The following is a 144,179-nucleotide window of genomic DNA, read 5'->3' as shown; positions in this document are numbered from 1 at the left end:
TATGGGCCTTTCCTTGTATGTTAAGGACTTCTTTGTCTTGCTGCCTTTAAGATTTTTTCTTTATTACTCTATTTTGCAAATTTATTTACAGTATATCTCAATGTTGGCCTGCTTTTGTTGATTTTTATGGGAGTTCTCTGTGTCTTCTGGATCTGGATGTCTCCTTCCTTCCTCAGGTTTGGGGTGTTTTAAGCTCTTATTTCTGCAAATAAATTTCTACCCCCTTTTCTTTCTCTTTTTCTGGGGCTCCTGTAATAATTATTATGTTTGATGGGGCACTGAGTTCCCTAAATCTATTCTCACTTTGCATAATTCTTCTTTTTCTTTTTGTTCAGCTTCATTATTTTCCATTATTTTGTCTTCTAGGTCAGTAAATTATTCCTCTGCTTCTTCCATCCTGTTGTTCATTTCATTAAGCCTGTTTCCAATCTCATTTATTGCACTCTTTTTTTTAAGAATTTTATTTATTTATTAATGAGAGACACAGAGAGCCATAGGCAGAGGGAGAAGCAGACTCCCTGCAGGGAGCCTGATGTGGGACTCCATCCTGGGACCATGGGCTCACAACCTGAGCCAAAGGCTGAGCCACCCATGTGCCCTCATTTATTGTACTCTTAATCTCTGATTGATTCTTTTAAATCTCTTTTATCTCTGTGATAAGGGTCTTATTGATGTCTTCTTCTCTTTTCTAAAGCCCAGTGAGTATCCTTATAATCGTTGTTTTGAATTCTCCATCAGGCATGTTACTTTTATTTGTTTCACTTAGATTTCTAGCTGTGGCCTTATCTTGTTCTTTCATTTGGGATAAATTTCTCGGTCTTCAGATTTGACTAAGCCTTCTTCTCTGTGTTAGAGAAGCCAGTTATGTCTCCTACTCCTGAAAGTAATGGCCTTATGAAGAAGAAGTCATATAGAACCCAGGGCCTGGAGCTTCAGGGGGTCTCCAGTGTATGCTGCATGTGCTCTACTCTTGTGTTTTTGCTGCTCTCTCCTTCAGGCCAGTCATCTGTAAAGGCTTTCCTTGCCTGCTGTGGACACTGTTTGGTCTGTGGCCTGCATGTAGTGAGTTTTAACCAGATATGCTCTGGTCCTCTTGTGAAATGAGACCTGTCACCTCCTCCACTGGATCTGAGACCCTGCAAAAAAGAAAAAGAAAAAAAAACTGGTTGGAAGATGTGGTGTGGGCAGGGGTTTGTGCTGGTCCTCTTGGGGGGAGAGGTTGCCACACTGGGACTAAGGCAAGTTTGACAGAAAAGGGCAGTTCCACCAGGTGGTGAGACTTGGTGTAAGCAACTTAGGCATCCAGTGCCCACGCTGCACTGCTTCCCATGGATGGCTTAGTGTTTTGCTGAGATGAAGAGAGGGAAACAGTGTTGGTCAGCTCCTTTGCTCCTAGAGAGATGTCTCCATGAATGCTGCCTTTCAGAGATAAACTCTGAAAAGAGTAAATAATCCCCATACTGTGTGCCCCAGGGGCTCTTCTGGTGACTGTTTCCATGCCATCTGCCCCTGGTTTATTTGCCTGCTTTTTCTCCAGGAGCAGGGCAGTGCTCTCTTGGCTCCTTCCCAGCCAAGCCTGATGATGTTTAAAACTCTAGGCTTAAAAAGCAAGCAAGCAAGCAAGCAAACAAACAAACAAACCTCTAGGCTTTAAGCTCCACTGGTTGCAAAAACTCATGAAAATCAGCCCCTCTCATTTTCTAAGCCAATGGCTCTGGGTGAACATGCTCCTTGTACATTCCCCTGTGTATTCCTCTCATTTACTAGCCCTTCCCTATGACCATGGCTTCTTCCCCTCCACAGCAGCTGAGATCTGTTTCTCCCCTAAACTATATGTCTGTATTTCCTATCTTATTCATTATGTCCTCTTCTTTCCCTTTAGCTGTTGAGTTTGTTCTGTCAGTTTTCAGGTCAATTTCTGGGGTATTTAGGATGATTTGATAGATACCTATCAAAATGTGTTTGTGGGATGAGGTGAACCTAACGTCCTCCTATTCTATAGTCATCTTCCAAAGTTTCTCTTGGATATCCAGTCTCTTCACAATCTAGGGGATCTCAGATTTCTTTAGGTTGCTTAAGTCATCATGATCAGTCGAAATACAAATTCATTTTCCAGCTTAAAATTATTCGGTGACTTCTCTCAATTTTTAGGATACATTTCAATTTCCTTATTCTTAATATGCAAAGTACACGATCATGCTCCATCTCTCTCTCCACCTTATCCTCTATCACACCCTCAGGTTCTTTTCCTTTTGAGAACATTGAGACATCCTGGATGTTGTGCTGCATTCACTGAGCTATTATACCTTCCAAGAATACTGAGTTTTCCAAAAACACTCCTTATTCATCTCATAAACTTCTATTTATACAAAATAAATTTTTGTTCGTAACATCCTCCAGAAAACCTTCCTAGCTGGGACCTAATTTTCAAGTAATTTTCAAGATATGGCTTAGAGCTTGGTTAAGTGGGGGGGCAGTTTATGAGGGTCCAGAAAGGGACTTCAAATAGCAACTAAGAGGCGATTAACACCTCTAGGATTCCTAGCATCTTCTCATCTTTCATTTTTACTCTTTCCATTTTTTTTTAGTCACCAGGAAACATGAAATATAATCTCTAAGACTCAGTTTCTCAGCTGTAAAATGGGAGATAATAGTTAACTCAAAGCAATGCTGCAAAACTTTAAGGAAATGAAGTTTGTAAAGGGCTTTGTTCATTCATTGTCATGCAATAAATAGTTATTCTCTTACCAGACAAATGGTTCATTAGAATACTAAGGGCCTGGATACATTCCAATCAATTCCAAAGACATTGGAAGAACTCAGTACTGAATTAAGTAATCCACGAAAGTAAAATGAGCAATGTATTTTATCATATATTCTGGGAACAAAATATAAAGGTAAATGAACCTATTCTGAAGCCAGAGTGATGTTTCCATTTTCTAAATGGGAAGACAAGTGGGTTCTGGAACCTGTGGAAGATTGTGCTTGATGAAACTGCTGAGCAAAATCCTCAAACAGATATGAGAGAGATGGTTTGGGGCACACACGTGGAAGTCAGGGCCATAAGGCTGGAATGAATCCCCCCAACAAACCAGCCAAATTTTGTTTCTTTGTTAATAGTGTTAATGAAACTGTTAGGTAAGTCACTGTGTAGGCCTAGTGAATCTTAAATTCAACAAGGTATTTGACAAGGCATTTCATTATGTATTTGCAGACAAAATTATTGGATTAGTAGCTATTTGAACAGTTTTACCCAAAGGATGATGAATTGCTATCAACCAGGTGTGTCCAGGAGAGAGCACAAGAGCTCTGTACTTAGCCTAGCTTTATTCGTTTAACCCTCACAACAACCCTGTACAGTAGATAGTATTTTTACAATGAGGAATAGAAGCAGAGCAAGGCAAGAACCTCACGCAAAGCCTCACAGCTAGTAAATCAGAAGACCTTCCTGGATAGATCCAGCTCTATCAGACAATACTCTGAAATCTTGGATAAATTACTTGACTGCTATGAAAATCAATTTCGTCATTGGTGAAATGGGGATAATAATGCTTACTACAGGTTTGTTAGGACGATGAGGTTGCTTTTATTCATTCATTTAACAAATACCAAGCATTGTACAAGATGTTGGGGATACACTATGGGGGGGATGGAGAAAGACATCCAAGGGAGACGTATAATTGCAAGTAAACAAATAAATATCAATTGCAAACTGTTATCAGTACAATGAGGCAAAAGTACTGGTATTGTGCCAAAGAAAAGTAGGTGGAAATGAATGATTTAAATTATAAAAGTTTGGGAACCATGATTTAGTCAGCGAGTCATCATAGGAGAGAGATTTTAAGCTAAAATTTTAAGAACACAGAAGATTTGTATGCTTAGAGGAGAAGCAGGTATTCTTAGGCAAGTGAGGAAGGTTCAGACAAAAGTATCAGAAGAAAAACTTCTTATGCCAGACTATAAACAAGATAGGCTTAATATTTATTCTGTTCCCCAGTATTACAGCTTCTGAGTAGATATTCATGCTTACCCTCGTTAAGTATAGGCATCATGTACCTTTAAATATTATTAGGTAAACTTACAAGGAAATGTCTCTAAGAAGATAAGCTTGTGTTATTACAGGGTAATTAGAGATTTTATAGATTAAAAATAAGGACAATACATAGTATGGAGCTGAGAAAGAGATTAAGTAAAATGGATATTGAAAATTTAGTGAGAATTGGCTAAGAAGGAACTCTAGACTTATCTTCCTTGAAATTTAATACACTTTGCCCTGGATAAGATTTATGGCCTGCTTGCTTGTGATTTTGCATTCTTAATAAAAAATACATCTAAGGCAGAGCATAATGATAGCAAGGAGCAAGGTATTTGACAAGGAAGCCCTTTAAGCTGTAAGGCACATGAGATATTAACGCTTAGTTACAGGGCAGAGGTCTTGGGATCGCAGCAAGCTTTCTAGTGGTAGCAGTAAAACCATGTCATGATTTGAAATGGATGGCATTATCATGAGTCAGTAATTAAAAGTCATTTTCTGGGGCAACCTGGGTGGCTCAGCGGTTCAGCACTGCCTTCAGCCCAGAACGTGATCCTGGAGACCCGGGATCGAGTCCCACGTCAGGTTCCCTGCGTGGACCCTGCTTCTCCCTCTGCCTGTGTCTCTGCCTCTCTCATGAATAAATAAGTTTTTAAAAATCTTTTAAAAAATAAATAAATGTCATTTTCTGCACCCTTTTTTCCTTTGAAAGCAATGCAATCATCAAATGTATAAGGTTGCATGAAAATGCACAGAAAGAAAATGTTTTTTGTTTATTCTCAAATTGGGCATGTCCATACTAAAACATCATATCCATTCTCTGCTCTCCAGTGGAGGATCTGAAGACCTATAATAATCGGTCAAAGGAGGGTCACTTTGCCCAGGAGAACAAATTCCATTAGAAAACTTTTTATTTTTATATGGGAATGAGATGAGTGAAGGGTCAACTGAATAGTGTTTTAAATATACAAAGCCAATAAAAGGGGGCAAAAAAATTTTAAAAATAAATATACAAAGCCTAGGTTGATGAGCATAAGGCTTACTTTTTTCCTTTTCATTGAAAGAAGAACCAAAGGGAAGACTTCAACACGATGAAGGAGTTAGATAAGATGGAAGGAAAGAAGGAATTTTTCATTATCAAGATCTAATGCACACTTGAATGGATTACTCGATGGTCTTAATAGATCTTCTATTACAAGAGTGCTAGACTGGGCGGTCAGAAGACCTTTAAGCTTAGTTACTAATTAGTTCCATGGCCTTGGGCTAGTTACTTAGTCTCTCTGGGTCCTAATTTCTTTATCTGTAAAATGACAGCTTTGGACTGATAGAGGACACTTTGGATTCTTAGCTAGATTTTCATCTTGCTGGGATGATTCCCATCTCAAGCCAAGGAAATGGGCTAGATTTCCCTGCAAAGCTATTTTGTGGTTTACAGTAACACTTTCCTCTTAAAGCACCAATTCCTTCACATTTTCTCAGCACTCCAGCAGTACTCTGAGATAGAAAAATGCAAAGTATCTGTTTTCTAACCTTTCTTATCAAACACGTATTTGCACTGAAAGGTCAAGCTTCTACGTTGTTTGGACTTTGCTGCTTTGCAAAGAGTACTCTATGCTTTCTTGGAGCTTTTACAACTGCCCTTTACATTCACTCAGTGCCAGGGATGAGATGTGGGCTCAGCTATCAAAGTCTTGCATTTCTTTTATTACCCAAGAAACAGAGCGGGTAATGACAATCTTTTCTTTTTAGCCTCTTTGGGCTGGTATGTTTGGGGTGTTTATTTGCAAGGCTACGGATCTACTCCTATAGATCTTAATTAATGACAACCAGCATCTCTTGCACAGGCTTCATGCTGCAAATACAAAGTTCCATCAGGACCTGAGAAAACTTAGAAGCTAGTGAAAGACCACACCGCCTTTAAAGATAACTTTGCAAAAATGTGCCATATTCTGTGATGAAGGCACACACGTGGGCCCACAAGGGTTTCAGAGGTTTTCAGGCCAACCCAGCATTTCAGGGAAGGCTTCCTGGAGGACAGGACACTTGAGATGTGTCCCAGAGAATGAGTAGGAAAGCCTTCCAGTTAGGATAGCCAGATACAATACGGGACACACAGTTCGATTTGAATTTCACATAATAGCTTGTTTTTAGCATAGTTTTTAGTATAAATACGTCCCAAATAATGTATGGGACACAATTACACTTAAAAAAAAGTATTCGGGGGATCCCTGGGTGGCTCAGTGATTGAGCATCTGCTGTTGGCCCAAGGCGTGATCCTGGAGTCCCAGGATCGAGCCCACATCGGGCTCCCTGCATGGAGCCTGCTTCTCCCTCTGCCTATGTCTCTGATAAATAAAATAAAGACTTTATTTATTTATTCATGAGAGACGGAGAGAGAGAGAAGCAGAGACACAGGCAGAGGGGAGCCTGAAGCGAGACCTGATCCCAGGACCCCAGGATCACAACCTGAGACAAAGGCAGACAGATGCTCAATCACTGAGCCACCCACGCGCCCACCAAAAAGTATTTGTTGTTCATCTGAAGTTCAAATGTTTAACTGGGCATCTTGCATTTTGATTTGTTAAATCTGGCAGCTCTAGTTCCAGGCTCAGCTCTATCTGCTTTTTTATGCTCCTGACATACGACAGTAGTCATCTCTCCCCAGGGCAGATACTGGGCTGCCTCACCTCTCCTTTCTATAGCTTCTTCCCAGAATGGGCATTGCTGACTAGCATGCCCGACCCACATTAAAGTTAGTTACTCTCTCCTTCGTGCCAACACCATCCCTTAACATAAATTTCTGCATAAAGATGAATCATACTGCACTGCAATTATTTATGTCGTGTCTAACTTACTATCTGGAAGATTATGTCTTGAGCGCCTGCGTGGCTCAGTTGGTTAAGCATCTGCCTTCAGCTCAGGTCATGATCCCGGGGTCCTGGGATTGAGTCATACTTGGGGCTCCCTGCTCAGCAGAATGGGGAGTTGCTTCTCCCTTTCTCTCTGCCCCTCCTCTGGCTTGTGCTCTCTCTCGTTCACTCTCTCTCTCAAATAAATAAATAGGGGATCCCGGGGTGGCTCAGCGGTTTAGCGCCTGCCTTTGGCCCAGGGTATGATCCTGGAGACCCAAGATCGAGTCCCGCATCAGGCTTCCAGCATGGAGCCTGTTTCTCCCTCTGCCTTGTGTCTCTGCCTGTGCCTCTTCCTGTCTCTCTCTCTCTCTCTCTCTCTCTCTCTCTCTCTCTCTCTCATAAATGAATAAATAAAAAAAATCTTTAAAAGAAAAAGAATAAATAAAATAAATAAAATCTTTATTAAAAAACGATCATGCCTTATTCATCTTGGTTTGTTCAGAGTACCTGGAAGCAGATAGATCTCTGTGAACATTTGTTGCATAGATGAATATATGGATACAGATATGCATGAATGGTACATGTATCATGTATCATGATTTCCACACTAATCAGAGGACAAATAAGAATGATACTTTGAACAGGACTGTTGATATATTTTTTTCTATTTTCCTTTGCAAGTTGGGCATTGGACATTTATCATGTAGTGAACATTTGTCTCCCTTTTGACTACCCAGGATCTAAACTCCCTTCTTGCACTGGGGGAATCCGCCATTGAATCCACACAATGACATGGTGAGAGACACACAGTGGCATCTACGGCACGGTCATGTGACCCAAATGCAGTTAATTCATGTGGACTTTGAATTCAAGATGCCTTTAGGCCTTGAAACCAGAATGGATGATCAGGGCAGTTTACTCTTTATTCTGGCAGTACTAGTGGTGGCCAACAGTGCCCAAAGGTGACACTCTAACTCTTTGGGGTACATGGTGCAATTTCATAATTGTATGAAATTATGAGTGCAGCCATATGACCTGTTCCAGCTGACAAACAGGGCTGGAAGTAGTGAGTGTTAGCTCAGGGCTGAGAATTTAATTGGTCGAGTGAGACCCTCCAGGGTTCTCTTTCCCTTCTGGCATGGCCACTGGTCAGGTCTGAGATGGTTGCTTGGCTTTATCAGCTTGGGATCCCAAACGACTATGTTGAGCAGAGACACTCAGTCAACCCAAGATGGTTCTGTGGATTGAGAAAGAAATAAGCCTTTATTGGTTTAAGTCGCTTATACAACCCAGCCAATTTTGTAAATTTGGCTTTTGTTTGTTTATTAATCTCATTCTTTTGTAATCCCACTGATTGGGAACCAACTTGCTCTTCAACAAGTTCTTTCTTTCTTAAAATAAGTGGACTTGATACAGTTCTTTATCACCAAGAGTATCAAGTGGCCCATTAGGGATACACTGACAACTATGCCAGAAGCTGCTCCTTGCAACGTCCCAGCTTTCATTTGTAAGAAGACAGTCACTTGGGTCAAAGAGCTGTTTTCAAGTTATTGTGGACAAGAAGTAGAATATCCAGGAGGAAAGAACATTGCTAGAAATACATTCTATGCTACCTCCGGAAGGTAGCTGCCACTCTGCCATTTGAAACCTCTCCTTTTTGAGATTGGTATGAAGGCCAAATAAGAAACGTCGTGTGAAAATGTCATGTAACTTTATTTAGCAGGGCTGTGCAAACGTGGCAGTTCATCTCTGACCCAGGCTGGGACTGAGCCAGTCTAAGTCAGGGAGAATTTAAGGAGTCCCATCACTGTAACACTTGACACTGAATTAGTAAGTAATTATATAAAAAGCATATCACTGCAGCCCCTGTGTAAATGTGAGAGGGGATTAGGACCCTGGGAAGGGACGGACCCTAAGACATCAGCTGTGGTTTCAGCTGGGCTTAGGTGCATAGCATATTAGGACACCTGCCTTCCCACCCAAGCTGTCCCTGGAATGAACCCAGAATGGCTCTAGGTTAGTGGGAAGGGCATCCCATCCAACTAGAGCTTCACCTGAAAATTTGTTTCTTATGATGAGACAACTACTTCCAGATTCTTCTACTTGACAAAAGCATTGCATCAGACTCTTCTGGTGCATGACCTCACGTCCTCCCAGCACATCTTTTGCTCCAGTCATTGAAGTGCAACCAGTTCTGCCCAAGTATAAGCTCACAGCACCTCAACTCAACTATAACTTGTACTTCTCCCTTACAGTCCTGGGGTTAGTGCGATATCACTGTAGGGGATACCCGCAGAAGTCTTGTTGGTGCTGGTATAGGCATAGACTGCAAGTGTGGGAGAACTAGCCCATGAGCAGCTCTTGACCAGAGCACAATGTGAGTCAGTGGCTAAATGCCCCCACTCTCCTGGACCACTGGCAGATGATTGTGAGACTCATTCTTTTTTTTTAATATTCTATTTCTTTATTCATGAGAGACACACACAGAGAGGCAGAGACATAGGCAGAGGGAGAAACAGGCTTCCTGCGGGGAACCTGATGCAGGACTCCATCCCAGGATCTCGGGATCACGATCTGAGCTGAAGGCAGACGTTCAACCGCTCAGTCAACCAGGTGCCCTGTGAGTCTCATTCTATGCAGTTCCCTAGCAGGTCCCAGTGAGATTGAACCCAGGGGCCCACATTGTGTCCTCTCCTTACTTGTTTCCCTCTTCCCAATCCACAGTACCATTCTTTGGAGACAATCCCCCCAAATAAGGCTATCTGCATGAACTCTTTTGTCCCAAGCTCTGCTTTCCAGAGCTTATCTTTTTTTTTTTAAGATTTTATTTATTTATTCATGAGAGACAGAGAGACAAAGAGGCAGAGACACAGGGAGAGGGAGAAGTAGGCTCCATGCAGGGACCCCAATGTGGGACTCTATCCCGGGACCCCAGGATCACGCCCTGAGCCGAAGGCAGATGCCCAACCCCTGAGCCACCCAGGTGTCCCTCCAGAGCTTTTCCAGGCTAAGGAAAGCACCGTATTTATGCAGAGCCGAGACAAGATCTTAATGCTCTCCAGGATCAAGTGTCCTAGTCTCTCCCCTCCTCATTCCCAGAATTCCTCTCTAAAACTCACATGTTCCACACTGGCCTTCCGTGTTTCTCTTTTTTCTTGTCCTGTGTCTTTGTCTTTCTTTTTCCCGGCACATTCACACATACACACTGCAGCTGCTGGCGCTCTATTAAGATATGCCATTTAAGGGGGTGCCTGGGTGGCTCAGTGGTTGAGCCTCTGTCTTCAGCTCAGGTCATGATCCCAGGGTCCTGGGATCGAGTTCAGGTTCTCCGTGGGGAGCCTGCTTTTCCCTCAGCCTATGTCTCTGCCTCTCTCTGTGTCTCTCATGAATAAATAAATAAAATCTTTTTTAAAAATCTGTCATTTTTTTTTTTTTGTCTCACAAATGCAAGATAATCAGACTTGGCCATTTCAGGGACCAATACAAGTGACCTAATTACAATATCAATAATAAATGGGTTGGCTGGTGTAAGGTTGTTACATTTTAATTGTGCCAAGTAAAGGTATTCTAGGAGCTATCTACTTCTGTCATCATTTTATAAAAGAAAGGACACGATAACACCAAAAAAAAAAAAAAAAAAAAAGCAGGTAGGGTATAATCTCTCATTAGCTCATGGTCTCCACATTAGCAAAATCTTAGCTTTCTGAATAATTTACCACAGTGTTCTTGGCTTTCCCATTTGGGGGAGGGTAGATAGTATGAGGTGAGCACGGATATCATCTGTTCCCTCTGGGCCCCCACGTGCACTCTGCTGCTCCCCTCTCAAACCCTTTGGTCCCTGTGTCTCCTTTTGCTTTGGTCTCTATGTCCCCGCCTCTGATCCTGATACCCACCCCGTCCTGTCACCCAGCTCTGTTTCCTGCACTATGTGCAGAAGGATTTGTATCTGTCTTATTCAATCCTTCCCTCTAACAAGACAATATTTCTGAGATTCCAAAGCCAAGACAAGAAGTCCAGAACAAAAACAAAACAACAGCTAAGACATTTTGTGCTTACTTGCATCACTGCTTTTTGTTTTCCTTCAGTTTTTTGGGCTGTTTTGTTTTATTTTTTTATTTTTATTTTTTTTGTTTTTTTTGTTTTTTTTTTTTTTTTATTTTTTAAGATGAGAATTTGGGAAGACGATAAAAATCTGTGTTCTTGGTTAGAAGACCTGATGTGAAGTAACAGCTCTGTCACTCATCAGTTGTGCAATGTGAGGAAACCCTCCATCCCTGGTGATCACAGCGTCCTTACACTATCACATGTCCTGACATGTGTGTTTCTACCTGAGGGGTAACTGGAGTTTCAAGTGATCTTGTAAATAACCAAAGGGTAGGTCCAGAACCTCTGGAATTTGGACTTTGCCACTCTTGCCTCTGCCATAGATAGCCTCTGCCCAGGCCTCACCCTGGGGTACGGCCACTCCTGTTAGATATTGTTACCAACTCTCTTTTGAGTCCCGTGGCTGTTCTTTTGTCCCCAAGCTGATCAACTACACATTGACCTTACTTGAAAATTCATAGTTTGGCATTTCTGTGTTGGTTTTGTACGTTCTTCCTCTGTTTAGCCCGCTTTGCATTACTCTCCTATGGATTATTACTCTTTCTTCTTTTCTATTCTTGGGCTTTCTAGGATTTGTGCTTTGAAACACTCTCCCCTTTGATGGTCTCTAAATTTTGTATGACCTGTTATTTTTTAAATCACCTTCAGACGTTTTCATTCTTTTCTGTTTTACATCCAATGCACTAACAAACTCTTTTTATTTCAACTCCTTACCTTTTTACCCTGCAGTTGAATTTAACTTAAGAGTCTAATATGATAAATGTCCCTTTTCAATTTCAAGTCTTTAGCTAATGCCTTTCCCTGTCACTTCTTCCATTCATTGTAACCTGCTGCTATAGTGCGTTAGGAAGAAACTGCTATTGTATTTTATTTTTTTCTTCACAGCAGATCCTAAGCGAGCTTTTTTCTTCTTTCTTTCAAGGAGGTGGCTTGTGTCCAGTGAGCCTTTTTACTGACTCATTCCTTTTACTGTTTGGGCTTCATTCGGGGTTCTCAGCTCTGACATTGCAAGCAGCATGAGCCGAAAGCACCGCCTCCTGTCCTGTGCTGCCCTTAAAGTTCAATTCCTTGGGCTAAAAAAAAAAAATCATCAAAAGCCCCAGGATAGCTGTAGTTTCAGATGATCACTTGTATTTCCATCTGCCTCCTAAATTTTGGTTCCTCATGATTTCTATCACTTTCTTCTTAACTTGGAGGTACCTTGAAAACAATGTTCGGTATGCCTCCCTACATTGTTTATTGAGATGACATTCACATAACATGATATTAACCATTTTGAAATGTACAATTCAGGGGCGCCTGTGCAGCTCAGTCGGTTAAGCCACCAACTTTTGATTTCAGCTCAGGTCATGATCTTCAGGGTCAGGAGATCGGGCTCCACACTAGGATGTGGAGCCTGCCTAAGAGTCTCTCGCTCCCTCTCCTTCTGCCCTTCCTCCAGCACACGAGTGCACTCTCTCTCTCAAAAAAAAAAGAAGTGTACGATTCAGTGACAGTTAGCATATTCACAGTGTTGTGCAACCACCACCTCTAGTTACCTCCAAAACATTTTCATCACCCCAAAGGGAAACCCTGTACCCACTGGGCAGTTAACTCCCTCCCCCACCCCACCCCCAGGCCCTGGCAACCACCATTCTGCTTTATGTCTTTTTTAAAAAAATATTTTATTTATTTATTTGAGAGAGTGAGAGAGAGAGAGAGAGAGAGATAGAGAGAGAGAGCACAAGTAGGGGTGAGGAGAGAGAAGCACACTCCCGGCTCAGCAGGGAGTCGGATGTGGGCCTGGATCCCAGAACTCAGGATCATGACCTGAGCTGAAGGCAGACACTCAACAGACTGAGCCACCCAAGCACCCCTGCTTTATGTCTTTATGAATTTACCTATTCTGGATATTTCATATAAAGAGTATCATACAATATGCAAGCTTTTGTGTCTGGTTTCTTTTATTTAACATATTGTGATATTTATTATATTTTATCTAATTTTTTTAGTGGTTTTATATTGGGGGAATTTTTAGGACATCTAGTATATATGTCATGTTGCTGGAAATAAAACTCCTATATCTGATTATTACTTAATGTTACCATGAGTAGGAAATTAAGAGACCTTATTGAAAAATCCCCTTTGATATTTATCTTTCAACGTGTCAAAACTTTCACTCAATGCTTTACATTAAAAAAAGGTAAGGGAATTTTCTCTAATATTTGGTCAATGATTCCCTACAACAGTGGAGATTCAAAATATAAATTCATTTTAGCTTCATTTTGAATCCCATACTAAATTTTACTTAATAAATTACCAGAAAGATGATTTTTTTCTAACTTCACCACAGGTGAAAAATTTTTTTTAAATCAGGGAAAATGCATTGTAAATATATCTGGCAGCTTTTCTTTCCCATAGGGATCAACTCTTTTTTTTTTCTTTTCCATAAGGATCAATTATTAATGAGCTTCTGAATGGTAGTTGGAAGTAGTAATTGTTTCTCAAAGTGATGAAATAATGTCTCCAGGATAGGATAGCCAGAGGCAAACAATATGGGACCTACCTGCTTTGGTAGGGTGATTTTGTTTTGTTTTGTTTTTTAAAGATTTTATTTATTTATTTATTCATGAGAGACGCAGAGAGAGGCAGAGACATAGGCAGAGGGAGAATTAGGCTCCCTGTGAGGAGCCCCATGTGGCACTCCATCTAGGGACTCCCGGATCACCACCTGAGCCAAAGGCAGACGCTCAACCACTGAGCCTCCCAGGCGTCTCTGGTAGGCTGCTTTTGAATGCACAAATTTCCCAAGTGTTTTTGAACTGAGAGAACACAGTCTTTATCAACTAAGAATAGTTGCTTCCTGGGAGGGACTCCAGATTTTCAACGGTCTTTTTCCTTTTATCACGGGCAATTTTTCTTCTGCCCCAAAATGTAGAAGTAGAAGCATTTATTAAAGGTAATCATCTCTGCGATTAGCCGGCAATGATTTGTCTTTCATTGTCAGATGCACTTATTTCAACCAGCAAACCTGACTGAGGTTGACCCAGGACCACTGAAGTCAGGATCTTTGAAGTGAACATGTGTGATCTCAATGGATGTAGTTCATCATTTGCCTTTTCATCATCTAGTACTACTGTCTGGCAGCACTTTTATTCATCTTAGAGACAAATTTCTCAAATGCATAGGCTTTATTTGCTCAAATTATCCCTTATTTGTCTCAGTTGGATAGGGGGAAAATTACATTAGAGACTTCTTAAACATCCAATTCACCTAGTATGGCATGCTTTCATCTAAGACTAATGGTTCTCAACAAAGGGGCAATTTTTCTCTCCCAGGAGACATTTGACAATGTTTGCAGACATTTTTTGTTTGTCACAAATAAATGGTGGAGGGAGGAGGGGAAGGGCAGTGGAGATGCTACTGGTATCCAATGTGCAGAAGGCTGGTGTATTACTTAGGGTTCTACAGAGAAACAACCAGTACAATGGAGAGACAGAGATAGAGGCAGAGACAAAGACAGAGATAGAATAGAGAGATATATAATGAAGGATTGGCCTACATACCTGTGGAGGCTGAGAAGTTCCATAATCTGCCATCTGCAAGCTGGAGACCCAGGAAAGCCAGTGGTGTAATTCCATCCAAATCCAAAAGCCTGAGAACTAGGGGAGCCAATGGTTTAAAGTCTAGTCCAAGGGTCAGAGAAGATGAGACAAGATGTCCCAAGTCAAGCAGGCGGGCAGGAAGAGAGAGGGGCAAATTCTTCCTTTCCCCATTTTTGTTCTATTTCATCAATCTATTTCATCCAACCCATGGATTGGATGATGCTACCCATGTTGGGGAGGGCAATCTGCTTTCATAAATCCCCTGATTTGAATGCTAATCTCATTAGGAAACACTCTCATAGATACGCTCAGAGATGTTTAACCTGGGCACTCTGTGGCCAGTCAAGTTGGCACACAAAATTGACCATCACACCAGGCGTGGTGGTAAGCATCCTCAAGTGCACAGGACGGCCACCATAACAAAGAATTCTTCTGTCCAAAAAAGTCAACTGTGCAGAACTTGAGAAACTTTGATCTAGCCTGAAGAAATTCTAGAGTTTAAGTCATTCCTTCTTGGTCTCTGATGACTTTAAATGACTTTTAAAGGTGCATTTGAAGTCGGCCAGGCCAGAGGATGTACTCTTGATATAAACACTTTTGCATCAAAATGTTAAAAATCTAAGATTTAGTCTCTTACTTTTCATTTTTTCAGTGCAAGAAACTTCACACCTATATTCTAGTTGAACAATTCTCAAAATACAGTCCTTGAGGCACTAATGGGTGACAAGAATTCCCTTGGAATTCTTGGTAGAAAGACCTCCAAATGTGTTTCTAAAAGCATCACATGCAATTCTGTAGACTTTAACTTTGTTTCCCTGGTTCTTTTCCTGCTGGAAAGTGCAAAGAGTAGGATCAGCCGCTGTGGAATCTTTGGCCCTGCCTAAATCATTCTCAGTCACTCTTCTTTGTAACAGCTCCCTCTGCCCAGCCTCCTGTCAAGATGGATATGTTCCATTCCTTCTCATAGCTACTCTTTATCTACAGATCTTGGTCTTCCTTCAAGACCCCCTTTAAGTTCCTCTCACACTGGTTAATGTATTCATTTATTTGTTTATTCATTACCCACATTGGGAATTTACTAAACATCACTACCACAAGGCTAAGGGCTGAGGAAATAGGAAACGCCCCAAAGATGGAGTTCCTTAAGTAGCACAATGTTGGAGGAATCTGACCTCTGTTAACTCTGCTCTTTCCCTGTACCCCACAATTTAATACTTGCTTATAACCTACTATTTATTACTCTCAAATTGACTTCATGTTGAGGTCTCCTCCTGAACCAGAAACATAGTATCCTTTCTGGCTAGGGTTGTCAGATAAAGTATGGGACACACAGTTAAATTTGAATTTCAGATAAACAATGAATCATTTTTTTTTTTAGTATGAGTATGTTGTAAATGCTGCATGGGACACATTTATGTGAAAAAAAGATTATTCGTTGAAATTCAAATGTCAATTGGGCATCCTATATTTTTATTTGTGAAATTTGGCAACCTTGTTTAGGGCAAGGATTCTCTAATATTTTCCCTACATCTCCAAGGACACATGAAAGGGGCCTGGATGTATAGTCAGTCCCCAAATAAGCACTCATCTGAGCAGCTGTCTCATTACTTTGAAGTAGACAGAAAGTTAAAATATTAATCCTCCAAAGGTAGGGACAATGAGTGATTTCTTCTAGCTCATACTCCCAGCATAGTTAAATCGGTTGTGATCTAAAGCAGGAGCAGGCTTCCAGGAAATGGTGGAGTTTAGGATAGAACTAAAATACCAAATCAGGACAAGAGATAATCTAGGCCGCAGGGGATATTTTCCCTCAGGAGGATTGGGTGGGTGAATTTGTCTTTTAGTCCTGAACATTCCAAAACTGAATTTCATATGGGGCATTGGTGCATTGATAATGTCAGGAAATAACTTGTTTCCGTCTCAGTTATTTGGATAATTTTCCATGGAAATTTAACCCTCGACAGTATTACTTTTTCATCTAGCATTTTGTTATCAATGAACATTTCGCTGTTGTTGCAGGTTGCAGGTTCTTGTCTCAGAGTCCAAGAATGAATCCCATGAACAATAAGGTGAAGTAAAGTGAAAGTTTATTAAGAGAAGATGAGAACAGAAAGGAAAGCTTTCTAGAGTGAGAGAGAGGCCCTGAATGGGTTGCCATTGAGGGCTTTTACGGTCAGCCTTTTAGAGCAAACTGATCAGGGAACTTGGTAAATATCTTGTCTATAACATTCATGATAAACAAGGTGGATTTGTAAATATTATGAGAACATCTCACCTATATTTTGAACAAACAAGGTAGATTTGTTATGCTTCCTTCTTTCTGGCTGATTATCTTCTTGTCTATAACATTTCTCCACGTCTGGGATTTCTTTCTTTTCTTTCTTTTCTTTCTTTTCTTTCTTTTCTTCTTTCTTTCTTTCTTTCTTTCTTTCTTTCTTTCTTTCTTTCTTTCTTCTTTCTTTCTTTCTTTCTTTCTTTTTCTAGGTTTTTAAAAATTTTCATTTATTCATGAGAGACACAGAGACATAGGCAGAAGGAGAAGCAGGTGGGACTCGATCCCAGGACCCTGGGATCACAACCTGAGCCAAAGGCAGATGCTCAACCACTGAGCCACCCAGGTGCCTCACACATCTGAGATTTCTATGAGCCTGGTTATGTAGCCCCCTACCTGTCTCTCCCTACTTAGCCTCCCTTGTCCCTTACTATTTTTACAATAAACATTGTGAGGGAATATACCTGGAGCTGCTGCCAACCAGCACTAACGAGGTGCCCGGACTTAAATGCCCAGAAAGCATACATAGCCGTTGCCAGATAGCATCCATTCTGTTCCCAGTGGGTCAAAGTTTCTATTTAAACACGAACTCTAAGTATTGCTTTTAAGAGCCTGAAAATGCCCTGTTATATGGAATTCATCAGTTACACGCACAGTAGAATATTCTGTGAACAAGAACTACAGTCACACAGAATGCCATGGCAACTTCAAAACATTTGAGCTTTTTCATACTTCTTTTTCATAACCAGAAGTCCTGTGTTCTAACTTCGGCTATAAAAAAAGTGGGTGCTGTTGGTTGCAGAAGGAAGGGGTTTCCTATGCATGTGTAATATATATTTGAATTATTATATTCAATATTTTTTCAGAGATCTGCTCAGGTTTTCATTTGTGCAGTACATTGGTCACTTTTTACTTCACTTATTTTTTAACAGTATTTATTTATTCATTTAAGTAATCTCTACACCCAACGTGGGGCTCAAACTCATGACCCTGAGATCAAGTGTCTCACACTCCTCTTACTGAGCCAGCCAAGTGCCCCTACTTCACTTACTTTTATAGTTGTCCATAGTTGAAACCCTTCAAAAGTCGCAACATCCATAGTGAAGAATACATTTTTTTCTTAAACATCTTCATTTCAATCATGTCTATAAACTGGATTTCTGTTACTCAGAAGAACTTCAAGTCATTTCAAGCTTAGTTGTTAGCATCATTTTGTAATGTGTAACCATCCTCACTGGGAAAGTGTCTTGTGTGGTAGCCATTTGTAAGGGGATCCCTCTTCTCATCTGATTCCCAGAGTCACCACACTCTCGATTGTGATCATCATCTCTAATCTATGTGACACAAATACCTCTTTATAAGAAAACATGGAGAGGTGATTTCACTCAGGACTACGTAAAGATAACCAAGGGATCGATTCTGCATCAGTGACCTCACACTATGAAATTAGAATTATATATGCAAGAGTAGTTAATTGAAAATAATGCCATTCAACAATCCATAATTAGTATCCAGTGAGGCTCTAATAGTAATTTCTAATTCCCTCTTCTCCAAAGAATTCATGAAAACCTTCACCCCAGTGTTCTTGGGAAATGTCTGGTCTGATTGTCTCATCTTCCTGAGCTGAATATTTTGCTGTTTTCCCTTCCTCTGTATGTCCCATACAGTCCTCCCCACATCATCTGTTCTGATATGTCAACCCTGATATAATAAAGGGTTTAGGAGCCCTTATTATGATTTGTAGAGATATTCTTAGTCTTAGCATCAATCATTGTAAAAATGACTTTGAGGGATGCCTGGGTGGCTCAGTCGGTTAAGTGTCTGTGTTCGGCTCAGGTCGTGATCCTGCAGTCCTGGGATTGAGCCCCATGTTGGACTCCCTGCTCAGCAGGGAGTCTGTGTCTTCCTCTCCCTCTGCCTCTGCTCTTTCTCTCTTTCTCTCAAATAAATAAAATCTTTAAAAAAATCATTTTGGGGTGCAGTTGGCTTAGCACTTATGTTGCAAATAAGGTTTGGTCTTTTTCAACATGCTTTACAACACGTATAGAGGTATGACCTCTATCTTCCTGAAGTCTTGGAGCTTGGTGTCTCTGCCAAGATGTCTTTGTCCCTACCCTGCCTGTGCTACAAAAATTAGGTCACAGGAGAAAGAGCTCTACTCTGGTTCTTTGGGCAGGAAGATTCATTTCTCTTCCATCTCAATCTTGTCTCTGCAAGCCAGCTCAGCACATCCTCATAGCTGTTGGCCTGTTAAGGCAAGTCATGAGCACCCACATAGCTCCCGACTTGTTCCCTTCCAACTCTACTCAAGCCAGTTCCTGACCGGTCCCCTGTCCCTGGGACAGGTTTTCCCTTTAGCATCTTAAACCAGCCTCTATACCTTGAGTTGGACCTTTAGCTTCTAGGCAAATGTGCAGTGAAGGGCTTTGACTTTGATTGAAGCTGGGTACTCCCTAACTATTAGGCTGCTTGAGAATGCCATTCTCCTCCAAACAAATCCTTGAGGCTGAAAGCAAGGTCTTGTCCTGTCAAAAGGCTGCCTCTTGCCTTCTTGTCTCCAACGAAGGGATTGGGACACTCTCAGGTTAAGATCCAGGCTGATGATGGCTACCTCACTGGGCAGAACTGGAGGCCCTAACATGAATTGTTAAGATTGCAATTTGGCATTGCCAAAGAACTGTCCTGGCAGCCATCATTTGATCCCTCGGTGTATGTTTGTAAAAGGAGTGACAAAGAACTTGAGGGGGAAAAAACCAGCAAGCTCTAGATCTCATTTTAAAACATATTTTCTAACCCCTGTCAAACTTCCAGCATTCAAAACCAGTGAAATGTACAACTTAGATAATATCTGCTGAACTCTGTTCTTCACAGCCTGCTTCTTTATTGAAACCTCCTGTGGCATCACAAGAGACTCACCGAAATATCCGCTAATGAAAGGCTGGACAGCAAGAAAGAAGTAATAAGGACATGTTATCTCTTTGGCGGTCTTCTAATAAAAAAAATGAAAGGAAAGTAAGTTCCTTTTAATTGATGAGACATAGATATCATCAAGTTGGAAAGGCGAATAAACACTGCTTGGGGCAAGCAGCATTCCTGTGGGCTTCTTGGGTAGAGGTGTTGAACACGACTCCGTTGCAATATGAATTGGGTTCATTAAATTTGTCCATTTTCATGTTTGTCTTTTCGAGGATTAGCATCATTTGTTATGTATAAGGGCGTACTTCTGGTGATGAAACCAGCACAACACAGCGTTGATGATCAGTAAATCATTCTGGGGTGGATGAATAAAGGAGAATGCAAAATCTCCCTTTCTGCAGGAATTTATTACCTACTTGGGAAGAGAAGACACAAAGGCTCACAAAATTAGATGATGCTTCCTAACATTGTATTCATTATTAATTGTTCACTGTTCCTTTCTCATTATTCATGATTAGTTCTGTGGTATGTGTAATAAGTCCTAAAGGTGGTCAAAGATGTTCTTCATACACTGAGCTGTGTCCAGTCCTCCAATGCTCTGGCCTTGACTCTCCTGGTGTGCGTGTTCTCAATAGTTGTTTAATCCCTGTTCATCCTTCAAGTCTCAGCAGAGAAGTCATTTCCTCTTGGAAGTCCTTCTTGATTGCCTGGGTTAGGTTATCTAGCCCTGTTACGTGTTCCAGAGCCACGTTCAGAATTATACTTGTGATTCCTCTCCCTGGATGTCTTCACTGAAGGAGTGTGAACCCGAACAGGGCAGAGGGCAGGGGCAGTTCTGGCCTTGTTCATCTCTTCCCCAGGCCTCAGCATTGCAGGGATTCCATAAATGTTTGTCTAATGACCAGACACCCTCTCATTTGGAACCCCTTGAGATAGGTCAGGGACTCTGGAGCATGGAGCCGGTTCTGGAACCACTGGAAAGTAGAGGCCTGGAGTGGAGAAGAATGTGTCCAAGGCTTGTGGTCTGTGGCCCAGAAGCCCTGACTTTCATTACCTGTGGTTTTTTAGAAATGCAGCTTTTCAGATCCCACCCTAGAGCTGAGTGATTTGTACCCACATTCAAGTTTGAGAAGCACTGCTTTTAGAGGCTTCATCTGGCCTTATGATGCAGAGAGAGGAGATGAACCCTGGGAGTTCGCATACGGAGGAGACCAAGGGCCCCCAGCAGGCCTGACGACTGCCTGGATATAGGATATAAGGTGGCCTCCGAGAGCCTCTGAAGGCTCCTGAGTTCTCATCAACTCATTTTGCACCTCACGGGGCACAAGGTAAACTGATCACTTTTGCCTGTGGAAAATGCTGTTTGCCCGTCAGTTTTCTCCACAGACATCACCGAACAACAGTTCCTCTCGTGGCGTCCTCACCAGTTGGGACATCCGGAAAGGATAGGGGGTCCCTGGGAGGCTCAGGCCGTTAAGTGTCTGCCTTTGATTCGGGTCACGATCTCAGGGTCCTGGAAACGAGTCCCGCATCAGGCTCCCTGTTCAGTGGGGAGCCTGCTTCTCCCTCTTCCGCTGCTCTCTCGCGCTGTCAAATAAATAAATACAATACAATCTTTAAAAAGAAGAAAAGAAAGAAAGGAAGAGAGAGAGAGAGAGAGAAAAGGAAAAGATAGCCTGAATTGAACTCAAAGCTGCAGATGCCCTGGAGCCTGGCTGACTTTGTCTTTTTGGAGCCATGCCAAAGAGATCCCAAGCAGACCCTATAAGTATCCTCTTCAGCCATCTCACCTCACCCCCACTGGACAGGAGGTTCACAGGCAGGCTAGTGAGGGAACTGAGTGTTCACAGCTAAAAATTCAGAAGCTTCAGGGCCCAGTGGATGGAGGTGGACAGGTAGGGCTTGGCAAGAGAAGGCCAGCGTAGGCTGTCTTCAGGGTGGGGCAGTGGGGATCCAGGTTCAGCCCAGCGGCTGTTTTATACCAAAGCAGGAGAGAGGAAAGTTTCTAGAAACCGGATCAGAGCAGTATCAAGACTTCTGCCACAGGTGACTTCTCAGTCACAGATGTGCCCCAACCCTCCTCTAGTGTGAGGGCAGCAGAAGCTCAGGATGCTTTGGTAGCAAGTGGATACACAGATGGGGGTGGGATGAGGTGGAGATTTGCTTCAAACAATTTTCCAGCCCTGGAGCCATCCTGCCCGTTCCCCCAGTCCCACAGCTCCCTTACCCTAAATGGAAGCACTTCGCACAATTATGTTTTGAAAAGCCACCCTACATGGCTTCTTTTCACTTTTGGAAAGGTGGCTTTCCATGTCCCCTGAAGAAGCACCCCTGTGTTTTACTTGGGCCACCTCAGCTTAAACACCTGTAATATTGTTGAATCGCCCCTATGTTGGGCCAAGCCAAGGTCCCCAGACCCACATACCGGGGCCACAAATAACTCTGCTCGCTCCTTCAGTCTTCCCGAGTTGACTGTGGACATAGGGCGGAGGGGGGGGAGGTGGGTATCTGGAAGGAGGATGAGAGGGGCTGGGAATCCCTCCCCAATATATCCCAAGGTAGCGGCAATACTGCGCGGTGGATCAAAGTCGCTCTCAGAACCTTCCTGCTTTCTTTTTGTTTAAATCTTGCCTTCGCCCCTCACTACTTTTATCTCGCTTTCCTCATCCGCAAAATGGGTTGTCGGAGGGCTTAACCGGAATCTTGCACGCAAAGCGCTTCCTGCGGTGCCCGGGATGGGGAAAGCGCTCCCTGAATGCTCGCTGTTACTGGGATTGCTCCATTCTGGGGAGTAATGGGGGGGCTGCAGGAAGCCATCCCAACACGCCACCCTCCCAGCAACACCCCCCCCAGCACCAGGGAGGCTGATGGGGAAATAAAGACCGTGCAGAAGGCAGGCCCGGGGCTGCCGGCCTCTTCCTCGCCCCCGCCCCGCGGCCCGTGCAGGCCCCAGGTGCTCTCCCCTCCCCGGCGCCCGCCCTCCCTCCCCAGGTCGGGGCGGCGGGGCTGCGGGCGGGGGCGGGGCTCGGCGGCGGGGCCCGGGGCGGGCGATATAGCGGCGGGGCGGCGGCGCCGGCGCGCGGGGGCAGCGCGGCGGGCGGGGGCCGAGACCCAGACGGCCGAGCGGCGGGCACCGGGGCGGCCCGCAGCCAGGCGAGCGCCATGAGCGGCAAGTGCGACGTGGTCGTGGTGGGGGGCGGCATCTCAGGTCAGTGGTGGCTGCGGCCCGCCTTCCTCCTCCCGGCGCCCCGACAGGTGGTCGCCCCGGGGGGAGGCGCGCGGGCGCTCGAGGGCCGGGGGCGGGGGCGGGGGCGGGGGCCCCGGGACTCCGGGCGCGCGGGCGGGGATCCGGCGGGTCCCGAGCGCCGCGCGCTGAGCCTCCCTCGCGGGCAGGGTTCGGGCGGTCCTGGACGGAAGCGGGGGCCGAAAGTCTGTGCCGGGGCTGGGGCTAGGCCTTGAACTTCTCCCTCCGAAGGCTGCCAGGCCTGCGCTGGGGGCGTTTTCGAGGCGGCGAGGAGCGAGGGGGCCGGCGGGCGAGAGATCTCTGGCGGGGGTGACGCAGTGGTCCGTCACTTGCTCCAACCTGACCTGGACGCTCCGTGCCCCCGCGTGAAGCAGGCGGGCGCCCCAGCGTGCTGTGATCCTCGCTGTAGCCGGGAAACGACCTTGAACAGCTCCTGGTTCCGAAAGCGGGGCTTGGACCCTGAGGCAATGGATTGCCGGAGACAGCCCTGACCCTGTGTTTCTGTGATTGTCACGGACCCCTTGGGGCAGCAGGGACTTTGGGGGCAAAGAGCTCTTCTTCCCTCCCACCACCCCCCTTAGAGCAGGATGAACAAGCTGCGTGTACAAGTGCAACAGGGCTGCAATGGAGAAGCTTGACTCTCTGGCCTAGCCTATATGGGCAGGGTTGGGGGCAGAGACCACCCTCTGCCCAGCCCACCACAGGGATGCTGTGTGCATGCCCACCGAGGCACAGAGACAGAAGCCAGAGGGAGGCATGGGGTCAGTGGGGGAAACTACCCTCTGAGGAGGGCAGGTCAGTGGGATGGGGTTAGTTGGACTAAACAATGCTCCCAGAACAGCTAAACAGACCCCTGGAGATGCTTTGATCAAAGTCCCAGGGCCTCCTGGTGCCTGAGAAGTAGATAGGACACCTCTCCAAACCATTGGATGTGTTGGCCAACACTTGCCCTAACCAGGTCTCAAGAGCAGGGTTAGTCCCTGCTCCCCGTGAGTGGACAGGACAGAGGTACCCGATTCTTGCTGGACCTGGTGACTAAACCAAGGCCTTGGATGTTGGGTGCTGATCCCGGTCCTGTGCTGCCCCCTCCACACCTTTGGCTCAGATCTCAGGCTACCACTTTTTTTTTTTTAAGATTTTACTTATTAAAAAAAAAAGATTTTACTTATTTATTCATGACAGACACACATAGAGAGAGGCAGAGACACAGGCAGAGGGAGAAGCAGGCTCCATGCAGGGACCCAGATGTGGGACTCGATCCCAGGACTCCAGGATCACACCCTGGGCCGAAGGCAGATGCTCAACCGCTGAGCCACCCAGGCGTCCCTCAGGCTACCACTTCTGTCTACGGGACCCTCCGGAGCTCACTCTGCCAAGCTGTGTTGAGTGCTGCAGGGACACAGATACATAAGCACAATGGTGGTGTTAAGGTGGGCTAAGGCTCAATCAATCCCCTTTTCCTGCACTATTTTTGACATTTTTTTCTTCCACAGGAACTTGGACTTAAAAGCATTTCTACCTAGGTGCTTTAGAAAATATTACTGAGTGCTTCTTGACACTGACTCACATAGCCTCCCATCTCACAGAAGCTGGAGGTTCTCTTGCCCGGCTCCCAAAGTCTGTTTTTGCCCAAAGTCTAATAGGTTCCGATTTTTCTCTTCCCTCCTCCCTTCTACTGGTCTTTCTGATTCATACTCCAAGCTTTCAGGGTCACTCCAGTTATTCATGTCAGGCTTGTTGGGGAAGAGTAGACAAGGGTTTTGGCTCTTATTTACAAGCAGCGGTGAACCTCTACACTCACCTCCAGACTCTCAAAACATGGGACAGGTGAACAGATCTGCCTTTTCGTAAGAACATTACCTGGAATAGGCATTGTTCTCAAAACCAAGAAAGCAAGGTTCCAAGGCCCTACCTCAGTGGGTTTATCTGCTGCATGAAGGTAACGCCAGTGAGTCAGAGCTAGATGACAGGGTCATCGTGAAGGGCAAGTGAAACAATGTGTGTGACAATAGCTTTGTGAAGTCTGACGTATGACACAAGGTCCTATAAGAAGTTTACTCATTTATTCAAACAATAGGCACTGGAGTAAGCTGCGATAGGGGATGCAGGAACAGATCACATTGCTTTTTGCCCTGGAAGATTTGTCCACCCAGAAAGGGAGAGGAGATACCCGAGCAAAGACAATACAAGGTCGAGAGTGGGTACCTGCCACAAGAGGAGTCCGTTCATAAATTTTTTATTCATTTATGCGATGCCCATTTGCTTCCTGTTCCACATCCTATCCCAAAGGGAATAAAAGATGAATTATACAGGGATGTTGCCCTGGGGGCATTCACAAGCTAACGTGGAAGACAGAGTCCTGAACCATTAATACTCGTGACCCCTGATAGATGCTTTAGTGGTGCATGCACAAAGTCCCAGAGAAGGCGATTGGAGGGAATGTCAAACTCTGCCTGAGAAAATCTGGGCAGACTTCACAGAGGAGGTGACATTTGAAGCAGGTCTTAAGGGATGGATAGGAGTTCATCAGGAGACTAGATGAAGAAAGCATTTTGAGCTAAGAAACAGATGATGCCAGATCACAAACATGTGAAAGAATGCAGGAGCACGCTTAGGAAGCCTCAGGGACTTTAGTGTAGAGAGTTGTGTCTGTGTGTGGGGGGGAGGGGTTCTGGTAGGATGAATTGTGGGGAGGCTTGTACATCATCCCCAACAGGTTTAGTTCTTTGTGTGGTCAAAGAACGACCACAGAGGATTTTCATTCACAGAGTGACATGTGTCAAGTCATAAGAATATGGTGATGGTTTAGCAAAAAGAGGGACATCAAATGGAGAAACAGGTGTGGGAGACGGATGGGACACAGAGAGTCGGAGGTGCTGGGAGGATGCTCGGGGACAGATGTCTAGCAGGTGGAAATGCAGAAGAGAAGTTAGGCTCACAGGTGCCTGCGATGGACAAGTTTTAGCCAAAACCACTGAAGCAAATAAAATGAATGAAACCAAGAGAGAAGAGAGGAAGCCCAGGAGAGGCTGGAAGAGGGGGTAGAAAGGAGCAAGGTATCTTCCATCATCCTCTGTAGTTTGAGGAGGAAACAGATGCTGAAAGACACTTGGTTAACCTCATACCCTGGCTGAGATACCGTCTCCCAGGACTGCCCTTAACCCCCCCTCCCCCCGGATTGGATGAGATGCCTCTGTTTTACTCTCCCCTGCCACCTGCTTCTTTTCTGCGAGTTGGTAAATTGTTCACTTTCCCCTCCACTGGGCTGAGCCTCCGGAGCCTGGGGAGGTGAACTTTAACTTTACACCAACACAGTAGCAATTGATTGGATCTGAAACTCATACCCACCTACTTACTACCAACCCTTTTGTGTTTCGTGCCAAATCACACGGAGGGTGGGAGAAGCGGCCCAATCGGAATTCTAGAATGAGGAGGTGACCCACACAATGATTTCCGTTTAGAAGTGTCGGAATTTGACTCTGGTTTTTAAATGTTGTTAATTATTAAACTTGGGACATTCTGCTAGTTCTCTGATAGTCTTTCAAGCCATCAGCAAATTTTAATCACCCCTTTTAGGATAAACACAGATGTACGGGAGGTACAGCTGGTTAATATACAACTTTCTCTTTTGAGATTTGAAAAATACTAGGGTACTGGCGAAAAGTCTTTTAAGAAACTGGTGCAGCATATAAATGCACACCTACTGAAATGTCTTCCACCCAAGGGCCAGGTCATCTCTGGAGTTTTGACAAAGTAACAGCGTTTCCCACATGGAGCTGGAGAGAAGCATATTCTTTCTTGTCCTGTGTCTCGGTTTCAGTGTTTGGGTTGGTGAAGCCATGGAAACTATCTTTTGCAATTCTGGAATGGCTCTTGCTCAATCCTCAAAATAAAAGCTAAAAAAAATAGGGAAATTTGAAGCAGAAAGGAAGACATTTTTTGCCAGGCTTGAGAGAGTACATTCAGCCCTCTGAGGTTGGTTGAGATCCTGCAACAGTTGGAGCCAGCCTTCCAAACCATAACCCACACGTGGCAGGTGCCCCGTGCGGGCCGGGAAGGTGAGCCTGCTCCAGACCAGTGGGCCCGGCCTGGGCAGGGGCTGTCATTGATGGCCCACGAGGGGTCATGAGTTGAAGGATGCGGTAAGCAGATGTGGCCTGCGTGTTAATGGCAAAACTTCATCTTCACGTTTGATGAGGAAAGATGGAGGACATCGCTGGGCTCCTAGAACCCACCTGAATGTTTGGAAAAATAATAATTATATAGAAGTGCTTGGAAATCTGGAGATCCCCTGTCAAAGAGAGGCTACAGAGAGGCAGTATGGCAGTGTTAAAAAAAAATAGCTGCTCTGGTGTCAAACAGACTCATTATGGATCCCATTTCCTACATGTACCTACTGTGTCACCATAAAAGTTCCCTCACCTCCCTATTCTTCAGCAGCCTCACTGAACTGAGACACCTGACGCCTTTATCAGCAAGAGGGGGCTGTTGCTAGGATTAGAAAGAATGTACATGCTGGTCATTACGGCTTCAGCTTAAACCTTTTGGAAAATACATCCTTGTTTAGCTGCTAGGATTTTTCGGCCTGTGGGAGGAGGAGCAGGCATTTCTGTGTAATCATTTCCTCCTCCTCAGCAACTAATAATTTTTCTTGCTGTGAGGCGTTTTTAAGGTGGCACTAGTGCAGGCATCAGTAAGGACCTGGCCCGTCCCCGCCTCCTCCTGCCTCCTCCTGCCTCCTCCATCCCTTTGCTCCTTCCAGCGAGGGGCCTCCGGAGCTCAGGCTCACCTCCAGCTCCGGGACTCGCCACCGTGTTCGTTGTCAAGAGAAACGTTGGCAGCCCCAGATCTGGATGTCAGCAGCACCCTGGCCTGACTGCTTTCAGGTTCTGACCGGGGCTTCGTTCCAGCCACCTGCCTCCTGTCTTCATTATAATGACAAATGTATTAATAATACATGCACATATTATTTATTCATTGGACAGGATTAATTGCTTATTAATAATAAATAATAACAAGAGTGAGCATTTCGAGTGCCGTCCACATGCTGGGCAAGGTGTTCAGAGCTTGACTTTTCCCAGCAGCTCTGAGGGTTAAGGATGACAGAGCCTCATACCCTCTGGCTGATTCTAATACCTGGGGCACATCGGTGGGAGGGGCCTGCCCGGTGGTCCATGCGGGCAGAGCCAGGCACCACCAGAGTCATGATTTCTAAATACTTCTATAGTCTCCAGGCTCCAGGCTCGGCTTGGCCATTATCCATGGCAGCGTTTTTCGCTTCTGGCTGGAGATGTTGAGGGGTCCGGGCAATGATGGGGCCCTGTTGACAGCATGGCATCTACCCTGGTTCCACCACTAACTAGCTGCGCCACCGTAAGAGAGATTGGTAACCTTCCTGTGTCTTGGTTTTCTTATCCAGAAGATAGGGATAATCACAGTATCCACTTTGAAAAGTGGTGGAGAAAATTAAAAGAGAAAATGTGCGTGAAGGGCTTGGCATCTGGCAAGCACACAGTAGACACTGGCTATTATTGTTCAACAGGCTGACAAATGGCCACCAACCACAGATGGCTCTGAAGTGGCACTGGGCCAGCTGACTCCGCTGTCAAACTTCAGGTCGAGGAAATGGTTAGTGGTGTGCATACAGTAACACACACACACACACACACACACACACACACATTCATAGACCATTATTCTGTAGAGGGATGCTGTCTCCCAGCCCTACTTTCTTGGCTCGTATATGATTTACTAACACAGATGATCTAAAAGCCCGCAGAGGGACACCCGGTGGCTTAGCGGTTGGGCGTCTGCCTTCAGCTCGGGGTGTGATCCTGGGATCCGGGATCGAGTCCCACGTCGGGCTCCCTGCAGAGAGACTGCTTCTCCCTCTGCTTGTGTCTCTGCCTCTCTATGTCTTTCAGGAATGAATGAATGAATAAATAAATAAATGCCAGCAGCAAAGTTTAAAGAAAAAGCTTAAACTCTAATTATATTGAAAATATATTTAAGAGAGAAATGTGTGAGAAATTCTGCCTGCAGAACACATTTCTGTTAATGAACACTTCTAATCCATTTGGTGCTGGGTGGACATTAATATTAGGATCACCCCACTGTTACTCAATTTGGCATTTGTTTCCTTGTTTGATTTCTTCTGCTTCCAGTGAAAATCTCATGGCAGCTTGTTCCAGTCTGTTAACCTTTGCCAATTATTGGAGCTGGCCACTTCCCCTGTAACACAAATGTGGAATGTGTTTTGACATCATTTGTTCACACTCCCATGGCTACAAAGACACACACATCAAGAGGATCTTAGTAATGTGGCCGATAATGTATGTCATCAAAATTTGTTTTAAAACACCACAGCTTGTAACTGAAAATCAGCTGCTTTAGCGATTCCTGCATTTTTGACAACAAATTACACAGGTGGCCCCTCTGGCCAGATTTAGCCTATGATCGAGAAGAGATCATTTAGTATTAACTTCCTTCTCTAACACGTTGGACCTGAGTAGCACTTCCATGTTCCTTTGACACAGTGAAGTCCATAAAATGTTGTGGTGCCAAGTATTATTTCTCCAGATATCAGCAATGACAGCTAGTATGTTACCAACAAATTCGAATATGCGTACATTTCTTTATTCCTGTGAAGATTCGCACTATATACACACATGCGCTTGACTGATGAATATTGTATTAGAACTTCTACAGTTTGAATGACATTTAAAATTAGTGATTATTGAGGTGCCTGGGTACCTCAGTGGATTAAGCATCCAACTCTTGATTTCGGCTCAGGTCATGATATCACAGTTGTGAGATCAAGGTCCCAAACTGGGCTCTGTGCTTGGCATGGAGCCTGCTTGAGATTCTCTCTCTCTCTCCCTCTGCCCAACCCCCTCCCCATCCTCACCACTACCCCCTCCGCTTGTGCTCTCTCTCTTTCTAAAAATAAAAAAGATTAATGACTATTAAATTATTACAGGTGATGAGACCTGTAATATAGTATAGTATAATGGTGAATGTCAGTCAGCACCTGGGACAAATGAAATATGTACAGTTGCAGGTGACTCTGTATCAGAACTACCACTAACCGTTTTCATCTTTGGACTTGATGGCTATTTTACTTACAGTCTTAACCAATTTTAATTTAACTGACCCATTTAAGCATCTATGAACCCTTGTCTGACCTTAGGCTGCTCACAGTCTGGGCCTTCTTGTGGTTTATGCCCCCGTCTCTGGTGTTGAGCAAGGAACCCAGCCCACTCTAGCTCCCAGAAATAGAATTACTGTCAGTTGAATCTCTTGGTCAAGATCGTGGGTCCTCCCAGGTTTTTGGACCCAGAGAAGGTACGCTCCACTGCTAGAAACCTATAGAAAACATGGAGCAAACCTTTCACCTTCTCGAGGAAGCAGGATAACAGAGCACTGAAACACAAGGACTCTGTGGACCTAGGGCTTAGGTTCACGTCCTCCCTCTGTCCCTGACTGTGGCTTGGGTTATTTACCTACTTCCCCAGCCTCCAGATCCTTGTTTATAAAATGGAGGGAGGGCCCCAGAACTACCTCCTGGAATGTCAGTCAGTGTTAATTGTGCCATTTTTACAAGTCAACGGGCAGTATTTTTTTTTTTTTTGAGAGAGAGAGAGTACAAGCAGGGGAGGAGCAGAGGGAGAGGGAGGGGCAAACAAGTCTCTGGCAGACTCTAGACTTGATGCTGAGTGCAGAGCCTGACATAGGGCTTGATCCCAGGACCCTGAGATCATGACCTGAGTTGAAACCAAGAGTATGGATGCTCAACTGACTGGGCTACCCAGGTGCCCTGCCAATAGGTGGTATTAACTGAGGGGGATCCTGGAAATGTACAAGATCAAATACTCTCCTGAGTCCCAAACTGAGCCAAACTGAGAGGTTATGTTCAGAATGAGATTTGCTCAGGTTAAATGTGCAGCATTGCATCTGGAAGGGCCTCAGGTTTGTGAGGGTGAGCTTTTTCATAATGTCCCCGCATAAAAGTAATTATTTCCCTTAAGAGAGGGGTGTATTAATGGCATAAAATTCCTTCCTGATTAGGAACATCCAAGTCATATAAATTTCTCACCAGCTAAAAAATTGCTGGCTTTAACAGGATCATTCGTGACTGAAGATGCAAGCATTTTGGTAAAGTTTCACCTCCTAGGGAGAGCACCTGGTTTTCGGTCTCAGGAAAAGCAAACCAAGAGACGCCAAAGGGCCGATCCCAGGCCTTACAACCCCTTCCTTTGAATAAAATTACAGTCCTGAGGAATGAACTCCTCTCTTTATGAGCAAGTCCCATCTGTAGTTGGAAATAGGGAGCCATTGAAAATCTTTGCTGTAAAGATAAGGTGGGCGGTTACTTGCCTGACAGGTGGAAGAGGGCAACCCGTGGAGCCAGGGAAGCCAAAAAATGGATAGAAATTCTGGAACAGGTTGCGAGGTGACCAAAAAGGAAGTATCACAAAGATAGTAATTCATGCTCTCCCTCTGAAGTTTTACAACTGAAATTGAAGGACGTGACTTTATTTAAAATTTCCTTTTTCTTTTTTTTTTAAATAAAACCAAAGAGATTTTTCTGCCCAAGGGCTGTGACACAGCTTACTAAATGACAGACTCACATCTTGGGCAGTCTCCAACACAAAGTGAACAGCCTATCCTATTTGTTATGTCAAAGTTGTCACTGAAACCTACTGTTTCATGAGAGAGAAGGCACAATCAGGAAGCACTTCCAGGTAGGGATGACCTTTCAAATGTTAGTAATACCATAGTCCCTGTTCAGCGCTATCTTAAGTGGCAGGTTCTAGTTAATTTCCACTTTGTGTCGAAAGCTTAAACCCTTGATCTGATGTTCGTCATCTCTTCCGTAGGACATTTTTACTCTGGCCACATCCTCCTCCTCCACATTTATCAGCATTGCACAATGAGGAAGGTGTCCTGCTAGGTCCTTAGCTTTGTTTGCTCTCCTTCCAGCCTGAACAACCACTCCCATTTTGGTTTACCTCTCAAACATTTCCAGTGATTCTTTCATATTGAATTTGGGATCCTGACCTCGTGTTTTGGAGTTGGAGCAACTTTTTATTCCCATGATTCCAGCTGTGTTTCTGTCTTTAATCATGTCTTCATGATGATGTCTTTAATTCCATCTTGTTTCTTTGGGTTATTTTCCAGTTTCCTACATTAAAGCAACGAGCTCTTTGGAAAGGCTTTTGTTATTTGACAAGGCCCCCTTTTCAGATGATTTGGGATAAAGTAAAGAATTAATAGGCAAATTATTTGATAACCAACACTCCCTCTAAATTTTTTTAAGAAGAGAGGCTACTGACATAAATGAAAGATGAAACCACATGGGAACCTGGGTGGTTCAGTTGGTTAAGCGTCCAACTCTTGATTTCGACTCACGTCATGAGATTGAGCCCCACTCAGCAGGGAGTCTGCTTGTCTCCCTCTCCTTTTGACTCTCCTCCTGCTCTTGTGCATGCTCTCTCTCTCTCTCAAATTAATAAATCTTTTTTAAAAAAAGAAGATTCTATCTCTCCCCCTTCCTCTGCCCCTCTCCGCATTCAAGCACACATACACACTCCCTATCTATCCCTAAAAAAAAAAAAAAAAAAAGGAAATCATAAAAAAAGGGGGTATGAAATTGCATTTTTCCCTGATGATTTATAGTTTAAGGAAATTTTTTGGAGACATGGGAACATTTTTTTAATAACACGAATTGTAGAAATAATACATATTTATTATGAAAATCTGTAAATTGCAGAAAAGGACAAAAAGAGAATGAAAATCATCCATAATTGATCCCACCAAAAAGAAAAAAAATGTTACTAATGTCACTTGTATTTTTTTCTTGCACATCACCTTTGGATCTATTTGGTGTTTTTTAAAATAAATAATAACACGACTGCTTAATCATGTCTTAAATGCACTTGTCCCATAAGATCTCCGTAACTATATTTCTTCATAGGATTGTATTTATTTAAGCAACATCTATTGCTGAAGATTTGTATTTCCAACCTCTGCTATTTTAAACAAAGCTATTATGAACATCCTTATACCTAAACCATTGGGCATAATTCTGATGATTTCTTTAGGAATTCTCTAGAAATAAATGTTGGGAATCCTTTGAAGGCATTTAGTAATTAATGCAAAATTGTCATTCCCAAGATAATTTTGCCAGTCTCCTTTAGGGTAGATTTGCAATAATGGGCTTCTTAGTTACTTCAACAGGCAACCAACGTTCCCCCTCACGCTGGCACGATACAGAGAAAGTCATGCTCCTTCATCCAGTTTGTAGTTGTCACTTAATGAAGTTGCAGCAACTAGAAATTACGAATGTCTTCAGTTTTGTAAAATTTCTGTAGTGGCAAGTAAATTTTGCTCTCTGCGACTGGTTTTGGCAATGAGTGCTTTATGTCCACTGTTATATTTTTTATCATACTTCTAAGTTTTTTGGACACCATTTATCCTGTGCATCTAGAACTTTGACATAATTAGATAATTCTGTTGTGAACTTTGACATAATTAGATAATTCTGTTGTGTTTCAGTGCAGAAAAGAAAATAGCTCTGTAACAAATAATTTTCTGTGATTATTTTTACCCATCTAGATAAGAAATGGACATAGCCTTTGTCCACAGTCTTTTGTAACAGAGGATCAAACAGCTGTTTCATGTTTCGCATTTTAATTTCCTCTCTAGTTTGCATTCCAATCTGTGTTAGATTTTAGTTTATTTGGGAGTCCTGTAAGATAACAGTTGACAGTTTCTGAATAGCCCTTTCATGCTATGCCGGTTGGTCAAAATCAAACAGCCCTTGATAAGCCCAGACCAAGGTGTACACTCAGATGAGCTCCTCATTTCATCAAGTGTGTTTTCTCATCCTGTTGTTTCCACAGGGGAGAAAAAGAAGTCAAGTTTGCTCATTTCTTGATGGATTTGTTCATTCAATAAATGCTTATCAGAAGCCCTGTTTACCAAGCATTGGGCTGATGTGGGAATAGACAGATGGGTGATACATGTTTTTCCATCTTTGAGGGATACGTCAGGCCGAGGGAGACACATACAGCTCCGCACAGGTGAATGTGAAACATGAAACAAGTGAATGCTGGGTGGCAGATGCTGAGAAAGATATGTTCATCTGGTTCAGACGCCACAGAGGAGAGGAAGATGAGAGTGTCACCTTGGGGCCTCAAAGAACATTCAGCAATAGGATTTATCAGAGATCTAATTGGCCAATTCAACTATATTTCCTTCAAACATCGCTCGAAATGGTTGAAATTTAAATCTACGCTCTAAAAAAAAATCTGCGCTCTAATATACACAGGCCATTGAGATTTCAACTTCTCTCTTCTTATCATTGGCCCTAAAATGGCAGCGTGGTTGGCTGTCAGAGCCCCCCCTTCAGGGCACTTCTTCCCCCACCTGCTGAGAATTTTGGCCATCTGCTTGTTCATTGTGGAGTCCCTCTCTGGAAATTGCCTTTGACTAAGGGGATCTGACTCACCCAAGAGCACGCCCCTTGCTTTGCGGGCACCTTGCAGCAGCCTGCAACAGATGGAGGAGTATAGAGGCATGGCCCCCTTGCCTCACTTCAACACAACTCTGATGTGCACTCTCAGCTCTGGGGCTCCCTGTGAGATTGACTGAGGCTTCTGTTGTGCATCTCAGTTCAACTCCTCTCTCTGACCAGTCCTGCTTCCCTTACTTCCTTACACCTGTTGAACCCTGATGAAGCACCTACATGCAAATCTGTCTCAGAGGCTGCTGGCCCTGGACCCTCATCTTGATAGACAGTAGTTGAACGGTATTTTTGCCCTGTACATCACAAGAGGTTCTAACCATGAGGTTTTCTTCTGTTGGAGGTAGAGGCCTGGGAAGAGTGCTGAACTTCATCAGTTCTGGATCTTTTAGGTGGCCCGAGCACCCAGAACAGGGCGGAGGGTGGAGGCTGACCTCTATAGTGGCCCAAACAAGCTGCAGGAAATCTAATTCTCTTACCACTCCGTGGGCTGATTTAGAGCTGAGATCCATAGCCTCTTATCTGGAATTGCTACAAATGTAGATTTCTTCCTTTATTGGAAACATTTGTGGCAATGTAGCCAAGGGATAAATTCTGAAACAAAGGACTATAATCTGTGAAGACTAGACACAGAAGGTCACGGACTGTCCATCTATCCCAGGCTATCATTTTGGGTCCACCTCAGATTCTGGGTTCTTGGCAAAATAGTACTGTTGGTGCACACCTCTCTTCTTCCCATAATTCTGCTGCTATTTTATGCAGCTTCCTGTAGGATTTCTCGAAGGGAATTGAAGATACTAAAAGTGATTGTAAAAACGGGCAACAGGGAGAAAGTGAGGGAACGGGTTGGTAGTGTTTGAGTGGAGAGGGCAGCAGGTTGGCGGTCTTTGGTCAAAGGACATTCATAATAGAGGGATTTGACAAATGAACGAGGAAGATAGATCATGAATGTAAAGGAGCGTGTTGTAGAGTTTTGACAGGTAACTTTTGGCTGTACTTTTGGAAACGATCATTGATAGCATTTAAATGAGTTACAACATTCTGAATTGGCATGTCCAGAGATACGATCCTCTGCAGTCAACAAATGATTTAAGAAGAGAGAGATCCTGTTCTTCCCATGCCCCACCAAGCCAAACCTTACAGAGCCAGACTATTAGTAATGCAATGACATTAACACTTTGAGGATTCTGTTCTCTGCTTGAAAAAGACAAAGCTCGTTACTTACAAAAATATCTGTAAAAGGCAATTGTTGGCTAGTTTCTAATCCGGTGATTCTGCCCCTTGTGTTTACCATCTACCCCAACTCTTGGCTGGCAGCCCGAGTTGCCATCACCCTCCTGATAGTCTCTCACTTAGAAAACATGAAGTGAGCGCCTTCTACATGCTGGATGCCCGGAATGAGTATCAAGAAACAGTTCAAGCTTAACACACACACACACAAGAGGAAATGAAGTGAGGTTACATTTCCTGTGCCCATTAATTGTTGGCTTGTGCATACAAAAATAAATGTACTTGTTAAATAAAGGAAGCCTCTGTATACCTTTACAGAGCTCACCTTTGGGCCAAGTCAGAATGGATGTGGCGATGACTCTGGTTTTGATTGTCAGGTGTTGTGTCATCTGCTAGTTTTTTCAGGCTTACTCATAGGTGGTATGATCTTTCAGGCCTTCGGAGGGGTGAAATACCATACATACCTTTTATGTCATTGGAAATCGGGCTGCACGCAGGAGTGGTCAGAGTCTGAAAGGAAATCACATGGTCCTCGTTGATAAAAGGCAGACCATCCAAAACACACTGCCTGTGATCTGCTTTTCTCCCCTAGTTCCTTTCTGTCTGATATCGTGGAGAATGTGTCCAAGGGGAAAATGAGTTTTCTGTAGATAAATCAGTCTGCTGGTCCACAGTATTGAGCTTCCAGCAGACTGGTCTGAGAAATGGAAAAAAGTATAAAGAGATTAAAATGACTCTAAGGCGATGGGTGGGGGTGGGGGGGAGAAGGAAGCAAAAACTGTGTGCAGAAGAAAAATCATGTGGGACTTCGGCTTGCTTTATTCTTGGGTGTTTGTTGGCGAGCAAAAACTATGAAAAGCAGGAGAAACTGGCAAAATACTTTTTTTCTCCTCCTGTGTTCTTTTAAAGGTACATTTCAGGAAAGCTGTCTTTTATTTTTATTTTTTAATATTTTATTTATTTATTAATAAGAGAGAGAGAGAGAGAGGCAGAGGCACAGGCAGAGGGAGAAGCAGGCTCCATGCAGGGAGCCCGATGTGGGACTCGATCCTGGGTCTCCAGGATCACGCCCTGGGCTGAAGGCAGGCGCTCAACCCCTGAGCCACCCAGGCGTCCTGAAACCAATCTTTAAATTTAAAAGCAATAGTGAATTTTACGTGTCCAGTGAAGATCTATACTTGTGTGCTGTTTGAATCCCTTTTCTTTGAAAACAGGGATTGAAAAAAAAAATGGGAGGACTTAGAATTTAAACCCATCTTCAGACCATGCATTCTACATACAAACTCTTGGCATCCGTTTTCAAACGTTGTCAAATACAGTGAAGACTTCAGTGATGAAGAGGGACATCTGCAAATGATTTGCAAAGTGAGAGCTTATTCAATCTCACTGCTAACATAATTGCAGCGAGGGGTGAGGAAGAAACACAAAATACATATGCAAAATGTAGCACTAACACCTGCCTGGCATTTCTCAAGGACCTTGGTTCCTGTAATTCTTGCACACCTGAGAAAGGCAATGTCAGGTTTTTCGTTCTCAACAAATCCATCCTTCCTATAAGGTGGCACGTGCAGTATATTGATCTGCGTAATTTTATATTAAGTGGAAGGTCAGAATGAGATGAGGAATGGAAACACAGGTTGAGAGCTGCTCTGGTGCTCACATTATTTGTCTGCTTGAATATTGTTTGCTCCATCTTTGGCATCTGAGCTTTGTGGCACAGAGTGGGACAGGGTAGGCGGCCCCTGTAAGCTCTTATTCAACTAAAGTGTTTTCCAGAGTAGTTCCCGCCATCTAAGGGAGGATTTTGCAGCTCCTTGTGCTGTGTATTCACCGGGCATTTGAACACATCACTTCTTTTTATCCCCTCCATTCCGGTGTCCTGCTTCCCTGCCACCTGTCTGGCTTCTTCTTCGCTCTCCTTGGCCCACTGCTCCTTGCTTTGCTTCCAGTGTTCCCTGCTTGGGGGAAACAGAACCACCTTCAGACCAGTTTTCAAGCCAAGACCCTTGACTTTTGTGGCAGACACTGTAGTGATCCCACCACCGCCCCTCAGCACCCCTTCCCATATACAGGGACCTGTGGCTTCTGACAGCTGCAAATCTTTGCCTGGGGCATTTCTCTAGCCACTGGAGCACCGCCCCCCCCAACCCTCACTGGCTCCCACTCAGGACAGGCCAGCAGTGTGCTGGGGTTAGTGACATAAAATGCACCATTTGAACATCCACACTGTCGTACAACCATCACCACCATCCATCTCCAGGATTTTGCCATCATCCTAAACTGACACTCTGTCCCCACTAAACCTGATTTCCCCATTCCCTTCTCTCCTCAGCCCCAGGCACCCCCCATCCTGCTTTCTGCCCCCACGGATTTGACTACCTGGGGACCTTCATATGAATGGAACCAGACAGTACTTGTCCTTTTATGTCTGGATTATTCCACTTAGCATAATGGCTTATCTACCCACTCCATTCCTACACAAAAGGAAGTATAATTCGGTTTTAATGAGGAAAAAATTTTCAACTTCCGATATCTTTAAGCCACAAAAAAAAAATGTTTGTTGCCAGAAGTGAACCCAATGAAGTCATTCAAAGATGAAGTTAATTATCTGCTGGCCTTCACCCTATCCTTTTTTTTTTTTTTGTATATTTTTTTATTGGAGTTCGATTTGCCAACATATATCACTCAGTGCTCATCCTGTCACGTGTCCCCCTCAGTGCCCATCACCCAGTCACCCCATCCCCCCACCCACCTCCCCTTCCACTGCCCCTTGTTCATCTCCCAGAGTTAGGAGTCTCTCATATTCTCTCACCCTCTCTGATATTTTCCACTCATTTTCTCTCCTTTCCCCTATGATCCCTTTCACTATTTTTTTTAAATTTTTTTTAAATTTATTTATGATAGTCACAGAGAGAGACAGAGAGGCAGAGACACAGGCGGAGGAAGAAGCAGGCTCCATGCACCGGGAGCCTGATGTGGGATTCGATCCCGGGTCTCCAGGATCGCGCCCTGGGCCAAAGGCAGGCGCCAAACCGCTGCGCCACCCAGGGATCCCATCTTTCACTATTTTTTATATTCCCTGGATGAATGAGGCCATATAATGTTTGTCCTTCTCTGATTGACTTACTTCACTCAGCATAATACCCTCCAGTTCCATCCACGTCGAAGCAAATGGTGGGTATTTGTCGTTTCTAATGGCTGAGGAATATTCCATTGTATACATAGACCACAGCTTCTTTATCCATTCATCTTTCGATGGACACCGAGGCTCCTTCCACAGTTTGGCTATTGTGGCCATTGCTGCTAGAAACATCGGGGTGCAGGTGTCCCGGCGTTTCACTGCATCTGTATCTTTGGGGTAAATCCCCAACAGTGCAATGCTGGGTCGTAGGGCAGGTCTATTTTTAACTCTTTGAGGAACCCCACACAGTTTTCCAGAGTGGCTGCACCAGTTCACATTCCCACCAACAGTGTAAGAGGCTTCCCTTTTCTCCGCATCCTCTCCAACATTTGTGGTTTCCTGCCTTGTTAATTTTCCCCATTCTCGCTGGTGTGAGGTGGTATCTCATTGTGGTTTTGATTTGTATTTCCCTGATGGCAAGTGATGCGGAGCATTTTCTCATGTGCTTGTTGGCCATGTCCATGTCTTCCTCTGGCCTTCACCCTATCCTAACCTTCCCGAAGTGACCCCTATTAATAGCCTGGCATGCATCCTTCCAGACAGTTCTCCTGGCAGGGCAATCTTCCTAAAACATAAGTCTCATGAGGTGACTCCTCTGCTCCAGACCCTTCAGTAACTTCCATTAACCCCAGGGTTGAGTCCAGGATGTTGACTGTGGCCCAGACACACTGGAGGCTTGACCCCTGCCTACCTCAGAAACCGCCATCGGCCAGCAGTCTCTCGGCTCTGCAGTCACACTGGCCTACGGTCATGTCCGTGAATAATCTACCCCAGGCTCTGGCCTTTATACTTGCTCTTATCCATGTGGAATCTCTTTGCAGCTCTTCTTCCTCTGCCCCCCAACACCTGCCACTTTGGTGACTCCTGACCATCTTTCAGAACTTACTTTAAAACTCATTTTTTGGGGGTGCCTGGGTGGCTCAATTGGTTAGGCATCTGTCTTTAGCTCAGGTCATGATTTCATGGTCCTGAGCTTGAGCCCTGCGTGGGGCTCCCTGCTCAGTGGGGAGTCTGCTTCTCCATCTTCCCCCACCCCCACCATGCTTGTGCACACGCTCTCTCTCAAATAAATAAAGAAAACCTTAAAAAATAAATAAAAGTCTTTTTTTTCAATCTCCATATCTGACAGCCCTGTGCAAACTACATTTCTCTCCCAGTTCTGCTTTCCCGTGGCACCTGGTTTTGCACCTTTTCTGTACTCCCTACTGTAAGCCCCTGGGCACTCTGTCTTCTTCACCACCTGTGCCCGTACCTCACAGATTCACAGTCAATATTAATCAGTTTATCGAATCCTTCTTTAAGAACTACATTAACAACTTTGGTTTTAAATTGCGTTTGTACCTTTCTGCATTGCCCCCCACCTTCTGAGTTACTCTAATACTCAGGATGGGATTAGGATGGGTTTCTACCAAACCCACCATCAAATTATTAAACCATCTAGTTGTAGGAAATTATATCTTCCATGAAAGGAGTGTCCTCACTTGCCCTGAGTTTTCCTGTCCCATTTTCGACACCAGGGTCCTCAGCACTTATCTGATGGCAGCTGTCTCTAATCTACTGTGCTTCAGACCACAGTTCCTTATCTGCGCTGCCCAAATGCCCACCCAGAACTCTGAAAATTGAAACTGTTTTCTAGAACTTTCAGCAAAACCTGATCAGAACTGATGTGTGGGGGTTGCTGTTAGTCATATGTTTTACCGCAGTCATAATAATGCCAGTGATTTCAAGGCGGCTGTCCCAGCTGTCACTAGAGCTGTCTCATAATATGTGCCTCTGTACTCTAAAATCTGAAAAGAATTGAGGTTCTGAAATGCATTTGCCTCCAAGGGTTTCACATCAGGGAAGCCCTTTAAAATAGAACATAGAAGTGTGGCATACAGTGAAAAATATAATGCCGAAAATGAGACGATGTAGGAAAATAGCTCAGTTTCGTCTTTTGCATGCAGTTTTCCAGTTTTCCCAACACCATTTGTTCATTTGTTGAAGAGACTGTCTTCTCCCCATTGTATATTCTTCCTTCTTTTGTGGAAGATTAATTGACCGTATAATTGTGGGTTTGCGCTTGGGCTCTCTATTCTGCTCCACTGATCTATGTGTCTATTTTTGTGTCAGTACCATGCTGTTTGATGACTACAGCTTTGTAATATAACTTAAAATCTGGAATTGTGACACCTCCAGCATTGTTTTCCTTTTTCAAGAGTGTTTGGCTATTTGGGGTCTTTTGTGGTTCCATACACATTTCAGGATTATTTGTTCTAGTTCTGTGAACAATGCTTTGGGTATTTCGATAGGGATTACATTAAACGGGTAAATTGCTTTCTGTAGTATGGACTTTTTAACAATATTTGTCCTTCCAATACACGAGCATGGGATATCCTTCCATGTGTTTGCATCATCTTCAATTTCTTTCATCAGTGTTTTATAGTTTTCAAATTTTAGGTCCTTCACTTCTTTGGTTATGTTTATTCTTAGATATTTCATTATTTTTGGTGCAATTGTAAATGAAATTGCTTTCTTAATTTCTCTTTCTGTTGCTTCATTATTTGTGTATCACCTTAATTTTTTTTAGTTATGGCTTTATTTAGATGAACATATACAATGTATACACACACACACGCACACACACACATATATATAAGTCACATACCATATGATTCATTCATTTAAATTATACAGTTTAATGATTTTTAACATATTCACAGGATTGTGTTATCACAACCCCAATGCAACTTTTAAACATTCTCATCTCTCCAAAAGAAAACCCCACACTCATTAGCAGTTATTTACTATTTCCCAACACCATACCACCACCACTAAAACCCCACTGCCCCAAACCCTGACAGTTACTAATATACTTTCTGTCTCTAGATATTTGCTTGTTCTGGACATTTCATATAAATTGAATCATACCATACATGAGCTTTTGTGTCTGGCTTCTTTTCAATCAGCATAATGTTTTCTTTCTTTTTCTAATATCTTATTTTATTTAAATTCAAAATTAGTTTCAGATGTAGAGTTCAGTTATTCATCAGTTGCATATAACACCCAGTGCTCATCACAACACGTGCCCTTCTTCATGCCCATCACCCAATTGCCCCATCCCCCCACCCTCCCCCATCCAGCGACCCTCAGTTTGTTTCCTAAGCTAAGAGTCTCTTATGGTTTGTCTCCCTCTCTGATTTTGTCTTGTTTTATTTTTCCCTCCTTTTCCCATGATCCTGTTTTGTTTCTTAAATTCCACATGTGAGTGAAACTGTACAATAACTGGTTTTCTCTGAGTGACTTATTTTGTTTAGCATAATACCCTCTAGTTTCATCCACATTGTTGCAAATGGTAAGATTTCATCCTTTTTGATGGCTGAGTAATATTCCATTGTGTGTGTGTGTGTGTGTGTGTGTCACATCTTTATCATTCATCTCAATTAGCATAATGTTTTCAAGGTTCATTCTTGTCATAGCAGGTATCAGTATTTCATTCTTTTTATCACAAAATAATTTTCCATTGTATGGATAGAGCACATTTTGTTTATCTGTTCGTTAGTTGATGGGCATTTGGGTTGTTTCTACCTTCTGGCTATTGTGAATTAGGCTACTGTGAACATTCATGTGCAAGTTTTCATGTGGACGTATGTTTTCATTTCTCTTGGGTATATGCCTAGGAGTGGAACTGCTTGGGTCATATGGTAACTCTGTGTTTAACCTTTTGAGAATCATCTTAAAATTTTAAAATGTGATCTGTAGTGATTTTTTTCTGGATACTACATAGTGTGGGCACTCCTAAAAAGTAGTTATTTTGTATTGCGTTCTGGAAAGAGGAGTAGTTGACTGTATTGAACAAGGAGACTGGAAGGAGACAGGAGGGGCCTCTAGTTGTAGTAAAGGGATGTGTGTGGAGGTGCCTGACCAGCTGAGCTGCCTGTTTCTCACACAGGCTTTTCCCAGATGGTTGGGACTGGAACAGATCCTTTGGGCAAAATGCCCCCATATTGACACGAAAACCTCTACCAAAGAAAATACATATGTGTATATTTAAGTATGTACTTCTATATATATATAAAATGTATGTATTTACATGAATATGTGTGTGTGTGCATTTAGGTATTACATTTAATATATACTAAGTATTTTCCTTTCTTCAGCTTTCCTATGAATTTTAGGGCATTTTACATGGCCCGTGAGCCTGAAGTTACAGATTATGATGCCAAATTCAATCCCTTAATTGGTGAACAATAATTACATTGTATTCATCAGTTTAGAAAGCATAATATAAACAATGTTATTAAATTCCAAATTTCACAGGGTAATCTAATAAAGATACATTGGTGGTGTTGAAAGAAAAAGCAATTAAGGGAAACAGCGCCTAAGCTTTGAAATAATAATGTACATCCTCTCTCCCTTCCCCGATCTGGTCATTGGGTTGTAAAGTAAGTAAATTTCATAAAATATCACATAGTTGATTTTATTTTTATTTGGTTTGATATACAGTTGAGCATTGGGAAAGCACTTCTGTCAATGTGCTCACATAGAATTTTTTTTCTGAAATCCGGAGGGTCAGTAGCAATATGAAAAAAGATATACTGTTATTTATAGAGTTTATGGAATTATGTGACTCTGCTTTATTTTTGTTCTCTAAAGATTATAAATTTATAACAAAAGTCAATAATTTATATTTCTAGCAAATCCTGGAAACAGTCTAGTAAATAAAACTACTTCCATGATATCATGACTAAATAAGTTATTTTTACACTAATTCTGGATGAATTATCTTTATAATTTCATATTTAAGTCATACCACCCAAAACAACCACTCTTGGGGCACCTGGGTGGCTCAGTCAGTTGAGGGTCTGACTCTTGATTTCAGCTCAGGTCTTGATCTAAGAGCTGTGAGTTCAAACCCCATGTTGGGCTCCCTACTGGGCTTGGAGTCTACTCAAATTAAGACCAAACAAAACTGGATGACGGGCACTGAGGAGGGCACTTGACGGGATGAGCCCTGGGTGTTATGCTATATGTTAGCAAATCGAACTCCAATAAAAAAAAATATACAACAAAACAAAACAAAACAACCACTCTTAGTATTTGAGTATATTTTCTTCCAGCCTTTTTGTGCATTTGTTTTCTCTCTGTGTGTGTGTGCATGCACACCTGTGCCACACATTTATGTTTACGGTCACATTCCAGACACAATTTTGTATCTTTGACCTGATATTAAAACATAAACATTTTTCACAATATTGCAATCTTTCTGAACATAATTTAATTAATATCAAATAGATGTGCCATAGCTTACTTAACTAATACCAGATTATTGGACATTATGTATTCTGTGTGTGCTATTATAAATGATGCTGCACTCAAGATCTTGAAGAATACTAATTATTCTATATGTGGTATTATCTCTTAGAATTGAATCATAGAGTAATCGTTTTGGATTTAAAGAAATGGGCAGTTTCAAAAATATGCCAGATTATCACCAAATTGTTTTTCTTTCCTTTTTATTTTTAATTCATGAGAGACACAGAACAAGAGGCAGAGACACAGGCAGAGGGAGGAGAAGCAGGCTCCATGCAGGAGCCCGATGTGGGACTCGATCCCAGGACTCCGGGATCACACCCTGGGCCGAAGGCAGACGCTCAACCGCTGAGCCACCCAGGTGTCCCCAAGTTGTTTTTCTCAACTGTTTTAACCAATGACAATTTCAACCAGAATTGTTTCATCACATTGTTGGCAGTATTTTGTATCATCTCTTTTTTTTTTTTTCAGTCTTTCTCAAATCGAGAGCAAAAATGGTATTTCTCAGTTTCTCAAACTGAGAGGTGAAAATGGTTGGTTTTCATTTTTAATTACTAGCCAAGTTGATCATTCTTCTTCGGTCTATTATTTAATTATATTTGCTGGGAGGGCTATTTTTAGTTCAATTTTTTCTTGACTTGTAGTTAGAATACGGGGTAGAATCCATTCTTTTTGAATGAGCTGGTGTTCATGTTTCTGAACTAATGGGCAACTATTACTAGAAACATTTTAGCCAAGATGTTGAAATGCTCTGTCTGGAGGACTGTGATGCCCTTCTAATGCACGTAGTCCTCTGTGAGCCTCTCAACCACTTTTCGTGCATGGATTTCACACCCAGGTGTATGGCCAGTAGCCACAGGATGATTCTGATACTATAATTAAAATAGCCTAATCCAATAAGGAAACTTCCTTGAACATGTTTTCCTCATGGTATTATTCTATGTGAGGTTTGTATTGTGATTCTATTACTTTCACAAAACTCTAGGGGTGTTCAGTGGTTTCAAAACTCACCTGTGCTAAGATGACATCCAAATCTCTGAACCTGCATGTTTTTGGCCAAGTCAACATATGGGAAAATAAATAAATATTGGCTTTGTGTTTGGGTTGGTTAGGAGAGGCAAAAGGAATTGGGGGGCTATGGTACAGATGGACATAGTAAGATGCAGAGCTAAGAATGAGCATGGAGACCATCACAAAGATACAGAGAGAAAAAAGGAGCCCCAGAAGTAAAGACTCACTGAATCAAACAGAAATCCAGAAGGACAAAGGGGTACAGAAGAACATGATGTGACAGCATAATTTTCCAGATTTAAAATGCTGCTACTAAAGGCTTTCATTTTTTTAAAGATTTTATTTATGTATTCATGAGAGACACACACAGAGAAGCAAAGACCTAGGCAGAGGGAGAAGCAGGCTCCATGCAGGAGCCACATGTAGCGCTCGATCCCAGGACCCTGGGATCACGACCTGAGCCAAAGGCAGACACTCAACCACTGAGCCACCCAGGTGCCTCCTACTAAAGGCTTTTAAAGATATATATATTTTTTGCTACCATGAGTGTAAGTAGTGACTCTGGCTTTTTCAATTCTACTGGCTCCTTTGTTTAAGAGGAATTTGTCTAGGATTGCAGTATTCCTGGGTCCGGATTACACCTGCTTTCCACAAGACAGCACTGGCCTCTTCCATTAGAGGTGGTTTCACCTTTCAAGTTGGAATGCTGACTGATATTACAATTTTAGTCTATGCCCAAAGCTAGAGTACAGAGTTGTTTAACGTACAGAAACACATGCACACGTACATGCGTGCACACACAAATATTTCAGCTACAGTATAATATCAAAACTTATTTAATATATAAGAAATTTCCATAAGTAACTAGTACAATATAGACCAGGTATCTTTCTCTTCCACTATATAATGGTGCAGGCATAGGATGTAAATGCTCCAGAGGATTATAATTAACATTAATAATTAACAAAAGCCTTAAATATATCTCTTTAAAATATCAGATGCTCAATTGATCTTCGGCAGAGGAAACAGTTGGATTTTCTAACCAATGCCCAGATGGCGTTATTGATTAAAGGAAACTCTATAGACTTTAAATGTGGGACAGACAAGTTGTGGGGTGGACACTGTATTGTCATTTGGGGACCTGTTTGAATCCTTGTCCCAGTAGAAGATTCCATTTCCATATTGGCATTTTTCCCCTTGTAAAAATTTTGTATTAGATATGTAATTCAAAAGCTATTTGGAACAGAAAATTTGGGGTTGAAAATTTTAATGTAGGACACTAAGGATCAAATGTTCACATTGGCGTTAAAATAAGTTTTGCGGGGATCCCTGGGTGGCGCAGTGGTTTGGCGCCTGCCTTTGGCCCAGGGCGCGATCCTGGAGACCCGAGATCGAATCCCACGTCGGGCTCCCGGTGCATGGAGCCTGCTTCTCCCTCTGCCTGTGTCTCTGCCTCTCTCTCTCTCTCACTGTGTGCCTATCATAAATAAATAAAATAAAAAAAAATAAAAAAAAAAGAAAAAGTATTTAAAAAAAAAATAAGTTTTGCGGGCAGCCTAGGTGGTTCAGCGGTTTAGTGCTGCCTTTGGCCCAGGGCGTGATTCTGGAGACCCGGGATCGAGTCCTACGTCGGGCTTCCTGTGTGGAGCCTGCTTCTCCCTCTGCCTCTTTCTCATTCTCTCTCTCTCTCTGTCTCTGTTTCTCATGAATAAATAAAATCTTTTTAAAAAATAAAAATAAATTAAGTTTTGCAATACATAGTGGTTTTTTTTAAAAGATTTTATGAGAGAGAGAGAGAGAGAGAGAGAGAACAAGCCGGGGGTGGGGGGAGAGGCAGAGGGAGAAGCAGACTCCCTGTGGAGCAGGGATCCGGATGCAGGGACTCGATACCAGGACCTAGAGTTCATGACCTGAGCTGAAGGTAGATGCTTAACCGAGGTGGTGCCCCTGTGATTACATCAGTTTTTGTGTAGAAATGCATTCTGATGAAGCCACCAGGGTAAGCCCTTTGCAGAATGAGCTGCTCTTCATCCTCCGCAGATGAACTAATCTACTTGTCTGCATTCTTTCCGGCTAGCAACAATGATTCATTGAGGATACTTACATGCCAGGTCTTCTCTCAGGTGCTGGGGATAAAACAGGAAACAAAAGAAGTAAGATCCCTGCCCTCACATAGTTCATAATCTAGTGAAGATGATTATACAATAAATAACCAATGAATTAAGCAAATACCTACCTACCTACCTACCTACATACATACATACAAAATCCTGCCAGTGGTGAGGTGTCCATGGAAAATAAAATAGAGAGAGGTGATGGAGAAGAGTCAAGGAATGCCTCTTCCTTAGAGATGAGGTATCAGCTGAGACACGAGATGTTGAACATGTTGTTAGGGGGAAAAGTATTATAGGAGATGGGAACAATTGGTGCAAAGCCTCTATGTTAGGAATGAGTTTGGGGATCCCTGTGTGGCTCAGCAGTTTAGCACCTGCCTTTGGCCTGGGGTGTGATCCTGGAGTCCCGGGATCAAGTCCCACATCTGGCTCCCTGCGTGGAGCTTGCTTCTCCCTCTGCCTCTGTCTCTGCCTCTCTCTCTCTCTCTGTCTCTCGTGAATAAATAAATAAAATCTTTTTTTTAAAAAAAGAGGAATGAGTTTGACATGTTCAAGAAACAGAAAGTCAATATGACTGGAGTGAAATGAGCAAGGGCTAGTAAGACAAGATAGGTAGGCTAGGATGAGGTCCTATGGGGCCTTGTAAGTGAAACAATGGTGGGATCACCTCTCTGCAGTGTAACTCACTGAGGGATTTGAAACAGGCAGGTGCCATGAATTTGATTTTGTTTTAAAAGCTATTCTGTGCTTTGTAAATTGGAAAATCAAAGAAGCAAGAGTGGAAGCAGTTGCAAAGCTATCACAATAGTCCAAATGAGAAATGGTGTCATCTTACACCAAGGTGGTGGTAGGAGAGGTGCTAACAATTGTATTCAGGTAGAATTGACCCACCAATGTAGTGATCAGAGGATGAGGTGGTGGGGGGGGGGGGGAAGAGAATCGAGCATGATTCTTGAATTTTGGCCTGAACAACTGGGTGCATTGTGGTGCCAGTGATGAAATGGAAAAGACAGGAAATGAACAGGTTTGGGGGAGGAGACTCAAGAGCTCTGTTTGAGATATGTTAAGTTTGAGATGATTATTAAATAGCTGGAGGCACTGTTAAGTAGGCAATTTATATATCAAGCTTGAAGTTTCAAGGCTATGGGATTAAGTGAGATCGCCTGGGAATGCTTTAAAAAAATTAAACAAAAAGGGGTGCCTGGGTGGCTCCGTCAGTTAAGGGTCTGCCTTTGGCTCGGGTCATGATCTCAGGGTCCTGGGATCAGGCTCTCTGCTCAGTGGAGAGTCTGCTTCTCCCTCCCCCTCTGCCTGCAGCTCCCCCTGCTTGCGCACTCTCTCTTTCTCTCTCAAATAAATAAATAAATAAATAAATAAATAAATAAATAAAATCCTTAACAAACAAATAAAGAAACAAAAAAGAGGTTCAAGAACTGAGTCCTGGGGCTCTCCAACATTTAGAGATTGGAAAGAAGAGAAGGATCCAGCAAAGCATCTGAGAAGGAGCAAATGAGTCAGGGAGAGGAAGAAACCCAAGGAAGTTAGTTATGTGGCCCAGAAACAAAGTGAAGACAGTGAGTCAGGGAAGACAAGACCAAAAGTTGCTAAGAGAACAAGTAATTTAAGGACAGAGACTTGACTGATTGGGTTTGGCAACATGAAAATCACTGGTGATCTGGACAAGAGCAGTCTAGGAGGAATGGTAGGGATGAAGGCCTGACTGGAGTCAGGTGGGGAAATAGAGGCAAGGAATGTAGATAATTCTTTGAAAAAGTGCAATGAAGGGATGCAGAGGGGAGGAGTTAGAGGTAGAAGGAGATGTTGGGTCCCAGTGGAGGGTTTTTGAAGATGGGAGATGCCAGAGCGTGTTTGTGCACTGATGACCATGATCTAGGAGAGAGGGAGCAATTGACAATGTGGGAGAGAAGTATAGGTATCAGGGGACCAAACCTTGGAAGGAATGGGATCCAAACAGAGTGGGGGAATGTCAGCTTCTTTAAAGAAGCTGCATCATTTAGGTCATAAGCAGTAAAGCAGTGTATATAGGCACAGGTGAAGGTGTCTGCATTTATTGGGAAAAGATGAATGAGTTCAATAGAAAATGAAGCAGAGTCATCAGCTGCAAAGGGCTGGGTGGGTGGTGTCATGTAAGGAAGTTTAAGAAAAAGTATGAAGTAGCCATTTTCGACAGTGAGAAAGTACATCCTAAAGTTCAAAAGCATCATTCATTTAATTGCATGAAGGTATCTGTCAAATACAATGGTCTTAATATTAGCAAGGAGATATTCAAATATTTCTGCTGATGACTAATCAAAAGATACTGCTTAGATTGCATTAAGTCTGACAAAAATGCTATCAACAGAGGAAAAAAACTTCTTTACTTCTTCTCTGCTGTGGTCAGTGGGCATTCATCCAGGTCCTGATATAATTTATCCAATTACTTTGTCACAGGTTGAAAAGAAGATAGTTTAAGACTGGGCCATTTTTTGTGTGTGTGATGCACAATCTGAAAGAAATATTAAAACCTAGGAGGGTATGCTAATATTGTAAGACATGGCCTATAGATAAATCATCTATACTGAATCAAAAGTTGATGAGATGCTATGAAAAGCTTTAAGTTGTCAGTCAGTGTTTGTAAGGAGAGGAAGTGAAGGAGAAGTAGAGGCATAATTAAATTCCAGGCCCAGCCTGCCTATCACCAGATAGCAATAGCAGGCCCAGGATATGCAAATAATTTTGCACACATAATCTTTGCATTAACTCAGAAGTTCCTTGCCCAAGATTATACAGTACCTAAGAGACCAGGGGGTTGGGACTTAATTCTTCTAATTTCAAAGCCAAATACTTCCCAAAGATGTTGGACTCATGTATTCACCAAACAGATATTGTTGGGTATTTGCCATGCAACAGGTGATGCACTGAGTACCTTGCAACCCAGGACTTCTCAGTGAGATTTAGAGTATAATTTTCCCTAAAAAGAATTGAATCTAATAACCATGTAAGTAATTTCATCTAAATTCCATTTGAGGCCTTATCTTCATAAACGCTGCCAGCTCACCAGCTTATTTTGGCTTTCCGTTAAGTCTTTTCTCAAGCCACAAGCTGGGTTTTGTCCAGAACTGGAGAGGTTTCAACCAATATCTGATATATTTGTTTGAAATAACGGGAAAAACCTCTTGTAGGGCATTGATGGGATGAGGTACCAGGAAAACTCAAGGATGAATCCGCGGCTTTAGAGTTGACTCCTAGGTAGATGACTGGACCCAAGTCATAAGGCAGAAAAAAAAAAAAAAAGAAAGAAAGAAAGAAAGAAAGAAAGAAAGAAACCCTGGGGAAAATGGATAGGATTTGATCATTCATTAGTTTCAGGTTTGTCAATTAGCTTTACATTGTAACTCTGATGAAAACTAGGGATTAGTGGTTTGGTGAAGAGCCCTGCTATGGATCAGGGAAAGCCGCCATTTGTGAAGCCACACTAAGAGCTGTGGTATCAGGGAGGATCCAGGAAAACTTTGCCATCTGTTGAAGCCACATCCTTGTTAATGAGACGAAGCCCAGAAAATAGCTTATAACAGAGGTTCTATACTGGTAGCTCTCAGGCCACGTCTATCATAATTTGGGAATGGCTCTCCAGTGTTTTGAAAGTTGATTTAAGTGCTTTTGTTCAAGGCACACAACACAGTCTTCATATCTCCACAGCCCTTGGCCCTGGCTGTTGTTAACATCTGCCCACTTCACACATTACCTACTGCCCTGCTCCCCACTGTTTTTAGGTTTTCAATCCCTGACTTGGAACGAAAATTAAAGGCAAGATCTTGCCAGAACCTCAATATCTGTAACTAACTGAGAATAAACCCAGGCAATGTAACTTCCAGGGGTAGAAGTAGTTTATCTTAGAGCACTTAGGAATGTGCAAGAAAAGAAGATGTGGTCTATGTATACAATGGAATATTCCTCAGCCATTAGACACGATGAATACCCACCATTAGCTTCGACGTGGATGGAACTGGAGGGTATTATGCTGAGTGAAGTAAGTCAGTCGGAGAAGGACAAACATTATATGGTCTCATTCATTTGGGGAATATAAATAATAGTGAAAGGGAATATAAGGGAAGGGAGAAGAAATGTGTGGGAAATATCAGAAAGGGAGACAGAACATAAAGACTCCTAACTCTGGGAAACGAACTAGGGGTGGTGGAAGGGGAGGTGGGTGGGGGGATGAGGCGACTGGGTGATGGGCACTGAGGGGGGCACTTGACGGGATGAGCACTGGGTGTTATACTATATGTTGGCAAATCGAACTCCAATAAAAAAATATACACACAAAGAAAGGAATGTGCAAGAAAATTCTTTGTAGCCACATCAGCAAGTACTTTTTCTTAGGAAGGCAGAGGCCATGGGACCCCTGGGTGGCTCAGTGTTTGAGCACCTTCCTTTGGTCCAGGGCCTGATCCTGGAGACCCGGGATCGAGTCCCACATCAGGCTTCCTGCGAGAAGCCTGCTTCTCCCTCTGCCTGTGTCTCTCGTGAATAAATAAAATCTTAAAAAAATATATCCTGTAGGATCTTGTCTTTCTTTCTTTCTTCTTTTTTTTTTTGAGGGCAAATTACTGAACCCTAGAGATTACTGACTCTCCCTGGTGATGGAAGATGTATTATGTCTCTTCAGCTCTGTGCTGGAGAAACCGACCTTGGGCTGGGGATGATAAAGCAGGGAAAGTTAGCTCCAAGGCTAAGGTGTTAAAACGGCTTCTAAGAAAACACACCGTTGCCCTAATCCCCTCCCAGCAGCACAGGTCACCTCACACTCCCCACGCACAGGACTCTGATCTTGATGGTGTGTGCCAGCAGAGCCATACCTTTTGCTTTTTTTTTCTTTACTTTTTAAAGATTTTTATTTATTTACGAGAGAGAAGTGGTGGGGAGGGGCAGAGGGAGAAAGAGAAGCAGACTCCTAACTAAGCAGAGATCCCGATATGGGGCTCAATCCCAGGACCTTGAGATCATGAGCCCAAGGCAGATGGTTAACCGACTGAACCACCCAGGGACCCTCCTTTTCTTTCTTTCTTTCTTTCTTTTTCTTTCTTTCTTTCTTTCTTTCTTTCTTTCTTTCTTTCTTTCTCTTTTTCTTTCTTCTCTTTCTTTTTAAAGATTTTATTTATTTATCCATAAGAGACAGAGAGAGAGAGAGGCAGAGACACAGGCAGAGGGAGAAGCAGGCTTGCTGCAAGGAGCCCGATGTGGAACTCTATCCCAGTACTCCGGGATCACGACCTGAGCTGAAGGCAGATGCTCAACCACTGAGCCACCCAGGTGACCCCCCTTTTCTTTATTACTCCTTACTTACCTGTTTGGAATTCTGGACACAAGATCTGTTCCAGTTGAGGCAATAAAAAAAATATGCATGAGGATGGTAGCTGTATGTTGTCTCCCTATTTTGGGAAGAAGAGTGACACTCAATCCCCAGTGACTGTTACAGGAGCAGTGGCAGCTTGCACACTGCTACCTTCATGTCACCCTCAAACCACAGGTGATACTTCTGGTCATGTGTAATGTGCAGTTTAGCATGCATGTACACATCTGCACACTCCTATGTGGGTCTAGATCTACACAGCCTCAGGATGGGACTTATAGCCTTAACATGAGTCAGGTTGGATTTAAAACAAAACAAAACAAAAAAAACAAAACAGAAACAGAATAGGAATCTGGGTGGCTCACTTGGGTCTACCTCTGGCTCAGGTCATGATCCCGGAGTCCTGGGATCTAGCCCTGCATCAGGCTGCCTGCTCAGTGAGGAGTCTGCTGCTCCCTCTCCCTCAGCCTGCAGGGCTCAGTCGGTTAAGCATCCCAGTGTCCTGGGATCGAGCCTTGATTCAGGCTCCCTGTTCAGCTCCCTTCTCCCTCTGCCTGCAGCTCCCCTTGCTTGTGCGCTCTCTCTCTCTCTTTCTCTCTCTCTCAAATAAATAAGTAAATAAATAAATAAATAAATAAAAGCTTAAAAAAAAAAAGAACAAAAACCCATACCTGGCCTGTAACATTGAGGTCAATGTTTTAATGCCAGAACTGCTTCCTCCATGCCTTTGACTTCTATTTGAAAGTGATTGTTAAGACCTAAATGGACACATTTTCCTAAGCACTCATTTCTGAGTGGCCCAGTTCTGGTTGAGTTCACACTCTTGACTTGCCACCATGTTTCCTTCCCTCCTGGCCTGAGTGCCCAGAGACCAGGAGCTCCTGAGCTGGCAAGATGAAACTTCTCATATCTGGGTGTGCCATGGCTTTTTTTTTTTAAAAAAGATATTATTTGGGATCCCTGGGTGGCGCAGCGGTTTGGCGCCTGCCTTTGGCCCAGGGCGCGATCCTGGAGACCCGGGATTGAATCCCACGTCGGGCTCCCGGTGCATGGAGCCTGCTTCTCCCTCTGCCTGTGTCTCTGCCTCTCTCTCTCTCTGTGTGACTATCATAAATAAATAAAAATTAAAAAAAAAAAAATTAAAAAAAAAAAATAAAAAAAAATAAAAAAGATATTATTTATTTATTCATGAGAGACATAGACAGAGAGACAGAGACATAGGCAAAGTGAGAAGGAGAAGCAGGCTCCCTGTGGGGATCCCGATGGGGGACTCAATTCCAGGACCCCAGGATCATGCCCTGAGCCAAAGGGAATAACTCAGCCACTGAGCCACCCAGGCATCCCTGTGCTGTGGCTTTTCCTTGACACTGAGAGAGGCAATGAGATTCCAAAGGCAGAATTTTTCTCAGGAAGTTGAGTAGTTTCATAAATAGCGTTGACAGTCGTTTAAATTTGAGTAGAGTTCAATGAGAGATTTAATGTTAGACATTCTAAAAATAGTATGGAATTTATACAAAGCATGGAAATTGTCTAACATTGGCAAAGCTAACTTCTTAACTCATAGAGAGTTTCATTCATCACCTCGGTTCTAGGTGACTGATGCACCTTGATTATTATTTACTGCTCTGTGTTGAATGCAGCAAGGATTGCTCTCTATTATGCTTCTTACAGCTCAAGGGCTGAAACTTAGATCCTTAAGCTTTCTTATCATGAGACTCACCCAACTGCTCACGTAACACCTGTTTGGACTAGTGCCCCATTTCTCAGGTCCCCAAATAGCAACGCTTCTCTCCTCTCCACTTTACCCCTGCCAACACGCCAGAGCTCCTTGGCACATAAATGCCAGACTGGCCTGGTCATCTAGGGCTTTTATCCGCATGTTATCCCAAAGTAAGTTCAATTAACAGTGATATTACCTTACCATGGAAGATAAAATTTCTTGTGTGTATTAGTTTGCTGGCGCTGCTGTAACAAAATACCACAGGCCAGGTAGTTTAAAACAACAGAAATATATTGCCTGTAAGTGAGAACTCCCAAATCAAGGTGTTCACAGGGTGGTTCCTTTTGAGCACTAGGAGGGAAAAAGTGTCCTGCGCCTTTCTCTTAGCTTCTGGTTGGTCGTTGCAGTCTTTGTCATTTCCTTGGGCTTCAGAGGCTTCACCCTGACCTCTGCCTTCATTATCACATGGTCTTCTCTGCGTGTGCATGCCTATCACCAGATTTTCCCTTTTTATAAGGGACGCCAGTCATACTGGATTAGGTCTCAACCTAATGACCTCATTTTAACTCTATTACCTCCGTTACAACCCTATCTCCAAAATGATTGCCACAAGTCTAGTTAACATCCACCATATATAGTTACAAAAACTTTTTTCTTATGATGAGAATTTTTAAGATCTCTCTTAGCAAGTTCCAATATCAATATGATGTTATTAATTATGGTCACCATGTTGTATATTACATCCTTGTGACTTATTTATTTTAAAACTAGAGGTTTGTACCTTCTGACCATTTGGTTTAACTTTTTTTCCAGAATTTTCTTATTATGAAAATTTCCAGAGAACTATACAGTCAACACTCATGTACCAACTAGATTCTATAGTTAACAGTTTTGCTGAATTTGATTTTTTCCATTGTAACCATCTATCCATCTCTCTCTTTATCAATCCCTCATTTTTTGATGCATTTCAGAGTAAGTCACAGACATCAGGACCTTTTGCCCAAAACTACCTGAGCACACCTATCCTTAACCAGCTTTGTTTACGAATTTGTGTCATCCTTGTGCAGGGGCCATGCTAATGTTCTCTGTATTGGTCCAATATTAGTATATCTGCTACCCAAGTGGGCACTAACCAGCTTTGTTTAAATCAGTGTTTCTTTGTTCCCCATAAGCACAAAAGACACGTTTTTGTTTGATTTTATTTATTTATTAGAGAGAGAGAGCATGAGCATCATGGCATCCTATGATTACCTTCTATACTTAAAAAACAGGTTTTTTTAAAGTATTTAATTTCTATCCTAATGATTGGATATATCTCAGGAAAATTGTTCTTACCAGTCTAAGATTGCTAGTAGTAATTATTGATTCCATAGCAGTAATCTTTTAAATTTTTGAAGATGGGGAGGAGGGCGGGTGTTGGAGGGGAATGGGTGACGGGCACTGAGGTGGACACTTGACGGGATGAGCACTGGGTGTTTTTCTGTATGTTGGTAAATTAAACACCAATAAAAGTTAATTAAAAAAAAATAAAAAAAATAAATTTTTGAAGATAAGTAAATATAAATCCTTGTTTTCTGTTACTATTTTCTGATATATATAGTATTAAAACATTTCTGGAGCACTTGGCTGGCTCAGTTGGCAGAGCACGTGATTCTTGATCTCAGAGTCATGAGTTCAAGCCCCATGTTGGGCTTAGAGATCACTTAAAATTTTTTTAAATTTAATCTGAGAATTATACTTGATAATAATGATTGTTGAGATCCCAATTATAACTTATTAAAGATTCTATAATTATTCATCACTATTGATTAGTTGGTTGGTTGATTGACTGATTTGAGTTCCAGTATAATTAATGTATGGTATTCTGCTAGTTTCAGGAGTGTAGTATAGTGATTCAATAATTCTGTGCATTTTTACACAGTGCTTGTCATGATAAGTGTACTCTTAATCCCCTTATTTATATGTATTCCATGGAATTTTCCAAAAGGATTTGAGGCAGGTGAATTAAAAGTTTAGTTTTCTATAATAAAGTTTGTGCATTATAGTCTTCATTTAAAAAACTGAGGAAACAAACCTGTAATTTCTGGGTTTGCATTTATTTTTCATGGGCTTCCATGTTGAGGTAAAGTAAAAAAGTTTGTCCACCTCTGTTACAATATACAGAAGCTATCCCACTCCTTTTCAACAAAAAAGAGTAAAGACAAAAGCTTGATTATGAAATAAGATTTATTAAGATTGCTGACATTTTAGGAAAATGTAACCATTTACGTATAAAAGCATGATGAAGAAACAATTTTTATGGCTTTAGACATATTCTGAAAGGCCTTGGAAGCAATGTTATTCTAGTGTCATCCGGAGAAAGGTTTCTATGGCAACTCACAAACGCTTGATGTTTTTTATTCTTTTCAATAGCATAAATCATCCCATGGCCTGAGGCTTTCGTAAAGGTCTCCTTTACTTTAGAAGCAATTGTCATTTGTTTTCCTGTTATATGTTTTGTCTATCTTAGAGAAAACAAAGCAAAGAGCTTCCAAGAAGGCTTGGAATCTATCTTTTTCATATTTGTGAGCAAGATGTGAGTAGTCCAATTCTAGACTTTGCTTCTCAGTAATCCAAATGGCAGTACTCGTTGGCAGTATGCTTGGTTTATGTCATGTTGCCTCTATTTTCCAAAAAGTTGTGATTGGTGTGTTCTCAGGAAAGAGAAGTCGGTCTGTACCTAAGGAGAAAGAACTGTTCGGCCAAAGCACTTAAGCAATAATTCAGGAGAGCTGACCTTGAGGGCACTGCATTTTTCCAGAAGCTTTCAGATCATCCTGTAACGATATGGTTTCAGGACTTTGGGCACTGACAGGCTGCAGGTGATTTTTATCCATGTATTCTTTCCAAGAGAAGGAATAAAGATATATTTTAATTTTAAAATTTGGTATGCTTGGAGAATTTTATTTAACATAGGCCATTGTATATTATAGGAAGTTATGTGACTAATGAAAAACACATAGCACATAGAAATAGAACTGGATTTTAGATCTAGCCCAGCCATAGCTGGTTGTATAACGCTGAGTGAGCCTTTGAATCTCTCTCGGCCTCCAGTTTTTAATCTAAAAAACAGGAATAATAATGCCAGCCTCAGAGGTCATGTTAAGGACTGAATGTTTGTGAATATAGGAAACTACAGTGCTGTACAAATGTTAAAATGGTTAATATTATCAGTTGGCTGGCTTTCTTTCCAGTTCTTTCTCTTTGAAAACGCCAAAGGTATCCTTTACCTTTTTTTTTTTTTTTGAGATTTATCTATTTATTTGAGAGAGAGAGAGAGTGCAAGCAGGGAGAGAGAGAGAGAGACAGAGAAGCAAATTCCATGCTGAGCATGAAGTCCGACGCGGGGCATGATCTCCTGACCCTGCGATCATCACCTGAGCCAAAACCAAGAGTCAGACATTCAACCGACTAAGCCACCCAGATGCACCTCTTTATCATTTCTGGTGTGACCAGAGGAAATCAGTTTCAGTGTGTGCAAATATTTTAGTTTCTTATACTATATTAAATATACTATGTTTACATAGACACCATTGCAGCCATTTATTTATTTATTGACTAATTAAATGTCATCTTTGTTGAGGGTGTTAAACGAATCCATTCCATAATCGCACAAGTGCCAACTGTGTCCTAGCTTTGAGGAGACAAAGAACAGATAATTAAATTCTTATCAATCAGGAAATAAGTTTTCTGAGTTTCAAGGCCACAGCATAATCTGTTCAGGCAATGCCCTGCACGATGTTGCTGGCCTGATGCAGGGACAGAGAGTGAGATCCAGCCCACTTTCTGCCAGCCAAGCCATTTGCACCGAGGTGCCCTGGCTTCACCTAAAGGAAAGATGCCATTTTGAAACTTACCTGCAGGGTGTGTGCCTCTTCCTGTAATTTACACAAAGGCACAGTGGCCCTGATGCTTGTACGGTCGGTGATGTTTAATGGAAGGCTCTCAGTGTTTCACCCTTTAGTGTGAGGACGGCTGCTGGGATGTTCGTTATCCGGAGTCAGAGTGCCTGGATTTGAATACTGGCTCTGCCACTTGTTAGCTGTGTGACCTTGGGCACATTACTTGGCCTCTCTGCACTTCATGTTCTATATCTACCCACTTAGTAGAGTTGTTGAAAGGATAAATTCTTTTTTTTTTAAAGATTTTATTTATTTATTCATGAGAGACACACAGAGAGAGGCAGAGACACAGGCAGAGGGAGAAGCAGGCTCCCCGTGGGGAGCCCAATGCGGGACTTGATCCCAGGACCCCAGGGATCACACCCTGAGCCAAAGGCAGATGCTCAACCACTGAGCCACCCAGGTGCCCCAAAAGGATAAATTCTTATATGTAAAACACTTGGAATAGAACGGGCATACAGTCAGTGCTCAAAGTATTAGCTGTTTTGTGCTGTCTTACCTGCCTCTCCTCTCTGTGCTGAAAAGTTCAGCAATTAACAACTGAATTCCATCTACAAATACCACTTTCCTGTAATGAATTCATTTCACAAAGGGGATATTTTCATCTTACCCCAGGCCCTTTGTGGTGTGTGTGTGTGTGTGTGTGTGTGTGTGTGTATTTGTGTTAAATAACTAAAAGGCATTCTCTTTAGTGACATCAAAGAATCCCAGTTCTTTGATCAGAAGGTCACTTGGTTGTTTCTAGAATTTTCTTATAAAATCATTCCTTTGTCAGAAGTGACAGAGGTATCGAGGGCTATCTGCATATTTTTGGCTTTTATCCTTCCTGGGGGAATGCTTATATCTCTTACCAGGGTTATAAGGTTAGAGATGCTTTGAGGTACAGCGACTTTCTTTGTCAATTTTGGTTAACATGATACTTTTTTGGAGGGTGGGTAGCTTTAGACTGAGAAAAAAATCCTTCCATGGTATTGAAGTACCGATGTTTCATAATGTTTTCTTTCTTCTTTTTAAAAAAAGATTTTATTTATTTATTCATGAGAGACACAGACCGAGAGAGAGAGAGAGAGGCAGAGACACGAGCAGAGGGAGAAGCAGGCTCCATGCAGGGAGCCTGATGTGGGACTCGATCCCAGGTCTCCAGGATCACACCCTGAGCTGAAGGCAGGCGCTAAACCACTGAGCCACCCAGGGATCCCAGTAATGTTTTCAAAACAATTAGCTTTGCATTTAAAAACTCTGAAAAAAGTTTTGTTAAATATTGGGTTTTGACATGGAGGACATGAGCCAGATTCACAAAGCAAAGCATGAGGCAAGTGGTGATTATGATTTTTCTCTTCCCTTCCCACCCTTAAACCCTCCACTGCTTCTAAGACACCTTGAAGAAACCCCTTTTGTTACCGTACTTTCTAGTCTCCTGCATCATCTAACTCTTGGGTCATTTTCTGTGACACAAAAACTTGGAAGCATCAAATGCTAATAGTGCAGTGCGCCACTGATTTTTAGATATTTAAAATAAGTTCCATGTCTAATCCAAACTGAGGGCTCCACATAATCGAGCTAGTCATCATTTTAATGAAACTTTCTTCCAAATAAACTGCCTGAGAAGAAGGATGCCGTATTTTTATGATTTCATGGCATTAGGCATTAGTCCATTATTACTCGGGTGTGCCGTGCTATTCATCATTCATCCAAGGAAGACTCTGAGCCAAAATACCACGGACACTGCACCATCTGGAGTCAACAAATGAGCTGATCTTATCAGGGGCCTGTCAGGGGCTCAGAGGGGCTGCTTCTGAATGTGCCAGTGATGATTCGTTTGTAAAATATTAATTGATCCTGCATGTTAATCTCCAGTTTAATTAACTTTTTAAAAGTACAAAGCGATTATAAGCTTGCTCCTAAATTAGTTTGCAAAGTTAAATAATCATTTAAGAGAAAAACTGACACTTTAAGGGTCTTGTATTTAGATGGAGAGCAAAACGCTTTCGGTTACTTTGCATCAATCAGTGTAATAGGGTCACTGTATTTTTAATTTTTCCTCTTTGGTCCAAGGGTGGCGGCTAAGAGTTCAGGTTTGGGGCTGAACTCTGACCCGGCCATTTACCGAGTGTGTAATCAATGGCAAGTCAGTGAATGTCTCCAAACCTCCCATTTCTTTTCTTTTTAAAATGAGAATAATAATACCTCTTCTCATTGTGAAGACCAGACGAGCTTTGCTTGCAAAATGCTTCGCACAGAGCAAAACAAGTGCCCCGATGCTTTACGACGGCAGCCGTTACTACTGTGAATATTTTCTTTTTAAAAAACTGCTATTGTTTTTTAACTTGTGTCCGGAAATGGTTGTGTAAGTGTTTAAACAGTTCCAGTCACGTTGTCTAGTGTTTTTCGGGCAAATGTATGTCTGCTGCTTTCTGATTTGGGGTGTTTTTTTTTCTTTTTTTTCACCATGGTATTGCATTTTAAGATTCCCAGACTTCCCAGAATGGATCATCCCTCCTATTTTTGTTCTATGGCAAAATGCGTTAAAAGTTTCCAACAACAACTGGCAGGCGAGTGAACTCTTGAGAAATGACCTTGTTGTAAGCTGGGGTGGCTTTGCTTATTCTTCCATCAGTGAAACCATCATCCTTCCCCTAGTCACCAGTGAGGAACCTCTGGAAAGCTACTGCTTAATTTATTTTTTAAAGATTTTATTTATTTGAGAGAGAGAGAGAGAGAGCGAGAGAGAGAGCAAGTGCACAAGCAGGGGGAGGGGCAAAGGGAGAGGGAGAAGCAGACTCCCCTCGGGGCAGGGAGCCTGATGCGGGACTCGATCCCAGGACCCCTAGATCATGACCTGAGCCGAAGGCAGACGCCCAACCACTGAGCCACCCAGGCGCCCCCTTAATCACCTCCTGACCAGATTTCCAAGTCCTCAGCTTCTTAGGTCCCTTGAAATTCCCTCCTCCTAAACTGCAGTGACTTCCTTAAGCCCCCCAAACTTGGACCAATCATTTTTCAAATCAGTTTTTGCCAATTGATACCCAAGAAGCAATTGAAAACTGCCCCCCACCCCTGTGACTGTTAGACCAGTTATAAAGTATTTCCAGCCACATATTTTCATGTTGCCCTATTTAAAGATATTTTTATAATTTTCTGTATATGACTTTTTAAGGCACATGGGCACGGAGAAGTCTCTATTGTATGGTCTGATAAGACCTTGCTTGTTTTAATAACTGCTCATGTTTAGCATCAGATACTACTGAGTAACTGCGCGGACCAAAAGACAGTGCCTTTTGTAGAATAGAAAATGCTAGTGTGCATGGGCAATGTTGTAATTCATTCTGAATCCCTTTGTTTAAGCCTCAGCATGCTTAGCGGGTCCGTCTGAATTCCCTGATAACAGCGGTTACTATGGCTGCATGTTATTTCATATTTCATTTGTCGAACTGATGCTGATAAGAGAAATGGCATTGAATTGTCTGCAGTTTTGAATCTAAATAGAAATGTTTAAAAAATAAATAGAAATGTTTTCCTTTTTTTTTTCCTCGTGAAGGTAAAACTAGCACTGGAGTTTAAAAAAAAATCCAAACGGTATCTTTCCAAATGATCCGATTGTGCAGTGCTGTGCACACTGTGTGTGGGTGGCCGAGGACTTTGGGACCCTTACCCTGCCGCCAGCTAAAAGCCCTGCCCCGCCTCCAAGGACAGGGCTTGGAGAGACAGATGAACTCAAATAATGAAATGTCAGATCGTCCTCTTTTAAAAAATGAGTTTCCTCTTTTAGGATAGCTGATAGACAGTGAACGAAGCCTCAGCTTCTTGCTATGGCTTTTGCGGTGGGCTTGTATTTTATGTTATGCGGATTCTTATCAAACCACAAGATACAAGTGTGTTTTAAAAACAAGTTGAGCCAAATAAAGTGAACTATCTTTTGAAATGTAATTTCCCCCTGGAGCAGAAATTGAAAGATGTGATCTCTGAAGATGATGGCTCTGAGTCCCCGTGGAATGCAGTACGTGTGGTTACGAACTCTGACCCTGGAGTGAAGCTGCCTGGCTCTGCCTGCTGGCTCCTTGTGGGATCTTGTGTGTTTAAGTGTCCTCGGCCCTAAAACGAGATCAATAGTACCTCTTCTGAATGGGTTGTTGTTGTGACAGTTCACTGAATTAGTATAACACTTAGAAGGGTGTCTCAAATGTAGTGAGCACCCAATGAATATTAGTTCTTTTTATAGGAATCTCTCTCTCTCTCTCTTTTTGCACTGGGGGGGAGGGTGTCTAAAAATCCCAGAACTCTTATCTTTAAAAGACAAGATGGAAGCTGTTTTCATTTGTCTATAAGGCCCAGTGTCTTGGCGTTTTCTTGATTTTGTTTGATCCCATAAGGCAAATGATGAAGGTGATTAGAACTGAGGAACTTCAGTCATCATGGTAAGAGCTCCAGAGTTCTCCAGTCTGAGAACAATCTTACTGGACTCTGTAAGCCTGGTTTTGAAGACGCAAGATTTTAAGATCTCTGTTGTCAAAAACTACACCTAGAATGTACTTATGCCAAAAGCAAAATATATGGACTCTGTAGTAAGCTTTGTACTTCGTCAAAACTCATTGAAGTCGTTGAATAAAGTTTATCGTATGTAAGTTTTCCTCAATAAAATGAGGACAGAGGTTGAGTTAAATTCATGGTGGTGAGAATGTGTAGGCATTTTTTTACTTCATTAATAATTAAATGGAATGCATGGGATCTTTGCATTCTTTGGTGATGGGTCACATGGGGAACTAGGACACAAGAGATTGAATTTTATGTCCTTGGTTTTGAAACTTTACATCACCTTCCAGAAGTTTGCATTAATATAGAATTTAACAGTAAATTCTAGGTCCTCTCAGATGCTTTGAAAGCCTGCCTTTCTCCTGACTTACCGGTTTTTCAGATTTACCTTGAGGATGAAGTCAATGGCTACATTTGGTCCAGTGCCTCCTGGGGCTTATCCATTTCTCTGAAGTGTGGCCTTGTGTTTTTTCATTTGTGTTGTCAGATATGTAGTCATGCAACTTAGTCCTTAGAGATAGGACATGTTGGTATAGTGACCAAAGATTTTTTTTTTTTTATGATTTGAGACATTCCCAAAAATGAAATCTCTTTTGTTCTTACTTGAAATAGCACTTGGTTTCTCAGCCTTGGAATCTGGGCCTCTACTGAGAAACCCTAGCCACCTGTAAGGTGTAGTAACAGTAAGCCATGTGTGTGAGCCAACAGGGACTTTTCTCATCGGCATCAACGTGAGGAGCTTACCTGGAGTCACTGTGCAGTGTTTGACTGTGATTTCTTATTGTATTTTCCCCCAGGCATGGCAGCAGCCAAACTTCTGCATGATTTTGGCCTGAACGTGGTTGTTCTGGAGGCCCGGGACCGAGTGGGAGGCAGGACTTACACCATCAGGGTAAGACATTAAGGATGAGGATGAAGAAATGTGGGACTGAAAGCTGGGTATTTTTTTTCTTTTCTAAAAGCCTTGAATTTCATTAGACTCTTGTTAAGAGAGTGGAAATTACTTTGAAACATTCTCCACAGCCTCTCTCTCTCTCTCTTTTTTAAGATATTTATTTATTTATTTATTTATTTATGTATTTATTTATTCATGAGTGACACACAGGAGAGGCAGAGACACAGGCAAAAGGAGAAGCAGGCTCCCTGTGGAGAGCCTGATGCAGGACTCGATCCCAGGACCCCGGGATCATGCCCTGAGCCAAGGCAGACACTCAACCACTGAGCCACCCAGGCATCCCACAGCCTCTCTCTCAATTTGCTACTGTTTCCAATAATTTCTTCTGTCTCTCTCTCTTTAAAAAAAAAAAAGATTTTATTTGTTTATTCATGAGAGACACAGAGAAAGGCAGAGACATAGGCAGAGGGAGAAGCAGGCTCCCTGTGAGAAGCCTGATGTGGGACTCAGTCCCAGGACCCCAGGATCACGACCTGAGCCAAAGGCAGACACTCAACCACTGAGCCACCCAGGCGTCCCTTCTGTCTCTTTTCTAACCTCATGATGCTTGGCACTTGCCCAATGGCACCAATAAGGAGGTCCTTGGAATACGTCAGTGAATAAAATAAAGATTCCCACCTTTGTGAAACTTCTGTTATCTTTGGGAGCGTGGTGGAGTGGTGGAGCTAGATGACAAATGGGCAAACAACAGGAAAGGAGGGCCTTCTACCTGACTAATAGGTATCTGATTATGCTTGAACACCTTCAGACATAGGGAGGTTTTCTAGTTCCTTCTTCAAAGATCGGTCCTTAGTCATTGGAAGTGAAGCTGATAGATGTGTAACCATATAGAAAACTTGCCTATAAACATATAAGAGCAATTTCTAAGGTTCAATTTATGGCCAAATGTTCCCTCATGCTATCTTTCAAATGTCTGGATTAACCACATAAGAAGTGATTGTTTGGTTTTCTCTAGCATTTAAGTGTCTCAAAATTTGCCTGAACTACTAAATAAAGAGAAATTTAACCACTAATTCATAGCTTACAAATTCAAGGCACTAAAAACCAAACCATGATATGGTATATATTGTGAGTGATGGGGTTCAGAAGTCTGTTGCCTATTTAAAGTTCAATCCAGTTTGTTTTAAGGTAAAGAATGGTTTAATAACTAAGTCATGTGAATGAAAACAGAATCCCATTTTCCATGGATACACCTCAAGGTGTTTCTATAACATGTGAAATGCCAATTTGCTTATTTCAGAGCTCTTTTTTCTGTCTTAGGAAAAAGATTTTCACAACTATTTTTATTTTTTTTTTCTGTGGGAAAACAGAACCAAAAGGTTAAATATTTGGACCTTGGAGGATCGTATGTTGGGCCAACTCAGAATCGTATCTTAAGGTTAGCCAAGGAGCTAGGATTGGAGACCTACAAAGTGAATGAAGTAGAGCGTCTCATCCACCATGTAAAGGTAAGCCTGGGCCAGCCTTTGAAGGATTTGAAGACTTCTCTATGGGTCTTTCCATATGTGAATTTCAGATCTTTCACTCAGAGAATCTACTGCATTCCTGAATGATGCACATGTATTTTATACATGTATTTCAACCATTCTGAGAATGTTTTCACTGTCATCAAAGGGTAATTGGGTGGGAATTCTAACCTATTTAGGAAGGCTACTGACAAAGTGGTATTGCCCATTTGGCACAAAGTTTGACAAAACTAATAAGGAAAAAATGTTTGTGACTGATTTATTAAATGCCACTATTTAAATACCTAGGCTCTTTCATATGTCATAAAAACTTGTGTACAGCTTTATAAATGCTGCCCTAGACTTCATATTATGAAAAGTGTAATATGCCTAATGTAATATTTTGAAATTTTGTCATTGTATCCTATATATCATCTAAGATTACTGTTCTTTGGAGATTTACATAAAAGTGGCCCAAGTCCCAAATTCCATCTTTGGATTGATGGAGAAGGTCCATTGACCTCCCCAAAATTTCTGAGGTTACTGGGTCTGTCCTTCCCATGATCATTTGTGGCTCATGGTTCCTGCTTCCGTGACACATATGCTCATTCATGTCTTATAGCCTGTGTCTCTGGTCTTCCCTTTGCTCCATGCTAACCTGTGTTCAAATTCACCTCTTTTTTTTTAAGGATTTTATTTATTTATTCATGTGAGACAGAGAGAGAGGCAGAGACATAGGCAGAGGGAGAAGCAGGCTCGCTGAAAGGAGCCTGATGCGGGACTCGATCCCAGGACCCCGGGATCACAACCTGAGACAAAGGCAGACATTCAACCACTGAGCCACCCAGGTGGCCCCAAATTCACCACTTTATCTCTATTTTCTTCAGAACAACCCAAGCATATGTGGGCAACAAACTTGACTGACATGTCGAGCAATGGGAGTGGAGGGTTTCACTGCAGAAACACAAATAGCTTAGAATTGAATATGGGACATTCTTACTCTAATGAGCTCTTAGACCAGTGAGCCCCCTGGGGACTTCTCACTGGCCACACTTTGTGCATCCAAGTCACTCACCACGTTGCTGTCTTCAGGGTCTTCTCATATCTTCCTGATCCTTATTTTCCCAGCATCTTCGTCTTGGTCCAAAAAGTCACTATTGTTCTCTGACAAACAGAGAGTCACCTACTCTGGGTCCCTCCCTGGAGTCCCACGGAGAACTGGCAGAGGTTTTGAACTTCAGCTTTCCCTCTTTTCCATACTTGCCTTTGCAAGTGGAAGTGAGCAGTACAGAGATGTACTCCTCACCTGTAGAAATCATCCCTTTAGTAGACAGAAGAAACCAGGAGTAGTCCATTTTAATTTACACTAACAATGTAGACTCCCTTATATTATTTGTGAGTGATAATATCAAGAAGGACAAATAGCAGATTGTACATTATGAATCATTTAATAAAACAGGAAATAAAAATCATCTTACTTGGTGCAATGCGGTAAAATGTTTCCTTAATTTATACATAAATGTTTTGGTTGACCTTCAGATTTTGTTTTATAAGCCTTTTCACCTTGCTTCCATCTGTGTCTAGCAGAAAAAGAGGCACATGAATTAGAAATGAAAATGTAGCATGGTGATAGCGCAATTTGTTGAACATCAATCAACAAGCTTCGTAAACATCCTTCATTGGATTCCTTGCTTTTAAATGTAGGTCACGTTGACCAATTTCTTTGTCCTCCTTGTCCTAATATGGAAGACGCAGAGACTGGCTTCCCAGAACACTGGGTTCGCTTTTAGATTTTTCCAGACAAAGGAGATGACTAGAGATTATATTCCTTTCTATGTCTTTGTGTGTGCTGGGTTTCTTGGCAGTCAGAAGCTATGCCCAGGATGCTTTGTTCTTCTGGTTATCTTACGGCTGACGTTAAGTTCCTTATTTGAAAGAGATTGCTCGCAGTCATCAATTGCGGAAATGATGTTACACTGAAATAATTTTTCAGAGTGATGGCCACATGTGCTGCTTTCCTAGACGATTTCAAATAATCTATGTGCGGCTAAGGAAAAAAAATAAAAATAATTAAGCAGTATCTCTGACCCGATATTGGGTAAATACGTATGCCCACAATGCTCCTTATAAAATTTCAGATAAATGTTGTTGCTTTTTAATTATTACAAAAGGAAAAATATAATTAGAAAAGATGGGTAAAGAAAAGCAATTTAAAGACCCTTCCATAATCCTAGCTAGAGAAAGTCACCGGAAAATATTCTCTTGGTTCATAGTTTTTCATATTCCTGTACTGCTATTTCCTGACCTCTACTGGAGGAAATGAGAAACATCAGTATGCTTAAAAATATCGGATACATATGCATATATGTATATATATTTGATACACTGACTTACTCTGGAATTAATTCTCACTACCAGGACCACTGAAACACTAATGAGGCTATGAAATAAAGGTCTTTTTCAGGCTCGATAGAGGTGCTCATTTGACCTCCTGTGGCCAATTCCAGATAATAAATAATGATAAAGACCTGATGCCTAATAAGTTCTCCCAAAACTAAGCATTTGTCCTCCACCCTCATCACCTCTATGAGTCTGCTCACATGTCATTTTTCTTCTTTTTAACCGGTGAAAAGCATTCTGGATGGCTGTGTCTGTTTCTGGAATTAATGATAACAACTCTGGTGTTCTATTTCCTTCTACCTACCAAAGAATGTAGTTCAGAAATTTGTCTCTGTCATGGTAGGCAGTGCTGTAGGCATTTGGACACTACTCTCTATTGCCTATTTCAGTAACTGCTGCTTGGTGCAAACTACAGTTCGTGCAAATATATAATATATTTGTGTCTTTTTTCATCAGCCGCCCCATATGTATTTCCTTTTTTTTTTTTTTTTAAGATTTTGTTGATTTTTTCATAAGAGACACACAGAGAGAGGCAGAGACATAGGCAGAAGGAGAAGCAGGCTCCCCGTCGGGAACCCAATGTGGGACTTGATCCCAGGACCCCGAGACCATGACCTGAGCCAAAGGTAGATGCTCAACCACAGAGCCACCCAAGCACCCCCCCACACATGTATTTCTTTTTTTTTTAATGATAGTCACAGAGACAGAGAGAGAGAGAGAGAGAGAGAGAGAGAGGCAGAGACATAGGCAGAGGGAGAAGCAGGCTCCATGCACCGGGAGCCCAATGTGGGATTCGATCCCGGGTCTCCAGGATCGCGCCCTGGGCCAATGGCAGGCGCCAAACCGCTGCACCACCCAGGGATCCCCCCCCCCCACATGTATTTCTTAACCCAAAACCTGAGAGTATCACTAATGCCACTTACCATATTGTCAGATTCTTCTATTCAAATCAGTCTGTTCAAGGAATCTGCTTTTTAAATTTTTTACCTGGTCGTTCATGGAAGACAGTTTTATGGGCAGATTTAATAACATTAGGCTGAGGAACTTGAACTTGCTGGTCGGAAGTGAAACTAATGGAATGGAGCTACTCATAAGGGGGGGAAGGCCCAGTAGCTCCTGATGGACTAGCTCTCTGAAGGAAGGGTGTCTTTCTTAAGAAACGATGACTCCCTTGGGGCACCTGGGTGGCTCAGTTGGTTAAGCATCCCAGTGTCCTGGGATCGAGCCTTGCATCAGGCTCCCTGTTCAGCTGTTCCCTCTGCCTGCTGCTCCCCTTGCTTGTGCGCTCTCTCTCTCTCTCTCTCTCTCTCAAATGAATAAATACAAAATCTTAAAAAGAGAGAGAGAAAGAAGAGAAATGATGATTCCCAGTATCACCAGTTCCCTGGTAGTTGTAGAAGGAATAGTCTTCTGATAGAGGGGGTGTGCTTGTGCCAGCCCCGTAACAAGCATCCATAACCCCCTGATGTGCTGTGATATACGGGCCTCTTTCCTGTCTGCCTCCAATCTGCCAGAAATGCCTATAATTACTGAGTGGCGTTCATTTTTAGTACTCCCATAGATCTGTCTTCTGTTGCTAACATGTGGTTTTCCAAAGCCTTGTTCGTGAATAAAAGATGTGATACCAAGCTATATTGGGATTTAATTATCGGTGGGAAAAGTGATCACTTCAGCTCAACTCTTTATAATTTAGAAGGTGTTTTCCTCACTTCTAAAATCCGTGATGCAGCCGTTAGAGCTTAACAGTATGGAAAGTTTTAATCTGTTTCGCAAATAGTCATGCCAATTCCTGCTAGTACAGTTTAGAAGGCAGCTGTTCAGATGTCTTGGAAGTGACTTGTAAAAATTGTTCTCTTTTAGGGACTGTCTCATAATTAAATAGAAAGGACGAAAAGTAAAAACTTCTTAAGGAATATCACTGTATTTTGATTTACACCTTTCTCTTTCATCTAGTGTGTTTGTGTCTGCGTGTGTGCATGTGGTTGTTCTCTTGTTGATTTTTTTATTCTGTTGGGTTCTTCTCTTGAAGACAGTGGAGAAAATTCTGAAGTTTGGGACAATATAGGCTATTGGCAAATACAGTTTCTCTGTTTTGGAAGCTTGTATCAGTCTGAACTTTGGAACTAGAGACGAGTAAAATGTGAAAGGGCGTTAGCCCAGCCGCACACTGCTGATCATTTCCAAACTTTAGCTCTCTGGAGAGACTGAAAAAGAAGAAAAAAAAAAGATACTCTGGTCTTAGCTTCCTGGCAGTCAGAAGCCGAGCTCATTGTTCAAGTCTCTTGTGTGTATGTATGTGGTCAGCCAGCCTCAATGCTCAAAGAGGCATATGAATGAGGTGACATCTCTCAAATATATTGCCTAGCTGTTGCTGTTGCAACTGCCATTGCTCATGCAACCTCGTGGAGGAGGTACCGTTTGGCTCACCACATTGGTTTGTTGAGAACACTGAAATCCAGTTGAAAAATACAGTACACCAAAAGCACATAAAAGACAGAGGGTGGTGACTAGATCTCTATCAGCAAGACTCGTTCTGTGAATTTCTCAAAAAGAGATCACAGATGCTCAATGCTCTCTCCGTGTTAGGGAACAGCAACAGAATGAAGGCTCAGATATTGGGAAATAAAATATTCAGAATATAATCGCATTTGCCACCCAGGACCTTAGCATCTACCAGAAATCAGCAAATCAGAACTGTCTGGTCTTCAGGCTGTCAGTGTTCCCTTCTCCACAGCTCCGCCTCCAGTCCTATTATTGCAGGGAAGCCCGGATCAAAGTCCAGCTTCACTTGCTTCTCTTGTGCTGACACAAGTCCCCAGGAACAGGTTAGACAAACTCTTGTACTTGGCCCAGGAACAGCTGCCCATTTCCCATGAACTTCACACATGCCATACACAGCTCACTGGATCCGAGAGTCTGCTGTAGCTCAGATGGGCTTCCTGAACCTTCTCTTCCCCTCCCACCCTCACTCCACAACATTTCTTATTTGTTGGAAACAAATATGTATCATCATGGGATATTTTTTTTAAATGTGGAGAATAGTAATTTCCTCTTCAGCAAATGAAACCCATTTGTCTAGTGATCATTCTGAAGCTTATGTTAAATTATTCTAGAAACCGAAGTGCTCATTTGTGTTCTTTAGAAAATACAGGCAGATTTTTGGCATGTAATAATTTGCTGAAAATTATGCCTTCAACGGCTGGATTTGGAGCAATATTTTGGGATAGGAGATGAATTTATTCTAGGCCTTCAAGGTTTCCACTGGGAACTTAGTTTATGAGAAAATCGGTAAGCCTATTCTCTATGTGTGAACACACATGCACATCTGGAGAAACTTAATAGCGGCTAGAGTGGCGGGCAGCACAGAGTTAGTTTTAAATCATGTTGAAGGGGGCACCTGGGTGTCTCAGTGGTTGAGTGTCTGCCTTTGGCTCAGGGCGTGATCCCAGGGTCCAGGGATCGAGTCCTGCATCGGGGCCCCCATAAGGAGCCTGCTTCTCCCTCTGCCTGTGTCTCTGCCCCTCTCTGTGTGTCTCTCATGAACAAATAAATAAAATCTTCAATCAATAAATTAATTATGCTGGAGGCAGAGGGCAGAGAATGTATAGAATTCAGTTATGATGGTGAAATTCACTAAAGGAAGTAGGCCCTTAGCTTCAGTCTTGGGCCAGATTTGACAGCCCCTGAGCCACATCATCATTAGGTGCTGCCAAGTAGTCCAAAGAAGATGCAGTGAAAGGGGGCGCCTGTGGGTCTCAGTTGGTTAAGCATCTGCCTTCGGCTCAGGTCATGATCTCAGGGTCCTGGGATCGAATCTTGTATCAGGCTCCCTGCTCAGCAGGGCGTCTGCTTCTCCTCTCCCTCTGGCCCTCCTCTTTGCTTGTGCGCTCTCTCTCTCTCTTTCAAAATAAGTAAATAAAATCTTAAAGAAGCAGCAGCAGCAGCAGCAGCAGCAGTGAAACGGTCCCAGTTCACCAAAGCATGGTGGCTGATAAGGGCAACCAGGTAACAGGTTAAAGAGCTTTGGCAGCCTGCAGTTACTGAGGGATTGACGGGAAGTACAAGACCGTGTAAAATGTGTTGGCCCACCTTGCCACCCCCTCAGCAGCCCACAGAAAGGCTTACACGTGAATTTGGAGTCTGTTGCTCACAGAGCCCTTGTCTTTCTCCTGGCCTTTGCTATAACCAACAAATAATAGTAACACTACTGTGTTTTGGACAGCCGGACCCTTCCAAGTAAGGGCTTTTATGTGTGATGTCTTATTTGTGAGTCATTTGGTTGTGAACTAGTTTTAGCCCCATTTCACAGGTAAGAACATAAAGGCTGAAGAGATTAATTGCACAGGGCAGGAAACGATGGGGTCAGAGTGTGAACCAAGTTCTTTGGGTGCCAAGAGTACACTGACACCCTGCTGTCCTCTGGATGAGAGGCTTTCCATCATCGCATTTTGAACCCCAGTGCCTGGCTTGCCCACCTTTCTTCCTTCCAGACATATGTGCTTGTATCTTGGAAAAATCCAGTTCAAGATTTTCCTTTCCTTACAATGTTCTGCAGTTGACTACATTTATCCCACTGGCTCTCTCTCCCTCTCTCTCTCTTTAAGATTTTATTTATTTATTCATGAGAGACACAGAGAGGCAGAGACACAGGCAGAGGGAGAAGCAGGCTCCCTGCAGGGACCTTGATGCGGGACTCCATTCTAGGACCCCGGGGTTAACGACCTGAGCCAAAGGCAGATGCTCAACCTCTTAGCCACCCAGGTGCCCCTGACTGGCTCCTCAAACCCTGTATCCTCCTCACATTCTTGATTATACTTTGTCAAACCCTATTCGAAAATAGGATGAATAGTGTTCCATTATGTGTACTTCAGTATTGCACACGCACACACAAAAGACATATTTTTTGTTTATATTTAACATTCCTGAATAGTCCTATTTTTATGCTTTCACCTTAAGCAAGTATTTTTAGGTCTGCCTTTTCACTCATGAATATTTCACAGATCCTCTCCAGGGTCATTAAAAGTTCTCTGTTTAAAAAAAAGTTCTTTATAGATCCCATTTTAAACAGATGCATAATATTGCGTTATAAGAACACTCTGTAATATAGTTGTTTGCCAATCAGTTACTTTCAGTGAGGCATCTATACTCTATTCAAATCCTCCAACATTTAGTGAACATCTAACACAGGTCACCAGTCTGCAAGTGCTGGGCTAAAAAATAGAATTTGAGAGAATTTGGGCTACAGTCAGCTTGAGATTTGTGAGACCAAAGATTCAATATTGAAAGGAAATTAGCTCCCAAAATAGAAAAAATGACTAAATAAAATACAGTATAAAAGAAAAAAATATTCCCATGCCACAATTAAACCAGAAAAGACAGCAGCCTCAGGTCATAAAATTTGAGAATTTGAAAGCAAGGAAAACTAAGTTTCTAATCCTGGCTGCTCGATCCCGGAGCTCAACTATTGCTGAAAGCAAAGGTATTACAAGTAAAAGCCAGTGATCATGAACTCTTCAACAATTTCCCTTAGAGTGCCAAGGCTAGTAAGTACTTGGTGTGCCTTCCAAATTATCCAGACGACAGTTTTGCCAATGTGTTACCACTTTCACTACCTCTTAATCCTGTGACGTCTCTTTTCTGGCCACCTTCGTTCTGTCCACTAAGCCAATGGCACCCTATTTATTTACTTATTTTTAAGTTTTTATTTTCATTTCAGTTAATATACAGCATTACGTTAGTTTCAAATGTACAATATAGTGGTTCAGCACTTCCATACATCACCCAGTGTTCATCACAAGTGCCCTCCTTAATCCCCATCACCTATTTCACCCAATGGCACCCAATTAAAATTTAACCATAACAGTATTCCACTTCGAGGTGTCAGCAGATGGGGACTTAACTCAGGGATGGATAAACTTTGGTGAAACTGTTTTTAAACAATAAATACACTTAAATAATGATTTAAATATAAAGAATTGGAAGAATTATGATTGTAGTACAGAATATACTACAGACTGTATTTTATTTTTATTTATTAGAGAGAGAGAGAGAGAGAGAGAGAGAGAGAGAATGCCACTGGGGAGAGGGGTAGAGACAGAGAATCTCAAGCAGACTCTACACTGAGCACCGAGCCCGATGTGGGGCTCAATCTCACAACCCTGAGATCATGACCTGAGCCCAAACCAAGAGTCAGACGCTTAACCAACTTCGCCACTCAGGCGCCCCTAGACTATATTTTTAAACCAATCTTCATATGGTAAAAAAAAAAAAAAAAGATATAATAATCTATAAAATCAGGATGTGAGGATGGTGAGAAGGGAAGAAGTATAAGCAAATTGAGTGCTAGTGACATCTTCTTTCATAGCATGGAATCAATCTATACCAAAAGTAAACTTGTGGCCCATAAAAAACACAGACTCAAATCACTTACTGGTTTTTATGACCTTTTCACTTTCTGCTACAGGGCTCTTTTACGAACTAATATTTCTTGGGGTTATGCAACATTCATTTGAAATTTAGTACTTCCTTCAGTTCACTTCAGTTTGTGTTTGTTCCATTAAATTTGAATACATTTAGGTCATTAAAAATAACAAATATGGTATGATTTGATTCTTAGATACTTACATTTCTTTCTTTTTCCCTTCCTCCTGCCCTACCTCTCTATTTCCTTCCTTTCTGCCTTCCTTTTTTTGTTTCCTTTCTCTCTCTGTCAGTCATCCATTTGTGCATTTATTTATCCATCCATCCATCCATCCATCCACCCACCCATCCATCTTTCTGTCTTGTAGGTGCTTATAAAGGGGTCTGGAATGTCAAGCACCAAAAGTTATAGGTGTTTTTAACCTGGATAGTATGATTTGAGATCATTTGCTTCCTTCTTTTTTGAAATTTTTTAATACTGCTGAAACTTTTTTTTATAAAGAACTCCTCTCATTTTTATTTTTAAAAATGTAATTAGACACAGACTACTTTTGAGAGCTCATGGACTATGAGAAGAGGTTAGACTCTGTAACTCACATCTGCCCAGCAGCAATCTCCCGGGGTTATATATCTATTAACAATGACCAAACTGCTTCCAGCTGGGCTTAGTGACTGAGCTTCAACCCTTTGAGTTTAGACAAGTCTAGATCCCAAAGCAGCTGTTTGAATGCAGAATGTCAAAGGTTCTTACCCTGTTATTACTGGGCTGCAGGATTTTCCCAGTGTCACACACACACACACACACACACACACACACACACACACACACACGTGCGCACGCACGCTTCATTGTTAACCTTTTGTGCCACCTTGGCCACGTTCTTTGTGCTTTTGTACCTTGGTTTCTCCATTTTCAAAAGAAAGGTGTTTGTACCTGTGCTGCTTAGTGCTTTGAGCTTAAATTAAAGAGAAAAGATGCTAACAGAAGATACGATTAATCTTAATTCTCACCAACAAGGCTGCTATGATACACTGAAATTACTAAGGATGTTTTGATAAGAAAGCTAGAGTCTGTTTACCTTTCTTTTGAAAAACTTTTCTAATGATTGTGTGGATTCTTACTACCAAGTTAAGAATTTGAATGGCAAGCACCAGGTAGGATGAGGCTGTACAAATTCTTATCAGAAGAGAAGAGGGCCAATAAACTCATCCTGAAAATATTTTTATGATCCTTATACACTGAACTATAACTCTTCCTTCTTTTAAATCCAGGCTTCTGTCCTTTATGTGTGTCCCATATTATTAATAGGCTAAGCCATCAGCCTTTGGTTGCAACTAAACTCACATGCTCAGACACATAAGAGTAAATAGATAATAGAAGAGAGAACAAAATCTCCTTTCCTGATTGCATTCATCTTCTATGTTTCCTTCAGCTCTCTTCTGGTTTCTTTAGGCCCTGACATATGGGACAGTTATTATTAGACCCAGTTGAGGTCCTTCCTTTCAAGCAATTTTGGTTTTCTTCTAGAACTGTCAGGAGACACCACATGTCAAAGTTTACTAATCCCTAAATAACCTAAGCTCAGAGAATCAAAATACATTATTATTTTTTTCTTTTTTTGACATCTACGTGAAATCTGGGAACATTCACCGAAACAGTTTAAAGCAGCATTGTACAATAGAAATAGATGTGCCACATATGCCATTTAAATCTTCTAGTAACCATATTTTTTAAAGATTTTATTCATTCATTTGACAGAGAGCACAAGCAGCAGAAGCAGCAGGCAGAGGGAGAGGGAGCAGCAGGCTCCCCGCTGAGCAGGGAGCCTCATGCAGGGCTCGATCCCAGGACCCTGGGATCATGACCTGAGCCAAAGGCAAACACTTAACCAACTGAGCCACCAGACGTCCCTCTGATAACCATATTGAAAAGTAACAAGAAAGAGGTGAAATTGATTTTAATAGTATATTTTATTTAACCTAATATATTCATAATAGTATAGTTTCAACATGTAGTCAACATAAAACATGATTAATATGGTATTTTACATTCTTCTTTTTTTTTTAACTAAGCCTCTGATATCTGGTGTGTCTTTTATACATCTAGCACATGTCAATTTGGACTAGCCACATACCAAATGCTCAATAGCCATGTACGGCTTGTGGCTACTGTACTGGACAGCACAGACCTCAAAGGTTAGCAGATTCCATGTATTTTTGCAAACATTTTGCATACATCTTCAATTTTTTAAACACCTGTACAAAACATATACCTAGATCCTACAACATAGATCCTACATCATGGCACAGATTAACTTCACTTCAAATATCTGACATCAAAAAAACTTGGAAAGCAAATAAAATGATATTCCTCCTATGTATTTTGCTTCCTTGTGGCAAACCAGCTTTGAATCACATTTTAAAAACTCTCCGAGGGGCACAGGGAGGTGCCACATGTCTGATATGTTTACTCATGAGACCATGACCATGAGGTTAAAGTGGTCAGAGGTGCCGCCAAAGAGAATGCTTTGAACACTTCTCAAAAGCTTGAGGGACATCGCTGAATAAATTTAAGGGGATAATTTTATGGAGAGCATAAAAACTTTTTGTAGAGCGCCATTATTTTATTAAAATTGTCAAATTGTCCCTGACTGACTAACTCAGGAGAACCCATAGAAATGGCCCAAAGTACTAGAAATGATTATTATAAAATACATTGAGAGAAGATACCCACAAGTACTGAGTTGTAGAGAAAATAAGCCTGTAGCTTGGTGGAAAAATGTATTCATTTACTCATTTCATCTTTCAGCACACATGCTCCACGCAAAACTCGGAGCAAAAGGGCTGCAGAGTGGCCTGGAGTCTTTTACTGCTGACATTTACTGTTTCCCCTTTTTTCATTTGGCAAATGTTAAGGGCAGCTGCCACAGACAGTGTCTGGTCACGTGCAAACCAGGAAAAAGAAATCATAATTCACAGTCACCGGCCGTTTGGGCTCTCACGTTGCACCAAACACACCCAGGCCTTATGGCCCCTGGTGATTCAGTTCAAAACTGAAATTATTTATTTTTGTTTTTTAAAATATTTTATTTATTTATTTATTCACGAGAGACACACAGAGAGAGGCAGAGACAGAGGCAGAGGAAGGAGCAGGCTCCCTGTGGGGAGCCTGATGTGGGACTCGATCCCGGGACCCCAGGATCACATCCTGAGCCAAAGGCAGATGCTCAACCACTGAGTCACCAAGGCGTCCCTCAAAACCGAATTTAATAATGACAATAGCCAATATCTTTTGGGATTTACATCTATATCACGCACTGTTCTAAGCATGTGATATACATCATCTCCCTAATACTCAGAAAAGCCTGGTGGTTACTATTATCCCTTATTTACAAATGAAGACATGGAAGCACAAAGCATCTGGGTGATTTGCTCAAGATCCCCCAGTTGGTAAGTGATGAGGTGGGATCGACCACCCTGATTCATCTCCCTCTGAGGTCTGGGGACTTGGCTCCACAGCCAAGGTACTGATGTCCACGAAAATCCTACAAAAGGGTGGGGAAGTCTCGAGAAAGAAGAGACAAGGGTAAGGGTGCAGAGAACTGAACCCTCCTCTTTGTTGTAATCAGGTTCTTGCTCCCTCCTGCTGATTTTTGTTTAATTCTCGTTTGACCTCCTGGGACCTAGCTGATCTCCTAGTGGCATTAGGAGCTCGCGGAGGCCACTGACATAAAACAGTCCATTTGGTTACATCAAGGGCCATCGGGAGACATTGAGTCATCCTATTTCATTCTTTTTTTTTTTAAAAAGATTTTATTTATTTATTCATGAGAGACACAGAGAGGAGGCAGAGACACAGGCAGAGGGAGAAGCAGGCTCCCTGCAGGGAAGCCCAATATGGGACTCGATCCCGGGACCCCAGGATCATGCCCTGGGCTGAAGGCAGGCGCTAAACCACTGAGCCACCCAGGAATCCCCCTATTTCATTCTTAATCCAAAAATCTTAAGGAGTATTAAAGGTGCTCATTCTGGGGAGACAGCTGGAACTCTGCACTACACACAACAAACATGAGAGTTGACGGCCATATGCATGTCTCGGGTTCATTTGACTTTTCCATTGCAAGGTGTGATCATAATAAGGTTATAAGAAGCATTGCTTTACAGACAGCATCAACCTTAGGCACAAAAGAGAGGATGCAGAAAAAAAAAGAGAGAGAGAGAAGATGCAACTATATATTTAAGGGTGACCTACATAGAGGAGCTGTTGGGCGGTAGAGGAGTATTGTTAACAATACCTAATGATATTGACCCTTTGGATTAAAAAGGATGAGAGTCCATCTAAAAACAACAGGTTGTATTAAGCTACTACTGTTCTTTCTGAGGCCAGGATAGTTGCACCACTGCTCTTTTAGGGGCCTCATATTTCTCCTGTATTGGTCGCAGGCATTTCTCCCAGATTGCTGTTGACATCTTGTCTATATATCTAGGCTGGAGCCAAGGTTTCTTGACTATAAAACCCTAGGACCAAAAAAAAAAAAGTCAATAGGAAATAATTCAAAAAAGGAATAAAATTGAATTTTTATCCTGGCCTACAAGTACCTATATGATATATCCCTACCCCCCCTCCTGACTTAGCACCCTCTAGTTCAGCCACTCTGGATTCTGGAATGTCAAGGATATTCCTACCCCACGGCTTCTGTATGTCCAGACAGGTTAAAGCTGGCCACAAATTCTCTGACACTCCTCCCATGGTGGGGCAGAGGTGGGTTCTATGCACCCTCCCTTTGAACCTAAGAGGGCCCTATCATTGCTTTGAGCTATATCCTGCCTTGAGTTATATCCTGCAAGAAGTCCAGATATCCTGAGATACCCTGAGACCCTGAGACTCCAGATACCCTGAGACCACCATGCCTGAGGGGACACATGTAAGCTTACTGGTCACCTGTCCCAGCTGAATCCAACCTTCCAGCCATCTCTCCCAAGGCACTAGACTTGAGAGTAGAGATATCTTGTATGTTCAGTATAGTGGAGCTTTCAAATAGCTCCAACCCCAGCTGCTCTCCAATGCAGCCACACTGGTGACCTCGAGCAAGGACTGCCCAGCTGAGTCCTGTCAATCCATAGGCCTGTAAGAGATAATATTAGATTAATGTTTTAAGCCATGAAGTTGTGGAGTTATTTTATGCAGCTATAGATAACCAAAACACATTTGTTGGGGCACCTGGGTGGCTCAGTGGTTGAGCGTCTGCCTTTGGCTCAGGGCATGATCCTGTGTCCTGAGATCGAGTCTCACATTGGGCTCCCCACATGGAGCCTACTGCTCCCTCTGCTTATGTCTCTGCCTCTGTCTTTGTGTCTCTCATGAATAAATAAATAGAATCTTTAAACACACACACATTTGCTATTTCCTCCACTTGGAATGCTCTTTCTCTGCTCTCAATGCAAACACCTCCTCCTTGGGGAGGCCTTCCTTGATTGCTCTATCTTAAGGAGTAGCCTCTCCCCGCTGCCCCCATCTGGTATTCTCTATCCCAAATTTGTCCCTTCCCTGCTGCTTTGTTTTCTCATAGCACTCACAAATGCCTACCATCACATGGATGTATATGTTTTTTATCTGCTTTCTCCAGCTAAGTCGTAAGCTCCCTAGGGGCAGAAATGTTTTTTTCTCTTTTGTCCACTGCTGTATCTCCAGTGCTTGGATTGAGACCTAACACATAGTAAGCTGTAGATAAATGTTTTCTGCATGCACGACTAGAAGAATTGGTCTTTGCCCCTATGCAAGCCTATTCCTTTTACAGCACAATTGAGCAGCCCTTATTTAGTATTGTTCTCAGGGAAAAACTGAAATATTTAAGACACAAGTAATCTTGTCCTATAGAAAATTAAGTGCCTACCTCAGATGATGTTAAGACACCAAGAGTGCCTCCCATCTTAACACATCCATCACCAGCTCCCACAAAAATTCCACAGCTGACGATTACTTTCTTTGTCCACATGGTTAAGTCACAAGTAAACTTACAAATACAGAGGCAAACAACACAGAAAAACCCTCGTCCTCTTGGAGCTTACATGTTAGCCGGGGAGGACAGGCGATAAACAAACAAAGAAAATACAAAGAAAAAAACCGATCTATATAACTAAAATAGAATTGGGATTAGCCGTGTTTGGTTTTATATTGTTTTTCACTTGCAGTAACAGGCATACTGAAGAAATATGGTAAAATGCAAAATAAAAAATGGATTTGCTTAAAATGAAGCTAATTCAGCTGTCCCCAAAATTCACATGTTGCTTTGTCTGAAACTTTTTTAAATGTTAGTTTTGTTTCATTCTCTCAACTCTAATAGGTACATGAGTTGGTTTTCAAATATATTTTAGAGTTACAGTTAACCAGACTTAGGTTTTAAAATCTGTTCGTTTTCCCATGTCACAATTTAATAGTATCTACAAAGGTTCTGAGATTTTTTAGCCAGATCTGTTAAATCTCTCATATACATAAAAAGCAATGTGTAATAAAGTATCCACTCAGTCACATTTGAAAAAAATATATACAGTTGACCCTTGAGCAACACGGGCTTGAACCACGTGAATCCACTTATATGTGGATTTTTTTTACACTACAGTACTGCAAATATATTTCTATTCCTTATGATTTTCTCTTTCCTCCCCCCTTCTTCTTTTTCTTTTCTTCTTCTTCCTCTTCTTCTTCTTCTTCTTCTTCTTCTTCTTCTTCTTCTTCTTCTTCTTCTTCTTCTTCTTCTTCTTCTTCTTCCTCTTCAGAGAGAGAATATGTGTGCATAGGTGAGAGTAGAGAATCTTAAACAGTCTCCGTGCCATAGCAAGGCTCCATCTCATGACCCTGAGATCATGACCTGAGTCAAAATCAAGAGTCAGATGCTTAAATGACTGAGCCACCGAGACGCCTCCCTTATGATTTTCTTAATAACATTTTCTTTTCCCTGGCTTGTTTTATTGCAAGAATATAGTACATGATACACAGAACATGCAAAATATGTGTTAATTGACTGTTTAGATCATCTGTAAGGCTTCCAGTTGATGGTAGGCTGTTAGTAGTTAAGTTTTTGGAGTTAAAAGTTATATGTAGATTTTCAACTGCATGGTGGTTGGCACCCTAACCCCGTGTGTGAGTGTGTATGTGTGTGTGTGTGTGTGTATGTGTATGGCTGTGTGTGTGTGTGTGTATTCAGAAAGTCATACATGCTATGGAGAATGGAGGGCTTGGGTAGTGGTGTGAGAGAGTGGGATCCTGTTTCAAATAGAGTAGTCAGGGAGGAAGTGAGATCTCAACTTTTGTTGCATCTCATCTGTAGGGTTTGCATGGCATACATACCAACTTATTGTCACTGAATGAAGAGCTGAGAGATGAGCTCAATCAGTTCTCCCGAACCAGTATGCACAGGCCCCAACACAACACAGAAGGTCAGAGAGGTAGCATCCAACAGTAAATGGCAAAGGATGTATAGATGGTTATGAGAACACTGGCTTATACTCTGGGTGATATGAGAAGCCATTGGCAGGTATTAAGTTTGCTCAGAAGCAAATAAATACGATGTGTGTGTGTGTGTGTGTGTCTGTGTGTGTATATGCATGCACATGAACACGTGAATATGTATGTATTTCTTCTTCATAGATATCAATTCACTCCAGCCACCATTCTGCTCTTTTTGGGGGGCAGACACAAAAGAAAAATATACATCCTTCCCTGTGAAGAGCTGATTCTCTTTCTTCATTCACGCCCTTAACCAAGAACCCAATAAAATAAAAATGTCATGTATTATCATGATTTTTAAGAATACATGGCTTATTCAACCCAGAGCTTCTCATAAAAGTGAAGTTCAGCACATGTTGGGAAGGCTTAAGTTGTCATCACAATTAGTTATAATACTTCATCACCTTAGTTGGTGATGACAGTATTCTTAGGATCCTGCTCTAAAGCTCATAACATTCCATTCGAACTGATGTATGTACATCTGGGAAACTTAAGGGTTTTCATCAGACATTCAGTAATTTTGGAGAGGAACATTTTGAACCTACACTTAGACCACCCTGCCTTTCTCATTGCCATGGCCATCATTTAAACCAACTGTAGGTCAGCATAAGATAGCTTAGCACCCTGTGGCCTGCCCTGGAAGTTGGAGCAATCATATGATACAGTATCCCTGAAAAGCATTTTAAAATTGAAGTTACACATAAGTATGGTGTTGGGGTTATTTTAAGAACCTTCTAAGTTCATAGCTTAATTTTGAGGGAGTCTAAATGATGCAGATCGAAGAAGGATAAAATACTTGTACAGTGGGCGCCTGGGTGGCTCAGTGGTTGAGCATCTGCCTTTGGCTCAGGGCATGATCCTGGGGTCCTGGGATTGAGTCCTGCATCAGGCTCTCCAGGGGGAGCCTGCTTCTCCCTCTGCCTGTGTCTCTGCCTCTGTGTGTGTGTGTGTGTGTGTGTCTCAGGAATAAATAAAATCCTAAAAAAGAATACATCTACAGTGACAGACTTCCTGAGCATAAATACATGGGCTTACACATGGAAAAGGAAAGATAATTGAAAAGAATGTCAGGAAGGAGAAAGAGGTAAGCACTCACAAATTTAACAGAAGCCATGAATTATAATACATCTTAAAGAGCGTCTCTCCCAGCTATGAAAGAGAAAGCCTTTGTTCCAGTAATTTTTGCTATCTTCCAGCAGCTCCAAGATATGTTGGAATGATCATATCAAAGCTCCTCATAGCCTTAAAAATATATATATATATTTTATCAAGTGTATTTGGGGGGAAAGTCAAAAAACAAAACAACTAGTCCATCTGTAATAACATAGAGATTGAGATCACAGGCTTAGAACCCGGAGACCTGGATTCAAATTTCCGACTCACTGTTTATTAGCTGTGTGATTGGAGGCAAGTTTCTCAACCTCTCTGTACCTTTTTGTTTCTTAGTCTAAAAAAATGAAGATAATAATAGCATCTTCTTCATAGGGTTGCTGAAAGAGAGAAATGAATTAGCTTTGTAAAATCTTGAAAGGGTCCATGGTACAATGCAAGTGTTCAGAAAGTATTAGCCATGATGATGGTGGTGGTGATGGTGGTGATAATTATGGTGCTTGCCTATCACGATCCTTATTTCTCTTACCCACTTTCTTCTAGCTCATGACTTGTCCTTTGCAATGTTCTTTTTTAAGAATAGAAAATAGAAAATAAATATATCTTTTAAAAAAGAATATGGACACCAACTCAAAAGTACCACTTAAGTGATTTCCTTTGAAAACACTTTCTTTCTGAAAATAATTGTCTCAAATAAGCAGATGCCTCTGGGATAATCCTTTCATCTCAGTGCAGTTTATAAAGTTTGAATTCCTTAAAGTGTCTCCAGGGTGTCTTCCATGAACAATTCACAGGTTGCCTTTTTGCCAGTCTCACCTCTTCATTTATCTGAATCTCACTCAGATTTCTCCTGCCACATGATCTCTCCACGAGACCCCAGATTTTCCTCTAACTGGGATTTGCCCAGCATCCCTCTCACTGTCTCACCAAGGGACTCTCCCTTAAATCAACACAGTTTCAATGCAAGGGATTAATGTTCATAGCAGCAAAGCTCCTTTGGAGGCTAAGGAAACCCTTCTATCTATGTGTGAAGTCCCTTTTGATTTATTTCAAAGTGGAGTTCTTCTTTCAAAGCATTAAATTTCTTTTGGGGGTGGGAATTTTCTGGCTCATCTGAGCCGATTGTTGTTTTGGCTTATATCCTTAGAGAAAGTAGGCATTTTCCTCAAACAGTTTATGGAGTGAAAGGTTGGTATCTGTGCCAGTATTGATCAGAGGCTGACTTTGGAACTGCGTGTGTTACTCAAAGGAGAGTACAGAGTGAGTTGTGGGGACAGTTAAGGATCTGAATTTCCATCTTGTGAGAACCTCTCTGTAGAGAAATACAGACTAAGTCTGGAGTCACAGACCTCTGTCAGAGTCCTGAGCTTTTAGCAAATTCACCATGGCCCCTGGCCATGTGTAGTTTACTGCTTCCTAGGAACCTCAATTCCTAGTCTATAATGTGGAACTATTAGTTTCTACCTTCCAGTGTGGTCATGAAAAGTGAATATGATAATATATAAAATGAATACACACACACACACACACACACACACACACACATATATATGTCTTATGCGGTAGAGAAACTCTTTAGGAGGGAATTATTTTTGATAATTTGCCTTTTTAAGACACATTTGTTCCAGACTTAGACCATCACATATCCTAAGATTTCAAAACGGTAGTCTTTAACCCAAAGATAATAATTTTGAGAAATAGTCCATTTTGAGAAAAATCCAAAGAATTTAGAAGTCCTAATTTCTTTCTTTCTTCTTTCCCGTCCCTCTCTCCTTCCCTACCTACCTACCTTCCCTTTCTCTCTCTTTCTTTCTCTCTCACTCTCGCTCTCCCAACCCTTCTCTCCCTCCCTCTCTTTCTCTCCTCTTTTATATTGTACCGTGTCTGTACCCAGGTTACAAAGAGCTTTTTCATCTTCTCATTACTCTATACAGTTTAGGAACATCAAAAGCATTTGGATAATATCTTTGAAAGATCAGGGATGCACCTGTCGTCTGGCACCTGTGACCCCAGGGAGGCTGCAGTTGAGCTAGAAAAGTGGCGCAGTTGTTGGGGATTAGCAGAGCTGCTCTCTGAGGCTGGCGTTCAGGATCCAGTCCCTGGAGGTTCAGAGAGGGCTTGACAGAGAAGGGGACTGTATGAGCACCTTCCCTGATGGGAGGGTGCTAGGGTACGCAGTCAGAAACGGATTTTTCTGCCGGTAAATCCCAAAATGCTGAGTGATGCCATTAAGGGCAGGAAGCTTTGTGCCTCCTGCTACAAAGTCACCAGTCGCGTATATAGTGGGATTCCCATAGAGAGTCCAGAGAGCCTCCCGTCATGGGAGGCCCAAGATATGATAGGCAGCAATACTTTTCGTGGAAGGAAAAGTGTAGGGACAGTAGCGATGATATTCTTCAGTATTTACACATTTACTATGTGCGAGATACTCTGTTATGAGATGCGTATGCATCATCTCACTCACTGCTAGCAATCACACCATGATGTTGGTTCTGTTTACACCCACATTATAGAAAAGTGTGTCGAGGAGGAAGAATTTTCTTCGCCTTTCAAGAGCTTTCTAGCTGGATTAAGAATCACATTGACATGAGACAGATTAACAGGAGAAAATAAAATTTAATGGCATGTGTACTTATGGGGAATCCACACAGACGTGAAAATTCCAAACACAGCAAGGCAACATGAAGCTTACATGCGCTAAGGAGAAGGGTAGGGGCTTGAAGATACAAATGAGAGAAAGACTATTAATAAGAAGGTGAAAGGAGTTGTTTGAGAAAAGACTGCTCTATGATGCCCTAAACTTAGGTAAAAGGGAATCTCTGTCAATAGCTCTCTTCCTGGTATAGGCAGGCATTTGAGGGAGAGGTCAAGGGCTTTTCCTGAATCTGTGGGTTTGGATTGCTTTTAACTCAAAATAATGTTCATGCCAAAGTGGCTCATCTCAGGGAGGCCGGCTCTGGGCCCTTACAGGTGCATACAATTGAGTTCACTTGCCTGAGTTCCTGTGGTTACCTAGCGCATGTTGAACATCACAGGCTATGCTCTTACCTCTAATCACACGTATGTGGGGACAAAAATTGATATTTTTCAAGTGATGTCTGGTGTCTGGATATCCTAAAATAAGGCTTTGCAATGATTGTGGTTAAGCCAAATATCCCTTTTTTGCTAAGGCTATTGTATTTGGTTTTAGTTCCTTACTGCCCTATAATTCAATTACTGAAAAATCATGTTACCTCTTACTGGGAACTATTTTTTGCTCATGACACTTCTGACACCAAATATGTGAGGGTTTTTTTTTTTTCACACACCCACCAATTATTTAACTCTCTCCAGATACCAACTGGGTGACCTACAATTCAATTTAATTCTAACACGAATGACCCAGAGTTCGCATAGACCCCACAAATTGAGGGCTCAGTCCTACAAAATTGCCCCCACTTCAGAGGCCAGTTGCAAGTCCAGGGCACTCTGTATTTCTGACTGACAGGCTGTAAATCGGAGGTTCCCACAACTCCCTCCTCAAGTATGATAATTTGCTAGAATGGCTCACAGAACTCAGAGAAAACACTTTGCTTACTAGTACTGGTTTGTAATAAAGGATACAGATGAACAGGCAGATGAATGGGTATATCGGGCAAGGTCCAGCAGTGTCGTGAGTAGTGGAGCTTCCGTCCCCGTGGAGTTTAGAGGGGGGCACCCTCCCAGTATATGGATGGATCCTTCCTTGTTCACCACCCCGGAAGCTCTCTGAACTCCCTTGTTTAGAACTTTTGGTGGAGACTTTATTAGCTAGGCAGGATTGATTAAATCATTGACCGTTGGTGATTAGATCAACCTCCAGACTCTCTCCCCTGCCCAGAGGTCTAGGGACACAAAGGTCCAAGCTTCTAATCATGTGGTTGGTTCCTCTGGAAACCAGCTACCCTCCTAAAGCTTTTGGGGGCCACCAAGAGTCACCTCCTTAGCATAACCTCAGTTATGGTTTAAAAGGGACTTTTATGAATAACAAATGATGCTCTTTTCACCCATATCACTCAGGAAATTCCAAAGGCCTCACAGACCAGGAATTGAGGACAAAGATATATATTATCACAACATCAGACTTTGGTAGCAAATTTTCCAAACCGTAGCATGTCTATACAGGCATGAAACTTTACAACTCTTTAATAATGGCTATTTTAATGAGCACTTTACATTTTTTGTCTGTGAAAAACCGCAAATGCATAGAAGAGACATCTCAATATTAAGACTTGTTTAAGAGCCGTTGGAATTTGGAGATCATGTGGATTTTTACTCCAAGGTTCTTTTCTAAGTAACTCAAAACATGTCATAGGACTTTTCTTATTTTTTTTTCAAGTCCTTGCAAACATTTGTAAGATGGCAAATTAACTCTTGTTCCTGGGACAAACCTTCACGTGAATACTGATGGGATTTTTAAACTATGACCTATGATGTCAAAGGAGCTTTGGCTTGTTACAAACTTTCTGCTCTCAGTTTCCGGAACCCTTTTGGTCTGTACACCTGACTACCTTTGTGGCAGTTATGGCTGTATTTCCTATTTCCCATTTCCAACAGCAAGTCTCTGGTGAGAATCATGGAGAAGAAGATTAGGACCTCCCCGCTAAGCCTACTTCCAGAAAATTCCTCTCCTCAGATGCGGTTCCACTGTGCTTGGCTCTACAAGTTTTTCATGAGATTAGCATGCAGGAAGTAATAGTATTAGGGAGTGCGTTGGAATTCAACAGCTTGGATAGGAGGGAAAGCCAGTAGAAGTCAAACTGTCATATAGTTTCATTGGAAGCCTCAGCCAACCTTGCAAGGAACTCTGGAGATGGGACGGCCCTTCAGAGCTGTCCCGAGTGGGACGGAAGGACAAGAGCTTTATGCCATATGTCACAGTCATTGGAAGTGAGCTCCCCAGAGAAGGCCTAACCTTGGACAAAGTGGGTTGTTTTTCTGTTTTGTTTTTTGCTTTTGTTTTTTGGTTTTTTGCAGCTGTGGTAATCTCTGCAGGGGGCTAAGAACCAAGGGCTGCCTGCCAGGAATAATGCTAGCAACTGAAGAAATAACCCTCTTGGCTCTGACTGGAGAGATGGGCATGTTTATCATAGCCTCCACCACATGGACCACTGGGTAGACCACTCTTCTCTTCAGTAATTCTAGGCCAAGCTTTACTTATTGGGGCTTCTGTAGACCTTGCCATCTTGCTAACAGGATGGCTCTGGGCAGAGATGCATAGGGGGTGTCTGGAATAGGATAGATGCAGTCGTGAACCCTGCTAACTGTGCTGTTTATGAAATACCTCCCTTTCCCTGAAAAACTCAGGGTTCCATCAAGGGGCTTTGCAATACGCAGCCATGTAGCCAGCCATGTGCCACTGAACTTTTGGAACTCCTTGAGCCCGGGACTGTGTCTTATTTCATTTCTGTCTCTTCAGAGCACTACATGGTAGCTGTTTCATACCTTGTAGTTAATACATTTTTACTGAATGAACGAACAAATTGCCCCAGTGTCAGTAGTACTTAAAATTAAGATGCTGAGAGATTTTTCTTGGGCCCACACAAGCCTATCAGTAAGATGATTTTGATTCTCTTCATCATTTGGCTAGATATAGTGTTAGTTCTAATTTGGTAGCTATCCTTTGCTTTGTCTCTCTGCCTAGGGTTTTTTTTTTAAAAAAAAGATTTTATTTATTCATGAAAGACAGAGAGAAGCAGAGACATAGGCAGAGGGAGAAACAGACTACCTGCAGGGAGCCTGATGTGGGGTTCAATCCCAGGACCCTGGGATCATGACCTTAGCTGAAGGCAGATGCTCAGCCATTAAGCCACCCAGGCGTCCCTGCCTAGGGCTTCTAAAGTCACAATTACAGGGACACCTGGGTGGCTCAGTTGGTTGAGCATCTGATTCTTGATTTCAGAACTGGTCATGATCTCGAGGTGATGAGATCAAGCCCTGTTTTGGGCTCCATGCTCAGCGTAGAATCTGATTAAGATTCTCTCTCTGCCCCTCCTCTCTCTGCCCCTCCCTACTCCGCTCACATGCACATGCTCTGTCTCTCATAAAGAATAAATAAATAAATAAATAAATAAATAAATAAATAAATAAAATAAAATAAAAACAAAACCTACCCCACAAAATATTTGTAAGGGTTAAGAATGATATATGTGAAGTACCATGCACATGGTGAGTACTTACCAAAAGGTAGTTGTTACTAGGCATGGCCTAATTAAACCAAGCAGTTGCTTTATGCAAAGGAGCCCATAATTGTAAAAGGTGCTGATGTTTAAGGAGTGGGGTGTATAGCTCTTTCCCTGGAAGGTTTTTCTCTACAGTTATGCTTCTCCACTGTACCTCCCCCACCCTAACAGAACAGTAGCACCTGGTGTACAGCTGACCCTTCCCTCTGACTACCCTGAACCTCCCTGTGGTCAATGGTGATCACTGTCAAGACAGACTCAGTGGTAATCACCATGAGGCAGACCTGACTTCTTAAATGAAGAATTCACAAACACCTTCCAGACACATAATCAAGGCACAGCTGCCCTCTTGGCATCATTACTATTTGCTGTGAATCTCCTCTAGCCTCTAACCGTGGCTTCAAATGAACATAGTATCAGATCTTTATTTATTTGTTCATCAAATATTCATTGAATGAATACCATTATAGGTAGCAGGAATACAACCATGAAAAAGACAAAATTTCTACCTTTGTGGAGTCTGCATTCCAGAGGGAAGAGGCATTAAACACACATATGAATAATTATATCACATAATCTCATTTGCTAGTTAGAATAATAAAGGTTGCCAGGAAGAACATCTCTGAGGAAGTAACAGTTGAGTAGTGATTTGAACACAATGAGGGAGTAGACACCTGAGTATCTGGTAAAAGCTTTGTGTGTTTAAAGAACAGCAAAGAGGCTAATGTGACCTGAATAAAGGGAGGAGGACGGGAGATGAGGAAAGAGAAGTATGTAAGTATTACTGACCATGGTAAGGGCCTTGGATTTCTGATGAGTGTGATGAAACGCCATTAGAAGAATTTGGTCAGGAGAGTGACATGCTCTAGTTATATGTTATCAAAAACTCATTCTGGCTGCTGGGAGATTCTGGGAGCCCAAAGTGGAAAATAGGGAGAGAATTTAGGAAGTTCATGCAGTAATAAAGGCAAGGGCTGGTAGTGGCTTGGACCAAGGAAGTAACAGTGAAGAAGATGAGAAGTGGTTTGATTCTACATACATTTTGATGTAGAACTGGCAGTGTTTGATGACTGAATGAATTATGTATGGTTGGGAGAAAAAAAGAGGAATCAAGGGTGATTTTTTATCCTAAGCAACCAATTTTAGGCAATCTGTGGATTCAGAGATGAATGAATTATTGGTTTATTTTTTTTATTTTTGAGAGAGACAGATTGAGAGAGAGAGGCAGAGACACAGGCAGAGGGAGAAGCAGGCTCCATGCAGGGAGCCCAACGTGAGACTCAGTCCTGGGTCTCCAGGATCACGCCCTGGGCTGAAGGCGGCGCTAAACTGCTGAGCCACGGGCTGCCCGAATTATTGGTTTCTGACCAGTAAGAGTGATAGGGGGGCAGGTAGAGAAAAGAATAGAATGGAGCGGTGAAATTTTCTGGACTCCCTGAAGGGCCATTTCAGTCAGTAGTTAAAACACAGAGATGTAACAACAACAACAAAAAAGATATTATACGAGAGAGGAAGTAGAGCTATCCTGTTGACAGACAAGGCTCTTGTTGAAGACCACTGGAGATGACGTGGGGTGCTCCTAAAGCCCATCTGCTAAAGAAAGAATGGATCTTCATTTTTACAAAAAGTATCTTCTGTTGGGAGACATCAACAGCCATTGGGCCATTCTGCACTCTGACAACTGAGAATCTCCATCTTCAGGGAAGACTAGCCACTGCCAGCCTGACACAGGACATCAGCAATGTCTAGGTTGCCAATGATGATGACTACTCTAAATACAACTGGAATCCAAAAAGAACTCACTGTTTAAACTACCTCCTCTTTTATTTCTCCCAAAGAAGTCAGTTGCCTACAGTCAATGTGGATATTGAACACTTCTTTCCAGGGAAGGGACCTTAGTTTGGGACATGGATGCCATCCCAGTGCATCAGCTTGGGCAGGAAGCTTTTCTCCATAACAGTAGATTGGTGCTGGCTGGGCCATGTTGAAAACCCTAAGTTCCCATCTACTCAAGTAGTCCATGGATCTACGTTTTTAAAGAAATTCTGGGGCTCTTTTTCTGGCTTTAACCTTCCTCACCCTGCATTCAGAAGTTACATCAGCCATCGATTTTTTTTTTAATACTTTCATTTTATTGTTTGTTTACTTATTTTTGTGTGTAGAGGGATTAGATATATATTTTTAAAGATTTTATTTATTTATTAGAGAGAGAGAGAGAGCATGAGTGGGGGTAAGAGCAGAGGTAGAGGAGAAGCAGACTCCCTGTTGAGCAGGGAACCCCCAACGCGGGGCTCAATCCCAGGACCTCAAGATCATGACCTGAGCCAAAGGCAAATGCTTAACCGACTGAGCCACCCAGGTGTCCCTCAACCATTCATCTTTTAAAAACAGCTTCATTAAAAAAAAAAAAACAGCTTCATTGAGATATGTCACATATGATACAATTCTCTCAGTTCAAGTGTACAGTTCAGTGGTTTTTCGCCTATTCAGAGTATGTACATTTTTATTGATGTACGGCATACCTACAGAAAAGGAGACAAAACATAAATGTACAGCTTGATATGTTTCCACAAAGTGAACACAGCCATGAAGTGGGCACCCAGACCAAGACACAGAACATGGTTAGCCCCCCGAGGCCTCCTCATGCTCCCTTACTGACACTGTCCCCAAGGATAACTGGTGTCCTTACTTCTTTACTTCTGTAGATTAATTTTGCCCATTGTAGAACTTTATATAAGTGGCATCATACAGCCTGTCATCTTTGGGTCTGGCTTCTTTTGTAAATTTGTGTTGCGAAGTTCATGTATTTCATAATGGGTAATTGCAGACCACTCTCATTGCTATGTGGTCCTCCACTGTGGGAATATAATTCACTTTATTCATCTGCACGACTGTGAATGGACATTTAACATTCTTGTGTATTATTTAGAAAACATCCTCTTGGGCATCATGAAGTGGATCAAAATCTACGCAAGATACACAGCTTTGAGTAAATATGGCCAGTTTGGCAGAGTGGTTTGACTATGTTACACTTCCACCAGTTGAGGGTGAGGGTTCCGGTTGTCCCTTCATCTTGCCGATTCTTGGCTTTCTCATCATCCTTTGTTTAATCCCAAATCCCCACACTCTTGGGGAAGGACCCCGGGTAAGTTTCAAGCCCACTCGGTGTTTTCAGCAGAATTGTCTGTATGTGTGCACTTGCCTGGAGAGATTCCATGGTTTTCAACAGATTTTCAGAGGGGCCCTTGTCCCAGAGAAGGCTGACAACTTCTGCTTCAAGTTTTTGGCTTTCATATAATACCTAGCATTGTGATAGCACAGCCTTTTATGTGAGCCAACATTTCTCCTAGAGGAGCTAAAGCCGCTGGGTAGCTGTCTTGATTTTTGAAAAGCACATTATTCAAGGCCAGAGGACTCTGGAACTTTGGTAGCACTGGTGCATGTTGGGTAATACGTTGTTCAGAAATTATATGCCCTAAATAAAGGGATGGTATCTATTGAGTTATTTTATTTTATTTATTTATTTTTTAGATTTTATTTACTTATTCGTGAGACACACACACACACACACACACACACACACACACACAGAGAGGCAGAGACACAGGCAGAGGGAGAAGCAGGCTCCACGCAGGGAGCTCGACGTGGGAATCGACCGCAGGACTCCAGGATCACGCCCTGGGCCAAAGGCAGGCGCTTAACCGCTGAGCCACCCAGGTGTCCCAAAGAACCAAGTATTTTTTTTAAATTTATTTATTTATTCATGAGACACACACACACACACACACAGAGGCAGAGACACAGGCAGAGGGAGAAGCAGGCTCCATGCAGGGAGCCCGACATGGGACTCGATCCCAGGGCTCCAGGATCAGGCCCTGGGCCGAAGGCGGCGCTAAACCGCTGAGCCACCCGGGCTGCCCTGTATTGGGTTATTTTAGATGCCTGTGTTATTTGATCAAATAAACACTATGTGTCTCCTAATTCACAGACTGAAAAAATTGGCACAGGGAAACAGATTTTAGCTGCGGACATTATTCTGCTTTGGAAACAACCCTTGGCATCAACGGTGTGTCCTGATGGTTTGCAATGTGATATGGCTGGAAATGGCTGATACAAGTGGCACAGGATTAGAGCCACGAAACTTCATGTCTTTCTAAGGGTGCCTGACTGGCTCAGGCGGTGGAGCATGCGACTCTTGATCTCAGGCTTGTGAGTTTGAGCCCCACGTTCGATGTAGAGATTACTTAAAAATAAAATCTTAAAACAACAATGACAATAACAACAAAAACCTGGGCGTCTTTCTCAACACACTTTCTTTTTGAGGTAAATGGGTGAGCTATTTCTGGAGACTCTCCTCTGTGGCACTCAGGGTCTGTCTCCATTGGCAGGTGTATTTACAAATGATTATGAAGGTAAAGAAGACAAAGACATTGATTAGGTCTTTGGGGGTGGCGGGAGGGAGAGAGTTACAATCTTCCGCTTCCTACTTGGAGCACTTTAATTTTTTTCAGAAAAAAGTAATTTGGATTCTGTTTAGAAAACATTCAGTCAAATTTCTGTCTCAGACCCTAAAGAATTCCTTTTCTTGTTTTTTTACACTATTTGCCTTAGTTCATGCTGCTGTAACAGAATATCAGAGGCTGGGTGGCTCGTAAACAACAGAAACTTCTTTCTTTTTTTAAAAAAGATTTTATTTACTTATTCATGAGAGAGACACAGAAAGAGGCAGGGACACAGGCAGAGGGAGAAGCAGGGTCTCCTGTGGGGAGCCCAATATGGGACTCGATCCCAGGACCCCGGGATCACAACCTTGAGCCAAGGCAGAGGCTCAACCACTGAGCCACCCAGGTGCCCCAAAACTTATTTTTAGAGGCCGAGAAGCCCCAGATCAAGGCACCGGCAGATTTGCTATCGCCGTTTTCTCCCTGCGTCCTCACGTGGCCGAAGTCCCCTAGAGTCTCTTGCATAAGAGCCCCGATGTCATCTGTGAGGGCAGGACCCACGTGACCCCATGACTTCCCAAAGGTCCCATCTCCTAACACCATCACACCTGGGAGGCTAAGTTTCAACATATGAATTTGGGGGGGTGGGGGGTCTGGACACACATACATTCCATCTACAGCTCTCTTCAGCCAATCACCCACCTATCTGTCCGTTCATCCATCCAATCATCCAAAGGTTGTCAAACACCGATGGCATCTGCAAGACTCTTAAACGTTATGGGAGGATGCAAATGATTGATCCCTTCCCCGAGGGAGCTGGAAAGAGAAGAGATGCCCATGTGGAACACGTAGACAATACTCTCGGGGTGACGTGGGCAGGTACAAGCTTATATGGTAGGGGCTCAAAATGGAGTGCACTTTCTATTTAGTACCCTGAGTGGGGGTGGGGTGGGGTGAATCTCCAAAGGCTCCTTGCAGGAAGTGTCCCAAGCTGCGCACAGATGGAGATCTGAAGGCAAAGAACCTTGGAGGAAAGAAGCTGCAACCACGCAGTGGTGACAATGGGCCGCTAAGATCAGAGACACTCGCCTCCCTGGCCAGAGCACAGAGGCCATCTCCTTGACGGCCGCCTTGAGAAACTGGCTCGGGAACCCGGATTGTTCCAGTGAGCGAGGGCACATCCCTGTAGAAGGGAGAAGACATTGCTGGCCTCCTTCCTGCTCCTTATGAAGTTCGTTCATATGCCCACCCCCGGACACTTGCGGGGGCCTCCATCTGAAAAGCTGTCACCCTCACCCCCACCCCACTCTCAGACAGTCGTGTGCTTCCCTCTCTGTCCTCTTTCTCATCCTTCCCCTCAAATGTCACCTCCTCAGTGAGGCCTTTCTTGACTGCCTTATTTAGAATCACACTCCACCCCAAACCTCCACCATGCCCTCTCTGTCTCTCCCGCTCCCTTTCTCTTCATAGTTCTCATCACCTTTTAATGTACTTCGTGATTTTCTTTCTTTGTTTTTTAAAATTTATTTATTAATGAGAGACACACGGAGAGAGAAGCAGAGACACAGGCTGAGGGAGCCTCCCCTGCAGGGAGCCCGATGGGGGACTTGATCCCAGGAACCTGGGATCATGCCCTGGGCTGAAGGCAGACGCTCAACCACTGAGCCACCCAGGCGTCCCACGTGATTTTCTTTTTATTTTGTTCAGCGTCTGGTTTGTGAGTTTACCCTATTTTCGCCTATGAGAATGTAAGCTCCCAGGAGAGCAGAGACTCGTGTCTGCTGTGGCTCACTGCTCCGCCCCAAAGCTGGAACATGCACTGGCACCGGGAGGTGCTCAGGAAATAGTTGTTGAATCAGTAAGGGAATGAGCACACATGGCAACCGTTTGAGGATGGGCCAGCCTGGTCCCTGCCTGGGAACAGGAGGGGCAGCCACGTAAAAGATCCCACTGGCCCTTGAACACACCATTAGCTTCTGTCTGGTTTGAGAATCTCAAGTGGTTGCCAGATCTAAACGACCTTCCACAGACCTTCTCTAAGTCAACTGAGCAGTGGCTTGAAGAGCAGTGACCTAAGTAAGACCTTGAGCCCCAAATACATGAACCCAAGGTTAAATTCTATTTCCACCACATATAGGCTGTGTGACCTTGAACAAGTTACTCAACCTCTCTGTGCTTCAGAACTCATCTATAAAATGAAATCTACAATTAGCAGTTTACTCGCTGGGTTGTTATGAGAATTAAATAATTTTTTTAAAGATTTTATGTATTTATTTGATAAAGAGAGCACAAGCAGGGGGAGGCACAGGCAAGGAATTGGGAGATGCAGATTCCCTCTGAGCAGGGAGCCAGACGCAGGACTGGATCCCAGGACCCTGAGATCATGACCCAAGCCAAAGGCAGACGCTCAACTGGCTGAGCCACCCAGGCACCCCTAAATTAAATAATTTAATGAAAACTGTTAGCCCCATAATGTTTCATAGTTACAATTAAGAGGCTGGGAAGCTTCGTGATCAAGAGTATTGGCCTTTGAGTATCTGAATTTAAATCCTGCTCCCCCGCTTATTAGTTATGAGACCCAGAGCAAATGATCATTATTTCATCTCCCTCAGTTTCTCCATCTGAAAGGGTCATTGCGCAGATTAATGAATCAACACATGTAAAGAGCACAGAAAAGGGCCTGAACAGAGTACACACTCTGTGTTAGCTGTTGTCATTATTGTTTGTTATTATTATTCTCGTAGGGCTTTGCTGAATACCTTCACCATCTCCACCCCCATCTTCCCCATTTCTCCCTACGTGGACAATTCCAGGCCTTTCCTGTGCTCCTCAGCTTCTGGCTGGTTGCAAAAACCTAGCCACTGTCTGCCCCTTGCTCCAGCTTCACCATGTGGTGATGCAGGCAGAAGACAGTGTCCAGGGGCACCTGGGTGGCTCAGCGGTTGAGCATCTGCCTTCGGCACAGGACACGATCCCAGGATGGTGGGATCAAGGCCCATGTCGGGCTCCCTGCACAGCGGGGAGCCTGCTTCTCTCTAGGCCTCTACCCCTCCCGACCCCCCACCCCCCGCTCATGCTCTTTATCTGGCCCTCTCTCTCTCAAATAAATAAATCTTTTTTTTTAATAAATCTTTTTTTAAAAGCCAAACATATGTGGCCTATAAGAGACTCGCTTTAGACCTAAAGACACCTGCAGATCGAGAGTGGGGGGGGGGTGAAGAAATATTTATCAAGCAGTACTTGTATTGGACAAACTAGACTTTCTTATCCTTGTATTGTTTTTTTTTTTCCCTTGTATTGTTTTTATCCTACTTTGGTATCAGGGTAATACTGGCCTCCCAGAATGATTTTGAATGAGTGCCCTCTATTCCATTATTTGTAAGATTTTGATAAAGATTGTCATTATTTTTTTTTTTAAGTGTTTGGTAGAAGTCACCAATGAAACCGTGTGGTCTTGGGCTTTTCTGTGCTGCAAGAGTCTTGATTCCTCATTCAACTTTCATTCCTGTTACTGGTCTAAGAGTTCCTATTTCCTGGATTCGAGATTGAAGATTCCATCTTGGTAACTTGTGCAGTTTTAGAACTGTTCTGGCTCTTTTTCTAAGTGATCCGACTCCTTAGTATATAATTGTCTCTAGTACTCTGTTACCACACTCTGGATTTCTGTGGTTATCTGGTGTCCTGTGTTCCATTTCTCAGTTTGGTTTTTAAGGTTTCTCTCTTTTTTTGGTTGGTAAAGCACTGCCAACTTTCTTCACTTATTTATTTTTTTGGAAAAACTGGCCATGATTTTCAATGTTATGCTGTTTATTCTGGTCTCTCTTTTATTTATTTCTGATTTTTCAGCTAAGTTTCTTCTTTTTCTAGTTCCTTGTGGTGTCACGGTAAGGTGTTTATTTGGACTTTTTTTCCTAATTCAAGAATTTATAGCATCGATTTCACTCAAACTCCTGCTTTTGCTGCATCCCATAGGTTTTGGAATATCATGTTTCCTTTTTCTTTTGCTTTGAGACATATTTTGATTTGCCATTTGATTTCTTATTTGACCCTTTGCTTGTGCAGTAGTGTACTGTTTAATGTTTACATATTAAATATTTAATATTTGCATTGTAGCTTTTCCAGTTCTGTTTTAATGTTGGTCTTTATTTTGTACCATTGTGGTTGGAAAATACACTTGGTAGGATTTCAGTCTTCTTAAATTTGTAATATTTTTCTTGTCTCTTTTTACGTGATTTAACCAGGGGATTCTTTTGTGCATACTTGAGGATAATGTATATTCTATTGTTCTTGGATAGAATGTTTTATATATATATATATCTTTTGGAACCATGAAAAAATATATTAATTTATAAAAATGTTTTTTTTTAATTAATTTTTTTTTAATTTTTTTAAATTTATTTATGATAGTCACAGAGAGAGAGAGAGAGGCAGAGACACAGGCGGAGGGAGAAGCAGGCTCCATGCACCGGGAGCCTGATGTGGGATTCGATCCCGGGTCTCCAGGATCGCGCCCTGGGCCAAAGGCAGGCGCCAAACCGCTGCGCCACCCAGGGATCCCTATAAAAATGTTTTAAAAATTAAAAGTCAAACATAAATCTTCATGCCAAGAATTTAGATGTAAGAATTTATCCAAGGGAGATTAATCAAAAACGTGGATGTGGATTTATAGGTAAGAAGTGGTTGTATAAATGACAGGACGTTTATCATGCTCACAAAACCATCAGCAACATCTGTTTAGTGGGAGTCCTGTTTGCTATGTATAAACTTGCCTAATTCGTACAATGCCCCTGTAAAATGGGTACCATCATTCCAAACTCACAGTTAAAACAGCACAGATGTCAAGCAACTTGCCTACAGTCACACATCTATCAAGTTTCAGAGTGCATTTGAATCAGTTCTGTTGACCTCTTAAAGACCATCCTGTATCACTTGTCCTGAGGTTCTATTCCAATGCTTTTCACACTTTTACGTTCTTCAAAGTTATTGAGAACCTCAAGGAGCTTTTGCTCATGTGGTTCTATCTAAATTTATCATATTGGAAATTAAAACTGAGAAATTTTTTTAGATATTAATTCACCTGAAATAACAGTAATAACCTGATGACAATTTAACATATGTGTATGAAAATGTAGTTTCTTTTTTTTAAAGACTCTCTTTATTTATTCATGAGACACACATGCAGAGAGAAGCAGAGACATAGGCGGAGGGAGAATTAGGCTCCCTATGGGGAGCCTGATGTGGGACTCGATCCCAGGAACCTGGGATCATGCCCTGAGCTGAAGGCAGACACTCAACCACTGAGCCACCCAGACATCCCAGAAAAAAAATAGTTTCTAAAACAAACAAACAAAAAATGAGCGAGTGGCATTGCTATACATTTCAACCAAAACAACATACTGCAACAAATTGAATGCTAATGCAGAAACGAGAATCCAGCTCTCTGCCATCAAGCCAGATGTGAAAAAGATATGCAAAAATGTGTATCTTCCTGCAAGTGTGCTTGGAAAAGGAAGACCCTCACAGACTCCCTGAATATACTTTAGGGACCCTGAGGGGGTTCTTGGATCACAGTTTGAGAAATTGCCAGTGTCTGCATATATGTAATATCATGTAATAGTCAAGGGAAGTATGCATATCAAGAAAACAAATGACATGGGAAATATTTAGGACACAATATTGACTGGAAACTAGCCAGGCAATAATTGTATGTAAAATAGGGCAAGTGTAGAATAGATAAAATATAGGGGAAAAAATGAAAGAAACATAGCTGAAATATTAATACCCACAATAGATTTCTGCTTGGTGGGATTATGAATACTTACTGTTTCTTTACAGTTTGTAAATTTCTATATTGGATAAAACACACACACACACACACACACACAGACACACACACGACATGTCACATCAAGCATGACTCCTGGGCTTCACATTCTCCCCACCAGCAGGAACATATGCCCTTCAGCCCTGTCTTACCTCTTCACAAGCACCCAACCTCCCTGAAGTGACCAAAGAGTCCAAAGAGCTTGGACTCCTCTATATCATGTTTGTCCCCTGACTTCCTTCCACTGTTTCTTCCAGAAAGCCCATAGGACAATGTGCTTTGGTCTCAAATCCCAGAATCTCTGTGGTAGTGTCTCTTCCTCATGGTGCTTGCTACGATGCTCACTCAATTTGTATCACAAGGATTTTGATATTAGGCACCAGCATGTACTTATTGACCGGTGGATGGTTCTTGAGGATTTGCCAGACATTTCCGTCTCCCTCCCCCACACACTCTCTTTCTGTCTTTGACAGAAAGAGAAAAGCACAAGCAGGTTGAGGGGTGCCTGGGTGGCTCAGTCTGCGAAGTGTCTGCCTTTGGCTCAGGTCATGATCTTGGGGTCCTGGGATCGAGCCCCGCATTGTGCTTGCACTCAGCTGGGGAGTCTGGTTCTCCCTCCCCTTACTCTTGTGCTCTCATTCGTTCTCTGTCTCTTCCTCTCAAATAAATAAATAAAATCTTAAAAAAAAAAAAAACCACACAAGCAGATTGAATAGTCACCCCTTACATGGGAAGAAGAAAAACCCCTTAGGACCAAGATGGAGGGGAAGAAAACTGTACTTAGCCAAACAATTCAGTTATTCAGGCGTTTTGTGTTTGTTTGGTTTCACAAACACTTTGGTTCTGCCACAAATCCCCAGCCACGACTTGAAGAAGGGTGCGAGTCCGGCAGATGTGGTTAGTTGGTGTCTGCCTTGACACTGGCAGGGTCTGTGCCAACAGCCATGGCCGCTCCTGGGAATGTGAAGACAGTTGTTTCAAAAACTGAGAATTCCAGTCTGACTCCTGGTGCTGGCCCTGGGAAAAGGTGAAGAACGCCTTTTTTTTTTGGGTGGGGGGCAGAGTTTCTGATCCTTTCGGCCACCCTAAGGAATCCAGCGAGATGTCTTTGTATGGCCGTCTTGGATGCACTCTGCCCCTGGTAGGTAGGCTGGCTTGCTTCTTCACTATTGAAGTTCCATCCCTCACCCCCTTTTGTCTAAGTACCTTGGTGTGTATGAGGGGAAGGGGATCAGAGGTTGGCAGTACTCTGCTGGTGGGGATCTGCAAAGGCCCGAGCAAGTCTGGACTCAATGGCAGACTGCAAAAGAAGGAAGTTAACAGTAGAGTAAAACACCTGCTCTAGACTGAGCATGGCCCTCCTCAAGTTCATATGTTGAAATCCTAACCTGCAGTGTGATTGTATGGGGAGCTGAGGCCTTTGGGAGGTGACTGGGTCATGAGGTTGGAGCCCTCTCGTGAGTGAGCTCAGTGCTCTTATAAAAGAGATCCCAGGGAGACCCTTTGTCTCATCTGCCATAAGAAGACCCAGGAGGAAGATGGCCGTCTCTGAACTACGAAGCCACCCCCACCAGAAACCAAATCTGCCACCACCTTGATCTTGGACTTCCCAGCCTCCAGAACTGTGAGAAATAAATCCCTGTGGTTTAAGCACCCCAGTCCATGGTATTTTGTCATAGCAGCCCGAAAGGACTAAGACAAAGCATAAGTACAAAAGGTCATTTTGGAATTTAGGACATTCCAAATTTTGGAATTTAGGACATTTGCTTTGTCAAGCAAATAACAAGTTCAAGGTCACACTGCTAAAATGAAATCAAACATCTATTGCGAACTTACTAGGTGCCAGCATTCTATGCCAACAGGTCCTAGGCCTGCAAAGGTTATGATAACACAGTAACGACTACAGCCATAACTCATTTATCAAGAACTTACAACCTGCCTGCCACTGTTCAAAGTGATTTATGTGGGTCCACTCAATTTTTCCAGCCCATCTATGAGGTAGTTACTGTTGTTCCATTTTACACACAAGTAAACTGAAGCACAGATAGGTTAAGCAACTTAACACAGCTAGTGAGTGGCAGAGCTGTGACTTGACCCAGGTAGGCTAGCTCCAGAGCCCATGCTTTCAGCTTAGATCCTGGTGAGTGACACAGAACGATAAAATGCAGGAAGCTGGTGCCCTGGAGTTAGTGGCAGATGGAAGGCTCTGGGACTCTGAGAAGTCAGAGTCACCCAGCTGCTACCATAATCCGGGTATACTTCTGTATGTACAATAATCTGTATTGTAACTCATCGGTTTACAATAATCTGGGCATATTTCCTGGAGGAAGATGATGGGGCCCAGAGATATTGACTTGGAAGCACTGATATCTGGGGCCCCAAGAATATTAAGCAACTCACTTTTTCTTTGTCAATGAACTTAAGAAGAGGCAGAGCTAGAACAGAGACCCACATGTCCTTTGTGGAGAGTGAGCCCATAGATCCGCAAATTTCCACTAAGTTCTATGTGCTGAACTCTGATATAGGCATGAGCACGGGGTTTTAAAAAAAAAAGTCAGCATGGAGGAGCTCCTGGGTGACTCAGTTGGTTGGTATCTGACTCTTGATTTTGGCTCAGGTCATGATCTCAGGGTCATGAGATTGAATCTTGAATTGGTCACCGTGCTCAGCAGGGAGTCTGCTTGAGATTCTCTCCCTCTCCCTCTGCCCCTACCTTCACTCTCTCTCTAAAGTAAATAAATACAAAACTTCTTTTAAAAAAGTCAGCTTGTGGGTAGCCCTGGTGGCTCAGCGGTTTAGCGCCTGCCTTCAGCCCAGGGTGTGATCCTAGAAACTTGGGATCGAGTCTCACGTCAGGCTCCCTGCATGGAGCCTGCTTCTCCCTCTGCCTGTGTTCTCTGCCTCTCTCTCATTCTCTCTCTCTCTCTCTCTCTCTGTGTCTCATGAATAAATAACTAAAATCTTTAAAAAAAAATAAAAATGGGTAGGAAATATCAGAAAGGGAGACAGAACATGAGAGACTCCTAACTCTGGGAAACGAACTAGGGGTGGTGGAAGGGGAGGAGGGCGGGGGGTGGGGGTGAGTGGGTGACGAGCACTGAGGGGGGCACTTGACAGGATGAGCACTGGGTGTTATTCTGTATGTTGGCAAATTGAACACCAATAAAATATAAATTTATTATTAAAGAAATTCTTGAAAACAAAAAAAATAAAAATAAAAATAAAAAATAAAAAAGTCAGCTTGCAAATTGAATGATACGGTATGTGAATTATATCTCAATAAAGCATTTTTAAAAGCCACGTAGTTATATAGTACATTTTAAACTTACACAGAGCTATATATCAATTATATCTCAATAAAACTGAAAGAAGAGGAGCAAACTTAACAAACGAGAAGTAACACTTGTGTGACCACAGATCAAAGTTATTATTTTGAGGCACCTGGGTGGCTCAGTCATTTAGATGTCTGCTTTCAGCTCAGCTCATGGTCCTGGGGTCCTGGGATCGAGCCTTGTGCCACATCCCCTGTTCAGCAGGGAGTCTGCTTCTCCCTCTCCCTCTGCCTCTCTCTCTGCTTATGCTCTCTCTCTCTCAAATAAATAAATAAAATCTTTAAAAAATAAAGTTACTGGGTTTTTTTTGCATGACTATAAAAAAACAGGGGCAGGAATTGGCAGGGTAGAGGCAAGGGAGAACTTTCTGGAGTGATGGGAGTGTTTCATATCTTGATCCTGGTAGTAGCTACATGGGTGCATATATGTGTCAAAACTTCCAAAATTGTGCATTAAAATGGTTACATTGTTTTTTTTTAAAGATTTTATTTATTTATTCATGAGAGACACAGAGAGAGAGAGAGAGGCAGAGACACAGGCAGAGGGAGAAGCAGGCTCCATGCAGGGAGCCCAATGTCTCCAGGATCCCGGGTCTCCAGGATCACGCCCTGGGCCGAAGGCAGTGCTAAACCGCTGAGCCACCTGGGCTGCCCTAAAATGGTTACATTGTATGTAAATTATACCTTAATAAAGTTGATTAAAAAGAATGATGGTTATTTGTCAATTTGCCTAGGCCACAATACCCAGAAAAATTGATCGAACACTATCCTAGATGTTTCTGTGAAGGTATTCTTTAGATGCGATTAACACTGGAATCAGTAGACTGAGTAGAGTAGATGACCTTCTGTAACGTGGGTGAGCCGCATCCAATCAGTTGAAGGCCTTGACTAGGAAGAGGGAATTCTGCCCACAGATGGCCTTTGGACTCGAACTGCAGTTTTCTTCTCTGGGTCCCCAGCCTGCTGGCCTACCCTGCAGCTTTTGGACTTGCTCAACCTCCACAGTTGTGTGAGCCAATTTTGTAAAATGAATCCCCTTCACACTCTGCCCCCCCGCCACACACACAGACACACATGCATACAGTTGTGCACACGCACATCCTGTTGGTTCTGTTTTCCTGGAGAACCCTACCCAGTACAAGAAGAAAAGTAAGCCTGCGTCTTAAAACTTCCCTGAGGACCTTACGGCTTTGTTGGCAAGCAAAGACCAACATGGCCACAGAATGAATACATGGATGAACGTGAAATCTCTTCTCATTTCACAACACATTTGTCAGCCTACAAGATCAATATGAGTTGAATCTTTGCTGAATGAGTCAGTTATGGGGACATTTTGGTTGACCATGGACTTGAGTTATTCCAGGTTGGGTGAAAGATGATGTCGGATTGCATAGCCTGACTTCTGAATCGGTTTTTAGGTTGACTCAAAGTGGGTTTTGTGCATGTCTTTAACTGGCATTGAGTTAAACCCCCAGAGACGATTCACAGGTGGTCTTATTATTAGTCTTTGGAGAAATGTGTGCCCTTTATCTCTGTGATGAGGTCACTCTACCCTGCTCGAAGAACCAGGGAGTGCAAATATGTCCCCAGAAGAGGCTTTAAACTGTCTCTTCTTTCTGCTTCTTTCTGCTTTAAGCTTGCGCTTCCTCTGGGAATTCCCGTGTTGATGTAGCACCTCTGATTCCTTGGGAAAGCTTGCTGGGCTCTGTTTGGTGGCTCTTCCTACGGATGCTTGCATTCCTAGGATTGGTTATTCATCCTCTTCTAACTCGTATAACATTTAGAGTTGTATTTTTCTGATGCTCCTGATACATAGGGTCCCCTCACTCTGAGGCATTTGCAAGTATCACTGGAAAATGGGATTGCTTTAGGTAACCTAACTTCTGCACTGGCATTTCAGTCTTACATGGTAAGGGTTCTGATTGCTGAGAGAAACTCTTTTATTGTCTGTGGGGGATTTTTTAGCACCAAATTTATTTAGGTAACAGAGAGTTGAGCTGGAAATCTCTATGCTAAAAAGTTAAGTAGGGTTCTCTGAGGACACAAGTGTGTGTGATACACCCTTAAGTGTATATCATATATTAGGTGTATATCTGCTTTTGCTTGCAGACATTTAACTATTTTTACATGGTAGTAAATGCTTCCTATTAAAAATAGCTTGATTGGGGGCACCTGTGTGGCTCAGTTAGTCTAACTCTTAGTTTTGGCTCAGGTCATGGTCTCGGGGTTATGGGATCGAGCCCCAGTTGGGCTCCATGCTCAGCAGGAAGTCTGAGATTCTCTCTCTCACCTCCCTCTGTCCTTCCCTCCCCACCCCACTCGCATTCTTTCTCTCTCTCTAAAATAATAAAATCTTAATAAATAAATAAATAAATAAATAAATGACTAAATAAATAAAAATACCTTGTATCTCACAGGGCAAATCGTACCCCTTCAGGGGCCCCTTCCCACCTGTATGGAACCCAATTGCATACCTAGATCATAACAACCTCTGGAGGACGATGGACGACATGGGGCGAGAGGTAAAGCTTACTAAAGCTTCTTTGACTGAATCTGTATTTTTCATAATAAGTCTAGTCCTTCAAAGAAAGCAGGGACAGTGTATGAGCAATGCCTCACGTGTTGTTTAGCACACAAAATCTCTCAGTAAAGGTTTAGGGAGTGAGCAAATGAACTGGCTTTTAACCGCTAAAAGAATGAGATGCCCACCAGACTGCTGGTTGTATACCACCAGTGAGAGGGGAGATCACTCAGGCTTCCTAGGATGATGTTTCTAATTCAGACAGTCCTTAGAACAGAGCAGAATAAGACTCCTGAGGTCTTTGCATCACCACCATGCGCAGCCCCGCAGCGCCTAAGTAAGGACACACAGAGCTTGACCTGAAACTCCAGTTTAGGCATGATTTGGTGCAGCCGTCTGACCCTTGTCAAAGAGCTGAACTTATGAATGTTCTCTCCACATGAGTGACTTAGCCATCAATATCTGGAAACAGCCCAACTTCAACATAGCCTCCATTTATTGTGCAGGAAGTGTTACCATTAATTAAGTATGGATCCAGAGGCGTAGATCTATAACAGGAAAGCTACACAGACATTGGTTGTGCCATGAAAGTCATTAATGGGGGAACTTGGGAAGCCTACATTTTCCTTCTTCAAGGGAGAGTTTTTAGTACTCTTGAAACAGTTATTTGAAATGGAAAATTACATTGGTTTTTCCCCCCTCTGAATCCTTTTCTGAGTGTAGATTCCCAGTGATGCCCCATGGAAGGCACCCCTTGCGGAGGAGTGGGACTGCATGACAATGAAGGAGCTTCTGGACAAGATCTGCTGGACAGAGTAAGACTCACCATTAGGCACAGGCATTTACAGTAACCATCTCTCAGGTTTATTTAGCGGTACCATTCAGTGGGTATGGAACCCCTTTGTGTCTAAAACCACACCATTTGGCCAGATGGAATGCTAAAAAAAATATTGAAACTGGATCCCAGGGGCACCTGGGTGGCTCAGTTGGTTAAACATCTGCCTTCTACTCAGGTAATGATCCCAGGGTCCTGGGATCAAGCCCCACGTCGGACTCTCCATTCAGCGGGGAGTCTGCTTCTTCCTCTCCCTCTCCCTACCCTATTTGCTCTCTCTCTCTCTCTCACTCTGTCTCTCTCATTCTCTGTCAAATAAGTAAAATCAATTAAAACAAAGAAAGAAACTGGGTTCTGTCCCAAGGATGTCTATACATCTTCAGAATAGTGATGCATCACGAAGGTTATATTACCCTGTAAAGTCCTTAGAACACACCAGAACGTGCCACCATCTTTATGTAGAACAACTTAAAGATCTCCAGCTTGAAGATCTCATTTATCAAGTTGTTTATATAGGAAAACTTTTGTAGCCCTCATTCGTGGTCAAGTGTAGAGATGGTGCATTAGCTTATGCCTCTCAAACACATTATGGGATGGGGTGCCACCCTTCAAGGGTTTGAAGAGGGACTTCTAGAGAAATTCTCTGGATAATTCACAGTTGTAGAGTAAACCCGTACAACTGGACTAACCACTCCCCTTGATTGAAAAACATGCAACTTTGAGAGTAAGTATTCACGAGTCCAGCATTAAATTCTGGTTGGTAGAGCTGGGAACAGGCTACAAATTGTGAGACGATATAGACAGAAAACATGAAGAGGCTTCCCTGATCTTGGACAGCAGGAAGAAAGGAAAGGATTGTAAGGGTCCAGGCACATAGTGAACTTCTGGTAAACAGAGTAAGAGAAATGGAAGCCAAGTTCAAGGAGACTGTCCTATCATGCTAAACAGCATTCGTTGAGAATGTGTCTGGGTCTGGGGTTGATGTATTCATTCTTCAGGCATTAGGGAGGGAAGGTGGACACTGAGAACTAAAAATAAGAACAAATTTTTAGGAATCTCTCAATTTAAGACGTGGGAACAGTAAGAAAAACAATATTTACAGGGTGCCTGGGTAGTACAGTCAGTTAAGCATCTGACTCTTGGTTTTGGGTCAGGTCATGATCTCAGGATTGTGAGATGATCGAGCCCCAAGTCAGACTCCAGCATGGAATCTACTTGAGATTCTCACCCTCTCCCACTGCCCCTCCTCCTGCTTCTGCATGCTCTCTTTCTAAAATAAATAAATATATCTTTTAAAAAGACATAAAATGTATATACTTCTTGATAATACAAATTCAACTTTTTAGAACTCAGCTTAAAGAAGGAGAGAGAAAAGATAAGAGAGAAAAGCATCAAGGAAGAATGAAGGAGGGAAAAGGAAAGAAGGATATTCAAAACATTATTTTTATTCTTTTTAGATTTTATTTATATATTCATGAGAGACACCCAGAGAGAGGCTGAGACATAGGCAGGAGAAGCAGGCTCCCTGTGGGGAGCCTGATGCAGGACTCGATCTCAGGACCCCAGGATCATGACCTGAGCCAAAGGCAGATGCTCAACCAATAAGCCACCCAGCTGCCCCTCAAAGCATTATTTTTAAAAGGAAAGTCTAAATGTCCAAAAATAAAAAATAGGATAAGTTAATAATGAGGTGTCCAAACATGGAATAATAGTCCATGATATTTTAAAATCATGTTGCAGAGGGCACTTGGGTGGCTAAGCCATTTAACCATCTGCCTTTGGCTCAGATCATGATCCCGGGGTCCTGGGATTGAATCCCGAGTCAGGTTCCCTGATCTGTGGGGGGCCTCGTTCCCTTTCTCCTTCTGCCCTTCCCCCCAGTCATATGCTCTCTCTCTCTCTTAAATAAATAAATAAAATATTTTTAAAAATCATGTTGTAGAAAAATAATGGCTCTAAAAACTTATAATATTAAACACATAGAAATGCGGGCTGTCATTGAGTATGTACAGTGTGATATATGATCTCATTTTTAAAAAGGAAACTATATGCAATACAAAAGCAATGGACATCCATCACAATGTTTTTTTATCACTTAATATTACAGTGCAAACATTTATCCATGTCATTGAAAATGCATCATTAAATATCATATTTTATGGTTGCAAAATATTTCATGGAAAGTGACTACCATAATGTATTTATCCATCATCATCCTGTTGGACACTTTGGTTACTTCCAGTTTTTCATAATAATTATTATTATTATATAACACTCTATGATAAACATCTTTGTCCTTCTGTGACTTCAACCTTCAAAAGCAACTAATTCTGGAATAGTAAAAATCCTTTTATTTTCATGAAATCAATGTCTATTATTAATTATATCTTTTTAAACACTTAGGCTATTTGCCACTTTTTTTGAGAGTGTTGTTTGCAATGTAACTTATTTTTATTGTAATACAGTTTCATTATTTTAAGTTCTATCCATTATATTTTTAAAAACATAGTAATTATCTGAATTAGTTTTATAACTTCCATTATGAAAAGCTTTTCATAAATTCAGGAAAATCTTTTCTTTTCAGAGAGCTTTGAAACCCCTTGAGGATAGGACTAATTATATTCCTTTGGGATTATAGAGCTCTGACTTTTTCTACCATAGTCCTTGGCCTGGGCCCAACCCTCTTAGGTAATATTCTAGGTTTTTGGCTGACAAAATAAAACATTCTGAGATATTAAGATTGTATGAACACAAGCTAATTTTTAACTTTTTGTAAGCAAAATCAACATGCTATCATTTTCTGGTTTTAAAGGAAGTAATCCCCAAAACATTCAACCTATTGTTACTCAAACTAAAGCACAATCATATATTCAAAGAATAATGGTGATCAGTCTTTCAGTTATTATCATTTAAAAAGTGTTTTTCAAGATAAAATAAACAAGTAAAAAGTAAAACGTGTTTCTCAGAAACAAATTTACAATGTGGTCAAGACTATGTAAATACACTTTTCAAAACCTAGAACTAAAAGAAGTCTCAAAAGGAAACCAGTGATTATCTTTTGGGGAGCAGAAATATGGAAGACTCTCATCCTCTCACCTTTTTATTTTATGAATTTTCCAAATTTTATATATTGTGTATGTATTTTTCATGTAGAAAAAGATAATAACATTTATCTTTTAAAAAGTCAACAGGGCAAAGAACATGAAAATATTATTGCACTAGCTTCCTTGACCTTCCATCCATCAGATGTTTTTCTTATTTCTTTTCTCACTAAAGCTCCCAGAGTAAATCAAATAAAGGATTAGGAAGGGCCTGGCCCTTCAGAGAGAATTGCTTTGAGAGCTCCCTGTATTTCAAGCCAGGATTATTTCTTTCCCACCCAGTTGGCAACAATAACAACTAGAATCACAGCAGTATTTTTGTCTTTAATTTTGGCTGTCTTTGCTGGGCCAATGTTAAATTTTAGTTGTTTATTACTCCCTTGACCTTATGCCCCCTAAATTCCCTTACAAATTAAGGAACAAACGGAATAAGACATTGGGAAACAGCAAAGGGATGTTTTCACTTTGAAGTAATATTTTAAACTCATGTCTGGGAGTTTGCTTTAGATAGATGCCACAAATGGCCTTTGCTAAGAAAGCATGAGTCAGCAATTTCCCTCTCTTCAGGTATGAGGAATCTTATGATTTAAGTCACTTCAACTTATTAATACTAGTTTCAGGTATTATCTGATTTGAAGTTGTACCACTTAGTATGCATACCAATACTGCATACAACGTATTACTAACCTCTCTGAGACGCAGTCTTCAGACTGTGAACTGGGGAGAATTTGCTGTTTTATAGAATTGTTAAGACATATCAGTACAGGAGGTTTAAAACCCATGGAGTATGAAAGAGTTCAGTAATGGAAGGCAGTATTATTTATTCCACCTACGGAATAAATGGGTGGCAAACTCTGTCTCAGATATAAGCAGGTTAATACTATTCAAACTTTTTTTTAAATTTTTATTTATGATAGTCACAGAGAGAGAGAGAGAGGCAGAGACACAGGCAGAGGGAGAAGCAGGCTCCATGCACCGGGAGCCCGATGTGGGATTTGATCCTGGGTCTCCAGGATCGCGCCCTGGGCCAAAGGCAGGCGCCAAACCGCTGCACCACCCAGGGATCCCATACTATTCAAACTTAATTTCAAAGTCAAAAGTGGGGATTGGTTCTTACTAAAGATGTCCCAGAGTATTTGTTAGTACTAGTGAATTTTAGAAACGTTAGATAGGGGCACCTGGCTGGCTCAGTCGGTAGAGCATGCAGCTCTTGATCTCAGGGTTTTGAGATCAAACTTCACATAGGGTGGGAGAGTAATTAAAAATAATTTTTAAAATATTTTATTTATTTATTCATGAGAGACACAGAGAGACAAGGCAGAGACATAGGCAGAGGGAGAAGCAGGCTCCTCATGGGGAGCCCGATGTGGGATTCGATCCCAGGACTCCGGGATCATGACCTGAGCCAAAGGCAGATGCTCAACCACTGAGACACCCAGCCATCCCCAAAATGAAATCTTTTTAAAGAAAGTGTTAGATACAACTGAGTTGTTGGAATTGCAAGAGATCATTCACTCTCTGGTATGCCTCAAAATAGGATATAAACTTTCATTATTGTTGGCCTGCCAACCCCAAGCAAAAGTTCACCTATCTGTGTTCTATTAATTGCTTTCCACCCTTATCCATCCTTTGAGCTTGTCTTCCATTAGACAGTGAAATAACTGAGTAAATAATTGGGAGTAGGATCACCTGGGTGGCTCAGTCAGTTGAGTGTCTGATTTTTTATTTCAGCTCAGGTCATGATCCCAGAGTCATGGGATCAAGCCCCATGTCTGGCTCCGTGCTCAGCACAGTATGCTTGCTTGTTATATCCTCTCTCTCTGCTTCTCCCTCACTCCCCCTTCCCAATAAATAAAATCTTTAAAAAAATAACTGAGATTAATTCTGTGTTTGGGACATGATCTAGCATATCCTTTGCATATTATGGATAATTTAAAAATAATGTTTAACTGATAACCATTAATGCAGTCAGTGATCCAGCAAGTAATTATTGAGTGCTTATTATGTGCCAGGCACTACTTTATTAACAGGGACACTGCTGAGCATGAAAATTAAGATTCCTATTATCATTGGTTGATATTATAGTAGGGGAGACAGCAATAGAAAATAGTGAACTGGGTGGCCCGGGTGGCTCAGCGGTTTCGCGCTGCCTTCAGCCCAGGGCATGATCCTGGAGATCCGGGATCAAGTCCCACATCAGGCTCCTTGCATGGAGCCTGCTTCTCCTTCTGCCTGTGTCTCTGTCTCTCTCTCTCCTCTCTGTGTATTCTCATGAATACATAAATAAAATCTTTTAAAAAGAGAGAAAAAGGAAAATAGTGAACCAATAATAAAGATAATTTAAGACAGAGAAGAAAAAAGTTCTAAAGACATTATACTGTGGTAAAATGACAGAGAATGCCAGGGTACTGGGGATATTGGAAGCTCGTGTTCATTTTCATAAATGTAGAAGAGTTCGTCTTTCTAAGGAGATGTTAGAAGAAGTAGAGAGGGTACAGAATGACATAGAAAAAGTAGGCCTGGTCTAGATCACTTAGGGCTTTGCAGGCAAAGGTGAAAGATCCATCCAAATCCTATTTTGGTTTTGATAGGATGACACTGGAGGGTTTTAAGCAAGAGAATGACATGACTGGATTTATACTATAGAAAGAGCACCACAGTGGGGAGGGGATAAAAAGCTTCTGGCTTTGAGTGTGGTGAATGGATACCAGGTATGAGTGGAGGCAGAGAGACCAGTCTGGAAGAAATAATTGCAATACTTATAACAAAAGATGATGCTACATTTTTGGTAGTGATGGTGAGGTGATTGCTGAAAGACAGTAGGACTTCCTGATGGACTGGGCTGGTGGAAAGAGTGAGGGAAAGAGAGAAATTAGGTTGATTTCTAGAGTGTTGGCCTTAGCAGTCAGGTGATGCCTTTTACTGAGATGGGGATCAGGAAGAGGAGCAGGTGTATGGAGAGAAATCATGGTAACACAGAATATGGAATGCGAACTGATTCTGAGTAAGCTGTTTTGGTGAAGGGGAAAATAAATCTCATTCCCAAAAGCTCTGATGTCATGTATTATAATGCTGGATTCTAGTGACAGTTTTCTGCCACTTGCCAAAGTGTGCTAAAGTTAATCAAGTGAATTTATTGCTTGAATAACTTCCAGAGTATGAAGAAGGTGCCCTCCTGCATTTTCTAATTGTGCTCTTGTTTCTTCCTGGGCAGATCTGCCAAGCAACTTGCTACTCTCTTTGTGAACCTGTGTGTCACTGCAGAGACCCATGAGGTCTCTGCTCTCTGGTTTCTGTGGTATGTGAAGCAGTGTGGAGGCACGACCAGGATCATCTCAACAACCAATGGAGGGCAGGTACTCATCCATCCCCCCCAACACTGTTCCAACAGAAAACCACCATGCCTAAATAAAAGATTGGCATCATCCTTCAATCATGAACAGATGAAGAGGGAGGTAGGCTTGTGGATTTTAGAACTTTATGATGGCAATTCAAAGTGGCTTTTGTGAGTGACAGTCTGTTGTTAGGTACCCAGTGTGAGAGTCCATCACCAATGTGGTTTTAAGATCACCTCTCTGCTTTGCTATATATTTTTGCAATTTTCCATTTGGATATGCATCTGATTGTTCCTTGGTAAGTTTGTAGGGGACCATCTGATGAACATAGCTTAAGCACTTCTTGGAAAGCTCGAAAAGGAAAGTCAGAAATGCATTTTCAATTTCAAACACACAGCACACAAAATTCCTTCACTCGTGCCTTCATTCATTCATTCATTCTTTCATACCCTGCTTCCTGAGCCCCCGCATTGTATAAAGCTCTGTGCTAGGGCCAATAGGAAGTGGAGATCTTAAATAACCTGCTTGCTGGTCATTTCCCTTCCTTCCCCTTCCTCGTTCTCTCTTCTGCTCCTCCTCCTCCCCCTCCTTCTTCTCATCCTTCTCTTTTTTTGTTTCCAAGTACACAAGAGTCAGTTTATTGTAACTTTTCAAGAAGAGTTTCTACAAGGATCAAAGTTAGCATGTGATCCATAATTAATTTAAAAGGTAAAAATTTTTTTAAAAAATAAAAAAATAAAAGGTAAAAATTATCAGAAGTCACCTTATTCCCATTCTTGGTTGAAAAAAAAAAAAAAGAAAGTGTATAAATTCCACCAGACTTACTGTTAGAAATATTTTTACTCATTAGACCCAGGGCCTATTTTAGAGTTTAAGCATAAAAAGAAAAGCACTACGTTTAGGAAGATGATGCAAATAATTCCTCTAAATAGTAAGAACTTGCAAATCTAAATATACCTAAAATGTTAAAAAGAAAAGAAACCCAGTTTATAAATTTAATTTTTCACCTTAACATGGAGAAAGGAAAAAAAAACCATAATATTATCTTATTTCTTTCCAGTTTTTTTTTAAGATTTTATTTATTTATTCATTAGAGACACACACAGAGAGAGAGGCAGAAACACAGGCAGAAGGAGAAGCAGGCTCCACGCAGGGAACCCAATGCGGAACTTGATCTCGAGTCTCCAGGATCATGCCCTGGCCTGAAGGCGGTGCTAAACCGCCGAGCCACCCGAGCCGCCCCCCAGTTTTTAAATGTCCTTTATTTTCTTGGAGTTGGTAGGAACAAAAGTTTCATACACTTTCGTTTTCATTCCATATGTAGAAATTATCTAAGTGGTATTTTTCTATATTTTTTATTGGAGTTCGATTTGTCCACATATATATAGTGTAACACCCAGTACTCATCCCGTCAAGTGCCCCCCTCAGTGCCCATCACCCAGTCCCCCCATACCCCCCGCCCTCCTCCCTTTCCACCACCCCTTGTTCGTTTCCCAGAGTTAGGATTCTCTCATGTTCTGTCTCCGTCTCTGATATTTCCCACTCATTTTCTCTCCTTTCCCCTTTATTCCCTTTCACTATTTTTTATATTCCCCGAATGAATGAGACCATATAATGTTTTTCCTTCTCTGATTGACTTACTTCACTCAGCATAATACCCTCCAGTTCCATCCACGTTGAAGCAAATGGTGGGTATTCGTCATTTCTAATGGCTGAGGAATATTCCATTGAATACCTAGACTACATCTTCTTTATCCATTCATCTTTCGATGGACACTGAGGCTCCTTCCACAGTTTGGCTATTGTGGACATTGCTGCTATAAACATTGGGGTGCAGGTGTCCCGGTGTTTCATTGCATCTGTATCTTTGGAGTAAATCCCCAACAGTGCAATTGCTGGGTCGTAGGGTAGCTCTATTTTTAACACTTTGAGGAAACTCCACACACTTGTCCAGAGTGGTTGTACCAGTTCACATTCCCACCAACAGTGTAAGAGGGTCCCCCTTTCTCCACATCCTCTCCAACATTTGTTGTTTCCTGTCTTGTTAATGTTCACCATTCTCACTGGTGTGAGGTGGTATCTCATTGTGGTTTTGATTTGTATTTCCCTGATGGCCAGTGATGTGGAGCATTTTCTCATGTGCTTCTTGGCCATGTCTGTGTCTTCCTCTGTGAGATTTCTGTTCATGTCCTTTGCCCATTTCATGATTGGATTGTTTATTTCTTTGCTGTTGAGTTTAATAAGTTCTGTATAGATCTTGGATACTAGCCCTTTATCTGATAGGTCATTTGCAAATATCTTCTCCCATTCTGTAGGTTGTCTTTTAGTTTTGTTCACTGTTTCTTTTGCTGTGCAGAAGCGTTTTATCTTGATGAAGTCCCAATAATTCATTTTTGCTCTTGTTTCCCTTGCCTTCATGGATGTATCTTGCAAGAAGTTGCTGTGGTCAAGTTCAAAAAGTTGTTGCCTGTGTTCTCCTCTAGGATTTTGATGGATTCTTGTCTCATATTTAGATCTTTCATCCATTTTGAGTTTATCTTTGTGTCTGGTGTAAGAAAATGGTCTAGTTTCATTCTTCTGCACGTGGTTGTCCAATTTTCCCAGCACCATTTATTGAAGAGACTGTCCTTTTTCCAGTGGATAGTCTTCCCTGCTTTATTGAATATTAGTTGACCATAGAGTTGAGGGCCCATTTCTGGGTTCTCTATTCTGTTCCATTGATCTATGTGTCTGTTTTGGTGCCAGCACCACACTGTCTTGATGATCACAGCTTTGTAGTACAACTTGAAATCTGGCATTGTGATGCCCCCGGCTCTGGTTTTCTTTTTTAATATTCCCCTGGCTATTCGGGGTCTTTTCTGATTCCACACACATCTTAAGAATATTTGTTCCAACTCTGTGAAGAAAGTCCATGGTATTTTGATAGGGATTGTATAAAATGTGTAAATTGCCCTGGGTAGCATTGACATTTTCACAAAATTAATTCTTCCAATCCATGAGCATGGAATATTTTTCCATCTCTTTGTGTCTTCCTCAATTTCTTTCAGAAGTGTTCTATAGTATTTAGGGTATAGATCCTTTACCTCTTTGGTTACGTTTATTCCTAGGTACCTCATGCTTTTCGATGCAATTGTAAATGGGATTGAATCCTCAATTTCTCTTTCCTCAGTCTCATTGTTAGTGTATAGAAATGCCAGTGATTTCTGGGCATTGATGTATCCTGCCACATTGCCGAATTGCTGTATGAGTTCTAGCAATCTTGCGGTGGAGTCTTTTGGGTTTTCTACGTACAGTATCATGTCATCTGTGAAGAGGGAGAGTTTGACTTCTTCTTTGCCCATTTGAATGCCTTTTATTTCTTTGTGTTGCCTGATTGATGAGGCTAGGACTTCTAGTTCTATGTTGAATAGCAGTGGTGAGAGTGGACATCCCTGTCATGTTCCTGATCTTAGGGGAAAGGCTCCCAGTGCTTCCCCATTGAGAATGATATTTGCTGTGGGCTTTTCATAGATGGCTTTTAAGATGTTGAGGAATGTTCCCTCTATCCCTACACTCTGAAGAGTTTTGATCAGGAATGGATGCTGTATTTTGTCAAATGCTTTCTCTGCATCTATTGAGAAGATCATATGGTTCTTGTTTTTTCTCTTGTTGAAATAATCTATCATGTGGATTGTTGTATGAGTGTTGAACCAGCCTTGCATCCCGGGGATAAATCCCACTTGGTCATGATGAATAATCTTAATGTATTATTGGATCCTATTGGCTAGTATCTTGTTGAGAATTTTTGCATCTGTGTTCATCAGGGATATTGGTCTATAATTCTCCTTTTTGGTGGGGTCTTTGTCTGGTTTCAGAATTAAGGTGATGCTGGCCTCATAAAATGGGTTTGAAAGTGTTCCATCCCTTTCTATCCTTTGGAACAGCTTTAGTAGAATAGGTATGGTTTCTTCTTTAAATGTTTGATAGAATTCCCCTGGGAAGCCATCTGGCCCTGAACTTTTGTGTCTCGGAAGGTTTTTGATGACTGCTTCAATTTCCTCCCTGGTTATTGGCCTGTTCAGGTTTTCTATTTCTTCCTGTTCCAGTTTTGGTAATTTGTGGCTTTCCAGAAGTGCGTCCATTTCTTCTAGGTTGCCTAATTTATTGGCGTATAGCTGCTCATAATACGTTTTCAAAATCATTTGTACCTTGGTATTGGTGGTGATCTCTCCTTTTTCATTCGTGATTTTATTAATTTGAGTCTTTTCTCTTTTGTTTTTAGTAAGGCTGGCTAATGGTTTATCTATCTTGTTTATTCTTTCAAAGAACCAACTCCTGGTTTTGTTGATTTGTTCTACAGTTCTTCTGGCCTCTATTTCATTGAGTTCTACCTGAATCTTTATTCTCTCTCTTCTTCTGCTTGGTGTAGGTTTTATTTGCTGTTCTTTCTCCAGTTCCTTTAGGTGCGAGGTTAGCTTATGTAGTTGAGTTTTTTCCAATTTTTTGAGGGATACTTGTATTGCGATGTATTTCCCTCTTAGGACTGCTTTTGCAGTATCCCAAGGATTTTGAATAATTGTATCTTCATTTTCATTAATTTCCATGAATCTTTTTAATTCTTCTCTAGTTTCCTGGTTGACTCATTCATCTTTTAGCAGGATGCTCTTTAACCTCCACGTGTTTGAATTTCTTCCAAATTTCTTCTTGTGATTGAGTTCTAGTTTCAACACATTGTGGTCTGAAAATATGCAGGGCACAATCCCAATCTTTAGGTATTGGTTGAGACCTGATTTGTGACCCAGTATGTGGTCTATTCTGGAGAAAGTTCCATGTGCACTGAGAAGAATGTATTCAGTTGCGTTCAGATGCAAAGTTCTGTGTATATATCTGTGAAATCCATCTGATCCAGTGTATCCATCCTTCTCCTCTTCATCTCTCTCTCCTTTCTCCCTAGATCTATTGGAAATAAACTTCTACAAAATTTTTTTTAACTTTTACAAAATTATCTGAACTGAATATTTAGAAGAAGGCAGCTCAACTGTGTGCATAGCTATGCAGAACCTTTGGAAGCAACTGGCACCTGACCCAGGATGAGTTGGGCAGCCTACAGTGGAGAGTAGGGTGGCCTAGGGTAGCCAGGGAGGTTCTCAGCCTGAGTAACAGGAAAGGCAAAACTTGGCTTAGGTGCACTCAGGCAAGCAGTGGCCCAGCTATGGGTAGAATTTCACCAGACCAAGCGACCCAACAGAAGGATGTAGATGGAACACAAAGCAGGAGTAGTAGCCAGGTAGGTGGGACATGGGGGCCAGGCTGAGGATGGCCAGCCGAGGGTGGAGCCTGGGAATCCACAAGAGAATGGGCCAATGGTCTCCTTGTTAGAAAGGCTGTGATCTTTCAAAAGCCAGCAATCACAAGTTGGAAAACAATGGTCAAATACACTATTCCCAACAGCAAAAATGCAATTTCTACATTTCACATAGAGATATGTGAGAAAAACTAGCCACTTAATAAATGAAACTCATTCCTGTATATCCTACCTACCTCTTGAGTCTTCTTTTCTTTCCAGGAGAGAAAATTTGTGGGCGGATCTGGTCAAGTGAGTGAACGGATAATGGACCTCCTTGGAGACCAAGTGAAGCTGGAGAGGCCTGTGACCCACATTGACCAGACAGGAGAAAATGTCCTTGTGGAGACCCTAAACCATGAGGTGTATGAGGTAACCAAGAGCCTTAAACTAGGGCATGTGGTCAGAATCCCATAGAAAAACAAAGCTGAAATAAAGCCAAGAATAATCCAGACTTCATAGACAATCCCTTTGCCAAAAGTAAAAAAGATACCTCTGTCTGAAGGAAGGGAAAACAGAACCAAAATATTTGGAGAGAGGACAGATTTACAAAAACCATATATTATCACCGCTCTATATAGGACTCCCTTGTAATTTGATACAAAAGAAAATATTTATTTATGCTTCCTATGTGTCTGGCAGTATTCTAGGAGTTGGGAACACAGCAGGGGACCAAACAGATAAAATTCTTTGCCCTCATGTGGCTTACATTCTAGTGAAGGAGAAAGGCCATAGTCAAATATGTAGTTAAGATATAAAGTATACCAGATAGTGGTAAGCACTACGGAAAAAAACCAATCAGGGAAGGAAGAGAAGGTGTGCCAAAAGGTGGGGTGTGGGGACTGGTCATGCAATTTTAAATAAGGTCATCAGGGAAGGCCTCGCTCAGAAGGCAATACTTTAGCACAGAACCAAAACAGATGAGGGATTGAGCCATGCAGTTCTTTGAGGGAAGAGCATTCCAAGTAGAACAGCCAATGCAAAGGTCCTGAGGTAGAAGCAAGACTGGCATGATGAAGAAACAGCAAGGTGGTCATGTGGCAGAAGTAAAGGAGTGAGGGGAAGAGTAACAGAAGATGAGATCAGAGCTGTAACAGGGATCCATTTCATGTATGGCCTTGGAGGTGAGTGTAAGGAACCTAGCCTTGACTCCAAGCGTGATGGAAAGTCATGGGAGGATTTGAACTAGGGAACAAGAGCTGATTTTGGTTTCAACATGATTTTCCCAGTTCTTCCATTTAAAAGACACTCGAGGGGCACCTGGCTAGCTCAGTCATTGAAGCATGCAACTCTTAATGTCGGGGCTGTGGGTTTGAGCCCCACGTTGGCTGTAGAGATTACTTACAAATAAAATCTTTGACAAAAAAAGAAAAGATATTTGAAGGGGTCCAAGGGTAAAATGAAGGAGAAGCATTAGGAAAAAAAAAAAACAGGAACAATGTTTAAGCACATTGTTTTTCTTCCAGGCTAAGTATGTGATTAGTGCCATTCCTCCTACTCTGGGCATGAAGATTCATTTCAACCCCCCTCTGCCAATGATGAGAAACCAGCTGATCACTCGTGTGCCTTTGGGCTCAGTCATAAAGTGCATAGTTTATTATAAAGAGCCCTTCTGGAGGAAAAAGGGTGAGTATTATCAGAAGCTCCGAGAAACGAGGTGCAAAGACCTGTATTTGCATATAACTGGTTTAATTAGAAAGCTGGGCAGAAAACATTAGTCTGGGTTCTGAGTAAGGTTCTTTTTTTTTTAGGATTTTATTTATTTACTTATTTGAGACAGAGAAAAAGAAAGAGAGAGCACAAGCAGGGGTGGAGGCAGAGGGATCATGACAAGATCACTTGTTCAACCAACCGAGTCACCCAGGTGCCCCGAGGTTCTGAGTATAGTTCTATCAAATAAAATACACTGGCACAAACTCATGGAAATCAGCTTCCCTTGGACTATGACTGACTCTACATAATTTTACATCAAGTTTTGTTTTTATCCCTGCCACAAAATCTTGTGAAAACAGTTATGGTCACTTTCTAATACAGTTTTTTAAAGTGTGAGTTTATAGAGCCATTAGTGAATGTAGGGATTCTGAAAACTTCCAGGCAATCTCTCATTCGTGTTGAGATTCTACTATATTATAGAGTTAAGGTGATTCATTCATTCATATATATTCAATAGGCGTGCTGCTGTACCCGGTGGAACATTATAGGGACGCCAGCAAAAGTGCTAGAATGGAAATGTTCTAGAGAGTCTCTGTCCAGTACGGCAGCCGCTAGCCACATGTGGGTATTGAACACTTGAATTGTGGCTAGTGAGACTGAGGAACCACATTTTTTCAACTTTATTTCATTTTAATTGCTTTCATTTCAGAGGTAAAAAGCCACATGTAGCAAGGTTGCTACTGCATGGGACAGCACCGTGCTAGAGCATTATCCTATTTACTCCCATCACATCGACTTCTCTTCTGAGAGGAGGTCACATAAGAACAGTCGGTATCTGGGACTGAGGGCTGAGGGAAGGGTGGATTGAAATGAGGATCAAGACCGCAGAAAGAAGGTCATGCTGGAGGCCAAGGGGAAGAGTTCGGTTTCCCTCAAGGCGATTCGTTTCATATCTGCCCCTTTTCAGCTGCAATGCAAGCTCCTAATCCTCTACCTTTGCAGGAAGTCCGATTTCAGACTACTGCTGGATCGGTACATCAGTTGAGCAAGTGATCTACCCTTTGGGGAGAACAGCACAGTGACAAATTGTGAAGAGCTTGCTCGTACCGAGCTGCTTCCTCTCACGACCCCTCTCAGGCCCCCACGTTAGATAGCTGGCTGGTGGCAAATAGATAGGGTTTAGGGCCATGGAATAGAGATTAGGTTTTTTCCCTTTAATGGCTCAGAATGTCTTTATTTGTATAGAGAATCTGTTACTTTCCATTAATATCTACAGACCTTTATCTTAAGCCTGCTACGTGCTAGGAAAGTTTAACGTTAGGTACTAGTATCAAAAGAATACCCAAGTTGTCCATCCTCAAGAAGAGGCTGGGTCTGACTCAGTCCTTGTTGGTAATGAGCCTTGAGGAACAGTTTTAAACAATGATTGTAGAGGGTCCCCTGGCTGGCTCAGTCAGCTAAGCATCTGCTTTCAGCTCAGGTCATGATCCCGGGATCCTGGGATTGAGCCCCGCTTCAGGCTTCCCACTCAGTAGAGAGTCTGCTTCTTCTTCTCCAGACTCTGTGTTCTCTTGCTTTCTCTCAAATAAGATAAAAAAAAAATGATCGTAGACACTAAAAGCTCTCCAAAGCATTTTCAAATTTCAAAAATTTTTTCAACCCCTGAGCCACCCAGGCGTCCCTTGACTTACTGTATTAATGTATTCCTTCAACTGACCAACACTGAGCACCCACTGTATGAACAAGGGCTGTGGTTGGCATTGGGAATTCAAAAGCATGTTTCCATAACCTAGAAACTCCAGGAAGACAATCTTGTAAACTGATAATTGCATGACAATGCATTGAGTTCAGTGTTGACCTTACTTAGGCTAATGTAGAAACACAGGGGAGGGTGGGAAAACTTGCATCCAATATTATTTCTGTTACATTGATGAATGGTTCAATAACAATTTTTGAAGGATGCTATAAGGGAAATGAAATGAAAATGCCATAATTAATGAGTAACACAAAAGCTCAAGGAATATGAGCTAGCGAGATAAAAGGGGCTGAATTTCATAGCCCCAACAGCCTAGTATAGTGAAGGACATTCAGCCACCAACCATTCAAGAGTTTTGTTGGTTTCTTTCTTTGCTTCGTTTTGTTTTATCAGTGCAGTATGGTCTGGGTTATTAAAGAGAACATAATTTTTTGCATTTTGATACAAACAGCCCTAGTTAGTGTTTGGTTGCTTGTAGATTGGTTATCCTAGGAAATGCTTCCCAACCTCTTGTTGTATAAAATCTTGGTGAAATTTGCTGGCCTCCCAGCAAAATCATCCCAAATCCAGTCATCTTCATCACCTCCCCACACACCACCTCCCCACACATCACCTCCCCACACACCTGCGGGGACCATCACAGCAACCTTGGCCCTTCCTCCCACCTCCACTTATCTGGAGAGAGCAGGTCATTACTAGTACCTGAAGCCTTCAATCTCCCTTGCGTTTGCTCATCTACACCATTTACACTTTCCCTTAAATCTACTTCATATCAATTTCTGTTGAGAATGACAGAAGCAATACCAGCTTTTAAAAAACTTCCAGAAGTCAAGGTGTTCCCTATAAAACTTACAAAAAAATAAAAGTGAAAAATGTCCCTCTCTATGGTGTGTGTCCTGGCATGTCCTCCCTTTAGGGTACAACTAGTAAAAACTTAAGTCGTTTATCTTTAGAAATTTATCATATATGGGGCTCCCAGGTGGCTAAGTCCCTTACACGTCTTATTCTTGGTTTTGGTTCAGGTCCCAATCTCAGGGTCATGGAATCAAGCCCCATGTTGGGCTCCAAGCTCAGACAGAGTCTGCTTGGGGGATCCTTTCTCCCTCTCCTTTAGCCCCTCCCCCTGCTCATGGGCTCTTTCTCAAATAAAGAAATCTTAAAAAAAAAAGAAATTTATCATTTGCATAGGTAATACTTTAAATATGTGTATACATATATATTAAAATATATATACACTTTAAATATATATAAAAGAATGTGGAGATCCTTGGGTGGCTCACAGGTTTAGTGCCTGCCTTCAGCCCAGGGTGTGATCCTGGAGTCCCGGGATCGAGTCCCACATCGGGCTCCCTACATGGAGCCTGCTTCTCCCTCTGCCTGTGTCTCTGCCTCTCTCTCTCTCTCTCTCTCGTCTCTCATGAATAAATAAAATCTTAAAAAAAAGAATGTGTGTAACAGTCATATGCAAATATAATTTTAAGTAAATATGTTACATATTTTTCAAAAAGCATTTAAGAAAAAAAACAAGATACATGCCATCCTGAAATTTGTTTTTTTTGGTTAACAATGCACCATAGACATGTCTCTCCATGTCAGCGCATTTAAATCTACCTCATTTCACCAACTGAATAAACAGTATTTCATTGTATGGCTCCATCAAATAGGACTGCTGTTGATACCCATTTCGATTGTTTCCAAGTTTTTGCTATTACACACTATGCTGCAGTAAACTACATTCTTCATATAGCTCTGCAGATCTGTATAGGAGGATTTCCTTTTGATACATTTGTAAAAGTGGAATTCTGAAGTCAACTGACATGGGTAGACATTTGAAATTTTTGTTAGAGTTCCTGTCCTCCTACGTCCTTGCCAACTAATAATATTTTACTAATAATATTTTAAACTTTTTGCCAATCAGCACAAGAACATACCTCATTTATCTAGAATTTTAAATTTTATTTTATTTTTTATTTTTTTTTAATTTTTATTTATTTATGATAGTCACAGAGAGAGAGAGAGAGAGAGGCAGAGACATAGGCAGAGGGAGAAGCAGGCTCCATGCACCGGGAGCCTGATGTGGGATTCGATCCCGGGTCTCCAGGATCGCGCCCTGGGCCAAACGCAAGCGCCAAACCACTGCGCCACCCAGGGATCCCTAGAATTTTAAATTTTAATCACTAAGAATGCTTGAGACTATATTAAATTGTCTTGTAAATTACATACTTATCCTTTGCTTGTTAATGTTTTTCTATATATGTTGCAAATATTTCACCAGTATTTTCTGCATGAGTTGCACAATACAATATCTTTAAAATTTGTTTATGATGGTTTCAGCCTACTGAATTTACTATATATACATGGGACTTTTCTGGATTAGCAATTCCATTCCATTGTTCTTTGACATAGGGATCCAGATATCTTTTGTAACACTATACATTAAAAATAATGTAAACATTAATTACCAATGTGTATGTTTATTCCTAAATTATGTACATGAATCTCTGAAAAATGCATTGTTCTAATTATAAAATACACACCAGCACTGAGGAGGGCACTTGATGGGATGAGCACTGGGTGTTATACTATATGTTGAGAAATTGAATTTAAATTTTTAAAATTGTAAAAAAAAAAAAAAGAAATATACAAAAGTAGACTTTTTGAAAAGATAGATTAAAAATAAGAATTTCTGGGGTGCCTGGGTGGCTCAGTCAGTTAAGCATCTGCTTTTGGTCAGTTCATGATCTCAGAGTCCAGGGATCAAGCCCTACTTTGGGCTCCCTGCTCAGCAGGGAGTCTACTTCTCCCTCTCCCTCTGTGCTCTCTTTCTCTCTCAAATAAATAAAAAGTCTTTAAAAAGAATAAAAATAGAAAATAAGAATTTTTAACATCTTCCTCTACTATCTAGATGTGCAATCTACATGTGCACACCCCAAGTTGGAGAGCACACATTTATTTATATTACCTAGTTCAGTGACTGTGCTGCAGTGTTTTAATCACTGTGGCTTTATAGTATGTTTGATATCTGATAGGACAATCTTCATTATTTTTCCTTTAATTTCATCCTTGGTAAACTTCAGTTATTCTTCCAGATGCGCATAATCATTTTTTTAGCATAATCATTTTTTTTCAAACCTTCACCCTCCAAACCCCCCACACTCAAAAAGCTTCTATTAAATTATTTCATCCTAAATGTTCCTCTTTATCACTTCCCATAACTGCAATACTTTCTCTTTTCTCTCTGGGAATGTTACTTACCACTTTCAGGGAAATTTCTCCTACTCCGTGAATCATTGTCTTCTTTTCCCCTAGAGTTCCTTCTTTGTTGTTAGTTTATTTCTGCTTTTGAGGCTGCTTCTCTCATTAAAGGACTTCCTTAAATGTCCATATGTCCTTGACTGTCCCTTCCTTTTTAGGAGCGAGGCCTGACCAAGCTGACCGGAAGTCCAATGTGCATGGGCAGGGCTTCTGAGCAATCTACCTACAAGAGATAGAAATGTCACCCAAGGCCACATAATTTGTCCTGGCATGAACATGACTTTCCTCTCTGCCCCTTTTTTCTTCACTTCTGCCCAGTGTGCCTGTATGGCTCAGAGGCCAGCTTTGCTCTGGGAAGGAAGTATCTAAGGAGCCCCTCCATCCATTTGGGGCAGCCTGGTGTCCTACGCTACCTCTCTGTCCAGTCTAGCTGACCCCGCCATCATCTGTGTGCACTCTCTCTCTTCATCTCTTCTTTCTTTTCTTCTTATAACAGATGATTTATTCCTTGGCTATTTCTCTTGTATCCTTAAGTCTTCTTGATTTTTTGGATGGACTTAAGACAATTCTTCTTCCCATACTTCAATTTTTCTCAACATCTTTCCTGTCCCTGCACACTTGAGGGGCATGCAAGCACCCCTCAATGCAGTGGCTGACCAGGACATGGATTCTCACGTGTGTGCAGTGGAGGGGATATGGAAGGAGAGAGAGAAAGAAAGAGGCAAGTGCAGGTAAAACAAACAAACCTTCAGGTGTAGTCTGCTCACACACAGGTTGAAGGTGGTGCATATCCTCAAAGTTCTCTGTTCTTTCTTCCTTCTTTTTGGATTCCTCTCATTGGATTTTCTAGACAACATTTGCTTCAGGGTTCTCCACCATAATTTTGCTCAAATAACCTCAAATTTGCAAGGAAATACTGGAGGGAATGAGAGAAGCACTTTTGACCAGAATGAGCTGATGTTGTTGCCCGAGTTGTTTTGGAAATCATTTAACAGATGAGGGTTTGGGACTCTGTGGAGGTTAGTTATCATGTGCTCTCTGCTCTGTCTCCAGAAAACCAGGAACTAGTTGGCCTAGTCTAAGTGGTTCCTCATAAAATGTGAACATTCAGTCCCTTCTGTTTCACGATAACAGACTAATATATTTTTTTTACACATCTTTGGTTTTATCTGATTTCTTATGAAAGAGGAAGTGAGAAGAGACATGAGTCTTACTGACAGGGAAAACAAGATTGTATTGAATTGTGGCCTGGATTACTTCATAAATCACATTGCTTTATTCTGTGCAGAGAGGCGTCTAGTTTGGTCCTTCACAAAATGTTGGCTACTCACCCTTCCTTTTGACATCGGTTTGGTTTGCCTTCATTATTTAGAGTATAACATCTTATATTTGGCCTCTGGGCTTCTTAAATTGAAAATGTGTGCTTCACAGTAACTATTATGGGTAGTTTGATAGGGTGATGAATATCTTTCTCCATTTGGCTGTTTTCCAAGATTACTGTGGAACCATGATTATCGAAGGAGAGGAAGCTCCAATTGCTTACACGTTGGATGATACCAAACCTGATGGCAACTATGCCGCCATAATGGGGTAAGGCACGCTTCTGGGGAGTTGGTTGCTATTCGGTGTTGACAAAAATCTTCCCATGCTATTAATAGATGTGCCCCAAATCTGGCAGTAGAAAAGTTATTAATGCCTTTAAAAAATAATGTATTCCAATGGATAAATATTTAGAGTGGAAGTAGAATACCACTACCATTTTAAAATTTGTTGTATCAATTTTCTGCTTCATATTTGGTGCTAGAGGTAGATATATTTTGGTGAGCTGTCTTTTGTGGAAAAGCATAACATAAAGATGATTTAGGGTGTTTTACCAAAAGGGCTTCTTGTGGATCCTGTGTGGGCATCAATAGTAATTATGTGGGATGCTGAGATTTTCTGAGTCCTGCCAGAGAGGAGCCAAGGCCAGCCCCATTCTTAGCTTGGCAGGGAAAACCAGCACAGATCGGGGATGTCTTGGGGGTCAGAACCTGGCCCAGACTGGTGGTTACCTGAAACAACCAAAATTGAGATGGGCCCTAAGATATATACAAACTGATTTATGAGAGAACCACAGATGGCAAAGAGGAGATAAAAGCCAGGTGTTAAGTTGAAGGCAATCATAGAGCTAGAAATGCAGGCATATTTTAGAAGGCCAGACACTAACAAGACACCATCGTGGAGACAGAACCAAAGGGCTGGGTGACCCCCTGAGGTGAGCATTTGAGACCAAGGACTCATTCTTGTTGGCCATCAGCGATGGAGGGGGGGGAGGTGGATCAACCATAGTATGATCTTAGTATCTTCGTATTATCAAGAATGTAGCAGATAAAGAGTAAAACACTGAACGAAATAAACTAGCATTTGATTTGTTTCTTCTGGTTGACTTTTAATTTGTAATCCAGGCACATGTTGTAGCTGTAGACAAGGGGCCAGGCTGAAAGCAGCTGTTAATTTCCCCCTTTTTCTGATTTGTATATTTTAGATTTATCCTTGCCCACAAAGCCAGAAAACTGGCACGTCTTACCAAAGATGAAAGGTATGGAGAAACGTGCCTCTTCTTTCTTCTTTCCTGCTTTTCTGCCTCCTTGCCCGCCTTTCCATTTTACTTTACTTTTTAACTTGAAGACTGCCTAATAACCTGTGTACTGCCAATGCGACGTGTCTGCTATGTTAAATATAAGGGTGTTATATAAAGGCACAGTGCCAATAATTTAAGAACCAAGTGTTCAAATTAATATTTATTGAGCTTATTGTACATAGGATACCATGCAAGGAGCTATATTGAATACAAAAATAGACATAGCCCAGGGGCTGAAAATGTACTTGGGAAAGAGATAACCAGGTAGAAAGATGACTGCATGGCAGGGCAGTCTGCAACTATCCTGCATGAGTGAAGCATAACTATTAACAGGTGATAGGTACAGAGGGACGAGCTTCTCTGGAGGTGGCAATTTCTTCCAGCAGTCAGCATTCACCACTGCCAGCTACTTATTCCCACACCACCACAGATGCATATTTACCAACTCAGAGCCTCTGAATCACATTATGGCACATTCCTTCCTCTCCATTACCATGCTTCTCTGTGACCACCGCCACTGCTGTGCTTGGCCAGAGGGTATGGAGGTCTAGATGGGGCCACTCACCTAAAAAAAAATTGCCACTGGACTATTAAGATCCATGAAGGTAGGAGGTTTTTGTCTGGTTGGTTCTCAGACTTGAGAATCACCTGGAAGCTTTGGGAAAACACATCTCTCTGCCACTGCTCTTTCTGAATCAGCAGGTCTGGGGCGGGGCCTGAGAATTTGCATTTCTCACAAGTTCCCAGGGTGATGTTGCTGCTGCCTGATTGGTGGTCTGAGGACTACACTGTTTTACACCACGAAAGAAAAAAAAAACATGCCACTTGGTTGATAAAACTAAGGCTCAGAGAGCTTAAGTAACCTGCTCAAGATCTCATAGTACTTAGGAGGCAGAAGGAGAATTCAAAGCTTTTCCTGCCCTTTTCTCTTTCCACTCCATCCATTGTCTGGGGTGGTGGGAGGCAGAGGGGAAGCAAGGATCACATCCGGATGCCTCCCGAATCTCTAGCCCTTAGCAGACTGACACAATGTTTTCTTAAATGAATGAACAAATTGCCGAGTGAGCCCAGTGATGCCCACCATGTGTCACTTTCTCTTCCTTAATACTGTTGGTGACCACATAGACTTAAGACATTCAAAATAGAACATAGTGCCCTGTTTTTGAAAAATTAAAATGAAATGGCAAGTGGAAGCAGTAGCTCACAGGGTCTTTGAATGAAGGGATGGGAGCCTCTTTTACTTCCCTTCTTTCTTCATTTGCCCTTTTGTCTTTCTCTTCTGTAGAATGAAGAAACTTTGTGAGCTCTATGCAAAAGTCCTGGGTTCCCAAGAAGCTTTGCAGGTAAGACTGCATTTCATCTCTTTCCCAAGAGAGAGACCCCTGGTTTTGTCCTCAAGGGGGTCCCAGGGATAGGCTCATGCAAGTAGGGTTCTAGAGCTCATGTTTTCTCTGACATATTCTCAGAGGGGCCTACAGAGGGCTGGTCAACTTGCAAGCTATCCCAAAGAACATAGGTCTTGGTTGCAGCTGTGGCAGCTCAAGAATCCCACAACATCGGAGCACCTGGGAGGCTTGGTTGGTTAGGTGTCTGCCTACCACTCAGGTCATGATCCCGGGGTCCTGGGATCAAGTCCTACATTGGGTCCCTGATTAACAGGATGTCTGCTTCTCCCTCTCTCCCTGCCCCTTCCCCCTGCTTGCTCTTGCACTCTCTCTCTCTCTCTCTCAAAATAAATAAATAAATAATTAATTAATTAATTAATTTAAAAAAAAGAATCCTGCAACACTCTTGTGTTGCTGGCGATGCTACACTTGTCCCTGAGTTCAGAGCTTTTCCTGGAGTGGAACATTAGGCCACTCCACTCCCACCTCTGTCAGAGGGCAAAAGAGTAAAGCTTCTGCTACCCCTGGTGAGACCCCGGATCCTAGCAGCCAGTATGGGAAGACAAAGAGTTTTCTCTCACCAATCTTATAAAACGATGAGATTTGCATGTTTACACTGTTGATGTAACATATAAGCATTCCCTAACACCCACCCCACTGTCCACCCTCTCAGAGGTAAAAATCGGGTGGCCTGCCCCTCTCCTGCACATCCCCTTTTCCTTTGTTTTACCCTTGAGCATTAGGGGTGTGACTGGCTCAGGTTGAGCCCTGCCACCTGAGTTTCACAGATACCTTCAGAAGTAGCCTGAGGATGAGGACACTGTGATCTGCCAGTTACATGAGTAGTAGCCCCCACCCCACCCAGGTGGTTAAAGGCAGGATGGGGTGGGATTGACGGGTGGGGTGGGAGAGATATTGGCGACCGTCAGAAAGCCCAGTGCACCCCTCACCAGCAGACATAATCACCCCACCTCGTCCATATTTAAAGCAATGAATTCGTGTTCTTGTTACATGCACCAGACTGCTGGGGTTTCAACATTTGAACATGGATTAAATCACCTTTTGAAAGCGATTATTAAATCCTGTTATCCATGAAGCATTTTGAAGACAAGGGAGACCCACGGACTAAAGCATGAGCAGTTAAAGCATGAGAAAAATCTAATGAGGGAGCTAAGAGTGTTTAACTTGTTAAGCCTCTTAAATCCAAATCGTTGCAGTGCCCATCACGACCTAGTTGAGCAGCTACATGGCTTAATCTTATTACTCCCACACTTAGCTTGCTCAGCTTCACAGTAGCTTGCTCCCTCCCATTCAGATCGTTGTAGCTTTTCAGTGTGTCATCTAGGCTCATTCTTTTAAAGCAAGATACCCTGCCCCACAGACCCATCCCCCCCACTGCACATGATGTAGGTGAACTTGAGGATTTTCGGAGTTCCTTTTCAGCAAATGAATGAGAGTGACTGATTGCTCTGGAGAGAAGCATAAGAATAACGAAGAATGTGTTTTGTTTCATTTTTCTGTGTGTGCTTTTATAGACACCTCAGCAAGTTTAAATATAAGCATAGCCTAGATCTCGGCTCGAGGGTAGTGCAAGTGGAATAGCAAAACTATAAATATACACACACCAAAATAAAATCAGTTCACATCTGTTAAAAATGACTGTTTTTTCTGTTTTTTTTTTCCCCCAAAGATTTTATTTGTTTATTAGAGAAAGAGTGTGCGAGCACAAGCAGGGGGAGGGACAGGGAAAGGGAGAGGGAGAAGCAGACTCCCGGCTGAGCAGAGAGCCAGATCCTGGACTGGATCGCAGGACCTCAGGAACAAGACCTGAGCCAAAGGCAGGTGCTTAACCTACTCAGCCACCCAGGTGCCCCTGGTTTTTCTGTTTTAAAATGCTGTTCTGGATACTTCACCCGGGGAAATACTCAAGCTTTCTTGCAGTTCTGTTCTGAGACATTCTCAGGCTGAAGCAGGGTGTCACTGAGATCCCTCCAGCAACCTGTAAGATGGTTGTTTGGGGAACCCCAGTTGGAGGGGAAAGAGGTTGCTCTCAAATTCCAAAACAGCTGAGCATTTTTAATGTAGGAAAATCTCTTTTTCAAGGAAGAATGTGGATGATTCACTGAGGTTGATAAAAATTATCTGGTCCTTTCCTTGTTTGCTCCTGGCACCAAGAGAAGCACTTGTTTTATTCTTGCTTCAGCGTTTATCATGTGGAAAGAAGCAAGCCCAGGGAGCAGGGAAAGGGGAAAGATGAAGTCCACCCTCTCTCCTGAGTGGCTGGAAACAGCCAGGGACAAGGGATCCCAAAGTGGTTGTTGCCCTCAGATGCAGAGGGAAGAGGGCTTTACATGAGATGTGGCAAGACCACCAGTGACTGGGACCCACTGACACCCCTCAAATAGGGCCTTGTGCTTTGAAAATAGGATGCATTTCACACAACTGTCCAACATGCCTTATGTGACTGCATGCTTTTTAGACAAAACATTTTTTCAATATCTGTTTTTAAGTTGACATTTTTCTCTTAAAAACTTGCTATGTTGATTTTTGTTTCAATATAAAACTAAATGATAAAGCTTATATTAGTTACCTTTTAAAAGATTATTTATTTTTTTGACAGAGAGAGAGAGAGAGAACACAAGCAGGGGGAGCGGCAGGCAGAGGGAGAGAGAGAAGCAAGCCTGCTTCTCCCTCTGCCTATGTCTCTGCCTCTCTCTGTGTGTCTCTCATGAATAAATAAAATAATCCTTAAAAAATAGTAATACCAGTTAAAAAGTGGAATGAGACAACTGCAGTTCATGAACGGTTCCTGAGACATGAATGAACCAAGTGAGAGAACTTTCTCCAGTTAAAAGTTCTTTGAAGTTTCTTACCAAGGACATTTACCTGCCTAAAGTAATATCCAGCTAATAATAAGGGTCTATTTAAGACGTATATTGGTTCTTTAATATGAAGCCCACCAGGCTGTGTTTGATTTATTCTCTACTGGATACCTTCATTTGCATCTCTTTTGAGTTTTTGTCATTCTCTCTTGTAGCCCGTACACTACGAAGAGAAGAACTGGTGCGAGGAGCAGTACTCGGGGGGCTGCTACACCACGTACTTTCCCCCTGGGATCATGACTCAATATGGAAGGTAGAGTAAAATCATGTAAAGCTCTTATTGAAATTCCCTGAACCTGAATCCAAACTCTAAATGAATTCATGGAGCTCTTCTCCCTCTTTTTTATATATTTTTTGTAAATAAAAGAAAGGAAGGAAGGAAGGAAAAGAAAGGGAGGGAGGAAAGAAAGAAGTTCCCAATTTCCTTTATATCTTGTGAATTTCCAGAGTGAAGCCTTTATAATTCTGCACCATGATGGGTGCCTTGCACTCTGAATTCTTCTGAAGGAACAATCCCAATCAATATAACCCACAAAGGTTGCCACATAAGAATAGGAATTTAGGTAGTCAGAGGGTGTGCTTATATTGTCAGAAGAATTATCTTTATAGGGAGTTCAGAGCTTAGTAAAATTTCCTTAAAATGAAATTGTAGGGGCACTGGGTGGCTCAGTGGGTTAAGCGTCCAACTCTTGGTTTTAGCTCAGGTTGTGATCTCATGGGTTGTGAGATTGACTCCCATGTTGAGCTCTGCACTCAGTGTGGAGTCTGCTTGAGACTCTCTCTCTCCCCCCTCTCCCTCTACCCCTTCCCTCACTCTCATGTGTGCTCTCTATCAAATAAATAAATCTTTAAAAAAAAAAAAGAACTGTACAGGAGCCTGGGTGGCTCAGTCAGGTAAGTGTCTGCCTTCTGCTCAGGTCAAGATCTTAGAGTTCTGCATAGCAGAGATTCTGCTTTTCCCTCTCCTTTGCCCATCCCCCATGCTTGTGCATGCTCTCATAAATAAATAAATAAATAAATAAATAAATAAATAACTGTAGAAGTGTCAACATGGGTATAGTATTAAAAAGCAATCCTCAGGGCACCTGGGTGGCTCAGTGGTTGAGTGTCTGTCTTTAGGTCAGGGCATGATCCGGGGGTCCTGGGATCAAGTCTCATATCAGACTCCCCACAGGGAACCTGCTTCTCCCTCTGCCTATGTCTCTGCCTCTCTCTGTGTGTCTCTCATGAGTAAATAATTGAAATCTCTTTTTAAAAAAGCAATCCTCAAGTCAGAATTTCTTAGAAATTTATTACTAAAGACACTGACCTCCCAAACACGTATCTTTGAAAATATCAGGATAATAAGGCTCTATTTCAGACATATAGTGGTTCTTCAACATGAATTCTAGACTGGGAGTGCAGGGACTTGTGTACAGTCCTGATTCTACCAATAACCAACTTTGTCATCCTGGACAGGTTGCTTCTCTCTGGACTTCATTTTCTTTAGCAAATGTATGAGAAAGCACAAGATGGCATACAAAGGATAATAATCAGTATGCTAAAGACAACATGAGGGTTTTTATTTTTTATTTATTTATTTATTTTTAAAGATTTTATTTATTTATTCAAGAGAGACACACGAGAGAGAGAGAGAGAGAGAGAGAGAGAGAGGCAGAGACACAGGCAGAGGGAGAATCAGGCTCCATGCAGGGAGCCTGATGTGGGACTCAATCCTGGTCTCCAGGATCATGCCCTGGGCTGAAGGCAGGCGCCAAACTGCTGAGCCATCCAGGGACCCCCAACATAAGGGTTTTTAAATAAAGATTTTATTTATTTATTTATTTATTTATTTAGAGAGAACAGGAGCATGGGGAGGAGCAGAGGGAGTGGGAGAAACCTCAAGCTGACTCCGTGCTGAGCTCAGAGCCTGACGTGGGGATCAATTTCATGACCCTGAGATTACAACCTGAGCCAAAACCAAGAGTCAGATGCTTAACCGACTGAGCCACCATGGTGCCCCGAGGGTTTTTTTTGAAATGCTTTTTCTGAGATATAATTCACATACGATACAGTTCACCCAAAGTGCACAATTCAATGGCTTTTAGCCTTAACAGCATTGTGCATCCAAGTAGGACTCATTGGTGTTTAGATAATTGTGTTTGATGACAACAACAAGGCATGGATTGATGATCTAGCTGTAATTGTTATGACCATTATAGTAATACTAAGCCAAACAATAATTTAATGCCAACAGCTCAATCTAAATAAAATAGGAAATGTAGGGTAGTGAGGAAAAGTCTGTTGGGAGTATGCAATAAAAAGAAAGTATGGGTGAATATAGGTGGATGATCAGTCTGTCCACAAAAATCAGTCGTAAGAAGGATTAAAACCTGCTTGTCAGAAGATACACAATGATTTTGGTGAACACTTTCCTTATCTTCCTAAAGATGGCAAAATACCACGTAACAGAACATTCTGGGACTAAAGAGCACCACCCGATTGGCTCCTGGGTCATTAAGCTCATTTTGGGATATGCTGATTATAGAATACGTCCATAGTAATTGCTTCATTCAGGTTATTGGCTAAGTGCCAACCCTTTGCCAAGCATTGTGCTGGAAACTTCCATACTGAGAAAATTCCTCCCTGCTACGAAGGAGCTAACACTGTGAAGATGCTGGGGTGGGGGTGGGAAGAGAGGCCAACAAACATGGACTCTAATGTGCTCTGGTAAGTACACTAATAGATGGGCATACAGATGCCATGGGGACCAGGGAGGGATGCTGGGCTAGCCTCACCAAGAGAAATCGAAGAAGGCTGCATAAGACACATACCACCTGAGGAGTGTAGAAGGCAGAGAAAGGTATTGGAGAATGCACCGTGGGCACATGGAACATTATGAACTTGAAATCCTTCAAGTTTATGGGATGTCTGGGGGAAAGTTCTGCATGACTGGGCTCTGGCTAATGTTGGGGATTGAATGGACAATCAGAAAGGTAAATAGGATCCTTTGCCTAATGTAACACATTCAGGAATACAAAACTTACCCTTTCAACAAAGAAAAGCCAGTCGGAGCAATCCTTTTGGGTTTTGGCTTTGCAACGCGATTGGATTTCTGACCACAGAATAGCAAGTTTCATGCTCAATTCCTTAAGGTTTTGCAAGAAAATGTCTATCAGGTACTGGGATGGTGGGGAGCAAAAAAGAGATTCCCCTGTATCGGCCTGACACTGGCCACATGACAGAAGCAATATAAACCCTATCATATGGGGCGTTGGTGGTGACATGGTAATGCCCTGGTTTCATCTTTATTTCTCCCCAAGGACATATGTCAGGCTTTGTATCACCAGCTTCAATCTGCAGGGTAGGAACTAAGCTCAGCATATCTTGGTGACATAACTCCTGGACTGAGCAAGGACCAGCTGCCACAGGGCTGTCCTTGACCCTTCAGGTTCATGACGTTTGAGGTACTGCAAAAAGTGTTACTTTCAAAGCCCTGAAAATACAGAGAAATTGCTGTTTCCAGATGAAGACAAAGGACAGTATTGGTGGTGCCTTAGTTAAGAAATAAACATACACTTCTTAAGGAATTTAACTTCTGTGTATACAGAAAAACTAATTGTAGTGATTAAGCAGTGAAACACAGAAAGAAATATTTTACTCCATCAAGCCATGAGAAATATACATGGAAATCTCCTTTTTGCAAATATATACTGTCTGCTCACTTGCTTGCAAAAGAGGAGGCAGGGATTTTTCTTCTCTAGCTGTTGGACATTTTTCGTCCCAAGGGAAAATTTACACATGACAAGTCGTGGAAAAATATCTCTTTGTCTGAAACTGATTCTGAGTTTTTACATTTTTATGTTCCAATTGTTTGCATAACTAGTTCTCTATACCTTTATTTTCTTATCTAATGTTTAATTCTAGGCTTTGGCAAGGCCTTCCAGAGATTTCCATTTTGGTTTTAGTTCCCTCGATTTGCAGAAAGTGAACATGCACAGGCACCTGGGTGGCTCAGTGGGTTAAGCACCTACTCTTGATTTTGGGCCAGCGTCATGTGGTCAAGCCCCGCGTGAGGGACTTAGGGCAGAGTCTGCTTGAGATTCTCTCTCTTCCTTTCCCTCTGCCCCCTGCCCCTGCTAGCACTCTCTTTCACTAGATAGATAGATAGATAGATAGATAGATAGATAGATAGATAGAATCTTATAAGAAAAGAAAAAAGCAACTTTTGATGAACTTGGAGAAAGCAAATTTACCTTCTTTTGCATGGCATCCTTCCTGAATACCCCTAGGCTCTCCAGGCCATGCTGACTATGGATCATTCCAGATTATTACATGTATTTTTGGCAGTATTTAATATTCTATAATATCTTCCCTTCTATTTTCCATCCCTTTTTTATTCTTAATGGCTACAGTGAGGCCCAGTAAAGGAGAAGCCACCAGTTGAAGCAAGCCCATTTGTTTTTCTGATAAAAAGTTTGGCGGTGTTCAGTGGTGACCAAGATAGAGCTTGGGTGTTCACTCCAGACATCCACATCCCTTACTTGATATAAAGGAAACCTGAGATAAGATGAATAATGACATGGTAACAGTGTTTCCCTTATGGTATTTTTGTCAGGGCAACAACAAACCACCCCTCTTAGAAGCCAAGTGCAGCCCATTTCTGTCCCTTTATATAGCTTTTGGGCACTCTTTGCTAACTAGTGATGATGGTACATAAGGCAAAGCACAGAGGATAAAACAGAGACCTTGACATCTGCTAGACCTAGTTCAAATCCTAGCTCTGCTATTTTCTAGAAGTGGCTCTTGACAAGTCAGCACACATTTCTTTGAGCTGGTTTCCTCATGTGTAAAATGAGATAATGATAATAGTAGCTATGCCATGGAGCTCCTTAAAAAGATTAAATAATTTGATAAAGGGAGGAAGAGTAACTAAGTGGTTAAGACTGTGGGTGCTTGGAGCCCTGGGGGGCTCAGTCAGTTAAGCATCCAACTCTTGACTTCAGCTCAGGTCATGATCTCATGGTCCACGGGGTCGGGGTTGAGCCTCACATTGGGCTCCACACTCAGCAGGGAGTCTGCTTGAAGATTCTCTCCCTCTGCCCCTCCCCAACTCATTCTCTCTCTCTCTCTCTCTCTCTCAAATAAATAAATCTTAAAAAACAAAGGACTGTGGGTGCTGGAGCCAAATGGCCTGGATTCAAATGGCCTGGATTCAAATACCAGCTCTGCCACTTACTAGCCACGACCTAGAGTGAATGACTATCTTTGTTGCTGATTAGATTCCCAGGAAGCAGAGTCCGAAACACAGATTAGCACATAGGATATGTACTCGAGACAACCCTTGGTGTGAATACTTGTGGAGGTGGGAGGAAGGAAGCAAGAGTGGGCAGAAGGAGGAGTTAGACTGTGATGTACTTCCAGGGAAAGCCTCCACTGACCCCATAGGGAGTTCTGGAGCTAGGATGGCCCTTAAGGGTTGTTCCAATTTGGAACATGGGGGTCTAAGCCTTTATCACCCCATGATGATTAGTCATTGAATGCTCTTGCCTCTGGAAGAAGGCATGACCTTGAGGTGAGGCCATTTTCTTCAGCAGAGACAATCTCCAGAGAGGACTGACATTGAGGGCATCTTCTGGCAGCACTCTCAGTAGCTGAGAATAAATCCTTCATTCTTGAAGGGGGGGTCTTGGCAGTGCATCACAACATCACAGCCCCTGTAGCTCCATATTCTCACTACAAAATGGGGTTAATACAGCACTGACCTCATAAGGTTGTGGTGAGGATTAATGCTCTTCGAAGAGTGCTCAGCATCCAACAAATGCTAACTGTTAATTTAATGCAGCAAAACTCTTAACAAGGATAGAGGTAAGCACTCAGTGAGTACTAGTCTTTGTTTGTTTAAGATTTATTTATTTATTTAAAAGAGAGAGAGAGAGAGAGAGAGAGAAAGCACAGGGTGAGAAGCAGAGGACGACAAGCAGACTCCCTGCTGAGTGGGGAGCCCAACTCAGGGCTCAACTTCATGACTTTGAGATCATGACCTGAGCCGAAATCAAGGGTCAGATACATAACCCACTGGGCCACCCAGGCGCCCCCAATGAGGGGTAATTTTATAGGAGTCAGGTCCACAGATTTGTTACCTGTCACTGATGGAAAAGTCCTTAGAAATCATTGCACCATGCCCTCTAAGAGATGGGGGATCCAGAGCTCAGTGAGAGGAATTGATTTGCCAAGTTCATTGGTGGAATAACCAGGTAGGGAACTGGGGCATGTATCACCGTGCTTAGAGCTGGTGAGTCATAAAATGAACTAGAAATGACCAGGCCCAAGTACTCCCTCATTTCACATAGTTGAAGCAAATACATACTCCACTGATGTCAGTCCCTATCCTGTAAGCACTTGGTGCAGAGGCCGACTTCAGCTTTTATTCCTTGTCTGTGACAAGGATCATGCAAGAACTGGAGGAACCTATAAACACTATTCCAGAATTGCCAACATACTCCTGATAATTTAGTATCAGAGGAATCCGACCAAACTTGGTCTTTGTAGGAAGGCTCTTTTCTCACCCTCTGAGACTGACCACTTTTACCTCTTTGCTTTTGTTTCCAGGGTTCTACGACAGCCTGTGGGCAGGATTTATTTTGCAGGCACGGAGACTGCCACCCACTGGAGTGGCTACATGGAGGGCGCTGTGGAGGCTGGAGAGAGAGCAGCCCGAGAGGTAAGACCTCGGGTCATAGACTGTGGGAAAAAAGGCAACGCATGGGCCCTACAAGCAGGTCAAAGATGTCTGAGATCCTGGAGGCCAACTCCTGAAGACCTATGAAACACCATTTTAATAGCACTCTCAGGTGCAACAAACACTTTAACCCAAAAGTAATGATGAAAATACCTATCATGTCACCCAAGGTAAAAAGACCCCATGGGACAAAAGATTCCTGTAGATGTACTTGAGAGATAACTTCGGTCTAATATTATAGAACCAAACATGTTTTTATTATGATTCAGGATTCATTTATATGTTTCCTGACAATCCCTATGATCTCATTCCTATTGAGGCATGCTCACAACTACTAAAATCTTTGGCGAGCCTAATGGTTGGAGGCTCTTAAATGTCATGGATGAAAGACCTTTTAGAGCCTTTTAAAGATTGAATGGACTACGTTGGCTTTTACCCTCATGTTTTTAATGGATATCCTAAGAGGTCATCAGTTAGTCCTTTATTTAAAGAGCAGATGAGCTGGAAATGGTGCCACTTTTGTTATTCACCAAAATACTCTTTTCAGATCCTGCATGCCATGGGGAAGATCCCAGAGGATGAAATCTGGCAGTCAGAACCGGAATCAGTGGTAGGTTATATTTTATTTCATGAATTTAAATCTCTTTTCTCTAAAAACAATTATTTGCAGAAAAAAAACCACTTGTAATATTTACATACCTTTCTCTGAGTGATTCAACCCATGCATGTTTAAAAAGATACCTGGGTATCTCACTCATTAACCATCCCACTCTTGATTTCAGCTGAGGTCATGATCTCAGGGTCGTGAGATCGAGCCCTGCATCCGGCTCTCGCTGGGTGTGGAGCCTGCTCAAGATTCTCTCTCTCCTTCTCCATCTCTCTCTCTCTCTCTCTCTGTCTCTCTCTCTCTCAAAAAAAGGAAATTCTTTTTTTGTTAAATATCTTTTAAAATTAAAAGATACCATGAGTTAGGACAGAGATGGGAGATTTAAAAGAAATTGATAAATCTATAGACTGCCATATTCATTGCAGATTATTACGAAAATATACAATGTTTTATTTTGGTCAGAGAGTTCTAGAACATATGAAGAACTCAATAAATGCCTCCTGAATAAATCTCTAACCTGGTGATTACCAACAGGGGGTAGGAAATGAAAGGAAGCTATGTCAGCATCCCCTGTCTAGGGAACCAGGGATGAAATGAAATGGAGCAGATTTAGATTAGAAAAGCATTTTCAATATACACACTACTATTTTTGTAATAAAACTCCAGGAAGCTTTCCTGATTGGAAGGAAGGACACACAGAGGATAGAGTGAAATGCATTGCAGAGGACAAGAGTCAAAAAGGTCAAAGTTATTCCTTTATCAATGTGAAGTCCATAAGAATAGCCCTGCCAGTCCAAGTCATTGTCTTGTGCTTCTGTCAGATGTGGGACTGAGGGATGAGTAGGCCATGGATTCATTAAAGTCAACAAATATTTATTATTTATTTATTTATTTACTTACTTATAAGATTTTATTGATTTGAGAAAAAGAGAGAGAGAGCATGAGCATGAAGAGTGGGGAGAAGCAGAGGGAGAGGGAGAAGCAGACACCCCACTGAGAGGGGAGCCTGATGCAGGACTCAGTTCCAGGACCATGAGATCATGACCTGAACCAAAGGCAAGTGCTTAACTGACTGAGCCACCCAGACGCCCCATCAACTCAACAAATATTTACTGTGCACCTACTCTGATCAGCCACCATGTTAAGGGCAGTGCTTTCACAGAGCAACAACATGTGAGGAGGACATATGATAACCAGAAAGTACGGGTGTCATGAAGAAGACTTGCCAAGGGTGTAAAAAGAAGAGGCCTTGGCCTGAGGGCAAAGGAAAGGCTCCCCCAGGAGTCAGGATTAGCTAAGTCAAGGGCCTAGTGGGGAATGGGGATGAATGCCATGAGCAGCAGGTACACTCTATTTAATGGCCTTGAGGTGGGCAAGAGTAGATCATGTTCAAAGAACTGGAGGAAACAAAGGATTTCTGGAGCAAAGTGGGTAAAGCCCTATACTGATATCGAATGTTCTCTGAACCCAGGATGTCCCTGCGCAGCCCATCACCACGACCTTCTTGGAGAGACATTTGCCCTCTGTGCCAGGCCTGCTGAGGCTGATCGGATTGACCGCCATCTTTTCTGCAACTGCTCTTGGCGTCCTGGCACACAAAAGGGGTCTGCTTGTGCGGGTCTAAAGAGAAAGCATCTGTAACTACACCTTCTTCTTACTCTATCTGGTGTGTGGGTTTGGGGAAGGAATTGCAGTAAGGTTCCAAGAGGACATCGCGACTGTAGAATGAGGTGAGGAGCATGAAGATAAGTCAGACTTTCCACCACAGGAAACACAGTATGTCCTTTGTTGCTTGGCCCCTGCATATTGTCCCTTACCTAGCTTTGCGCTCTGTCTTGCCCATTTCCCAGAATCTTTACCATAGTTAAGCAAGCTCTCACGGTCCAACGACGCACCTTGCCCACGCACAAAAAAACTAGTTTTTTTTTCCCCACCTTTGTGGCTCTGTGCTTGTCCTTTCTCTTACATGTAACATCCTCTTTGTCCAAGTTCTCCCCACTTGTCCTTAGAATCCTGTATTGTGATAGCTGGGCCTTGAAGAACATCTAGTCTTCACCTTCTCTTGTAGTGTTGATCAAGCCAAGGCCAGGAGAGGTGGAACTTAATTGCCCAAGGTCCACAATAAGACACTGATATTTGGAGGACTAGAATACAGGTCACAGTTCCATTGCCTCTCCCGCCCCACAGGATGTATGCCTCAACCACCTTCTTCCACTCCCTGCCATAGTCACCGATGGTGTCCCTTTGTGTGGGTTTACTCTGCACTAGGTTGTTATGTGCTACTCAGTGCTACTCAGTATATATCTGTAAGTCTTATTGTCCTGTGCAATGTCAGCTGAAGCTGATTTTAATTTCTTTCAGGATAGGAATCTTGTCTTTTCTTCCTTTTGTATCCTCCCATTATGTCTGGATACAAAGGTCATTCATTACACACTAGCAAGTAAAAATAAAGTGGATTGACCAGATGTCTGTCGTCTTTTCTTTTTTGGGTAATGACTTTGAAGGTTTTCACAGATCAAATCAAGACCCAGGTTTATTTTTATTTTTTATTTATTTATTTATTTATTTATTTATTTATTTATTTATTTATTTTTAAGACCCAGTTTTAGGCATATAATTGTGGCTTTAAAGCATTCAGTCAGAATTTCCTCAAAGCCCAGATGATGCGTACATTTTGACTGCGTGATCCATCATAGCTGATGCATGTGTGAGCACTTGGTAAATGATTTATAATGATATGATAAAGATGCTAAAAGACAGAGTGTCTTCCTTTTGTCCCCCTCAAAAAACCTGTCAAAATAATTGACATATTAATAAGATGCTTTAACTATTAAGATAGTTATAATATTTCAGTTGACTCTTCATATTCTTTATCAATACAAAGCTTTTTACTAGGTACACTCATTAATTTAAAATTACAGTTTCACGGTACATTAAATCCTATTTAAACTACTTTTTAAATGATATCATCATTTCAAAGTATTCATACCTCTCAAGTACCAAGGTCAGTTATTGTCAAAGTATATTTTAAATCCATAAATGCCCATTCTCAAACTGTCCTTTAGAAAATGAAGCTTATTATTCTTAGCTTAAATGAAACTTGAGAAATCGCCACAATTAATCAGTAACAGTGTAGAGTATCTGATTTTACAGTGACATTTACATTCATGAGTTTATAGGAACTTTAGAGACTAAATGAGGAAGTTAAAGAACCCACTAAGACTTTGTATGTGATCATCTTGGTTTTTGAATCTGTCAAAAAATGTAATGTACTTGGCATAGAGATATCTTCTTGAGTATGCTTCCTTCCAAAAAAGTTCCCCCCCAAATTTGTCACATTAATAACTCCAGCATATCCATTAAGAAAGAATCAAATAGGGAAATGCAAATCAAAACCACAGTGAGATATCACCTCATGTCTGTTAAAATGACGTACCATCAAAAAGACAAGAGATGCGGTGCTTGGGTAGCTCAGTTGGTTAAGCGTCCAGCTCTTGATTTTGGCTCAGATCATGATCTCAGGGTCATGGAATCGAACCCCATGTATGGCTCTGTGCTGAGTGTGGAGCCTGCTTGAGATTCTCTCTCTCCCTCTTCCTCTGCCCTGCCCCTAGCCCCACCAACACTCGCTTATGCACATGTGCTCTCTCTTTCTCTCTTAAAAAAAAAAAAGACAAGAGATAACAAATATTAGTGAGGATATGGAGGAAAGGGAACCTTTGTGCACCTTTGGTGGGAATGTGAATTGGTGCAGCCATCATGGAGAACAGTATGGATGCTCCTCAAAAAATTAAAAATAGAACTGCCATATGATCCAGCAATGCCACTTCTGGGAATATACCCAAAGAAAATGAAAACTCCACATCGAAGAGATATCTGCACCCCCAGGTTGACTGCAGCATTATTGACAATAGCCAAGGCATGGAAACAAGCTAAGTGCCCACTGATGGCTGAATAGATAAAGAAGTGCTGGCATTTGTATACACAATGGAATATGATTCAGCCCTAGAAAAGGGGGAAATCTTGGTATTTGTGACATGGCTGGACTTTGAGGGCATTATGCTAAGAGAAATAAATCAGACAGAAAAAGACAAATATTGTATGATCTCACTTCTATGTGGATTCTAAAAACAAAACAACAAAACCCAAACTCACAGAAAAAAAGGCCATACTTGTGGTTTCCAGAGGCAGGAGGGAGAGGGAGGGGACTTACAAGGAGGGGGTCAAAAGGTACAAAGGACCAGTTAAAAGATAAATAAGTCCTAGGGATGGGACAGACAATTGTTAAGAGAGTAAATCCTATGAGTTCTCATCACCTGGAAAAAAAGATATTTTTTCTTTTGCCTTTTTCTATATCTGTATGAGATGATGGATGCCCATGAAACTTACTGTAGTAATCATTTCACAGTATCTAGAAGTCATATCATTGCAATGTATACCCTAAACTTAACAGTGTGCTGCATGTCAATGATATCTTGATATAACTGAGGGAAAGAGATTTATTGAATTTTCACGAAGGAAGAATCAAATCAGGAGTTACCTTTTCCAGGATCCCCTGGACCATTTGCCCTCCATTTGGGTGATGTGGTCCCTTTTCTTTGTTCTCCTGATGGCCACATGCACAGACCTCATGCCCTGCACTCACCACGTAATATGGCAGTTGTGCTATCTTGTTAACTTATATGATGTGACCGAGATGCCCAGTCAGGTTAGGTATCAGTTACCAAGGTAAATCCTGAGATGAACAAAAATGGGACACTTTACAGGAAAGATCTAAAAGTCAGCTTCTCCTCTGTTGAAACTCCCCACCGGTTTTGAGGGTACCGAAAGAGTAGGGAGGGGTTTGTGAAGGTTAAATTAGTGACGAGCTCTCTCTGGAGAGAGCCACCATGCTCTGAATCCAATGCACCCCAAGGAGGAAGGAGAGGCGTGCTACCTTCTCATCTCCAGCCTAGTGAGAGGGATTTGTTTCCTTTGAGAGCTTGACACAGCCCTGAGGAATCTGAAGCCCTGGACTACACTCAAGATGCTTCCAACCAGCAAGCGAGGGATGACTGTCACAGAGACTGCTGAGAAACAGAAGTTGAATGGGTACTAAAATTGACCCCAAGGCGGGATGAGCACAGGGTGTTATGCTATATGTTGGCAAATTGAACTCCAATAAAAAAAAAATCTATAAAATAAATAAAATAAAATAAAATAAAATAAAATAAAATAAAATAATAAAATAAAATAAAATAAAATAGACCCCAAGGAAGGCACTGCCTGTGTTGGGGTAGTCAAAGTCAGAAAGGGCCAGCATGAAAGTCTCCCAATAAAACCCCACAACTGTTGGGGCACCTGGGTTGCTCAGCGGTTGAGCGTCTGCCTCCGGCTCAGGGCGTGATCCTGGGTCCAAGGATCGAGTCCCATATCGGGCTCCCCGCAGGGAGCCTGCTTCTCCCTCTGCCTGTGTCTCTGCTTCTCTCTGTGTGTCTGTCATGAATAAATAAATAAAATCTTTAAAAATAAATAAATAAATAAATAAATTAATTAATTAATTAATTAATAATAAATAAAATAAAAAATAAATTGAGTTCAGAGATTTGCTTGTTCTACAATATGGGGCATTCAAATTATTGAATTGAAACTGTGATTTGTGACTTAA

At 42.1% G+C, this 144,179-nt stretch overlaps 1 protein-coding gene and 1 non-coding gene across 2 annotated transcripts; one reads left to right on the top strand and one right to left on the bottom strand.

Moving 5' to 3' along the window:
- Positions 1 to 22,796: 22,796 nt before the first annotated feature.
- Positions 22,797 to 140,997, top strand: MAOB (monoamine oxidase B). Its single transcript, XM_041740907.1, has 15 exons — positions 22,797 to 22,969; positions 63,702 to 63,796; positions 65,170 to 65,307; positions 104,956 to 105,060; positions 105,783 to 105,874; positions 112,210 to 112,351; positions 117,876 to 118,025; positions 119,120 to 119,279; positions 125,811 to 125,907; positions 126,842 to 126,895; positions 128,223 to 128,280; positions 131,360 to 131,457; positions 137,796 to 137,907; positions 138,473 to 138,535; positions 140,004 to 140,997. Exons 1-15 carry the CDS (start codon positions 22,924 to 22,926, stop codon positions 140,154 to 140,156), a joined length of 1,563 nt encoding a protein of 520 aa, XP_041596841.1. The 5' UTR covers positions 22,797 to 22,923; the 3' UTR covers positions 140,157 to 140,997.
- On the bottom strand, positions 55,456 to 55,558 carry LOC121483675. Its single transcript, XR_005985798.1, has one exon. It is a non-coding gene; the product is annotated as a U6 spliceosomal RNA (small nuclear RNA).
- Positions 140,998 to 144,179: the final 3,182 nt, after the last annotated feature.

The sequence above is a fragment of the Vulpes lagopus genome, chromosome X (assembly GCF_018345385.1).
Source record: "Vulpes lagopus strain Blue_001 chromosome X, ASM1834538v1, whole genome shotgun sequence".
Lineage (NCBI taxonomy): Eukaryota > Metazoa > Chordata > Mammalia > Carnivora > Canidae > Vulpes > Vulpes lagopus.
Note: the sequence above shows the minus strand (reverse complement) of the source record. Positions and strands in the feature narration are given on the sequence as shown.

Excerpts from the sequence above, each read along its gene's own strand:
- MAOB (XM_041740907.1), top strand. The coding sequence starts at position 22,924 with ATGAGCGGCAAGTGCGACGTGGTCGTGGTGGGGGGCGGCATCTCAG. Across the intron at positions 119,280-125,810 it reads GCCCTTCTGGAGGAAAAAGG|ATTACTGTGGAACCATGATT; the intron begins GTGAGTATTATC and ends CTGTTTTCCAAG. Across the intron at positions 125,908-126,841 it reads AACTATGCCGCCATAATGGG|ATTTATCCTTGCCCACAAAG; the intron begins GTAAGGCACGCT and ends TGTATATTTTAG.